At 51.1% G+C, this 143,395-nt stretch overlaps 5 protein-coding genes across 20 annotated transcripts in view; 2 read left to right on the top strand and 3 right to left on the bottom strand.

Moving 5' to 3' along the window:
- Nucleotides 1–5,459: 5,459 nt before the first annotated feature.
- Nucleotides 5,460–30,033, bottom strand: LOC122387377 (inhibitory POU protein-like). Its single transcript, XM_043377525.1, has 3 exons — nucleotides 29,514–30,033; nucleotides 8,805–9,083; nucleotides 5,460–7,923 (listed from the first exon to the last, which is right to left on the bottom strand). Exons 1-3 carry the CDS (start codon nucleotides 29,646–29,648, stop codon nucleotides 7,249–7,251), a joined length of 1,089 nt encoding a protein of 362 aa, XP_043233460.1. The 5' UTR covers nucleotides 29,649–30,033; the 3' UTR covers nucleotides 5,460–7,248.
- Nucleotides 30,034–63,555: 33,522 nt separating this feature from the next.
- Nucleotides 63,556–65,771, top strand: LOC122387354. Its single transcript, XM_043377463.1, has 2 exons — nucleotides 63,556–65,338; nucleotides 65,761–65,771. Exons 1-2 carry the CDS (start codon nucleotides 63,556–63,558, stop codon nucleotides 65,769–65,771), a joined length of 1,794 nt encoding a protein of 597 aa, XP_043233398.1.
- Nucleotides 65,772–69,983: 4,212 nt separating this feature from the next.
- Nucleotides 69,984–104,150, bottom strand: LOC122387374 (male-specific lethal 3 homolog). Of its 5 annotated transcripts, none has more exons than XM_043377509.1 (10): nucleotides 104,080–104,150; nucleotides 99,658–99,786; nucleotides 99,291–99,359; nucleotides 99,043–99,152; nucleotides 94,999–95,200; nucleotides 92,133–92,275; nucleotides 88,896–89,074; nucleotides 88,410–88,524; nucleotides 87,992–88,119; nucleotides 69,984–70,378 (listed from the first exon to the last, which is right to left on the bottom strand). In XM_043377509.1, exons 2-10 carry the CDS (start codon nucleotides 99,754–99,756, stop codon nucleotides 70,242–70,244), a joined length of 1,182 nt encoding a protein of 393 aa, XP_043233444.1. In that variant the 5' UTR covers nucleotides 99,757–99,786; nucleotides 104,080–104,150; the 3' UTR covers nucleotides 69,984–70,241. The 5 variants fall into 5 exon arrangements, with proteins under 5 accessions (XP_043233444.1, XP_043233443.1, XP_043233442.1 ...); XM_043377508.1 differs by having other exon boundaries at nucleotides 104,034–104,133; XM_043377507.1 differs by lacking the exon at nucleotides 104,080–104,150 and adding an exon at nucleotides 100,623–100,789.
- Nucleotides 103,028–113,337, top strand: LOC122387376 (60S ribosomal protein L31-like). 12 transcript variants are annotated; one of them, XM_043377511.1, is made up of 3 exons: nucleotides 103,028–103,101; nucleotides 110,672–110,898; nucleotides 113,115–113,337. In XM_043377511.1, exons 1-3 carry the CDS (start codon nucleotides 103,048–103,050, stop codon nucleotides 113,263–113,265), a joined length of 432 nt encoding a protein of 143 aa, XP_043233446.1. In that variant the 5' UTR covers nucleotides 103,028–103,047; the 3' UTR covers nucleotides 113,266–113,337. The 12 variants fall into 12 exon arrangements, with proteins under 12 accessions (XP_043233446.1, XP_043233454.1, XP_043233447.1 ...); XM_043377519.1 differs by lacking the exon at nucleotides 103,028–103,101 and adding an exon at nucleotides 104,226–104,249; XM_043377512.1 differs by lacking the exon at nucleotides 103,028–103,101 and adding an exon at nucleotides 104,353–104,425.
- Nucleotides 113,338–134,936: 21,599 nt separating this feature from the next.
- Nucleotides 134,937–143,395, bottom strand: part of LOC122387373 — an 11,565-nt gene continuing 3,106 nt past the window's right edge. Inside the window, exons 2-4 of the mRNA XM_043377505.1 lie at nucleotides 142,644–142,766; nucleotides 138,288–138,463; nucleotides 134,937–135,739 (exon numbers count right to left, since the gene is read on the bottom strand). Of these exons, the coding sequence (XP_043233440.1) occupies nucleotides 138,295–138,463; nucleotides 142,644–142,766 (292 nt within the window). The 3' untranslated portion in view covers nucleotides 134,937–135,739; nucleotides 138,288–138,294. The remainder of the gene's footprint in view (nucleotides 135,740–138,287; nucleotides 138,464–142,643; nucleotides 142,767–143,395) is intronic.

Below are 143,395 nucleotides of genomic sequence, written 5' to 3'. Positions count from 1 at the left end.
CTACCGTGAGGTCTTTTGGCTTACAGCCACAATAAAAACAGATATGTGTTCGTTTGAATTGCTACGATTCGCGAATCGGAAATGCATTGAAGTCCGTGTTACAAAATTGGAGACGTCTAAAATGGCATCGTGATGAAAGGGATCGCCCTCGGCATAAAGGTGGACATATTTTTCTCGGTTCGCTCTGCTTTTAACTTCGCACAAGGCAAGGCCTTTGCTTGCGACCATTCCTATTCGACCCCTGAAGACGCCATCAACCAACTCAGCACTCCTTTTCTTTACGAATGAAAATAGTTATTTCTGTTTTATTCTTCTTCGTCTTAGATTACTGTCAACGCTGGTTTTCTTAAATATTTCCTGCGGTTGATGACACAACACTATATGGGATGTCTATTTTTGATCTTATGAGCTGACTGTGCAATATGTCACACAGTGCCCAAAGTGCATACTGTACTTACAATTTGCATACATTTTATCCTCTCGAAAATTGGTGGAAGGCAGACAGTGAGTATTTGATCACAAGAGACAGACGACTTGTCAAGGGAAGCCAGTGTGGAGACATTTCGTCAGATTGGGTCTGGTTGGTCGCACCTCATTCTGAGCGGGTCGTTTAGCGGTCCCGGCGCGGCCGGCGGCGGCGCCGCGCTCCGCCGGCGCTCCCATAAAGCGGTCGGGCCGTGGCGGCGCGCGGCGCTCGTCAGTCGGTGGCCGTCCGTCGCCTGTCGCCCGGCGCCGCCAGCCCAGCGTGCCCTCGGGCGTCGTCCCGGCCTATTGGCATGGAGGTCGGCGGCGCCAGCCGGCCGGGCCGGCCTCCTAAATCGGCGGCCGGCCCCGAGAGGCGGCGGTCAGCGGCCGCGGTGACCGCCGGCCCGGGCGGTCACCCGTCACCCGTCACCGGGAGCTGCCCCTCCCCCTCCCACAGACGGAATACTGCGGTCACCCGTCACCGGGAGCTGCCCCCACAGACAGTATACCGCGGTCACCCATCACCGGTCACCGGGAGCTGCCCCCACAGACAGTATACCGCGGTCACCCGTCACCGGGAGCTGCCCCCACAGACAGTATACCGAGGTCACCCGTCACCCGTCACCGGGAGCTGCCCCCACAGACAGTATACCGCGGTCACCCGTCACCGGGAGCTGCCCCCACAGACAGTATACCGAGGTCACCCGTCACCCGTCACCGGGAGCTGCCCCCACAGACAGTATACCGCGGTCACCCGTCACCGGGAGCTGCCCCCACAGACAGTATACCGCGGTCACCCGTCACCGGTCACCGGGAGCTGCCCCCACAGACAGTATACCGCGGTCACCGCCGGCCCGGGCGGTCACCCGTCACCGGTCACCGGGAGCTGCCCCCACAGACAGTATACCGAGGTCACCCGTCACCCGTCACCGGGAGCTGCCCCCACAGACAGTATACCGCGGTCACCCGTCACCGGGAGCTGCCCCCACAGACAGTATACCGCGGTCACCCGTCACCCGTCACCGGGAGCTGCCCCCACAGACAGTATACCGCGGTCACCCGTCACCCGTCACCGGGAGCTGCCCCCACAGACAGTATACCGCGGTCACCCGTCACCGGGAGCTGCCCCCACAGACAGTATACCGCGGTCACCCGTCACCGGGAGCTGCCCCCACAGACAGTATACCGCGGTCACCCGTCACCGGGCTTGGGCTGCCCCCCCCCCCCCCCCACCACCACCACCACACACAGACAGAAGGGAGGTATACTGTGGTCAGCCGTCACCAGGGCAGATGCTGGGCGGGGCTGGGAGCTGCGCCTCCCCCCAGACAGTATATACTCTGTCGCTCACGCCCAAAGATGGAGTTGGCAGCTTGCAGCTCTTGCATACTATTTATGTTGTGTAAGAGACATGAGAGACGACAGTATAACAATATACTCTTATATGAAGTTTGCCACTATAAAGTGTGTACCTACGTGTATTGCTCACATGGCGACTTATCACAAAATAATAAATGAACTCAGTTGCAGTGTCATATGTTCGTTTTTTACCTTTATCTTTACATTGCATTGGCCGTGACATGTACTTTTACCTGGTTAATGTAGCATATGAGGCATTGTAATGTATCTTCACAAATCGCACCCGATGACATATTTGCTCTGCTTGCTTTATTGTCACCGGGGAGGAATGCGCATAATTACCGGGCTAAGTTAGGTTTAGTGCTTAGTAATGAAGTTGACTTGCTATGATTATATAGAAATGCGACGTAGGTATTTCCCGTTTACTGGTGGTGGCAAATTGATAGCTTCTATGGCGCTTTCCGACAATTTGTGTAGCTTTGCGACGAGAATATTGACGAGTTATTGCACCATTTGCTAGCACCGCATTTGATCATTTCCAGATGTCAGTGAAGTGAAGTTTGATTTTCTTGTAATAAAAAGGACTAGAAGAGTGGACGTGAATTCATGCGCTCATAGTTCGAAAGTTCACTCACGTTCCGCGGAACTGCAGCATCCACCCACGCCTGCTCATGCCTGTAGACTGGGCATGAAGCTGACGGTCTCGCTTAGATCCGGTGACAGTCACACACCGCTGATTGCACGTCCCTTGATCACTTCTCAAGTGTCCATTGGCGGTGAAAGGATCTGGCATTTTGGCAGTCCGCCACCCGGGCTGACATTTTGACGGGCTTGCCTTCCTTGTCACATCAAGCCCTCGGGCAGTTGTATCACCCGGAACTCTGTTCCGCAATTCCATTTCGCCGAGGCGGAGGGTGGCCGGCCCGGGTGGTGCTGGCTGTGAAGGCAGTGGGTGTGGTGGCGCGGCGGGGCCTGTCATGCGTCCCGCACGGCCCGGCTCGTGGGCCGCGGAGGCGCCGGCACCTCGGACGGCCCGCCGCGGACGCCGCCAGCCCCGAGGTGTCCATCAGGTGGGGCGCCCGACGGCCGCCGGCCCGATCCCCATTTGTAAATTAAAGCGAGTGGGGCGGCCGGCGGCGCGCCGAGGGGCGGCAGTCCGCGGACGCCGCACGGTGGACCGTGGACGCCGCACGGTGGACCGCGGACGGCGGACGGTGGACCGCGGACGCCGCACGGTGGACCGCGGACGGCGGACGGTGGACTGTGGACGCCGCACGGTGGACCGCGGACGGCGGACGGTGGACCGCGGACGGTACACGATGGACCGTGGACGGCGGACGGTGGACTGTGGACGACGGACGGTGTGCGGCTCTGAGGGTGGTGGATGGTGTCCGGTGGCCGGTGCCGAGGGTGGGTGGACGGTGGCCGGTGCCGAGGGTGGGTTGACGTACGGTGGACGGTGGGCGGACGGTGGAGGGTTGACGTCGGACGGCGCACGGTGATTGTGAAGCACGAGCACCTGGCAACTGTCTGTCAGAACTGGACGCACGGCGCCGCTTAGCTAATTGGTGCCAGCCGCGTGCCAGGAGCGTGCTGGAAATGTCCCCTACCGGGGGCACGCTGTTATTGTTCCCTTCCTGTGCAGGGGCGGGCTAGAAATGCCCCGTTTCTCTTGTTCCATTTTGGTATCGTATTTTTCACTCCTAGTTCTTTTCACTTTGTATTTTATTTCCACAAGTCAATATTTAACTTGGTTGTTTGAGCTATCAAGTCTGTTTGCATGGGCTGAATCTTCCACATTTGACGGTTGTTACGACAGCCACTGAGCGGACTTTTAGGCCTCAGCAGCTGTCATCGGAGGCTGCCGTCAGACCTCAGTTGCACCAACTACATGTTTTGCCCGATGCCATTTATGCAGACACACATTCTTCGCTTTGCATCCCTGTTTGTTATTTGCTCAGGACTCAGTTATCTCAGAAGATGGCTGTCATCCATTCCTGTGCCTAAGCAGTATGGGGTATAATCGTGGGTGGTCCTAAGCACAATTATCACCTTCACATAACATCGGTGTCTGCTCGCTGTCAGGCGCGGCAGGTGTACGCAGAGCCAGGTGCGACTGGTCGACGCTCCTCCCCGCCGGCCCAGGAGCGGTGGTCGGCGGCGCCGCTGTGGCCGCGGCCCGGGACCGTCTCTGGACCTGTCTCGGCGCAGGTCAGACAGTCAGTGCGTGGCGGACAGACCCCGCTGCCTGGCCACCCCTACATCAGGTAATTGAGACAAGCGGGCCGCTGCGACACGCCGGGATAAATCAATGAGTCGCCGCCGCCGTCGCCGTCTCCGCCGGTGGCCCCGTCCGCCTCTGACGACGTCGCACGCGACGCACCGTTGGCGGAGCGTTAAGTTGGCGTCGGTGTCGGTGCGGGCGGGAGGCGCGGCGCCGCGGCCGGTGGGATGTGCTCCGATCGGCCGTACCGGAACTGGCCGCAGACGCCGCGGCGCGATTTGAGACGGCTGATGTGCCGGCTTAACGACTCTGTTGTTCGCAGCGCCGGATCAATTACCGGTGATTCACCTGCAAGAATGGCATGTTTGTGTGCTGACAGAGACCCCCCCCTCCCCCCGCCCCGACGGCGGCCGCCGAGCCCTGAGGCGCTGCGACTGGGGAGCGGTGCCCTAGGGCGCTGCGACTGGGGAGCGGTGCCCTGGGGCGCCGCGGCTGGTGCTGGGGTCAGCGGGCTGAGTGTACGTGTAGGTATGCATGAGTGACGTGATTGTACGAGTACAGTGTACAGCGTGTGCTTTGAACCGCACTATTGTATTGTAGTCTGTAGACTTTGTTTTCTGTGAACTGTCATGTGTATCTGTGGACATCAAAAAGGAATGCGACTTCCTGACGCGAGGGACATACCTACACATTACACAACCCACCTCCGTTTGTGTACGATTCCGGGTGCGATGTCCTAGCCTGGTGTGATTGCGGTTATTAAGCATGCCGTTCCCACGCTTCCTAACGACATTTGTGAATTATAGACTGCATACCTGAGCGCTTAATGAGACATTAGTGTGCAGACTCTGCATACAAAGTAACATTGATCCGTGACACTCACGTCCACTGTTCAGGAGCTTCGCTGCCTGGCCGCTCCAAAGGTCCTCCCTTTCACACACCGGCCTTATCCTCTCCTTTATTATATCGGAATCATCTCATCCACAACCGACCATTGCCAAGCCACAACCACCGCCAAAGTCCGGCTCCGCACAGCACGCCGTAGTCGCCGTATACCGTATACGTGCACCATATGTATACCGTGCACATGGACAGCCCGCCTCGGTAGGAGCGGGGCAGTGGGCGAAGCGCGTGACTGGTGAGCGAGGCGCCTCCCGCGGCCGGCGCTGCGCCAAGTGGGCCGGCTGGGGACGCTTTGCTCCGCTGAGGTAGTTGAAGCACGCGCGCAGGATCAGGAGTGACGCAGAGGTCTCCGGCAGAGAGCAGGGCGGCGTATAATGCTGTGGAGACAGCTCGATCTAAATACAGGCGCTGGCCTAAATCATGGAGCACTGAAGACACCCACCACGGCCAGCAGCAGCTGTCAGTTGGCTGAAAATATCAAAGTACCAGACGAAATGATAGATGGTTGTACGTGTATGGAATTTTATTTGGACATAGTTTCCATGATTTGCACCATTTTCCATTACCGGTAACACATGCGGCAGGGTGAAGGCGGGGTCAGCGCGCGGCGCCGGCGCCTGACGCGGTTACACTGGACACTACAGGTGTACCCAATGTGACAACCCGGCCCGGCCCGGCGAGCGACCAGGCCCGGTGACGCCTCCCCTCTACGGCGGCTGACACGATTCTGGACACGCTGGCCAATATACAGCGAAGGTGTGCCGATCACAAGACGCTAGATAAAGAACGCTACATAGTTTCATTCATCAACATTTGCCGGCTGCGCCGCACGGGATGCCGGGGATATGTGCGAACAGCGCCCGGCTTACGGTGCGGCCCTGTCGCGCTGGCAGCCGGCATCCGCACGGGCGCCGCGTAACAAGCGAATGGCGAGACGACGCGCCCACACCGCCCCACTGGGGTCGGCCGTGGACTGCGCGTAAGCAAACCCGCCCGAACACCACCGCTATTCCGGACACATAGTAGTGTGTGGAATCACTGGTTAACGAAAACACTTTGCGGCGCTCGAAGGAAATATGAAAACTGGGAGCTGATGGGGCGCATTATACTTATTACTTTGTTACAGTGAGGTGGGACATGTGGCTCACTTTTTGCTTCGAATTCGTTAATAGAAGTGACAAATGATCAAGGATGTGGACAAAATGATCTGGGCTTTGATATTGATATACCGACCGGCGACCCTATCCTTCTAACTTGACTGAGCTAGGACTACAAAGTAAGCATCTATACACGCAAACGAATAATGAACAATACAAATGAGCACAAATGATCACATGGCTATGCCGTCGCTGAAGAGATGCAAAAACAGGCAGAACTGTCGACTAGACGCAGCGCGCGGCTCAAATCGCTCTCTGTGATATGACTCGTTGGGTGGAGCGCAATAGCGTCCCGCGATATGTGTGGGGTGAGATCACAAATAGCTGATTGACTAGAGCAATGTCAGGTACGTGATCTACATATCGACTAAAAATCAGATGCATTTAATCCGAAACAACCTTGAGTGCAGCATGATATGCAACGAATCGGTGAGGTTACAGGAGCATAACACGAATGACGAACTGTCGCCATACCCGGTATTTCAGACAAATACGATCCGACAAAATATCCCGTCCCCCATTTTCTAAGCAGTACATTCAGTACATTCGCCAGAACAGTTATTCACCGCGGTTTTGAAGCATGGTATGAGCGCTGGGGACCGGCTCGGTGGCGGCCGGCACCCCGTGTACCGGCTCGGTGGCGGCCGGCACCCCGTGTACCGGCTCGGTGGCGGCCGGCACCTGCATGTCTGTGTCTCGGGAGCTGCCGCGGCCGGTTAGCCCGCCCTGGAGGCGCTCTTCGGGCCGCTGCGGTCGATCCCGCTCCGCCTCCCGCCGGCTGAACGGCCGCCCAGCCGCCCTATTGCACAGGTCACCGATATAAAACGCGTCGTTGCGGCGGCCGCCGGTGCCCCAGGGCCGCGTGAGTTTGGATTGCATGTCTCTCTCGCCGCCAGTCTCGAGCCGGGCCTGCAGTCGCCGCCTCGGGTGCTCTTCCACGGCCCCTGATAGGAGGGAGTGACCAGCTCCCGGGGCCGTTCCCGGCGGCTACCGGCGCTCGTAGGACAGCCTCTGTGGCGGAGCGACTCGGCCTCAGTCCCTCTCAGTCCCTCAGCCGGCGCGGCCCGACCTCAGTCCCTCTCAACCCCGTCAGCCGTATCCCTGAAAGCCGAGCGGGTCAGGCTCGGCTTTCATTGTCTGTCAGTGGTGCTGCGCGGCGAACTTCATCCGCTTCTGCTTCTGGCGCTGGTTGCAGAACCACACGCGCACCACGTTCTTCTTCAGGTCGAGCTTCTCGGCGATGGCGGCGATCTTCTCGCCGCTGGGCCGCGGCTGCACCGTGAAGTACGCCTCCAGCGAGCGCTTCTCGGGCGCCGCGATCGACGTCCGCTTGCGCTTCTTCTCGGCGCTGGGCAGCACAGACGGCGCCTCGGGGTCGCGGCGCTTGTTGCGCGCCTGCGCCTCGGCCTCCTCCAGCCAGGCCTGCAGCACTGGCTTCAGCGCGATCATGTTGTTGTGGCTGAGCGTCAGCGACTCGAACCGGCAGATGGTCGACTGAGAGAGCGCGCCGACGCCCGGCAGCTTCAGGTTGGCCAGCGCCCGACCCACGTCCGCCTGCGTCACGCCCAGTTTGATGCGCCGCTGTTTGAAGCGCTCGGAGAAGGCCTCGAGCTCGCGCGGGTCGGTGTCGGCGTCGTGCAGCCCCACCTGGTGGTGCGTCATCATGGTGTTGATGGGGTGAGAGTAGACGGGCGCGTGCAGCTGCGCGCCGTGGTGGCCGGCGTCCGACATACCGCCCAGGCCGGGCATCGAGGTGGGCGCCGCGCCACTCAGGTGGTCCATCATCTCCAGACCCTCCGAGTAGGGCGGACACATCTGAAATAACGGCACACGTCAGTACAGGTTACATCGTCTCCAGACCCTCCGAGTACGGCGGGCACATCTGAAACGGTGCGGCACGTCAGCCCACTTAACATTACAGTCCGACCTGCATATGACCTAACCTTCCCAGAATGTCGAAGCCGTTATTGATATTAAAATGTTTCTGACGATTGATGCCCACCTATCACCTATTGATGCCATTGCCCATCTATCTCCTTTTTCTTTACGTTTATGCTGTACAGTGTACATAAAGTACCCAGTGTCCGTCATTGACAAACATCTCTCCTCCCCAAGCTCATTTTTTACGGTGCAACTACCCTACCAGAGCCGATAGCCGGGCACGCCTGGGCGGCTCCCGTTTCACGCCGCGGCCGACAGTGTCCAAACGAGCGCGTACTGTCGTCCGACGGCAGCCGCTGGGGCGTCGTTACCGGGCACTAATTCTCAGAGGAGCGACCGCGCGCGCCGTCCCCCCGTCACGTGATCGGGCCGCGTGGTGCGCCGTGCGTGACACCGTCGATCACGTGATGTATATTGTTGAAACGGCGAATCGAAGGTGGCCGCTGGGTGTGATTAATGACGCTGGCCGGGCACGAGCTGGCCTCCGGTCCGCGCAGTGCGGCACTCAGGTCCGCGGAGTGCGTGGCAGCAGAGGCGCAGCGCTCTGGTTTAAATCATTTCAAATTAGCAGAATACAAGTCTTGAGGTCTCCTTTGACCATTTTGCGACGGCAACGTTTTGGCCATTTTCTGGCACAGGCGGCACAGCCCAGGCCCCAGCAAAACTGTATCTAGCACCGGTCCCAAAACAGAAAGCCACACTCCACATGCATCACGGCTGGCGCCACTCTGCCATTTCTCCGGTGCGTTACTCACCCATCTCTCTCGCGGCACCTCGGCGACCTGCTGCGGCTTGGCCGGCGGCACGGGCGAGCCGCGCGGCGCGCCCATGTACATCATGTCCCACATCTGGTGGGGCCGCGAGGTGGGCGGCGTGTGCGCCGCGCCCATGGCCGGGTGCGGGTGGCCGTACACCATCTCGTGCCGCAGCTGCGGCAGGCTGGTGGGCGGCGGCGGCGGCCCGTGCCGCCCCATGTCCGCCAACGCCTCGGCCCGGCTCAGCAGGTTGTCCTCCAGGCCGCCGAAGATGTTCCCCTGTCGCAGGAGAGGTGCAGCGTCAGCGGGTGGGGACGGTACCGGGGAGAACGAGAACAGCGACGCTCCTCTGATCCAGTAGCTGACTGCATTTGTTAGCGCACCGTAGAGAGTTAGAGTTAGGATATCTTTTTATTGCGGGAAGGCTTGTGATTTCTGATGTGTTTGTATTACATGCTGTCAAAATTACTCCCTCTTATCTAAGCTGCTGGTGCCGCGCACCTCAGTAGTGATCTATACCCTGACCCGCACAACCAAAAGCATGTCCGCAAATTAAAGAATGTGGCACTTGCAACTGTTCAGTGGTGATTATCTCTTAATATAATGTGGTGACAACTCAAACCTTCGTAAGCAGCTCCACTACGCAAACCCTCTACTTTCCTTAACCAAATATACTTCAAAGGCTGCCGTCTGCCGTTGCGCCGATCGTCGCTCCCCGGAGAAGGGCCGCCAACGAGGGAGCGCTTACGCATGCGCATCACGTGCGAATGCGTCACCGAGTGGGACGGTCGCGCCGCCTCCCCGGCCGCCATCAAATATTCATCCGGTCTCTTCCCGGCGGGCGGCGGCCGGCGCGGGAAGGTCGGAGATAGCGACCGCCGCTCGGCCGGCTCTGATTTAGCAGCCGCAAGTCGACCGCCTCCATCGGCCCACGGTGACGTCACGCACGCCACTTGACAGTCCCAGCCATTCTTGGCGGCCGCCGCTGGCCCCGCCCCCATCGATCTGGGCCAATCACGGCGACGGAGACGGCGGCGGCGGCGGCGGCCGCCTCTGTGATGCATTGATCGCCGGCGGCGCACAGTGAACGCTCCGTGTCGCCGCTAAGTGGTCGACAATGAGCGACACAGGCCCGGCGGTGTGCCGGGGCCGGCGGGCTCTGTGGGCCACCGCCGGACGCCCCCCGACCCGGCGGCAGCGGGCGGCGGCGGACAATGAGCCGACCATCGCGGGGCGGGCACCGACTGCAAACGGCCGCCGCCCCGCAATGGTCGCCGGGCTCTGCTTATCGCTCGGGCGCCACTCCCGAAGAGAGTGAGCGGTCAAATGACCCCAGCTGACCCCAACCGAGGAGCTGGGTCAGCTGGTAATCGGACCGAGTGGGGGCGGCTCGTGCAAAACGAGCAATGAACCGAGCGGATTCAATATAATGGGCATTGTACAGCGTGGTGGAAAACAAACGTTAACCATACTGCAATTAAAATGGCTGGAAAGTGAGCTGTTCAAATTGCGAAAGTGATGCAATCATCGGTATGTGTAGGCATTATCGCACAAAGAGGGAGAGGAGAAAATGCTGTTTTGTAGCGGGTGTTACATGATTCCATGTTATGTTGGACGCCCTGCTCGATAACTGTGATTCTCTGTCGTTATGAAACGTTTGAAAGCTGTTATCTCCTGATGTGCAACCAGCTATCCTTTACTCTCTTTCAGTTACGTATTGACTGTCTCCTTTGCTGTGCCGGATCCTTGCCACACCGTTAAGTAGCACTTAAGTGCTACAGTGCTCCATGTTCTCCGTGTGCTGAGTACCTGAAAGGATCTCGACAGGTACTTCAGTTAAATTTGTCCAAGTTAAGCCGCCTGTGACGTCTTCAGCGTCAGTTATGGGCTCACTCCCACCGGACTGAGAAGTTCTCAGACCTACCGCCGCGCCGTGTGAGGGTATCGCCGGTTGGTCTGCGCAGATGAGCAGTCGCATTGACGATGGCTGACTGGAACACTGTATCATCTTCTGTAGAATCTGTGGAAATGTATTTTTGTGCGACGGAATGTATGTAATATGTTGGCAGTTCACTCTGCTCAGTGTTGTTACATGCAGATTCAGAATGGTCGTTAGACGCTGCATCGGCAAACTCCACAAAAAGCTTCTCTTATTAAAAAGGACTCGACTCGGAATTTGCTTCCTTGTGCATTGCTGTGCAGTCTGCCGTTTAAGGCAAACGTTGTCTTGTCTTCCTTGGCGGGAAGAAATGCCCGAAATATGCTGCTAGATCCACCAATACATTAAATTTTCGTTTTTTTATTTATTTTGAGGCATGAATATGGGTTTAGTGGTTATCGAAACTCTGAAACGCATGACCATCAGCAATGGCATGCTTTGTTCTTGCCAAGTATTAAAAGGAAAGGAAAAGACACAGAAAACCTCGTTTCATTTTAGCACACAAAGCGCTTAGCTGCTTTAAATCAATACGAAGGTCGGCGGTGTGGCCTGCGGTTGAGTGCGCCGGGCATTTCTTTTAGTAGCCATGGCGATTGTCGGCGGCGCGATGGAGGAGCCAGGGCCAGTCGCCAGTGGATGGGGCTCGAGGACAATTACTTGGCGGTGGACATGGACTGGCACTGAGGTTCGGTGCCCGTAGCACGGTGTAACTAACACAGGATCCTGCGGGCCCGCAGTGCCTGTGTACCCGGGGACGGACATGTACACGATTCCGCTTGCCGCTGGTATATACCAAGGGAACACAAGGGCTCCTGCCTGAGGACTGCATGTCGTCAGCCATCTGCCACCAAACGGCACGCGCAAAAAGGACAACTTTGCCCCGGGACACGGCACGGCACATGTCATGTCGGAATGCCATTTTTAATTCAATCCATTTAACGTCGTCGGCGTCAGATAAGAGCGAGTACGCCATTTTGCCGTCGTCGCCGGCGGCCGTCCGTTCGCGGCGCGGCGCCGTGGATTTCATCAGCGCGCCGCTCCGGCCGGCGGCGGCCGTTTAATGCACGCCGCCCAAATGAAACTTGTACCTGCCGTCGGCGGCCGTGCCGTAAACGCTTTCATAAGGCCATTATTGCCGTGGCCATTTAATTAAACGCGGCGCGGCGGGCAGCGTGCCGCGGCGCTGCGGGCGGGTGTGGGCCGCTGACCGCTGCCCTGCCGGTGACCGCGGTGCCCGGTCGCGGCCACGGCGGCTGGCGCGCTGCCCTGCCTGCCGCACAGGCCGAGCCGACCCGCACCGCTCGGGCCGTGCAGTGGCCGCGGCAGTTTATGGCCGTCGATGGGCGCCGACGGAAATCGGCAGCCCGTGGGGAGCCGACGAGTGTGCCGATCGTTCCCAGCATTATTTATGTCGGTCGCAATCGCGGAGTTCGGAAGCTATCGCCCCGACAGCGGTTTGCGAAGGGCCGTGAACGGTAGGTACTGACAATGCGGCGCGCCGCGGCGCTGTGCGTGGGGACGTCTTCTGGCTAGGCAGCTACTGATACGCGATTTAAATAGCAGATTTTTCATTAGAAAGTGCAGCTATGTGAGGTGTATGCAAAGCGCACGAAGAGGTCGCCTTACCTAAAACAGTCCAGGTAACAGTAAAAGTTATGAATGCCTTACACTTCTAATAACGGAACTTCAACGGAGCTTGAAATTTGGATGGACCCATTCACAGACTTCTCTATAGAGAAGTCTATGACGCATTTAAACACAAAAAGAAAGCGGTGATTGGTGCGGAACCAAGTTCAATTCAATTTTTCCTCGTTAGATACACTGTCGTTGATGATTAAGCAATTCTTATTTAAAAAAAAAAACATTTAAGCAGCGCACGGATACCTGTATATAATTGCTATTTATGAGTCCGTCTCTATTTTACATTTATGAGACTCTACACTCCACAGTGGCTATGTCTGTGCAAAACACAATTGCTATTTAGCTTTATTGATGCCCCTTCTTCCTTTCCGTCCACGGAGACCGCGCGACGGCCAGCGACAAGCGCCCCAGAGGTGCACAAATAGCCCAGCCTGTCTCCTACACGGTCTCCGATGGCTCCGGTTTGTCTCACCGATCATCCTTAGGTATATCCCAACATATCTATACTTTCAAGTAAAGCTGGTTATTTACATTACAGTTATTAATATTTACAGGACGTAAACGCTATTCCTGAAGTGTTTTTATTTCTGAAGCTATCCGCAGATATATCGTCATTTTTTTAAGAAGCCGACAGACATACGATATGCGCTGATTTGGGCAAAGTGCGAGGCAGGACTTGGTACACCTCCACCTGAAATGCATACTGGTGGTGTATAAATAGACTAGAGTGAGGCGGTCTGGTTGTTGACTGTGTCTGGAAACACTGGAAAGTCAAGAACTACCCTCATAAAACCACGGGGACGCTCAATTAATTCCTCTCATCCAATGAGGGTTCAGTTCCACATGGACCAGACGGGCGTCCATCTGCCGTCCCATAGCGTCCCTCTCCCGTTTAGTGGGGCAGTTACTACTTGGCGGGCTGAAGGTGAAGTGACGTAACGCTGCAGTGTACGGTGCACATCAGTGTTTCTGTTAAGGAATATGAAACTTTAAGGAGTGTGTAACAAGTTTTTTCCTGGATCAACATTACTTCATTTAGGTAAGAAAACATAATTTGAGGACGATTTTGCAATATTTGCTAATGGGACGAAGCCCATTAAATTGCTATGGAATACCTATCATATTGAGGACCACAAACGTTCAGAAAACGTTTTGACTGTAGGCTTTAAGAAGCGGCTTTAAATCCGTTTATAATCTGCATCGCTGACTACATCTATACTGCAATCTATACACATTTCACGTGCATCGCTAATCTCTTCGCTAATACAGATCCTGGTCTATTTTTTCTTGCTTAGCAAACCTCAGCTGTCTTGTAAAATTTTCACGACGCATTCATACATTACAGTTTAGAGGCAGATAAATCCGATATTCCTGTTTTCTGCGTGGCTCTGTGAGGTCGGTCCCTGCCATGGATGGTGCGAGACCGTCCATGCTGCCGATCGTTCGACGCGCTAGTTTTATTGGGGGTTATATGACCGAAGGACATCGACGGCCGACGGAACTGCCTCGCCTGGCGGGGTCACCAATGTGGAACACGCTGCCGGTTTTTCCGAAGTAAAACTGGAGATTTGCTAGACAAAGCTAGACTAAGTGAAATTAATGTACTTAGCCATATGAAAGCAAATGTTTGACAGAAAGTAAGCGGCCATTTTGTCGCTGCTGGAGACAACTGCCGGAAAACTAACTGCATTCCCGCAACATCCAATTACTCATCGATACGTATCAAATGAAGCAGGGCAGATTACCATATTATTTTTCTTAGGATGTCGGAATATAACAACATGTTAAAATACCAAAAAGGTGCAATATCCTTGTTTATAACACAGCCTTTGTTCCGAGTCTGTGCCTTTGGATGGATCTCATGTGCTTAAAAAAATGCACTAAGTATCCATTTGAATTATTACTTATGCCAACATGAATGGTAGAAGAATAATCAATTGTAATTTGTTGTCAAGTCTAGATGTGTTTTCTCCACTGTCAATGACTGATTTCTTCTTGTTGAGCAATGCTTTGCAACCTATTAATTTCTATGCCAGTGGTGGCTCAAATATTGCTGTTATAGTTATGCAATGTGTAATCTTATATTGTTTAAATAAAGTTAGGCAAATTCAACTGAAATCATGACTGTAATATTTGAAATATGTCATCTGATTGACCTTCATCATACCAACATATAGCCTGGGCAAGGATTATGTCAAAAATGGCAAGGCAAGAGGAAAATAGAACAAGCCAGATTGTATTGCCACTCCTTTAGTCAGAGAATGAGGACAAGTTATAAGCAAAAAGCACAGATCACCTTGAAATCTTGAAATCAATGTCAAAGCCTACCTACCTGACAACTTGTATGGTCTCCCTCGTAAAGTAATGCAATGCATTAGGTAGGTACATTGCTAGGTGTGAAATTTATGGAGAACTTCACAAACCCCATTACAAATCAGTTTTATAAGCATATGCTTCAAATTGCTATGCTTCCCACACTAACTGAAAGGTTTTTGAGCAAACTCATGAGCAAACTCCATGCCAGCATATCTTGTTATTGAGTAAACATGTTGACTCTCACCTGGTTCTCTCACCTGGTAGGGTTCTCCTTGCCTAGCAGCCATAAGGATATGGTAGTAGACATGATGGGAACCCATGATCAAAGGACACGCCAGTTCACCAACAAACATTGCCCGTCGTCTGACTGGCTTAACTGACCATTCCTTTTTCTATAATCATGTTAATTACAATTCTACACAGACCTGTAGACAATTCATGACACATCTTCCACCCACAAAATTATTATATACACAACTGAACACAAAGCCTATGTTTAAAATAATCACATATCTGTTGCATTTTTGCTGTATAGGTACCTGTCTATAAAACATGAATAATTTGATGTTGTGAGCCTTGTGCCCAGATGAATGTTTGTGATATTGGTGTTACAACAAGGAAATTGAAAATTTGTCATGCAGTTTAGGGAAGTTATACCTAGGTAATGTTCAAAATGTAGTGAGATGCCTTCAATTACTAAATCTCCAGTACATTGAAGAGCCATATATTCTTTTGAAGGAAATTATTAGGTACCTATTTACATTAGAGCTAGGTAGGTAGTTACCTGCATGTTAGCATCTTTCAATGTTGTTCTTTATCAATCAGAATGAATGGAAAATTAAAAAATAAGTAGAAGTGATCAGATAGGATAGGTAAAGCAATTTCACAATTCAGTTGACTTTCAGTTTCAGTTCTCATCAAGCCAATTAGGTTGGGTACCTACCTACTTACCAGCACCTCCATAATCGCTCCCCAAAATGCCCCCTGCCACGAACCTCTTATGAAGAGTTTATAGAAGTGCAGGCTGCAGATTTCCGGCCCATGCAGAGTTTTCAGTTCTTTGGCAATTCCTTAACTCCACTTGGAGCTCACAACCTTCTATTACCACACCATCACATCACAAAATATAATGTGAAAGTCCTTATACACTTTGCTTACACTGCACAAGACACACATCCACAGCACAGTACAGCAACGGAAGCGAGCTGTTCACTGTTACAATTATCTTTCAAATTCAACTGACACCAATAGCTGGTTACCACGCAACGCGCTAGCAAATGGCGTCAGCTTGTCCCACGAATGGCGGTTGCTATGGAAACCAGCTGACGAAACTTTACCAGAACCCATTTTCGAACAGGAGTTTTGTTAAGGCGCCCCAAAAATTTGTGCGCCGTTTTTCGAAACATGCCCACCACTTTCGCAGTTTTTCATCCTACATTTTACCTACACGGTGTCTCATGAGACACAATGTTAATCCAATGGGAACTGTCTCGTGGGTGTCTCATGGAGGAGATTTGTAGGAACTGTTTTTGAAGACACGTAAAGAAATGTAATGACCAAATGCCGTTGACAGCTGATTGTACCGACCAATTGCTACCAGTTAGCTGTTTTTATAGTCATTTTGTACAGAAAACACAAACTGAAATCTGTCTCGCGGCTACCCTCTTCGGCTCTTTCCTGTCTCCTACATTGTAGGCAAGTAGGAAGGTTTGTGCACCTCTGAAGCGCCCTACGTAGCCTGATTAGATTTGGCGGCGCGGCGCGGCCGCATTCGCGCCACGTTCGGCGGCGGCTCGTAGAGCGTCGCCGGCGTGCTTTCTCTGGTGATGCCCGCCGCGCTCACGGTGATTGGATTGCACATGCCCCCATCTGGCGAATGGCTCATTTACTGTCGGCTCTCCTTGGCGGCGGCTCGCCAACTTTGCTAAAGTTCTCCTTCGACGGGGACCGTTTGCTGGGCACGGCAGAGACACGGCGGCAGGGCGGAAAAAACGGACACGTGGGAGGTAGGGCGGAAAAGGGTTATGCGTTTTTACAGAACCATAGACCTCTACATAAAGGGTATGTAGAGGTCTATGACAGAACTTATGTCAAATGGCTTCTTTGATGCCTAGCGAAATAGACACAATTTGATGTTTGGAAAACAGATAGTCTTAGGTAGGGAAAATTTTTCATTGAAGCCAACTCGCTTATATAGGCGAGTACCTATAACTTAACCCGTAATAACTTAACTGATAATAACTTAACCCATAATAACTTAACCCATATAATATTATGTATATGGAAGGAGCACAGGGATTCCAGTTATGTAGCTGATTACGTACTGATGCAATTTATTTATTATTTATTTACGATGACTTATGTGGTAAATTCAAAAGATATTTGTTGCTTGTTTCATAAAACTGCCTATGAAACGCGGTTATGCACTGTTTGCTCTGAATTGGTGGTCTGATGAGATAACGATATTGGTGAAAACGAATGCACCATTCAAATTTTCCGTCTAATTTCAGTGAGGAGCGGTGAACCACTACTCAGATGACGTTATGGAAGGATGAGCGGCCGGTTGGAGTGGTTTGCCGTCACTGCACCCGCGCCGTCCGCCCGGCCGGTCCAGCAGCAGTCCTGCCCGGCCGGTCCAGCAGCAGTCAGCAGAGTCTCCGACTGGGAGGTAGGCTAACCCGCCGTGCCGCCGTGCGGAGCGGCACAGCCTACCCTCCCAGGCGGTGGCCGTTCGCTCGCCGCCCGAGCGAACCAGCCCGGCGCCGCGCCTGGGCTGGTTGAACGGGGGCTGGCAGCCCCCGTTCATGCTATTCAAAGTTGCTTCATGCAATTCTTACCTTCGCTTGGCTTCTTTGTTGAAAACTGCTTCACTTTTTTATAACATGCGTGCCTCAAAGATATTATGTCGCTTTATTCATTGACAAATTTAATGAGATGCATCGGCCACCATCACTCAGGCTTTAGCGTTCAAATCATAAAAATAGAACTCAAAAGTGAGCAATATCCAAGACAGTTATCATTTAGCACTAAGAAGCCTTCAGACAAAGTGCAGAAGGGGCTAGGTAGTGATGAGAGCAGCATTTTATAGCAGCTGTGTACCGATTGACATTGGTTAAGAGTGATTCCAATGTAGGTCCTTTGTCAATGAGTCCTTGTTTTGTTTGCAAAGCCTGACGACATTTTTTTGTCAATTTGCTTCATTTCCGAGAAACGTGAACTTAAATAACGCCATAACAGTTTAAAGCCTACCGTTCAAGGAAACCCTTTGTCAATATACATATAACTGAGGTAAAGGCAAAAATACATCAAGGAACTCCGGCCATGCGCCCCTGACAATCCAATCAGACTTGATCAATCTTCCAGCTACTTATGCAAACAGTTAAGCAAACATTTTTGGAACGCGTTCACACCAAGATTCTAAAAAACACGAACGTTTCCAATCAGCGTGAAAAATGCCGGTGAGCCCTCTGATTTATGGGCGTGAGCACCCTCGCTCATCGGCTGGTGTGTACTCGAGCCCTGTTAAACCGGCGGCCGGCGCCTCGAACGGGCCCGAATAATGCATGAGCGGCGATCGTGACATTAATGTGATTGACTGAGACGGGTAATTTGGTTCGGCACGCACCGAGGCCGCCGCCGAGTGGCCTCTTGGCCGCCTCTTAACGCCGCTGTCGGCGCGAACCGCACTTTGACGAAGCACAGTTGTCAAGGAGACGCTCCTTCAGCTTGGTATGTAATTCCGCCGGAAATTGGAGGGTTCACGCTAACAAAGGCGCGATTGACCGTGGACCCGGAAAGCGGATAATTCACGTTCCGGGAACCGGGAAATAGATACTTTAAGGCCGTGCAGCATGGTTCCATTTTTCCCTTTTCTACTTATGTAGAGAGGCATAGTATTATGATACATGCTAATCAGAAAAGCAATTTTATCCTACGAGAATTGAACCAAGCGGGAAGACACGATAAGAGTTAACCGTTCGCTATTCATGTTGGGCCGAGCAGGGGTGTCGTTTTCCGAAAATGATTGGTAGTGCCCAAAGGCGGCGGCTGGCCATATATGACGGGGCTTACAAGGTAGGGTACCCCCAAATCTGCCTTTCTCATCGGATTTCGGCCACTTATTTTTCGCCCTGGTCATTGACAAGACTAACCGAAATCTAAAAAAAAACACAAAAAAAAAACTTTGGAAATCTGGGTCCACACCGGACGCCATGCACAAAACGTGCAGTTATATAGGCGATAGTGTCGGAGGAATGCACGCCATTCTGAAAGAGGCCCACATCGACTTAAAAGGACGGCTGTGCTGAAAGGGGACAGGAACAGCTTTGAGGGCCCAAGCCGACTAAAAAAGACGGCTGCGGGGCCAGGAACGGTTTTGAAGACCCACGCCAATTGAAGGGTTCGACAACTAACGAGGACTGGAAACACAACGATAGTTAGAAAGACCTGCTTGCCAAAATAAAAGGATGACAGTACGAGGGGCGTTCAGAAAGCTACGGGCCCGACCATGAAGGAGCAGAGAGATACAGCATCGACTCATTAGACCAAAAAGTTCATTTATTCAAATAAACACCGTTAAGACAAACACATTTCGCGCAGCGCTTCGCGAGAGCCCTCAAGGCCTCCATAACCAAGTGGGTTTTGGACCCATCCTGCACGTCCAAGACGGCTGATTTCGTCTCCCTGCTGTTAGCGAGGTTGCCGCTGCTACTAGCTTGATTTGGGGCTCGAATAGAGTGAGCGGAGGATGGCCAGCACGATGAGGGAGGGAGGGGCAGAGGGGTGGGAGGAGACCCGAGTCGTGGCGCGCGGTTGACGGCCCGGGTCCAGGGACGGGGAGGGGACCGGGCCGCGGCCGAGGCGAGATAAGGCACACACAGTACACACGGGGAGGGAGGGACCTGCCGCAAAACAAGTCAGGCAGTCCAAGACGCGAGCTCAGAGGCGGCGGACAGTGCAGAAGGGTGGAAACCAAGCGACAGGCTGTGGAAAATAGTCCCCTCCCGCCCTCCCCAATAGGAACTTCCAATCTGTACATATATATGCCGTCCTATAGACACACTCGTCGTCGGCCCACGTCTTGTTATCGATCGTGATATGAACGATAACACGATTTGGGTGCAGACGGCCATTAACAGCCAATATTGGACAACAGATTTGGGGAGCGAACGGTATGAGACACCCAAATCAGTAATAGGGTCCACCTATTTTTCTTATGTTGGGGAAGAGGTGGCAACCACTAACCAGAGTGTGCAAGGTTCGGAGAGAAAAAAGTGGATGCGACAACAACTCGAAGCTCATCGCTTCACTGTTCGTCATCCCGCCCATGTACGGTTCTCCAGGGTATTAGTCGTAGGTCGCTCGGCGAGCGGGAGGGCAACCAGTTCCGCCCCTGTATCGCGTGACCCCTTGCTCCGCCCAGTTACGCACGAGCGTACTCCACGCCGCGTAGTAGCGTGGGGAGGGGAGGGTTAGAATGGTGGCATGTGTAGAGGCTAGAACCGGTTTCCACCGCCATGCCACCGCCCAGCGACATGGAGCGGGGTCAGTGACCAGAGCGCAGGGAAAGGTCAGAGGTCAACTATAACGCAGAGCTTTGTGTCTCCCTCCCCTCCGCGTGTAACAACGCACGACAGCGGCCGGCCGCCGATCAGGCTTGACATGTCAAGGTCACCCGCAGTCAACGGGCTCAGAGGGTTGGTCGAGTGCGCGTCCGTGGCTGACGACAGTCTCGACCATGTGCTATGGTGCCGATAGACTAACGTGGGTAATAAGTTTTTGTTCAGTGCATATGGCTGCTGGGGTGTGTCATCTTGATATATGATGCCTTGTAACGTGTATGATACGCTTAAAACCTCGCTGGCAGTGGCCGAGAGGAGAGGAGGGGGGGAGGCGGGTGCCGCCTCCACATGTTTATTTTTGTTGATAGCTGCGAAAGCTGAAATTTGGCAAGCCTGACCTTTGATTCAAGCTGAATTTTTATGACAGCAGCTGTATTTTCACCCTCGCCCATATTGGTGTTTTGCCAGCGTCGATCGTAAGGGGGGGAGGAGGGTCCATTGGACCCCTTTGCCGTTCAACCCTTGATCGAGCTAACGCTTCGCGGAAAAAGAGCGTGTTGCCCGTGACGAGAGGAGGCCGATGATACCCAATTTCAAGGTCCTAGGTCATTGGTTGACAGGTCAATATAACTCAAAAGTCGGGGAATCGGGACCTGCTAGAGCTTCGTAAAGTGAAGCTGTTATAGGGTTTTGCGGGGTGCTGATCACGAATTTCAAGTTAGTTTTGATCACAGATGATGTTTTCGTGCATCAGGTCACATGTTACGAGGGAACCAAAACTACTTCTTAAATGTTCAAACGGTTTCTAAATGCGAAATCAACTCCAAAGACCAAAATCTACCCTAGAAACATGTAGAACTCGAAAGAGTGAACAAAGGTCATCAAAGATCAGTGACCTGACTGACCTTCACGTGACCTTGATACCCACTAGAATCCATGGGATCAACATCCTTTCACATGTTAGATCGCTTAAAGCCACAAAAAGACAATAAAACGCGCTCTACGCGAAATACGCCAAAACGCGATTCCGGCCAAAAATGGTTTCGGAAAACAAATCACAAGTCAAAGGTCTTTTGAGTCAGGGTCATATAAATTACAGGGTAGGCGTAATATTGATTAACTCGAGGGTACTGAAAGTGTCGTCGCAATCAGCCGCTTTTTGCGCGAGTTATTTGCGAAAAACTGAGGGTAGGAGGTCTGTTCGACACCCTCCTACAAGTGCGAAGGTTAAGGTAAGGCCGTTGACCAATGACGTCAAAAGTGAACCTCTGTAAGGTCCCAAAATGTCGCGACGTCGCAGCACCCTTCGCCCGTGCCAGGATACTTTTCAACGGGGAATGAAGCTTATATGATCTAGTACTATCTCACAGAGGCCTCACAACTTGTATGTAGCTATCTCGTATTTTTCTTAAGAGTGACCTGAAGTCAGGTCGGACACGCAACCTCACGATTATCAATCAGTTGGGAAATATGAAAGCTGTTATTTTGGCGCCAGGAGCCATCTAAAGCTGTCTCAAGCGCATTAATTCGCGATTTTATACAATCTTTGCAAGCCCCAGCATTCACTTTTCCATTCTTAAAGTTAGGCGACTTCACTTATGACGTCACTAAGGTCACAGGAGTTTTCACCAAAAAGTCCCGATCAAATTGAGCTAGCGAGTCGGGAAGCCACCAGTGGACTTGTGAGGACCTACCGAATCGAAGAAGCTACATATATGACCTCCTTGGGCCAGCTTCGTGGCCTGAGTGGCTCTGCCCTGACCATGACCTGATGTGAACATGCCTTAAATTGACCTCAACGAAAACAAAGCGTATACTACACCTTTTTGCACTCAAAATAGGCATCTTTTCATTCAATTTCGGCGAATTGCATTCAATTTTAGCGATCTCTCATTTGCTTCGAATAGAGAGATCGCTAAAATTGAATGCAATTCGCCGAAATTGAATGAAAAGATGCCTATTTTGAGTGCAAAAAGGTGTATTCGACGCGCTTGAAGTTGAGCATGCAAAACTCGATGGTGCCATAATATTGGCTCTGTAACCACTTAAGTGGTGAAGTTGTTTACCAAAAACCGATCCCGCGACTTTGAGCTGACCTCAGAGTTTATCGGTTGACCCGAGACATTCAAATTGGGTACCAGTTGCTGCATCTCATACGACGCACGCGCTCAGTTTTATCCGCAAGGCGCTAGCTCAATTAGGGGCAAAAAGACGGAGAGGGGTCGCAATCACCCCCCCCCCCCCCTCGGCCGGGGTATACTCGTATGCAGAAAACCCAAAATTCCGTTGAGGGTTAAGCACTGAAGTGATATTATGATGCGAGAAGGTATAGGTCAAAACAAGTATGCATACGAGCGGGTGTGAATAAAACTGTGTTCGAGGTATGTCTTTTTATTATACATTCGATTTGCTTTAGTTATTGGTAAGAACAGATACAACCAAGAAGAGCGCCCCTGAAGAAAAGGTGGCGCACCGGACAGGTGCGATTTTAAGGTCTAAGATCAGTCGGGGACCTCTAAGTTCGGATTAAGCGCTGCATGTTAGGGGTAAAAAATGGGGGCAAAAAAGCATCCCGATTTTGGCAGCATCGTCATGCTTTGTCATGGCACTGATCCACTCCCTCGGCCGAAATATTATTACCCTTTTGTATGAGTTCTGGCATAATCCCGCACATTATGCTGCATGTTGTTTGCCATGAAAAAACAATGCATGTTCACTCAGCTACGTTCTACGCAGTACGCACTAACCTAACCACCATCCCATCATCCACCACTAGCCACCATCCCGTTCTGTGCCCCCTTCCACCCCACACGAATCAGCCGAGACACTAGTCAGTCGGGCTAGCGCTATCCTATCCTCCCTTCCTGACTGCACAGCGCTTATTAAACCCAGAGCCGAGACTTCCCGAGCACGACCTCTGACCCCACGCGGTCCGAAGGGTCGGCCGATGCCTAAGGGCGCGCCGCGCGCCGGCCACCCGGATAGCCTCTGCCGAGTCTCCCTTTCATACACCGTTTACTACGCGCTCGATTCATTCATGATTCTGTGTTTCTGCGTTCCTCTCGTTAGATGGCTCTACTGATGTCATAGGCGATCCCAGGAAGATTGCGGCCAGAATACCCCAAACGGCAGAAAATGAGGTTTTTGGTGAATATCTCGGAAAGTATTTGGCATACAACGATGCAATTTCACAGTCTCGTGGTAAATGTGCATACACATAATTCGGGTTGATACTTATGCATTTGAACATTATATAGGACCAGATATGTCCGAAAAAGCAAAACCAACAAGACTTTTACTGGAGAGCCGTACGTACGCAGGTGCGTGGTCGCGGATCAGGTGCACACTTTACGTCAGCTTCCCTATAGCCTCTCCTCGATGTTTATCGAATGGACGCACATCATCAATTGTGTGCCCCTGTTTTGGAAAGTTGACGAGCGGAGGGGGGTCGCATCGACCCCTCCCCCCTGCCAGGCCGTGTTATGAAAAAAGTCCAGGGCGAGGGTTAACGCTTGGTGCCTTTTCTGCACTAACTACTATGAAACGAATCACTGCTCTCTTCTGGGCGTCGCCCATCCTATCCGAAATGGCGAACTATGCTACGAATAGAAGCCCGAATCAATCACAGAAGAGACTTAATTAATGGCCACTTACTTAATTTGCGTAAGTGGACATCCCAATAACACATCATTTAACACACCGCCTTGCAGGCCAAAATTCCAACTCCTTCATTGTTCGGCCCGAAACTTTTTGAACGCCCCTCGTAGTTACGAGCTTCAGTTTTCGGGGTCTGATGCGGTAATGACCTGGCGTTGAACCCTGGGGAACCAGGCTGCATCACCCACTCAAATCAATATACCTATGGCCTATTCTGGAGCACCGCGGCACCTTCCGAAGTCGGTGTAGGGCCTCCAGCGGCTGGTGTGGAGACGGGTTGGGGTCTATTAGGGGCGGTCGCGTGGTATGCGGGACTCAGAGGCAGTTATGGACCTCTATAACCAATTGCGTTTTCGAGCCTCTTAAAATCCGGAGTCCTAGAAACGTGAAACCTCATTGTCAGCTACATGCACCTACTGTGGCTAGAACCTTATTTATGTACTTGCATATGTGCTTATTTAATATTTGCTTATCTGTTTATTTTGATTTTTTATCAACTGATAAGTGACAAAAGATTGGTAGGGCTCAGCGAACATTGGTACCTACTGTTAACGCCAGACCCCTTGAGACCCTAATTTTTCGTGATTACTTTTAAATGCGTGAAGGAATTTCAACCAAGCTCATGACATGGCCGTTTCAAGACAGGCCGAAACTTTTACAATTTAGATATTTTATCGCCATTTCAATATTTCAGGCACTTGTCATTGACTCGTAATGTTAAATTTCGAGCAAGATTTTCATCCGGTGTGTAGAGGCTATCACCAGCCAGTCTGTGATACGTTATGACGTCACAGCTAAGCCCCGCCTCTGTGGTCTTGGCCTGCGGCGGTTTCGGGCCGGCGCGCGGTCACTCTCGCTGTGGCGGGGAGCGGGGACGGGCGACGGGCGAGCGGTGCCGAAAGCCGGCGGAGTTGTGCGTAGCGTCTTGGCTGACAGTGCCCAGAGAGCGACATGATGACTAAGGAGTCATAAATGCTCATTGCGCATTGCTTCTACAATGCGCATTGAGCATCCACCACTCAATGCGCATCCACCACTCATGTTCGCTGATATATTTTTTTTTTTATAAGCTGCAAATGACGGGCAGATGGCATATACCTAACTGACATAAGGTTAGGAAATATTCACCTGTATTTAAAGCCTATGGCGTTGCAGATAATGCGATAATGGGATGTCGGATGTCACCAAGTAGCTGCCGATTTGTACATCGCTATGCAACCATCGAACAACGCAATAATAAGTTAATTGCCTGAGCTTCACATCATACGGCTCGCTCGTATTTCAAACAGATACCCTACATCGAAAATCGTATTTGTTAGGAATCGTTAACGTTTGTTCGAAGCACGACTGAGTAGTAGGTTGAGGAGTGATGGTCCTCTTGGTCCTATATACAAGAGTCAACAAGAGCCTAACATTTACTTGACCGTCTGCTGCAATTGACTCATAGCACGTGAAGCGTCAGCGAAATTCATAGTCCTTCACAGATGGCAGGGGTGTCGTTTGTACAGAGGTCGCTGATGGGCACGGGTCAATGCCGCAGTCGTGGGCGGAGCCTAATGTCATATGACGTAGAAAGCCTCTATCCAGGATGGAAAAACAGTTAACATTACGAGTCAATGACAAGTGCCTGAAATATTGAAATGGCGATAAAATATCTAAATTGTAAAAGTTTCGGCCTGTCTTGAAACGGCCATGTCCTGAGCTTGGTTGAAATTCCTTCACGCATTTAAAAGTAATCGCGAAAAATTAGGGTCTCAAGGGGTCTAGCGTTAACAGTAGGGCCCAAATAAGCATTGGTAAGGCTCGGGCCCTACCAGGCCTATACAAAACGACGCCCCTGACTATTGTGAAACTTGTTAGGTAGGTAGGTAGGTAGGTACCACATAACTTGAAATTACTTGACGTAATGACATGATGTGGAAAGTGAAAATGATACCTAGGTATTGATGGAAATTTATGGACTTAGGTACGCTACAAGAAGATTGAATTGGTCAACCAATTCAAATTCAATCTACTTGTGGAGTAAGTCTATAGATTTTCATCAATAGTTACCACTTACCATTGAAGTTACTTGCTATCATGTTGATTTTAAACATAAGAACCTCATTCATTTTATTTGTATGACATGTTTGAATGCAATTTTCTCAATAAGTGAAGAAAAATGTTGGTAGTGCTCAACAACACATTGGTAGTGCTCAGCTGAACATTGGTAGTGCTCGGGCACTCCCAGGCCTATACAAAACGACGCCCCTGGGGCCGAGCGAGAACGTTTGGTTGGGTGAAACGGGTCAGCCAGAGTCATCGAACAGCCAAAATCAACTGCCTAACAGCTCGACTCGTGACAGACATTTGCGCGCTATCTTATGCAATTGCAGGTTTGTTACACTATTTTATTACTCTGTCGGTCGAGCACGGGTCGCGGACATCACCGCTACATATGGTTATGGAGAGGTCTTTGGCCAAATGCATTCACCTTTCCACATCTACCTGCCACACGATGCACAGGTACCGGTCAAACGGTGCTCTTCAGCACCACATGGGGGGAAGGAGGACTCTGGGGGACTGAAATAATCGCTGCCAGTACCTACTACATTTTAAGTTGTCAATACTTTGCAATGACAGCCAGTAGAGCTGTTTGATAGTCAATGTTGTGTTTGCACCAGTATTTGTATGGTGTTTCAGTTTTTGTCACACTGAATGGTATTTATCCACAGGCACCGCTCTCATCCCTTCCCGCAATGCTCTCCCGATCTCATGATGAATCAGCTCAGCCACCACAATGTTCATTGTATCTGCTACCATTTTCCTAGTTAAAAAGTGCTGCCTAACTATTTCCCACCTAGGTTAGGCTAGTGCTAACCACGGCGAGCGATTTGCGTTTTTCTCCTTTCTCGTTGCTTGCTCTGTTATTTCTATCAGGGGTGCTCGATTGGCTCCAAAGCTTTCAATCGGAGGACGGTACCGGTCAGTGGCCAGACGACCAGAGTTGGTTGGTCTGTCTGTTTTGGGCTGAATTTGTCTGTTTTGCGCTGAATCGGCTCGTACCGCGAGTCATACAGGGGTGAATATTTGGTATCCACGCATGTAGCTAGGTATGCATCAAATTAATCTTAATTTGTATATGTTATTTTTTAACATGACTGACTGAATTGCTTTCTGCAAAATATTGCATTCTGCATTATAGCATTACGCTGCCAAGTTAGAACCGAAACATGAAAATATTTGTCTTGGCACGATGCGTATTTTATATTCTGTATACCTAGTTACCTACCTTTAAACAACAACAGCATCCAAAGGAATCATAAGCCGTATCTGATCCGCTCAGCGAGCTGCGAGACGTCCATTGGTGAATGTTAGCGGCTAACGGATCAAAATAATGCGGTCGTTCTATGACTTTGTTCCTCGTATAGGGCACAGTAAAAACAACTGGCTGTCTGGCAGCAGCAGCACACGTGTCCCCCAGTTCGTGTCAGATCTGATAATCCCTGCTGGCCATCGACCTCAGCGCACCGGCCGGCGGGGGCGGATGGAGTGACCCAGGGTAGCGGCCGGCGGGGGCGGATGGAGTGACCCAGCGTAACGGGGGCGGATGGAGTGACCCAGGGTAGCGGCCGGCGGGGGCGGATGGAGTGACCCAGAGTAGCGGCCGGCGGGGGCGGATGGAGTGACCCAGGGTAGCGGCCGGCGGGGGCGGATGGAGTGACCCAGAGTAGCGGCCGGCGGGGGCGGATGGAGTGACCCAGGGTAGCGGCCGGCGGGGGCGGATGGAGTGACCCAGGGTAGCGGCCGGCGGGGGCGGATGGAGTGACCCAGGGTAGCGGCCGGCGGGGGCGGATGGAGTGACCCAGGGTAGCGGCCGGCGGGGGCGGATGGAGTGACCCAGGGTAGCGGCCGGCGGGGGCGGATATACCGAGCCCGGGGCATTGGTCCGGTCCGAGGCGGTAGGGCCGACCCAGGTGTAGTGGTCCAGTAGGGAGCGGATGGACTGTCCCAGGGGCAGTGGTCCAGTCCGAGGCAGTAGGGCTGACCCAGGGGCAGTGGTCCAGTCGGACCTATTTCAAGGAGTTGATGAGCTGGTGCGGCTCGGTCAGGGCCGGCGGGGCGCTGATGGGCCAAGCGCAGGAGAACAGTCCGGTCTGGCCAGGGCCCAGGAGGAAGCTGAGTTGAGCCGGAGCAGCCGGCACCGGCCGGCGACACCGGCCGACTCAGCGCTCACAGTAATCGGCCTCAGCGTGCTAGTGAGTCCGGGGCACTGGAGCCTGCCAGCAGCGGGCCGGGTCTGTACCTCTCCCCATTGCCAGACCCGAGCGCTGTCAGTCAGCTGAGTGGCCATTTGGGCAGATTTGGGAGGTTGAGCCAACTCAGTGACAAGTCGGAAAGTCACAACGGAAAGACGGGCTCGACGGGGAGTCAGAGGCATCTGCCAGTGACTCGTCACGGAGTCAGGAGCATGGGCGACTCGTCAGGGTGTGAGTGCCTCAAAGTTCACAGAGACGCGGATGGGAGGTGGCGCAGAAACTAACGAGCAGGCTAGTCAAAATAGTGAAAATTGACTGCTTCTGCCTTCTTTTTGCCTCAAAACATTGGTGCATTCTAAATCAGGCATCTCGGCAAGTGCATGGGATGCAGGTAGCATGCCTGTGACTGGTCATGACCACGTCTTAATATGCGGAATGTTGTGTGATTGCAGTTTTAAATAAGCTTTATAGTTTCTTTTATTATAAATGACCTTCTTAGACATGCAGTCCATCTCCGCTTTCCATTTTAGATACTTATAAGTATTATTATGCTAGCGGGTATAACAAATTTGTGCCCTCCACAGTTCAATAAAATCTTAATGGTACAGAATAATTACTGAACGGACATGCCAGTGCGATTGTAGACGAGCTCATTTCGGGCCGCTCGGCGGGTGTAAATGGCAGCGTCATTAGAGCTGTCGTACCTGACAGCGGCGCCGGGCAGCCAGTAATGACGACCCGCGGACCCCGGGCGGGGACGGCCCGGTGCAGCTCAGCTGCGCGCCGGTGCTGTGTCGCCAACAGTCAATCATGCAAAGTGTGGCCGGTGATAACCACTCGACTCGCCAGTTAAATACAGTGCCGACGTGCCTTGGAGTCTCATTGAGGAGGTACGGGTAATCACACCGGGCGGGTGTAACCAGTGCAGCGCGCACTCCGCGACTTGACGTCAGCAAATGTCGGCACATTGGGTACGTGGGTAGGCCATCAATCCGCGATGGAAAAGGAATGGAGGAATGTTTAAGGCACATATCTTAAATGAACAAAAAGCCACGGGTATTTGCATGAATATGCCAATGTGATTAGGTAACGCGTCAGAGCGCCCGCACTCCGCGCTTCGGAGGTGATCGACGCTTAAATAGCAAACAAATTGTGGTGATTAAATAAAGAACTGACAATAACCGACAAACACTGGTCCTTCCCCGCTTACAACTCTGAGTACATGTAATGCATACCGACAAGCTACCAATACACTGCCCAACTTGACCACAGTTCCGACGAGTCCCCACAAGGATGACCGGGCCCCTCCGCATCCCCGGCCGGGACTGCCGGGGATGCGGTGACAGTCAACACTTACCGATGAGTTGACACACCTCCGCATGGGGTCGACGGTGGGCCGGTATGTGGCTGGCGGCGAGTACCGGCCGCCGGGGAAACACGGCGCCTGGGCCAGCGGCTTCATGTTCATCATCTTATCGCTGGGGCTGTACATGGCCGGCGGACAGGCGGCGGCGGCCAGCGGTGGCTCCCACTGGCCCAGAGCCGGCGCCACGGCCGAGCCGGCCACCTCGGCGGACCTCACGGTGACGGCTGCGGCCGCCGCCACACCAGACTGCTCCCGGCCGCACACGGCGAGTCACTGCGGCCGCACCGGACGGCGGGGCGTCACGGCCAGTCCCGGGCCACAGAGCGAGCCTCACTGCCAGTCCAGAGCGCGGGCCCCACTGCCAGTCCAGAGAGCGCGTCCCACTGCCAGTCCAGAGCGCGTCCCACTGCCAGTGCACAGAGCGGGCGCTGAGCCGGCGGTGTCCGAGCGTGGCACCTGTTCGGCGGCGGTGTGCGGCAGGTGGCCCCGCTGCCAGTTTCGGCCGGCCTCTGCTGCCGGCCGGCTCCCGTCGGCTGATAGAGGCGGCGGCGGCCACCTGGCTGCCGGCCGCCAGCGCGCATGCGCCGCCGACCGGCGATCCATGGCGTCGGCAGTGGTAACGGCGCCGACGGCGGAAGCCGGGCAGATTGCAGGCCGATTGTCGGTATCAGATCCGCAGGCCGCCAGAAGAGGGCTAATTATTTTAGGCCGCAGTCGGACAGTTGGCGATGGGGCGGCCCGCGGCGGTGGGGGTCCCGGCGGGCGCCGAGCGAGGGGCGGGCAGAATCACGGGGCGTTTTAGTCCCCTCTTTGTGCGCCGCTCTCATGTAGAGATGGGCCTCGTATTGACTCCCGGGATAATCGCGTTTCGCAGATGATATTGTACTGACATAAATCTCCATTAGTTCAGTGTGTAATTTGTATAGTTGGCCGGGCTTTGATGCACCCCTCGCCGGGGAGTTGTCGCCGTCCCAGGACGCCGCGCCGCCGCTGATAAATACGATTAATTCGGTAATTCTGCCCGTCTGTATGACAAGTGATGGCGATCAGAGCGTGGCGACTTTTGCCGCGCCGTGACCGCCGCAGAAGACAGATGTGGCGCGCGCGGCGAGAAGGGTTCGCCAGTGATTGGACGCGGTGATTAGACCGGCCAACAAATGGCTATTGGTTTTTGTTGTAGGGCAATGGTACGTAGCAGGCGGAGTTAAAGTTCAACAGCCGTTACACGCGACCAATCGAGCGTATGATACAGCCGGGCACGGGGCCAAATGCGCAGTCGGATCTACGCCGAACGTGTTTCAATTTCACAGTTCACATTACCTGATGTAAACTTTTTTTCGCAATCAACACTCAAAAAGCGCCCATTGATTTCCTCCCAGTCTCACCACTGTGGCCTCAGTCTCAGCACCCACCGCACTCGTTTTCCCAATACCAGTCCCAGGATGCCCCTTCCAACAGCAGCAGCTCACCGTACCGCCGGTCGTACTCAGTCACCGCCGGTGTACCGTCACTGTACTGGCTCAGTCACCGCCGGTGTACCGTCACTGTCCTGGCTCAGTCACCGCCGGTGTACCGTCACTGTCCTGGCTCAGTCACCGTCGTGGTGCTGTCACTGTACTGGCTCAGTCACCGTCGTGGTGCTGTCACTGTCCTGGCTCAGTCACCGCCGGTGTACCGTCACTGTACTGGCTCAGTCACCGCCGGTGTACCGTCACTGTCCTGGCTCAGTCACCGCCGGTGTACCGTCACTGTACTGGCTCAGTCACCGTCGTGGTGCTGTCACTGTACTGGCTCAGTCACCGTCGTGGTGCTGTCACTGTCCTGGCTCAGTCACCGCCGGTGTACCGTCACTGTACTGGCTCAGTCACCGCCGGTGTACCGTCACTGTACTGGCTCAGTCACCGTCGTGGTGCTGTCACTGTACTGGCTCAGTCACCGTCGTGGTGCTGTCACTGTCCTGGCTCAGTCACCGCCGGTGTACCGTCACTGTACTGGCTCAGTCACCGCCGGTGTACCGTCGGCCTCACCAGCCGCGTCGCCCGCCAGGTCCGCTGCCTTTCCCATTTCTGGTCTCCCGCGGGAAGGGCAAAAACTAGCGTGCCACCCTCGCTCGGCCGTATGGATCCTATGAAAGGCAAACATTCAATTATACGTGATTACAAAGTGTATCGGTGCGGGGGGCGGCGCGGCGGGCAGCGCGCAGCGGGGACGCGCTAATGGCGACTCGCTGTACTCGGGATAAAGCCGGCCCCATCGCCGCTGGAGTGGAACAATACACCGCGGAGCCGCCCCTGCAGCGACAAAACGCGCCCGTAATCGGCGAAAAATGAACAGTCCAACAGCTGCCGGTCCACTGAGGGCGCGACGGAACGGCGAGGGACTCTGGGAGGTCCGGGAGGTCTGAGAGTCTGGAAGTCTGAGGGGCAAGTCTGAGAGTCTATCGAATCGGTTTCGTGACGTTAATGCACGTCGCTTTGTCCGATGCAAAATGTTATTGATGCGTGGAACGGTCACTTTCAGCGACAAACAAACTGAGCGATTTCAGAACGGCCAAACTTTGGACAACGAGTTTTGTTGGCGGCCAGTTTCGGTGGCGATGAAGAGTGAGCTATACCGACCAAACCCACCCCACGACCGAGTCAACTACCGCCGAACCGCTCGTCAGGCCCGGCCGGCCGACAGCCACCAATCAGCCGATAGTTGTCCGGGTCGACGCAATCAAAGCACCCAAACAGTACGATAATCACGCCAATCAAGCCTATCACATTCATCATTTCAGCGTCAGGGGCCACCTGCGCCGAGCGGGACTGCCGGGCGGTGGTGGGTCTGACCACGGCCGTCCGGTTAAAGGTAGTGTGCCACCTTTAAAAGATTTCCCATTTTATTTTTCCTAGGATAAGAAGCTTCTGTTTTTACCTAATATCGCAAAAAAAAAATCAAAAATGGGCCTGGAATAGTGCCTTTTTCGCCTAAAAGTTTATCGGTTTTTAGATATGTATAACAACTGTAGTGGGCTCACCTGCAAACAGGCGTCGGCAACAATCGCGAATGCGGCGCACTTGTGACAATAAGCAAAGGTCATTATAGTGTTACGACCATACGACGTACGGGAATGAGTTATCAGCTGTCTAATCGTAGACAACACAATGTCGAGCCTTAAACTGTAAGCCCGTATTGGTATTGTTTCTTTTATTTGGCTGTCGAACATTATTTATGGTTTGAAATATGATTTTATGTAAAATAATTGATATGAAAAAGCCGTCTCATAAGTTATGACCCCATTTCACCACACGCAAGTGGCAGAAATGACAATTACCGGGGTTACATGAGCGATCCGTTCCAAATACGCACTACGCTAATGCGCATCAGCTCCCCACAAACGTATCTACGGCACCGGTTACATGAGACTAATTCGTTTTATCTACGTCAAACGGATCTTGTTTGGCTCACCCGGGCTGACTCCTCGACGGCCGGTAATGCGCATCACAAACGGAATAGGATTAGCGTACAGTCATGGCGCAGTTGCGGCATTTACCGAGACGACTGAACTAGATTTTAAATACTTTTATCATTTGATAGGCTCAAAAACATTTAAAATTAACATGAAATCAAAAAATGAAAACAAAGTTTTCTTGTTTTAAGTCAGTGGGCACTGATTCGCCATGCAGCGACAGCAGGGTGGTCAGAAAAAATTATCTATCAAAATATTTCATTCATTTTATTTCACATGCAAAGACTAAACCAAAATACCAACATTTTTTTTGCAATTTTCTACGAGGCAGCCAACAAAAAAATGCTTATTATTTTGCATTTTGACGGTTCCAGTCAGCAAAGAATAGTTCTTGTGAAATACGGCCCGAATCGAATAACTCGGTTACATGAGCGATCCGTTCCAAATACGCACTAGGCTAATTCGCATCAGTTCCCCAAGAACGCATTCAGTGCACCGACTACATGAGCAAATTCGTATCAGTGACGTCAAACGGGTCTAGTTTGGCTCTCGGCCCGATGCGCATTACAAACGGATTAGCATACAAATGTGGCGCACTTCCGTAGCAATAGAGGTGACTGAATTAAAAATTTAATATCTCATGTCTTTTTTGCATTTAATCTGCTCAGAACATCCTCAATTAACTTAACAAAAAAAAGCTGAACATAAAGTTGTCTTGCTTTGACTCATTGGGTACTTGCCTCTCTTGATTCGTCTGTAGTGATGTCAGAAAAATGTTTCAACTGAAAGTACTTTGATATTTTCTTTTTGGTTTTCACTATATTTATTGACAAAATACCGACATATTTTTTTAATTATTATTTCAAAAGAAGCAAATGAAAAAAATACCTATTATTTTGCATTTTAATGTTTCTTTTTGGAAAGAAATAGTTCCTGTAATACGTATCTTGGTCCTATTCGCTTCTAAGCCTCTTTCTCAGCGGATTTTGTTTGGACCGCCGATTCGTATTAGCAGGTGGATACATGAGTCGGTAGTACGCTCCTGATTCGCATTAGCGGTGAATCCGATCGTGATACGTATTTGCTTTGCTCATGTAACCGCGGATCGGATCGCCGATTCGTACTAGCAGGTGGCTACATGAGTCGGTAATGCGTTCCTAATTCGAATTAGCGGCTAAATACGTATTTACTGTGCTCATGTAACCCCGATAAATGATCAGCTGACGCATTTTTCTTGGCCGAAGTCAGAGCGCGCAGCCCGACGCACCACCACCGCACCACAAAGTATGAGCAGAAGCCGCGCCCAAAGCCAGGGCCCCGGTAACGTGAGGTAGCCGAGTCGGGGCAGCGTGCGCTGACCCAAGCCGGGGCCGCAGCTTTGGGCGCGGTCTACCGCATCCCCGCGGGCAGCCCCGGGCTATCACATGACACCGGGAGGACGCGCGGCTCCGGCTTGGGTCAGTGCACGCTGCCCTGACTCGGCTACCTCACGCTACCGGGGCCCTGGCTTTGGGCGTGGTCTACCGCACCACCTAACAGGCGTGTTCGAAACCGCAGGAGCTGATGATGAACGGGTTTATCGAAACTTGATTGGATGAGCATATCGGTAATAGCGATTTCAGTGTGTGCATTTATTGTTCATAGTGGTGTGAAATGTGGTTGGGGTACGACCGACAACCCGTCGGGGCGAATTTCGCACTGGGGTACTCAAAATTTGAAGAATTGAAGACGTTTCCATGAGTTTTGAAGGTATGGATAAGTTCTAAAAATCCGGTTCTCCTTATCTGGGCCATTAACTCCATACGGTCCAGGAAAGCTGGCATACTACCTTTAACAGTCGGGCGGCTCGCTGTGGCGGCTCTCGGCGCAAGGCCGGCGCCGGGCCGCACCGCCGCGTCCGGGCCGGACTTCCGGTCACGTGGTCCGGAACTGCCGGCGGCCGCGCCACCCGCCGCGCCGCGCCGCGGTTCGCCGCGATTGCAGCTGCAGCGAGAGTGCAACAGTGGCGGTAGCGGCGGGCGGCGCGGCGGGAGGTTAGCGGCCGGCGGATAGCGGCCGGCGGATAGCGGCCGGTGGATAGCGGCCGGAGGCGGCAGTCAGAGCTATCGATTTCAGCGCTAAATAGCCGCCGGCTGTTTGTTCAGAGGCAGAATGGTGCATTGTTGTCGCTGGCCGACCGGTCCGCCGGGAGCGGCGGCGGCAGCAGCCTGGGGCGCCGGTCTGAGCGGGCGGCCGGCCGGGCAGCGGGCGGTGGGCGGCCGGCGGTGACGGGCTCGGTGACAGTCGCCCGGCCGCTGTGTCAGTGTCCGGTGACAGGCGAGCGGTGAATGTGTGTCACCGGGCCGCTCCAATCGCGGGCGTGTCCGGCCGGACGGGATCGGCCGTCAATCTCCGCAGAGAAATTGTTTGGGGAGCGCCTAGTTCGAAAAAGAAAGGCCTTGCCCAGCGTTGTATAGTGCATAGTGTATGTACCACTGTATACCACTGCAATAAACTACTGGTAACTGCCTGAAATAGTATTGTCGGTGGAAGATATGCAATTTATAAGCATGGCATTTGGCAATGAGCAGCCGATATCAATTATTTAGTAGTAGGTAGTTAGTTTCACTTTCATCACCTGCACCCTACTCTGATTTGACCTGTCAAGTTCAGGATGCATTTCACACGATAAGTTAAAAACATCGTCACAGCTGGAGCCTATGACTGTAGCATTCCGCAGGCTGATTACATTCAACCCGCATGCTTGATCTTTGCGACTAGCTGTTGTCTCTTCTATCGACCGTTAGGTAGAGGTTCCGGTGATCCTCTTGTCCTGTTCATATCTCAGTCTAGGGGATTGTCTCCGGTGCTTGTATAGGGATTTTTTTTCGGTGGTTCACGTGATTGAATTTGCGCCTATTCAACCTTTCCCTCAAGTTGTTTTAACACTTCTGACTTTTTTATACCACTTTTACGCCCCTTGATATTCTCATATATTTCCTGGTCCTGTTGGTTTGACTTTGTCTATTTCTCGTAAATATATTTACTCTACCTTTCACCCCGATAATCCAGTGCCTATCCGTCTCTTTCTCTCACTCACTCCCTCTCTCTCTCTCTCTCTCTCTCTCTCTCTCTCTCTCTCTCTCTCTCTCTCTCTCTGTCTCTCTCTCTCTCTCTCTCTCTCTCTCTCTCTCTCTCTCTCTCTCTCTCTCTCTCTCTCTCTCTCTCTCTCTCTCTCTGTCTCTCTCTCTCTCTCTCTCTCTCTCTCTCTCTCTCTCTCTCTCTCTCTCTCTCTCTGTCTCTCTCTCTCTCTCTCTCTCTCTCTCTCTCTCTCTCTCTCTCTCTCTCTCTCTCTGTCTCTCTCTCTCTCTCTCTCTCTCTCTCTCTCTCTCTCTCTCTCTCTCTCTCTCTCTCTCTCTCTCTCTCTCTCTCTCTCTCTCATTTCTGTTCACCTGTCCACCGTTGGTCTGAGTTTCTATCCCCGTTCCCCGCCGTTTGTCCCCGTCCCTCGCTACCTCCCCGCTCCCCCCCCCCCCGCCGTTTGTTTGCCGTACCACAGTCAGATGAAGGCGGCTCGTCATTAACTCCGAGTGGCTCCTGGCGCGTTCAAACACGGCCATTTAGAGCCCGCCGCAGCCGCATCATCTCGTCATTAATCATTCATCCGCTCAGCATTCTGGGCCGCCGGCCGTAACCAGCATCTGTTGACACGGGCGACAGGGGCCTATGGGGGGGGGGGGGGGTGAGGGAGAGGGGGATGGCTGACCGGAACGGCCGACCGCCTCCGTCATCCCCTGTCACCCACTGTGACCGACTGTCACCCCCTGACACCCACCGTCACCTCCTGTCACCTTCTGACAGCCTCTATCACCAACGTTTTCCACCGTCACCTCCTGTCACCTTCTGACAGCCTCTGTCACCAACGTCCCCACTGTCACCCGCTGCCGCCTCCACCACCTCCTGTAATATTGCCACCCTCTGTCATCCTGTCATCTACCAACATCCACTGCCACTCCTGCCACCAGGACCCCGCTGCCGCCACGTTGCGTCGTGCCGCCCTATGTCTCGACACAGTTGCGATCAGCAATATTACGTGAACAAAAGGTTTTCTCGGTGTTAGATTACCGGAAGTGTGGACAGGATTGGGACAGGATTACCGGAAGTGTGGACAGGAAGTGTGGACAGGATTGGGATAGCGCCGCCGTCGAGATAGGTATACGTTCGGGAAACCTCCGACTGCGTTCCGTCGCTATCCAAATGGGAACCGCAGCCTACGTTCGGTCGGGAGCCATTGGGAGCCTCTGGCTGCCTTCGGTCGGTAACCAATCTGCCCGCGCTCGGTCGGTATTCGCTCGGTCGGCAGTCGCTGGCTCGGCAGTTAATTGAAATTGTCTGTTTGGATGCGTTCGGCCGCGGTGACGATAGATAAGTGCCGGTTACCGCTCGCAGCCCGGCAGAGTATGACGAACAGAACAATGGCTGGCCTTTGGCGCGGTGGAACCCAATACCCAGCCTGTGTTTAGCCACTTGTCCTTGGCAATATCGAGCAGCGTCGATCGCTTTACGGATGGCGCTCAGACAAACAACTACATGTGGCTGCATTTGTGTCGTGCCTCCGACTGCTATTGATATCTAGGGCAGCCAGAGATAAAGAATGTAATTTACTGCACAGCAAGTTAACGGACGGGCACTCTCTGCAGCTTTATGATAAAGTGGGAGGCTCGCTGATTTAATACGGCGAGTGCCTGCTAAGGATGCTGGCAGGCGCGCGCCTATTAGGAGTCACTCTCGCTGCCCATTCGCGATGTACGCGCGCCACACCTTGGCAAGAGGCATACATCATTGATAAGCTAGTTACCCGAGGTAACCGCCGGCTTACCGGCATCATAAAGGTCCACTAATTGCATTTACTCCGAGGGGATCTGAATAAGGAATGGAAGAGCGGTGGAGCGCAGTCTCCGTGATGGGAGCCTCTCAGGTCGGCCGCCGGGGCCATCGCGTCCATCCATCACAGCTGTGCCGGCCAGATCCGCCGGCCGGCGGCCGGGCGGGCAGCACTTGAACCGCGCCGCGCCGATCCACCGCGCTCCGTCTGTAGAACAGTCGGTAAATCGGGCACCAATTCAAACACTCACTTTTAACAACGGCCGTGCCTTAACAGTAAGCACTCCTCTTTATGACATTTTTTATAACATTTCTCTAGGTGGAAACTGAATAACGATTAGTAAAATATCTTCTTCATATAGTCATGCTCGGCATTAGAAAAATAGCATTGTCACCATATAGTGCCGCATCCCGTTTACTACTGTCCCGCTCATTTCAGACCGCAGCCCTGTCGGCAGATCCATATCGCAGCTCGGAGCAACATTTTCACCCGGTTTTAAGGCGAACCCATAAAGGTGGTGCAGGGTAATAAAATTAGGTTTGAATCTCACGTTCCCGGCTAAGAACAAGACTTATGGTTTCTGGGTGGCGTTACGTTCCCGCTGGGAGATCCGAACCCTATTGTTCCATTCAAGATGTACGACCGAACGCAATTGAAGTGGATGGGCGAAAATTAGACAGGGCAGTCGGCAGCGCAGTGCATGTGTCTCCGCCGTCACGGAAAACCCCCGCCCGCCCTGCAGGCTCCAATACATGGCAGGCTGGCCAATACGGCCGGGTTCAGACAAAGAACACCTTCTGGCAAGAGTCAGATGAAACTGAACGGCAGTGACCTGTAACCGGAGACAAATACATAGATTATACACAGCAGGGGAAATTATATGAAACGTGTCAAAATTGGAAAGCAGAAGAGGCATTGGTAAAGTTTAGCAAGGAAAGATACACAGCGTTGGCCAAAGGAGATGACAATTGTAATATTACGATTCAAGGTACGTTTTTTTCGGCTACTATAATACTACTATACTTCTACTATACTTTATAGTCGTTTATTGTTTTCGACTATGTTTCTTGACAGTGACCTCGATGCGAGGGTTGGAAATTCGAAACGAAAACAATAAACGACTGGTAGCCGAAAAAAACGTACCTTGAATTGAAATGTCTAGTCGTAAAAGCTTGAAATCGTATATTGTAATATTACGGTTGCCAAGTGCCTCTGTTTGCACCGCATACCTATACATAGATGGAACCTCGGGCGTCACTTTTCGAAATGTATTTGTAGGGCTCTATTAGTCAATTTAAGGATGTCAAATCCCTTCTTACCACGGAACTCCATAGGGCTGATGTTAAAATAACGATGCTATTGGTAGGGATTAGAGTTGCAAAATTTCCCTACCGCACTACCGGCATGCCGGTAATTTTTCACTACCGCAGGTTTTTTCGTGGTATGTGGCATATCCTGCCGGTAGCATGCCGGTATTTTTGATTTTGCACAAAAAAAATATCAGCATATGATTCAAACTTTGGACACTAAGAGGCTATTGAATTGTAATAACAGCAATCTTAGCCACTGCAAAATACATTTTGTGGTAGAAGTTCCATTGGTAAGGGTAATTGTACACAATACATGAACCTCAGCATTTCACAGGTTTGGCTCTAATAAGAATTGTCAAGAATCTACTTTGGTCTATCAAAGGAAGAATACTCATTCATGTTGCAAAAGCACAACCAATTAGTAAGTCTAATGGTAGGTAATAGGTATAATACAATAAAATAAACTAATGTTAATGGCAACATTCCCTAGGCAAAAGGCAGAATCAAAACAACACAAAACACATTGTTTGGAAACTGGCCTTGAGTCCTGAGATGTGGTCTGAGATACTCGATTCCCGGATGAAAAGTCAAAACGTTAAAAGTAAACGGATAAAAAGTCAAAGGACATTAAGTCAACAGACAGAAAGTCAACATCGCAAGAAGTCAAAGGACACAATGTCAAATGAACAAAAAGTCAACCTGCCAAAAAGTCAACACGCCAGAAGTCAACAAGCTAAAAGTCAACACGCAAGAAGTCAAAAGACATAATGTCAAAGAGACAAAAAGCCGACATGTCAAAAAGTCAACGCGCTAAAAGTCAACACGCTAAAAGTCAACACGCATAAAGTCAACACGCAAAAAGTCAAGACGCTAAAAGTCAACACGCCTAAAAGTCAACACGCTAAAAGTCAACACGCTAAAAGTCAACACGCGAAAGGTCAGCATGCTAAAAGTCAACACGCTAAAAGTCAACATGCTTAAAAGTCAACACGCTAAAAGTCAACACACAAAAAGTCAACAAGCAAATAGTTTATAGGTGCGCGAAAAGTTGATGCGCAAAATGTAGTCAACAGCAAAAAGTAGTCTTCAACAGCAGTCGTTAACTAAGTCGGTACAAGTACGCCGCAGCCCGCGTCTCCGGTCGGCGACTGACCCGCGCCGGGCCACCTGATCCCCGGCCGCCGCCCGCTGGGCGCCGGCTGCACCGCATAGAGAGTCTCGGCGCGTCCCCGTGCGTGCCCCGACACTACCGATAAGAACGCTCCTACCTATTTTTACTTTGCTTTAAAAAGTATATTGGGAATGTGAACTTATCTATATAAAGTTGGCGTACTGTGCCTGCTGGTGGCGGGGGGGGGGGGGGGGGGGGCAGTTCCGATTAGGAGACGTAGGGCGGAGGCGAAGATGAAGGAGAGGGACAGTAACTGGTGGCCACAATGCACTATACTTGTCACCTCTCTTTGGACGTCACAGCTCCGAGGTCCTAAAAAATTGTGTTTTTAGCAATCGCATCTCGATAACTTAATTGACCTATACATTTCGATGAAAATTGGTCACCTTAATTGTATGCAGTCCGTACCTTTCGATGAAAATTGGTCACCTTAATTGTATGCAGTCCGTGAATATTAACAGGTTGTTGTCTGTTGATGCTGATATGAGCGTTCCTTTCAAGGCAGGACAATCCGACAATCACACCATTGCCTCTCGTTCCAACTTCCAAAAGTTGGAACGAAGAAATTTGTTTTGTTTTGTTGGGTTAGGCCCTTTCGGTCCAATTAGACCATTTCAGAGCCGGAAGGATGATAGGAATTAGGGGGAGACATTGGTCTGGGCAGGCATCCTAGTGAGTCACCGGGGCTGAGCCCATCCCGAAGGACAGGCCGATCAGCCCCAAGGTACTCACTGCACCCGGCTACGGGGTGCGCTCCCTCGGGAGCAGCGGTGCCGCTCCAGCAGCCCGCATGAGATAAAGTTGCCTGTCCAGCCCGGAGGGGGTTGCGGCGTGGAGGAGAAGGATTTCCGTATCCTGAGAAAAGAAGCATGGAACGGTGATTTAAAAGAAACGACGCGCTTTACTATTGTACCAATTGTACCATACAATACGCTTGAACTATAATAAAAGTGTGAAATCGCTAATAGAACCCGTGACGGAATCAATTGATGAGAAACGTCTCCCTACACAATATAGGAAATTTGAACAAGCGAAACTTTTCGTATCGATAACATTCCGGGCTACTATATTTGTTGAAATAATTCCAGTAAACTGCGCCTGGGACAGTCAGTTGTCTCGAAGGATCATGTAACGCTGCCTCATGACAACCTTACGATGCGAGCGAGCTCCCACCTAGCACGTGTCAACGGATGTGTGTCAGATTTCAGCCAAGCATGCCCGTGTGACCAGCTGAGTCGCGGTTGCGGGCCATGGGAATCCCCATCAGTCGTGCAATGGAGGCAGTCTCGCTTCAATGTCCAATGATGCAGGTTATATTGTGCAGCATCCTGCTTAATTGTGTACAGCTGTTTGTAAATGTTATCTCATGTATGTAATGACTGATGATCCAGGTGTCATTGACTTTGTCTCTTTGACTTGTCCTTTTGAGTTTTTGGATTTTGGCTTTTTGTCCTTTGGATTTTTTCGTAATTTGACTTTATGTTCTGTTGACTTTTCGTCTTTTGACCTTTGTCCTCTTCACTTTTTGTCCTTTTGACTTTTTGTCCCTTTGATTTTTTGTCCTTTTGACTTTTTGGACTTTGACTATAGGTCTTTTTGACTTTTTGAACTTTTGACTTTTTATTTTGACTTCATGCCCGGTTGACTTGTTGTTTTTTGACTTTTTGTCCTTTTGACTTTCTGTCCTTTTGGTTTTTTGGATTTTGACTTTATGTCCTGTTCACTTTTTGTCTTTCGACTTTTGTTCTTTTTACTTTTTGGCAATTTGACTTTTTGCCGTTTTTACTTTTTGTCTTTTGACCTTATGTCCATTTGACTTTTTGTCTTTTGACTTCTATGCTAGTTGGCTTTTTGTTCATTGACTTTTTGGCAATTTCACTTTTTATCTTTTGACGTTTTATCCTTTTTGACTTTTTGACTTTTGACTTTCCTCTTTGTTGACCTTTTACCTGTTGACTTTTAAGATTTTTGACTTCGTGCTTTTGACGTAATGTCTGTTGACTAATCATCCTTTTACCTTTTATCATTTGACTTTTTGTCCGGAACCCGAGATACTCTACAAAGAATTTGACACTGAAAATCCAGCTGAAGGCAAGTGTTAGGAAGCCCTGATCCTAACTTCAGTCCCAAAATGAAATGAAAATGAATTAAACTGGCATTTTGTCTTATCTTTACAAGAAAACACAACATGCAGACCAAATGAATACAAAGTGGCGCAATATGATCAGCTGATCAAGCAACCAAGGATTGACTTTTAAGATCCTCTGTCCCCTAAAAAAAAAGATGTAAGCTGATGACGTAATATTTATTCATATGCCCTTTTGGTTGAATTATTTAAGAGAAGTTGATTTTCTTGTAGTGAATAACACTCACAGTGTTGATTTTATTGGATTTTAATATCGTGTTGGATGATTTTTATCAAAAAAATCATTCACTAGGCAATAGTTTGCAGTCCTAAAACTTTTTTTGCAGTGTTTTAATCAGCTGGTTAAAAACTGTGTTATGGCGCATCTGTTTCGATCCTTTATAACCTTGTGTTTGTTCCCGCGTTTGAGATGGGAGAGGATATTATATCGTTTTTAATTTTTATACATATTATTTGGTGACTTCTCAGGACAAGTGAGTTATTAACACATATTTTTACATGATTCGTATCTTACTCGAGCCAAGCCATGGCGGATAGGAAAAAGCAGATGTTGATCTCGCTTCCTCAGTTAGGAACATGGCCAAATCTGTAGTTTTTTATATTGTGATTTATGACTAGCTATAGTTCATTTTAGGGTAATGTGGAAAATAAGAACGCTTGTGGTAAATGTGATTGCTGCTCACTGTGCAGTCTTCAGGAACACATTTCAGTAATTCAAGTTCTTTTTTACCTTGCTTTTTTGATGAATGTGTGTAGGCTTTTTGTAGGCAATACCTCTTTGATTACAGGTGATATTTTAACAGCTGTAAACTGGAATTGAGTTTCAAAATTGTGGTATTTATGGGGGCAACTCAGCCAAAATCAGGCTGCTGGAGTTTTGGTTGGACAATGGGTGGCTGCTGGGTGGGGCGGTAACTGAAATTGCCAAAATGTGGCATCTCATGTAGGGGTAAGCCAGAATCAAGAATGCAGGTTTTTTAGTATGCCGGTAATTTGGCGGTGTTTTTGCTTGGGGCGTGGTAGCATGCCGGTATCCCAGAAAATTTTTGTGGGGCGGGGCGGTGCCGGTAGCAGCCCATTGGGAAAACTTTGCAACTCTAGTAGGGATCAAGCTCCTACCAGCTCTATGTAAAGCGACAAAATGACAACCGTGATAATGAGTATCAACGAAAAATGTGTATGTAGCTATGCACTAAAATGGTGGAACATAAGACAAATATTTCATAAAATCAGAACCTTTATTATATAAACCAGTCATTATTATAGTCAGAATGTAAGGGCGTCCAGACGAAATTTAAGAAAAGAATACCAGTTGCAATTTATGCCATAAAATGACTTCGCAGAAGTCAATATGGAACAAAGAAATACATACACAGTAGATTGCAGGTCCAATGTCGTTTGTAGCTGAACTTCCAGTTAATAAGTGAAAAGCCATTTAGTAGCCTCTATTTGATTTCAGAGACTGTCATTTTGTTAAGGGACGCATGAAATATGACATGTCAACAATCGTCAATATCAGCATCATGGCAATATTTGTGCAGCGTACACGCATGAAAAGGGAGGACTGACTACTCTTTCCTTAGAAATAGGAAGGGGTTACAGTCGGGCTTCTGTTAAGAAATCGCCAACGCCGGGTTTTTCGCACAGGCAGTAGGTATTCTTCGCCGCATCCAGTGGCGACAAAGGAGCATCAAACATTAACCGTCTGCCATATGGTTTGCGCCAATTAAAACTATTCCCACTTGATTGGAGGCCGACAGTTGCAGCACGTTTTACAACTTTTGCACGAAGTTTCATTACAAAAGAATGTCGTTTTCAGGAAGAGTGTGGTAATAATTATTGCATTTTCCGGAAGATGGGAGGTGAGATAGCGCCGTCGGCGGCCGAGGAACACATGGGTCTTCCATCATAGTCGTGCTGACAGATTCCAGCAAAGGCTGTCACATGAATTAAAAACGCGCGGTTTGCGGCGCCTAGTTTGTCTTAGAAACACATGGCTCGTCTATATTGATTAGAAGCCCACAAAGTGGGCTAGCCGAATCATGTGTGTGGGAGGGGCCGGGGGAGGTAAAGGTCTGTGTGCGTGTCCGAATGTGTACCGGTGCCTTCAGCGGGCAGCGGGCATCATTTGACTCGGGTTTGATGCCTCAGGATTCTAGATTATTTGGCATGGCCATCAAGCACGCATTCATTTGCCTTTCTACTCTGTAACTTACTTTTGGTAACTTATTATCAATTACTTGATACGGAACCTCTACCTATACCTATGGATTTTGTTCCAAATTTTGTAATGAAATCATCTTGCCTTCGTACTTTTAGGATTGAAAACAAGACCACATTTTTAAAAGAGCATAGATAACAACTCAAAACCGCATTAGTATGTATTGTCCTTTTAATGAGTTTCCGCTTTGTGGCGTACTTTGATGTCCCTTCGTCAGGTGATACAAAAGTGTGCTTTGAACGTTAACAGTTGACAGATTGTTTCCTTTCCGGTGACGTGTCACTTGGTGTTTCATTCTGTGGTGTCGCTCTTCCCAGCGTCTCACTGGGCAGTCGCGCCGACCGGCAGCGTCAGTCCGGCCAGACGGGGTGACGTTGGACGTCAGTCCGGTGACGCTGGACGTCAGTCCGGTGACGTTGGACGCCAGCCCGGTCACGGGGGACGTCAGTCCGGTGACGGGGACGTCAGTCCGGTAGCGCGGGCAGCCGCCGGCCGTCACCCGTCGTTTCACACGCGCCGCGCGGCGGACAGCGGGAGACTCTTATCACATGCCGCGGGTGACGCAGCCCCTCGCCCCCCCCCCCCCCCCGGACGGCTCTCAATAATTCAGCCGGTACCGCCGAGCGAATGTCTTCACATGTAGTCCGCCCGTCCTATTTGACACAACGGGCGCGGTTATGACGCGATGAAAAATTTATGCCGCTTATTGGTCGAGAGCGAACCAATCGGGAGAGACGCCGGCGCGGGCGGCCGGGCGCGTCCCTCTGCGAGAGGCCTATTGATTGGTGGCGGCCCGGGACGGGCGGCGGCTGAGACAGCTCCTCTGACACCGCCGGGAGCCGGGGGATGACACGGACGTCACAGCGCCCACCCGCACCTTAGTTTTTCACATTGGTGCACACATCCTCTGCCAGAGGCACCGTGCGGCCGAAACGTCTGGCATTTTAGGATTTTGTCGTCATTTTCGCTTGAATGCATCAAATCAGTGACATTGTTTGGGAACTGATGGCATGCTTTGCTCAGATAAGACAAGCCGTCTGTCATCGAAATCATTAGCACTGTCTTCTTTTAGGGAATTTCCCTTTTCCGGAATTTTACTCAGTCAGCTCTTCATGATAAGTCTATGCGGAAATATCTGATTATTACAAGGCGAAGATAAGCATTTCATTCTGGTCCCTGACTCATGAAACTGCTGAACGAGGTCTCGCGAACATGTACCCTCATCTACAATTCATCTATCCGTCCCCATATACCGTTCAAAAAGAGCTTGGCCTGAAATGAGATTCAGTCGTCGTTGGATAATTCGATAGCGGAGCCGCCGTGGCCGTTTCCACTTCCCGGACGGGGCTGTGCCCTCTGTCATTGATCACTCTCGCGGTGCCGGGCGGCCCGCTCTGAGTGACTGTAGGGTGTGAGCTGCCGCCCCGGGCCGGGCCGAGTCGCTGCCGCGTGGCAGAGCCTTCTAACGGACACCCAGTGCCGCAGGGACTGGCACCAGACAGAGCCCTCGGCAGCGACACGCCGCTCCCGGGGCCGGAACTCCGCGGCCGCCTGTGTCAATGTTGACTGATGACATCGCCATTGCTCGGGAAACGACAGGAAATATTCTGCACGGCGCATGGCCCTGCCGGATTTTTAATGGCGGCCGGCGTGTGTCGTGCACTGTCCGGCCGCCGCTGCCGTCTTCAATTATTACGCACTGCTGCCGTCCGGCCGGTGCGGCCTGTACTGGTATACTGCGCCGCAGCGCGCCGGTGTCGTGCGGCACAGCATGCCGCTGGAGTGCAGGCGCCTACGGCCGAGTCAGGCCGGCCGCGCCGCGCCGCGCCGGCCCGGGTCCGCACTCAACCAGATTCATCGCTACAGGTGATCGCCCTGTAATATGAATGCTGGACTGAAATATGAACCGGCGAATGAATCAGTGAGCGGATTAGCACCCGGGGATCAATTTATAATGTGTGATTGAGGCCGCGCGGCGCGCCCAAGTGGCTGTTTATGAAAGAATGATCCTGAGTAAACTCGGCCAGAATGCATGAATGAGTGCCGCCGGGGGACTGTTACGAGCGCCATTGAGCCATTGTGCAGCGCCGAGCCGGCTATTCAGTGGACGGCGGGAGCCGCTGACCGGGGCGGCAGGAGCCGCTGACCAGGAGCGGCGGGAGCCGCTGACCGGGACGGCGGGAGCCGCTGACCGGGACGGCGGGAGCCGGGGAACGGGGCGGCAGGAGCCGGGGAGCGGGGCGGCAGGAGCCGCTGACCGGGGCGGCGGGAGCCGGGGAGCGGGTCGGCAGGAGCCGGGGAGCGGGGCGGCAGGAGCCGCTGACCGGGGCGGCAGGAGCCGCTGACCGGGGCGGCGGGAGCCGCTGACCGGGGCGGCGGGAGCCGCTGACCGGGGCGGCGGGAGCCGCTGACCGGGGCGGCGGGAGCCGCTGACCAGGGCGGCAGGAGCCGGGGAGCGGGGCGGCAGGAGCCGCTGACCGGGGCGGCGGGAGTCGGGGAGCGGGGCGGCAGGAGCCGCTGACCGGGGCGGCAGGAGCCGGGGAGCGGACCGAGCCGTCTCGCCGGCCAGGCGACCACTGACCGATGTAATTAGTTACCTTCTGATCACTAATAACTAACCACTGATCACTGACCGCTGATCACTGATTACTGACTCCCGAACAGTGATCACTGACCACAGATCACTGAAAACTGGCCACTAGCCGCGCCGCCGAGTTGGACGTTCCCTGCTTACTCGGCAAACTGCGGCGCCATTGATTGCTCATTGATGATCGGGTTGGCCGCACGCAATTTCGCACGCTATTTTTGCACCTTATTCAAGAGTGGTTTGCTTGGCGCGGTGTTTTCATTGATTATTGATCGTTTTGTTGTTCGGACCATTATCTTAAGCAGAGGTTCAGCGGGCTAGTTCAAATGTAATTTAGGCCTCGTTTTATGCTCCGCTGCCAGTGTTAGTAGACGGACCATATGTCGGGTAGTGCCACTCACGGTATCCCCTTTCTACTCCCAGACAACTCGTGACGCATCTTTATCATATCCTCGGCATTCTCTACCTTGATCGAGTCGCACTGAGCGCGATGAGCTGCCGGCCAGGTTTCAGGCAGCGGGATTCCGGGATGAGATACCGGGTACCCGGATAACAGTGTTCTCACACACAGTGTCCCTCTATCAAACTGTGTCCCCTGCCGTTTGACGTTGGGTTGGAGCCATTGCCAAGGGGAATTGATGGAAAGAGGGTTCCGCTGATTGGTTTTACAGAATGCTCTGAAAGGAATAGACGCTTCAGACGCTATCGGACGGCTGTAAGGACGCGTTATGTCCATTTCACAGGCCGCCGCTGAGTTTTTCGATTCTTCACGTTGGTATCGGCGCACATAGTTGGATCGCTGCCGACAATTTGTCACAAGTGCAGCTGTGGGCCCGAGCACTCGCCACCCATTACATATCGAACTCCAATAGCAAACAAATCATGCTGATCGTTACTGGGGCGCTGGGAGGTGGTTAACGCGCCGGCCGCGGCCCGGTTGCGGCGCGCCTTTTTTCGTTCGTGACGGAGCGGCGCGCGCGGGGCGGCGCGGCGGGGGCCAAATTACCGCGCGCCCGCGTGATTAGGACCGCCGCGCACCTGCCGCAGGCCTCACGCTTATCATACATTCCGGCGGAGAATCTGACGGATGGCACCGTCCGCGCGGCCGGCCGAACTAATGGCCACCTGCCCCCCCCCCCCCCCGCCCTCCCTCCGCGCGCCGGCCCCGCCCGTCAGCAGTCAGTGGGACCGCCCCTCCCCCTTCCCTTCCCCTCCTGTCACCGGAGCAGATGTCATCAGCCGCATCCGTCCTACATAGTACATATAAAGCCTCCGCTGCTGGTATTTAACCTAAATCAGTAATTCGGCGCCTTTTCGTCCAGTCGTCCGAAAGTCTGGCTGACCCCGTCCGTTCATCCGTTTTCACCTCCCCACGCGCACTGCGCGTGTCCTCGTGAAGTGACCAGCGGGCGGCGCGGGCCAGCAGTCGACCAGGTGGAGGCGGTGGCCTTCCCCTTCTCTGCAGGCGGCTGACAATGCCCAGTGGCGCAGTGACAGAGGAACAGACACAGGGACAGAGGGACGGACAGAGCTATAGAGGGAGGACAGAGGGAGGACAGAGGGAGGACAGAGGGACAGAGGGAGGCGCCGCAGCTGCCGCCTCCCAGCGATGCTTTATCACCGCCGCGGCGATAGATAATGGTCGACGGTGCTCCGTCATAGGCGAATTCTTATTCGGATCGTGCCAGGATGAATAATGTACGTCCGCCTTAACTATTCCCGCGAATCAAATATGCAGCGTTCACTTAAAAATTCATCGCTCCCCAGATTAAAGATGCATCGAGGGTGGGTAGAACGAAGAGCTTTCGATGATTTTCATGCTGCGCCATGGAGCACCGAAATAAAGAATGCATTGGTTCCTCGTGAAAATGCCAGAAGACGAGGTTTGGATTGGGAAAACTACCATGCAACCGCCAAAATATACCTATGTTAGTTTGTCTTCAGAATTGTTCGCTTCCCTGGTCTATGGCTCTATTTGATGTTAGCGTTTCGGCATTTCGCGCAAAAAGGCTGGGTTGCAGTGCGGACAAACAATTCGCTGTCCAGTGTCCTCCAGTTGAGGCAGAGTTCCTGTATATGTAAGGCGACACGTGTCGATCATTACGGAGCGAGCGAAGCGAGCGTAGTCTTTCCTTAGATTGGCGGAAATTTCTGAGTATGAGTTTTTGCGAAGCTTATATCTCAGCAACCACTTAACCGATTTACATGCGGTATTTTTTATAGGGTAGCTTCATTTCTTCTACCAAGCATTGGACTATTCCCGATGCATGCAGGCGACTCCTTATGCACGTGCCACGTGCAAAACGAAGCCGGTGTCAGTTTTGTAACAATTGCAATATCTCGGTAACTACTCGTACTGGGCCGATAGCGCTGAAAGTCGGCATGTAAGCAGGCATCCACTAGGCAATGCATATCCATGTGCCACAGTTGGGGTGCTGCTGCACGTGCGCACGTGCAGGGGTAGATTCCAGATCTTGAGAACGGCTGAACCGATGGCGCTCAAATTTGGTACGCGGTTAGGGACCAGTTAGTAGGGTGCCGTGCACAAGTCAGTTGGGACCCAATTTGCACGTGCGCACATGCAGGGTGCGGCTTCCAGGGGCCGATTCGAGATGGCGCACTAGGAAGCTAGTAGGACTAGGTGGCCAAGTGACACTTGACTGTAGTGACACTAAGCGGTATTTTACACCAATCGGCTAGTGGCTCAGCGCGAACCGAAATCGCATAGTGACGCTTGAAATCAAGTGTCACTAGGGCCTTAGTGCGCCAACGCGAATCGGTCCCAGATCTCGAGAACGGCTGGGCCGATTGTGCTCAAATTTGGCACATTGCTGGAGACCGGTTAGTAGGATGCAGTGCTTAAGTTAGTTGGAGGTACCCATCGTAATTTCGCGTTAAATGAAGATCAAAAATTCGCGTAAATGAGTTAGATAAATAAAGCTAGACCAATGTCCATCATAATGGACTCATCCCAAGGGGCGCGGTCTGCGGTGAGGGCTGGGTCGGACAGGTGGCTGTCTCCGGCCCCGGCAGAGGCGCGCTGGGGTGACGGGTGGCTGTCTCCCGCCCCGGCAGAGGCGCGCTGGGGTGACAGGTGGCTGTCTCCCGCCCCGGCAGAGGCGCGCGCTGGGGTGACATGCTGCTGCCTCCGGGCTCGGCAGAGGCGCGCTGGGGTGACAGGTGGCTGTCTCCCGCCCCGGCAGAGGCGCGCGCTGGGGTGACGGGCACGGCGGGCGCCTGCCGCCCCTCACCTGCCTCTAGAGCGGCCAATGGCGATATTCATTACAGCCGGGTGTGAACGGCGGCGGGGAGAGGGCCGAGGGCGGGGCAGAGGGCCGGGACAGAGGGGCGGGCCGGCATCAGTGACGTATCGATCCGCCGGCGAGAGGGGCGCACCTGCTGCCCGGGGTCAGTCCGCCACACCCCTTCTCCCCTCCCCGCACGAACAGGGGCACCGTACGAACGGGGGGCAATTAACGCGATAGGGCGTCCACCGTCCACCGTCCGCTGACCGCCGTCCACTGACCAGTGACCACCGTCCACCGTCCGCTGACCACCGTCCGCCGTCCACTGACCAGTGACCACCGTCCACCATCCGTTGACCACCGTCCACTGTCCACTGACCAATATCATCGGACACCATTCTTCGTCCACCAGCGAGCTTTAAATGACTTCGTCATTCAATGAGAACTCATACCGTCACGCGTAGCAAAATTAGATAAACAAATAGGACATAAAAGAAAATGAATCAGCCAATACCCCAAATAAATAAATAAGCGAATCATGAATATGAATGTGATTATAGTGATCGTGATGTGATTCCCCTTCTTCCTGAGCTATCCATCCGACCCTCCTTCCGCCCTGTATCGTCCACCCCTCTGTTCATCTGTCTGTCTGTCTGTCTGTCAGTCTGACTATGTGGTCCCTCCAGTCTGTCCGTCTGTGGGGCGGCCGTAATGAAAAGTGACGGGTCGGCGGTAGCGGTGTCTGTGAAACGACTCACGTCCCACGTCCCGCCGTCCTTCCGGCACGTGCGCACCCAGGTGGCATGGGCGGCGGATCAGGGAGCCAGGGGTGGCACCGGGAGCCAGGGGCGGCACAGAGAACCAGGGGCGGCACAGGGAGCCAGAGGCGGCGGAACAGGAAGCCAAGGCGACACAGGGTGACATGGGCGGCGGATCAGGGAGCCAGGGGTGGCACAGGGAGCCAGGGGCGGCACAGGGAGCCAGGGGCGGCGGATCAGGGAGCCAGGGGCGGCGGATCAGGGAGCCAGGGGCGGCACAGGAAACCAGTTGCGGCGGCACAGGGAGCCAGGGGCGGCACAGGGAGCCAGGGGCGGCACTGCCACTGCCGCAGAGGGCCCGCCGATGAGAGAGGCGGCGATGGTCTTGCGAGAGGGTAGAATTCGTTACTAGTTGTGACATGTATATACGAGTACCTGGAATATATTTGGTTAACTCGCATGCATTTATTACCTACATAAATTGACAATTGATTGACTTTTCCAAAAGCACCATGCTTGTCTATTATTGCACCCTGGAGCTAAAGACTACGATAAAATGTATAAGTTGAAGTCAACTCTGTGTCATTTGAAATACATATATATGCATACATCTCACACGAACATGGCCAGTAGCTTTAGTCGCGTAGCAAGTAGCAACCAAACTCACTGCTTCGAAAAAGTGAATTTGCTTTAGTCACAGTAACAGCGGATGCAGTCTCATTATGCGAAACTAAGTCACTCCGTCATAATTCACCCTCTCGGTCAGTACCGGCGAGTGCACCCGAACCGTCACATCTGACGGCGGATCCCGCCCCCGGTACGTCATCATTTCGTGTTTGCGTTGGTGTCGTTCCATGCTGCTCGTCTTCCTACTAAGCCAATTACTCGGCTGCATTAATGGCTTCATAACTCAGGCCGAGCTGCTTGGCTTTTTCGTGTGTCCTGCATGTCAGTGTACCATTGAGCCAGGTAAGTGCGTTAGCCAAGGCAGTTAGTCGGAATCAGCGTCGCTTATGACTGCTTGTCATTTTTTATCCCCACCTCGTTTTCAAAGATATACTGCCGAAACAACTCAGAGCAGGGAATAAAGCCATTTTACACTCACATTTGTCTTTTGATTACGGAAAAGTTTCTGCTCCAATATGCAGAACAGAGCGTTGTCATGCAATATAGGGGCAATATTTAACCCAGTAGCGGCGAAAGCTCAGCATAGCATATGAACACCAAACTAGATGCGCGTCCAGTAGATATGCAGGAAGAAAGCAGCGTCACCATGTAAATCAATTACTTACATGTCATTGTTCACCTGTTCTGTACGTTGTGCCAATGTCCAAAACGGTACCGTAATCATCATCGCAATTTTTTAGCCAGACATGTTGAGGCCGTGGACTGCGATGTAACGGAAGGTTTGGTTTCGTCGCAATGTTTAGCCAGACAAGTTGAGGCCGTGGACTGTAACGTAACGGAATCTCGTCGTGAGTGGCTGTTACACGGACGAACGTTAACGCACGGAAGAAAAAGGCAATACAAAAATGTTTACTCTATGACTACCGTCGAATATTTCATCACATCTTGTCCTGCTGTGCTGTTCAGCTTCTGATTTAATCACATCGCTTGCCCCCTTACACCTGCTTATCCTTCTCCGTGCCATCCGCTGTTACTGCTCTTCTATCAGTCATCCGTTTATTTCGCTCTTTCCACCTTGTACTTACCTTTCTGAGTAATCGTCACTCGCCTGTTCATTCTCCCTCAGTCATTTCACTTTCCCCCTTTCACCTGCTCACATTGCTGTCCATTTCACACCTACCATACGTTCACCGGTCCCCGTCTGTAGGTGTTACCGTAGCCCCCTCCTCGACCGCAGGGCGGACGGAACAGGCAGCACTGGTTGCATGTCCGGCCGCCGAGGGCCGCAGAAGGGGCCGCACGTGGCCGCACGTGCCCGCCGCGCGGCCACGTGTCGCCGGCGAGTGCGCGGCGTAACACGTGTCGGTGCGTCACGCGCCGCACGTGCGCCGTAATGGCGTCGGAAGTGACGCGGTCGAGTGGCAGCGGCCAGCCGGACTCGCGAGGACCGGCGCGGCGCGGTGATACCTGGACAGCCGAGCGCGGGCTCTCCAAGGGGTGGGATTTGGTGGTACGGCCCGGATTAAATTCCACAGGAAAACAATAGACCCATCCATGGCACTACATATACAGGGTGATCCAAAAAATTTGGAACCCCTAACTTAAAATGCCTATATGTCCGAAAGTATTCACTTTATTGACAAATTGCGAACAACATTCGAAAGAGCATTAAATCCTCTAAAACATCACGTCAAATTGGTGCATGCATGTTGTAAAGCATTGGCACACTATTAGCTTTTGGAATGAGCGTCAGAAAACTGAGTGAAACGAAATCGCAAAATGTTAACAATGCGCTGAAATCCGTTAGCACTATATCTGTTGCTTTTTGCGAATATCACCACATCCAAATTCAATTTTATTATATGAAAGTTTACACAGAAGCACAGAGTAGAACAGATACACGCGTTCTAGCTTCCGCTGTTCATCCCATGTGCTCACCGTGAGCTCCGTGGGACCGTGGGCCGTCACGCAGGCCTGCAGTTGCTTGGGGACAGCTCCGACTGCGCAGGCCAGCGGTCTCTGGGACAACTGGTCCCAGCAGGCCGTCAGCCTTTCCTTTCCTTACAATAGCACGTGAATGAGCTACTTTTATTCATGAACCTCCAACAAGCGACATGGTCAGAAACTCAGAACAGCAAACCGTCAATCACTGATTTGCGCATAATGTTCAAAACCGTTTCACTGAGTTTCGTGACACAAATTTTATAGGCATATGTCTAGGGTAATATTTATAAAAATAATTAAGTTCAATCAACTTGGTTTTATAGAGAATTGGACGTTCTTTCTAATGGTGTTTGCAATTGGTCAATAAAGTGAAAGTTTTCTGAGTTACAGACATTTTAAGTTAGGGGTTCCAATTTTTTTGGATCACCCTGTATAAAGACCACTTATCATTCGTCGACAAGTAGGCCAATGCAAAAGAACGTCAATGAACGATAAGTGTTTCTATTGAATGACACGTGTTATTTACTAGTCATTTCAATTTAAGAAGTGGAAGAACATATCAATACATCAGTGTAGGCAAGCTGTAGTCGTTTATAGCCTTGTATCACTTCACTACCTATACCATTTTAGTGAAATCAATATTGAATTACGTTTGCATGCATGTCTATTCTGATTGGCTATTTCCATCACAGAGCAGAGTTCAGATCTGTTCCGATCAATTATGACTCGCTTCTCACGATCCGTGATGGCCTCGGAAATAATTGACGAGGTTCGACGGATGCCTGACTCCCGGTGACTGAGGCATCTGTCGCACCAAATTGACCTTATCTGGGAGGGGACTTCCCTACAAACCATTGCCTGATCAGACTCACACGAACAGCAATCCGTAGCGCGAACTAGGAAATAGAGAACCGTTAACCCGCGCCGTGCTGGTGGCCTGTGTTTTCCGAGTCGTGCTGGGGGGAGGGGGGGGGGCGTGAAAACGGCCCCTCTTATTCGGCTCCTGGGCCACGTAGCGACACGCGGTAAGCGGCAAGCGAAAGAGCGTCAAAAATAATGACGGAAACACTTCGGTCATTTTTAGTTCAGGTCAAGGGTCAGATCACCAGAGGTCATCAAAGGTCAAATTTAGTCCATAACTCGGGAACCAATAGAGCTACAGCGCTGTGGAAAAGCGCATTCGATAGCCCTTTTACAGACCTTTCTGACTGTTGCTCTCAGATTTGACCTCAGGTCAACGGTTTAGCCTCCAGCAGAGGGCAAAACTGTAAAAATAGCCGTTCGTTAGGCGGCACGGGCGGACATCGATAGCAGCGCCTCTATCGGTCACTAGGGAAAGCTGGGCTGTAGGCGACGAAATACCGGCTGAGTTGTCACACGTTGAATAGGTTTATAGCCATCCGTCTTGTGAAAAAGTTGAACTTTTGCCTTTAATATTTCTACAGGCAATTTTAGAAGTGTCTTCACATGGATTACAAAACCGTTTAGATTATTGTATTCACTTCAAGTCTTCCCTATTGTTCTTGATGATGCGGGAACTATTTCTAATTAGTGTTTCTAGCTTAGTAAAAGAACGTACTGTGCAAACGATGAAAAAAGCATAAATGGAAGATTTTAAATGCAATTTTCTCTAACAATTAATGGTAAATTCTCTACATATCAAGGAAAAGGTGCATGCTAACTGATAATTTAAAGTTCTTGGGGCCAATTGTTTTCTTCTTTTCTTACGTCGCCCCAATGGCCGCGAATACACTTGTGATAACGCCTATCGTTTTACGAAAACTGTTTTTCGGCAATAACTTTTGACTCAAGAGAGCCACGACATTACTTTTTGCAGCATCGTGTTCCTCTCGTCGAGACGTGTCGAATGAATTATTTGTTGACCTTGAAAGATCCTTTTAAAAAGTTGACCTCAGGTCAAGGTCATGACCTGACCAGAAAGGGTCATGCTGCATATCAGTCGATCCTTATCGTCCGAGCTGAACACATCTGACGAGTTTTCACCGCTCCAGTGCGTCTCTATCAAAAGTTATAGCCAAAAAACTGCTGGTAACCGTTCATGACCTGCTAAGATGACTTTAGGGGCACACAGAGGGGTCACATGTGCATTTTTCCGATTCAGTGTGTCATGTTTACCTATGAACCGATGTTTGAGAGGGCTTTGAACATCATTCGTCCAAAAGAGGCGCATTTCAATTTTCACCCATTGACTTATAATGGAGAGGTCGCAAAATTGACCTGACTTTAGGTCACACATAAAAAATCCGAGATATACATTTTATGCATACAATTACTCATATCAACCGCTGAAAGTTTCAAAGTGATCGTTCAGTCGTTGTAGCTATAGCAAGGCTTTGAACTTTTTCTTAGGTAAGGTCACTTGACGTGACCTGGTGACCTGACCTTGAAGACCCGGGTCTGAAATTTTCACATGTGTGTAAATGATGCATGAACAGGTGTACTCAAAACGGCGGCACGCCGCCCTCCGTTTTTTGTTTTAGATACCTATTCGTGAAAAACCTGGGGGTGGGGGGCGTTTGTACCCCGACCCGCCCGCGAGTTACCTAAGTGTGGAACTACAAGTCGGTTCTAGGGCTCTGATTGGTGACTTTGGTCGGGGGATGACGCTTATAGCATGACGTCACTCGCGTACTTGGCCGGACCAACGGCGCGGCGCAGGCGCGCCGAGCCAACCCAGAGGCTCTCAAACTCAATTGTACAGATCCTGCGCATTGAATGGCGAAACTTCGGCGAGTTCGCTTGAGTTTGGAAGCCCCTGCTAGATAACTGGAGACGGCCGGATTATTTGCTGGACAGTGGGCAGCGCAGATGGCGATTGACGGTGCCAAAAAGATGATAGGGAAAAGGGGGTTGAGACTTGAGCAGTGAATTATAAGCCTGTTGCATAGCTGAGTGGTAAATTGTAAAATACTTAAGGTTCGAAGAGATGCAGTGTAGTTTAGCCGACTCAGGGGCATTCTGCCGAGTTATGTAAGGCGGAAGGGTCGCAACTCGCAAGTCGTTTGTTTACATGATTGCCTGATTAAAATGTAAAGCGTACCTAATGTTTAGTTGATAATACAGCGAGGTTGGGCATCTGCTCAATCCATTTCTTCTCTGCAATAGTGCATTCGCGACTGTAATTCATTGTAAGAAGCACTGGGCTGCGCCGCCTGTTAATTATTCCGAAACCACCAGTGAATTGTCACAGTCACTCACAACAATACGAATCGTTCAGTCGTGCGCTGGGGGTCCGCCAAGTTTGAGTGTGCTGCAGAATGCAGACTGGACCGCCGAGAATATAACACTTCCGTCTCCCTGGGCGAGCGGCGCATTGGAGCCGAAGGAAACTGCTTCAGTTTTTTTTTGTGGGGAAGATACCCATGTTTGAAAATTATGTTCTGGAATGATGCGATAAGGAAAAGGACGGTTTCTTGAATTGAGGGCTGTGGAGAAGAAGCAGATTTTCTCATTTGCTACCCGATAGGTACAACGCGAAAAGACGCAAATGTTGCACATTGGGCTTAATAAGTCTAATAAAAGATAAGGGACTTCGTGAATCATGGCTAACTGACCGCGACCCAGTTATTTGCCACTGCAGGTATAGTAGGTACTAGGTAGGTAGATACTCATTTGTAAACAGAGCGTTCCACCAACCCTCGCCAGAAATTCAATCAGCAGTTGCTTATCTTAAAACGTTTGAGTGCACCTAACAACCTTTAAAAATGACGTCCTCCCTTTCAATGGTTCGTTCGAAGACACAAAGCCAGAATCAGCCCAAGGCCCTATATACCGCCGGCACCGCCGAATCAGCCAAGCAATATCGGAATCCATTGCGCAGTGTGTCGACTGTCGGATGTGCCCATCCACATAGCATAGCACACACTGCTAAATGCAGGTAAGCTCACCTACACATTAGGTATTCGAAGGACTTGATAGCTCATACACATGGAAGAAACGCATGAAATGTGATTTATAGCTGCAGCAGAAGTTTGGCGTCCGATGCCTCTTCGCCAAGTTAAGACCATGCCAATCTCGGCCAGTCTGCCGCCGCGCCGGCACTGGCCGTGGTGTGACGTCATCCGGCCGGCTCGGCGCTGGGTAGTTCCACACTTAGGTAACTCGCGACCCGCCCCAGCACGGCGCGGGTTGAGACGTTAATTAATTAATGTCGTGCAATTTATCTTACGCAGTACTCAGTACGCATTTCAAAAACGACAAATGTTTGAAAGTACCTCCCCGCCCTTCTCCCTGTGCCCATCCTCCAGAGACCGTGCCCCGTCCGTCCCCATTACCCATCCCCTGCGTGTCATGCCCCGTCCCCCAGCGCCCCCCCCCCCGTCCCCGTCGGGCCCGGCAGCCAATCGTGCCTGTGACGGTAGCTCTCGGCTGACACATCGCCGGCCGTGGGAGCACACCCAACTGTGAACAATTCATGGCCGCGTAAAATTAGGCCCGCGTCGGCCGGCCGATCCCCACTGCGCGCCCGCCGCCGCACCGGACACGTGACCTCGTCTGTCGGCACTAGAGCAGTCACGTGACTAATGATGATACGGTTGCCGAGTGATGTGAGATTTCGACACAGGTTATTGACGATAATAGATGTTGACAATTAAAAGCTACAATATCATTGAACATAGCAAACACCGCTGAAGGTGGAAAACAGGTGCACATCACCTGTTATTACATATTTATGTTGTGTGGCATGCGAGACAGGGACACCGTTTAATCGTGTATTAAATGCATCACGTTCCGATAAAGTGCATTTAATTCCATGGTAACTTTTTTAAATTGTTTCTTCCTAATGGAAATATGCTAGTTTTCCCCCGGCGTCATGTCATTGCCTCCTCATTTGGTCAGAGCGTAGCCGGCGCGCACTCACACAGTGAACCAGGCCCTGAGCAGACCCGTGCTCCACACCGGGCGCTCCAGTGTGGACCGGCGCGTCCACATTCCACGCCAGTGCAGTGTGGAGGGAGCCGGCGGCGCCTCCCACGGGGCCCACGTGCGCCGGGCCGCCGCGCTGTCCCCCGTGAGCGCCGGCTTCGACAGGGCAGAGGCGGCTGTGACAAGTGCAGGTCATCGACAGCTCGTAAAGCCGGGAGGGCTTCGTCGGGAAAGAGTCGGTAACTGGCCGGAGAGCTGCAGAGAAGAGGAGAAGAGGAAGAGAAGACAAAGATAAGAGAAGGAGACTTACATTTAGACTAAGATAAAGGTAATAGAGAGAAAGAAAGAAGGGAGAATAGAGAGAAAAAAAGCGAGGAGAGAGAGAGAGAGAGAGCGAGAGAGAGAGAGAGAGAGAGAGAGAGAGAAAGAGAGAAAGAGAGGAGTATCTGAGCATTGTTGCATTTTCCAAAAATCAGACCTCCCATTATCACATGTGTGTCGGATCGGTTTGTCCGGTTCCACCAGGTTTGCCTATATCACCATCAGTCCAGTTGCGGCGTTACGGACCGTCTGTTGGACCTGATCTGAGGCTGGATGGGCTGACGGGCGGACGGCAATGACTGTCGTCCTCGAGTCCTGGCCACACACAGTCTGAATGAAGCGAGTCAATGCGCCGCTGGTCGGCGGCTGACACGGTAATCAGCAGCTAAGTAGCGGGCCGCCCTCCGTCCGCGGGCCGGGGCCCGTCCGGCGCACCTCCCCCGGGACACAGCGCAGCGGGCCCCGCTCACCGCCCGGCCCCCACCGCCAGCCGACAGCCGACAGCCCGTAATGGCCTCTCTGCTTTTAAACACGAGCGGTTTGGCAAACTTACTCCGTCAATGGCGGGACGTAATTATAAGCCTGCGTCGGCCGAATGGCTTCATTTTCAGTCTGCTCTACAAGCAATCGAAATTACGACTAGTGAGCACAAGCCGATAAACAGGGACGGTAGGCGAACTCCAGCCGTTTAGGATGATGTCATGATATCTAATAGGTGCGCTAACTGCCCCTGAAAACGTAACATCACCACTGACCCGGCGAACTAGCCGGAAGGGCGGGGGCGCCAGCTTTCTGGAAACGTTTCCAAAGCATCATCCTCATTCACGCCATCAAAGTAGCTTGAAACGTATCCGTTAAGGTCGTTAATACTGCATTAGTGATATATCTTCCGCTACCGCCGCTAGCCTATAATAGCCGGCTTGTGCCTTGTAGTGTCTCAATAGCAAAACGAACTTCACCGGCCGCCCTAAAGTGCATCTACAGAAATGTTGCAGCTTGCATTCCGTATGAAATTAAAACGCCGTCATCAGTTTCCCCCCTTATCAATCATATAACGATAAACTCACTACAAAGTGCAGTGCACCTTTTAAATAATGATCAGCGAACGATGAAGCGGGTCCACCGCATAACCGCTCCATGCGTAACTGAATGACCATCGGTACACTGCGGTGAGCCGAACCGCGCGTTAACGATACCCTAAACCTCCGATATCCTGTGCCTATACGGTGTGCCTCTGATACGGTGTGCCTCCGATACGGTGTGCCTCTCTTTGCGGTGCGGCGCTGTTTCCCTGTTGTTGGCCCCCACCTGCTGCGCCTTGTGAATTATCGATTGTGACTGGTGTGTTCCCCGAGTGCTGGAAGTCAGCTTGTGTCGTACCGATCCCAAAGTCAGGTGATCTTACTCAACCATCCAACCATAGGCCTATCTCACTTTTAAGCGTGCTGTCGAAGATTTTAGAAAAAGTAGTATGTGCTCAACTCACGAACTATGTAGAAACTCATCACTTACTATGCCCATCTCAGTATGCTTACCGCTCACATCACTCCACCGAGGACGCCGTGATCGAGGCTGTCGAGCGCCTGGTCCGCAATACCGACCGCGGCCTGGTATCGTCGGTAACGGCGATTGATCTTTCAAAGGCGTTCGACAGCGTCGATCACGACGTCCTCCTCACCAAGCTACAATGGTACGGGATATGCGACGTCGGCTGGTTCTCCAGCTATTTGAGCGGTCGGAGCCAGATTGTTAGGGGTGGCGAGGTAACCCTACCTGTGACGTGCGGCGTGCCCCAGGGCTCGATCATCAGTCCAATCCTCTTCATTTTGTTCACTTCGGACCTTCCGGCGCATCTGAACCATGGCCACCTCATCTCATACGCGGACGACACTCTCCACATAGACTGTTCCTCCCCTGACGGACCGGGTCTGGCCGAGCTCCGAGCTAGGCTGGAGCTCACCATGCGCGAGCTCCATGCCTGGTTCGGAGTAAAATCCTTGAAAATGAACAGCAGCAAAACTGACTTCATGATAGTTGGCAGCAAACATAACGTAGCAAAAACACAAAACTTCTGTTTCGTTGTAGAAAACTCTACAATTCTACCTTCTAAAGCAGTCAAAATCCTCGGCGTCACTGCAGATGCCGTTCTGTCATGGGAGGAGCACATATCTTGTGTCGTCCGAAAGTGCAACAAAATTCTCTTCTCGCTATACAGGTTCAGGCATTACTTCACTAGTCAAGTTCTCAAAACCATCATTCAGGCCTATGTTTTCCCACATATCACTTACTGTCTGTGCGTCTGGGGTGGGGCGGCCAGAGGGCAGATGCACAAGCTTCAAAAAGTTATCAATTTTTCGGCCAGGATTGTGGGAGGGATAAAGAAACACGAACACATTACACCGACTCTAAATTATCTTGATTGGCCGAGGATCGAGACCCTGGTGGCGCGCCGGGACGTCGCAAAGGTGTGGGGGCTGCTGCGGGCGGACGGCGCGCCCTCCAGCGTGCGGGAGCTCCTGGTGCCCCGCAGTGTTGTGTCGTCCCGGGGCACCCGCGGATCGGAGGACGGCGACCTGCACCTGCAGCGCTGCAGGCTGGCCTCAAGCCAGAAGGCCTTTACTTACCGTGCGGCGGTCGCCTGGAATGGTCTGCCGCGCGCCGCCCGCGACGCGCCGACCTACCGTGCTTTCAAACTGGCAGTAAGGGAATGCATCACCTAGTCAATAGTCATGTGCTCACGCTTAGCTCATCCCACTTTTCTGTGTCTCTCTGTTTGTTCACATAGTTTGTATTCTAGCCTTGTCGCGTAGGGTCGGCGTCGGGTCATAAGTGGTCATAAATGGAGGTCTATGGCCACACATGTGCGCGGCAGCAGGGACACGCCGGCCCGTATATCGGGCGGCCCGGCTGGACATTGGGAGACGGGCGGGCAGTGGAGAGCAGGGCGGGAGAGAGAGAGGACGGGTCGGTGTGCGCGTTGAGATGTCTGAAGGGTGAAGAAATACAGTCTACGATAGACGCAAAGTTTGAATGCCACAAGCTATTTCGGCGTTTTTCTGACAAGTGGTGAGAAGATGCCGAGTGTCGAGGAGGAGACCAGTGACACCGCGGGAAGAGCGGTGATGGAGGTGACTCTGGCGTTCGACGCCAGAACTATTCCGGAGTTCGACGGAACTGGAAACGTAGTGGAGTGGCTGGAGCAGGCTGCTCTCCTGTGCGAGCTGCGATCAGTGTCCTTGATGGCTGTGTTGCCGACTCGCCTGCGCGGCGGTGCTTTCGCGGTGTGGTCCCGAATGCCCGCAGCGACTCGTCATCAGCTGCCCAGCGTGAAGGCTAAGCTGCTGAGGGCCTTCGCCATGGACCCGTTCACAGCGCAGGCGGAAATGGCTCGGCGTCGCCTTCATCCCGGAGAGACGGCGGATGTGTACTTAGCGGCGCTGCAGCAGCTCGCTGAGTTGATGGGAGGTCTGCCGGAGAGAGCTATCGCCATCACCTTCGTCAATGGGCTGCCGGAGGCTGCGCAAGCTGCGGTTCGGGACGGGCTCGGAGACGAGTTCACTCTCGAGTACGTCCTGGACCGAGCGAGAGCCGTACTGTCCAGGACAGCAGTCACGGCAGCGCCACCGGCGGCGGCAGCGGCGGCGGCGGCGGCGGCGGCGACGGGGACGGCGGCGGCGGCGGCGAGTGGGCCATCACGTGACATTTCAAGGTCAAGTCGCCGGCCGGCTCCGATCAGATGCTGGATATGTGGTCGCCCAGGTCATATCGCCCGGATGTGCCCAAACGGCTGCGGCGGGGGAGCTGCATCAGCGCCAGCACCTCCTCCGCCGTCCACCGAGCCGGCAGCAGAGCGCCGGTAATCCAGATGCTGCTCGACGGGCGACCGTGTCACGCGCTGGTGGACACGGGCTGCGAGGAGACCGTGGTGTTCGCGGGTTGTGTCGATAAATGGGATCGATGTGAGACAAACTTGACCGCGGTGAATGGGAGTGTCGTGCGATGCAGCGGGAGTGCAGAGGTGCTGCTGGAGGCACAAGGCCGGCGGGCGGTGGTCCGTGCTGTGGTAGTGGCGGAAAGGTTGTTGGGTGTTGACGTGCTGTTGGGCATGACCGGGTTAGAGGCGCTGGGTGGTGTGTTTGTTAGTGGTGGAGAGGTGCGTTTTGGTGGTAAAGTGGTGACGGGGGAGCGTTCGGGGTGCGCCGGTGTAAAGGCAGAATCGAGCGGTATGTCGGCAGCGGTGTCTCAGGGGCGTGGTCCAGTGGACAGACAGATCGAGACGGCTGATTTTGTGGCTAAGTTCAGCGACGGAAAGTGGACAGTTTGGTGGAAGTGGGCCGACGGAAAGGAGCCAAAACAACTCAAGAATACTGTGCCACAATATCGCGTGCCGGCAGAGTCGCAGGAGCGGTTCGACGCAGAGTTACGGCTGTGGATCGAGGAAGGGTGGCTACGGCCGTACAATGAGCAGGAACACGGGCGGGTGCGTGGCCTTATTCCGCTCATGGCGGTCACCCAGGAAGCCAAGGACAAGGTCAGGCCGGTGCTCGACTACCGTGAACTGAATGAGCACCTGGTGGCTCATACGGCTGAAGCTGATGTGTGCCGCGACCAGCTCCGCAAGTGGCGGCAACACGGCGACGATGTGGCCGTCATCGACCTGAAGAAGGCGTTTCTGCAGCTGCACGTGGCCCAGGAGCTGTGGCCGTTTCAGACGGTAATCGTGGACGGCCAGCGACATTGTCTGACAAGGGTCGGATTTGGTCTCAGCGTTGCAAGCGGCATCATGCGAGCGGTAGTGCGGGAAGTTTTGGATCAAAGTCCAGAGATCGCAAAAGCAGTGCTCCCGTACGCTGACGACCTGCTCGTCAACGAGACGCTCATCTCGGCTGAGCGGGTGGCCGAACATTTTTCCGCATACGGGCTCTCGTGTAAGCCACCGGAACGGGTAGCGGATGAGGCCGGAGCCCGGATGCTGGGGCTCCGAGTGAGACGGCAGTCTGGCGGTGACGGCACACTGAGATGGTCTCGGGACGGCGTGACACCAGCTGAGCCACCCGGGGTGCTGACCAGGCGGTCAATCTTCGCCTGGGCGGGTCAGCTAACCTCACACGTGCCCGTCGCCGGGTGGCTGCGGCCGGCCGCTGCCTGGCTGAAAAGGGCGGCGAACAAGGTCACCAAAGATTGGGACTCACCGATCACCGACGATGACCTGCGCAAACAAGTCAGTGATGTGGCCCGGCGGCTGGCAGAGTGTGACCCGGCACGAGGACAGTGGTGCGTCTCAGGAGACTCGGTGACGGTGTGGACTGATGCCAGCTCCATCGCCCGCGGCGTAGTGCTAAGTGACCCCACCACGGGTGAGGTTATCGAAGACGCCGCGTGGCTCCGATCTGACAGTGACTCAGACATGCACATAAACCTATCGGAGCTGGATGCCGCGCTGAACGGTATGACTATGGCGGTGGCGTGGGGATTCAAGCGTGTGATCCTCCGCACAGACTCTGTCACTGTTCAGCGCTGGCTGACCGACGCTCTGACAGGCCGTGCCCGACTGAGAACGAAGGCACAGTCGGAAATGCTGGTTCGGCGGCGGGTGGCCGTTTTCAAGCAGCTCTCCAGCGAGTACGACCTCGTCGTGACAGTGGAGCTCGTGCCGTCGGCTGCCAACCGTGCAGACGAGCTCACGAGAGTACCAAAAGAGTGGATCAGAACCGGAAGCGAGCAGGCGACAGGTGTGGTGGCGGCCGTTAGGACAGCTCGACCGGAGGACATAATGGCGGTGCATGAAAGTGTGGGACACCAGGGAGTGCGGCGGACGTGGTGGTATGCGCGCCGAGAGCTGGGAAAGAGCGTGACGAAGTCGGCCGTTCGTCAGATCGTTAGATCGTGCCAGGTGTGTGCGTCGATCGACCCAGCCCCGTCGCGCTGGAAGCATGGTGCCTTGGCGGTCGAGCGCAACTGGGAGCGGCTGGCAATGGACGTAACCCATTTCCGCGGAAAACACTATCTCACCGTGATTGACTGTGGGCCGTCGCGATACGCCATGTGGCGTGAGATCCGCCGCTCTGACGGGAGCGAGATCGTCAGACAACTCGAGGCTCTGTTTTTGGAGCGAGGAGCACCGGCCGAGCTTCTAATGGATAATGCGACCGAATTCAAGGGTCGAGAGCTGAAGGCGTTCGCGGTGCGGTGGGACGTCGAGCTGAGGTATCGCGCGGCCTATGAACCTGGTGGGAATGGCATCATCGAGCGCCACCACCGCACCATCAAAGTGATGGCCGCCCGTCAGGGATGCACCGTACCAGAAGCCGTGCACCGATATAATGTCACGCCCAAGGACGGGCGTGATATCACAACGGCCCCGATACATGGTGCCTACCGTCAGGCTGGCAGAGACTTGTGCGTGCAGTCACAGGGAAACACAGCTGCTCCTCCTCAGACGGCCGGCCAGCCTGGTGTGTATCAGCCCGGTGATGCGGTGTGGGTCCGAAAACGGGGCGATCGGTGAACCGCCGTGTCAAAGGAGGGCACTGTCACCAAAGTCGTATCCGCTCAGACGATTGAAGTGGATGGAGTCCCATGGCACGTGCGGAACATTCGTCATCGTCTTGCCAACAACGGTGACGACGCAATGGCTGCTTCGACGGATGATGAGCAGGAAGAGGAGATCGCCTGTCCGGTTCCGACCGCCCATGTGCCTGGACAGCTGGCCATTGAGGCGCCGGCGGCGGTGGAGCCGTCAGAGCTGACCCCAGCTGTCGCGCCGACCGAGCAGACCGAGCCGGTCCCTCGGGCAGCAGCTGAGGCGGATGGCGGTGCCGGAACAGAGGAGCGGATCCATACAGTGAAAGTTGTAAAAACAGAAACTGAGGGATTGTCAAACGACCGTGTGAACGAAGGTAGAGCGCCAGCGGAAAGTGTAGATAATATCGATAGTTATAGTGACGTGCTAAGAAGGGGTTTGCGCTGCAGGCGTGCGCCGCAACTCTTCGGCGCTCCCATCCCCCATTAGTTAAACTGTAGTTAGATGTGTTCTTTAGGAACAGGGGGGAATGTGTCTCTCTGTTTGTTCACATAGTTTGTAACCGAAGGTTTGTTGTCAATAGTTAAAACACTATTCTTTAGAATTGTGTTTTTCTATTGAATATTCTAGCCTTGTCGCGTAGGGTCGGCGTCGGGTCATAAGTGGTCATAAATGGAGGTCTATGGCCACACATGTGCGCGGCAGCAGGGACACGCCGGCCCGTATATCGGGCGGCCCGGCTGGACATTGGGAGACGGGCGGGCAGTGGAGAGCAGGGCGGGAGAGAGAGAGGACGGGTCGGTGTGCGCGTTGAGATGTCTGAAGGGTGAAGAAATACAGTCTACGATAGACGCAAAGTTTGAATGCCACATTTTCTTATCATGTTTTTATCGCAGTATATGTTTTATCGTGTGTAATGTGGCATTATGTGTATGTACAACTTGTCGATATTTTAGCGTCACTTTGCTTTTACAACATGTATGACGGGAGACTTGAATAGCCACGGTGTGGATGGTCTCAACAATACACTATACTATACTATACTATACTGTGGAAGTAGCCACTTCTCAGTGAGGGCGGCCTTATAGCCCGCAGTGGCCCGGTGACCGCTGTCGGACCGCTCCGAACGGTCAGCCGTCAGTGACTAGTGACCAGTGATCAGTGATCAGTGATCAGTGACCACGGTACCCGCCGCCCGCGCCGGTCACACGGCACAGGCTGATTGACCGGCGGTGCGCTGCCGATGGCCGGCCGGCACGCAGTCTCCAATCAGTCCGACCGACGTCCGTCACCATCGACGGATCGACGCCGACGGCCGCGGTCGACGGGCCGATAATTCGGCGGCGAGCGGCGCTCCGCCCGAGCCGATATGTCCCCGAGCCCGGCCGGCCACCGGCCCAGTTATGAAGCGCTGAAATATGACGCGAGCTCGGGCCTTACGGCGCAGAGAATCTTTCCAACCGAGTCAACCCAATTTCTGGGCAATCTCGGCCGGCTACCTGAGAGGCACTCGCTCAATTACCAACTGCGTCATTTATTAACACCGCGCTCAATGAATGATGGTGCCCTCAATAGTTTAGAAGCCAATCAGTACAGACACCCAAACGCAATAAATACTTAAGCGAATCTGTGATAGCAGATCAGAACACCATCAACAAGTTTGGCTGAATAAAAGATGGTCGGCGGCCGGCGTCAATCTTACGCCGCGGTCTGACCGACCAATCAGCGTTCAGAGATGGGCCGCGTCATCGGCTCGTCCCGGCGGGAGGCGGGGAGGACAGCGGCTGTGGGAGGGGAGGATAGGACTGTGGGAGGGGAGGGTAGGACTGTGGGAGGGGAGGGTAGGATGTGGGAGGGGAGGGTGGGACTGTGGGAGGGGAGGATGGGACTGTGGAAGGGGAGGGTAGGACTGTGGGAGGAGCACCGGTCAGTGACGGTGGCAGGGGCACTGAGGGGATAGCAGGGGCTGTGGGAGGGGCACCCAGGGGGATAGCAGGGGCTGGGGGAGGGGCACCAGACGGGGCTGGGGGAAGGGGCGCCTCGCTGATAGGGGCTGTATGAGGAGCACGGAACTGACAGGGGCTATGGGAGGGGCGACACCGGGCAAGTGACCGGACAGCCGAAAGAACCGCCGCGCGCGTGGGAGGAGGGATCGTCAGGCAGGTGCGGGGCAGGCGGCGGACAGGAGTACCTACCGAGCGGGGACAGACATACCTACGGCGAGACGGATCCTGTCCGTCTGTCCCAGAACTGGGAACTGGCGTCACGGGTAAAATCCACCGCTGGATCAGCGACTGTCACAGGGAAAATCTCTCACCGAATCAGCAGCGATCGCGGATAGAAAACGCTAATGAACGCTACGGAAGCCCCTGCATAATGTATCGCATTAGCGCATTTAGCCGGGGGCCGGCTGATGATAAAGCTGAAATCGCTGTCCCGTATGGAAATTAGCACGGATTTCAACCAGATCGACACTCAGAAATCCACTTATACCTGAATGGATTTACGAGTAAAACGAGACCCGATGCACCCAGTACCGATAAGGGCACATCAATTATTGAAGGCGGGAATGATTCCTTCCATAGACCACTATATGTATAGTGGTCTATGTTCCTACCTACCCGATACCTTTTATTTAATTCAGTTCATTTTTAGAATTTCAGCATGAAGCGTAATAATTGTTCTTTGCATTCGCAGTGTCGCGATGTCTAATTCGAATTTCTGTGATAAGTACTGTGTTATAAACAAGGTTATGTTAGACATTACAAGCGGCTGCGCCACTTGTTCTGCGTCCCGGTCAGAAAATGCGGCACCAGCCAATTTACTTTCGAATAGTGTTTGATTCATATTGATGTGTCGTCCGGGAGCAGAGATATATACGTGCACACGTGCAGAAGAAAATGTTGAACAAAAGAGCCGTTCTGAGGACGTTGTTCGGTCAAATTTGGGTGAGATGGGGTCAGATCAGATCAAACGGGTCGCTCTCGGCCACACTGGGTCAGGCCAGGTCACCTTCGGTCAGGTCAGGTCACAGCATCAGGCCAGGATCGCTTCTTGACACCAACTCCTTTGCCCTACGCTGAATAACAACTACGTAAAATATATTGGTCACGGCTGACACATGGACGACAGAGCCAAACTCTTTGTCGATGCGTTCCCTCGGATGCACTCCAGCCGATTTGGAGCAAAGTGAGAGATGGCATGCAATCGGATGCACTTTGCTTTCTGCAGAAACTTTCCTGCACAGGCAATGCTTTAAGTGGTCCCGAATGAGATAAAAGCAAAACTTTGTAATCGATCGGTGCGTGGCGTGGCAGTGCCCTTCATGCGGGCGCAGAAGTCCGATGGGGCCGCTCAGCTCAGCTCGTCGCACGGCGCGGTCGATGCAGACGGTTCGAGTGCCGGGTATATACGGCGACTGTGGAGCGAGGACCGGCCCCAAATTGGCGTCCGCCCCGGCCCACCTGCCACCCGGCACCCACACGGCACCGTAACCGTGGCGAATACAGGCGGCAGACCCGTGAGTGCCGGACGCAGGGCACTCCACCGGACTCATGGAAATCCCCGACGGCACTCTAGCGACGGACTCATTCCGGTGACACTCGGCTGAGTGCCGCGGTCGTCACGACTGCAGACACTCAACGCTAGCTCAGCTTTTAGCTAAAATCTTACCCAGCTCGGCCCCGAAACCCGCAGCTCCGCCATCATTTCTCTGGCTCCCAGTCCGCCCGGCCGCGGTACCGCGCCACTGCCGGCCCGAACTTTGCCGCTGAATGATCCCACGGCTCGCGGCTATGACAAGATGTTCGTCAATTTTACGGCGGCCGTTTGCAAAAGAGCGCCGCCGACTTTGGGCCATAAGCCGGCCAACTTGGGCCGGCGGCGGCCGTAATGAAACGGCGGCGGCGGCGGCGGGGTGAGGCGGTTCGCGGGGTCGGCAGATGGCCGGTCATCCGAGCTGGAGCCAGCCAGCGCAGTCATACGGCCAAATGGACGCGAGTTTTGGCCGCGGCGGAGAACATAGTGATTGGAGTGGGAAAGGGAGGGAGTATATAGGCAGCGCTCCTCTACGACTGACGCGGTTCAATACGATCGAAAAGTGCGATGCGTTTTTTATGGTTGAGTACAAGAACATTCACAGATAATGGAAATACATAACATATACGACACTAAGCACAGCGTTTGCTGCGAGCTCGAAGCATAAGTTTTCGGAAAAGCTTTAGGAACATATTTTCAGCACCAACAAGATGGTGAGAATGATGCAGTGAACGGCTCGGCCCTCCATATCCTTATAACGCCTCACATTGAAAGAAATGGAAGACAATTCTGGTTTAGCATGTACGCAAAAATGTTTGTTTCACTCGCATGTCAATGGAGACGTATGGCTGTTTACAAAGAAACAATACTTAAAGTTGAAAAAAACATACCATTTATTACGTCTATCAGCACATAAACACTTGACTTTGATCATGAATGCAAACACATGTTGGTACGACACACAATCCCACAGAGCCACTGTACACCCACAAACACTGCGCAGCCCGCTGCCCCTCACACCATCCGCAGCACTGTGCGCCGCCCGCTCTGACCACTAAAACCTGTCCTCAGCACACTGTGCGCCTGGTGCTGAGCCGCGGCTGGGCGGCGGCGCGGCCGGGTACCACCTACCGGTACTGCGTGCGCGTGAACAGCTGCTCGGCGCTCTCCTGCAGAAAGTCGAGCAGCAGCGCCGAGTGGTGCGTCACTAGGTTCAGCTTGCGCTCCGACATGCGCATCTGCAGCAGGATGTTGGGCAGCAGCGCTGTGGAGGACGGCCCGGTCAGAGCGGGTCGGCCCAACGCCAGCGGCGGCGCAGGGGGGGGGGGGGGCGTCTGGCGGGGAGAGGGTGTGGAGGTTCAGTGCGTGTGGGGGAGACATGAGGCCGGGAATCTTCCGAAAGACGAGCAGGCAAGAGACGCCGAAGTTAAACGAAAGAGGTTCAGGGATGTCAAGAATCAGCTGGAATTCTAAGTTATGGCAGGAAAATTATGCAAGATATAGAGACAAAGAAAAGTAGATTCCTGAACACAAGAAGTAGACTCCGTGGCACTGCTGCACACATTTGAGCGCTGGACCTATGGTTAAACTATCGGTAAGCCAGCTCCTTCAGGTGTGTCCCTGAGACGGCGCCGTGACGCGCCGGGCTCCAATGGGCCCCTCAGCACAGTGAGCCGTGGGGGGGGGGGGGTCCGTTCCGCGGACTACTTCATCTGACCGGCCGTCGCCAGCGGCCATATACGGCAGCCAGCGGCGACATTAACGGCGGCTCCACAGCGGCCAATCGACGCAGCCGCTGAATTTTCGCACCGCCGGAGAATATAGTGCGGATAAATGGGCCGTAAACGCCTCGGTCGGCCGGCGGAGGGATAGATCAGGGTTTTACGGGGCGTTAGTGACGTGTGCACACTGACGGAGGCCGGTCGGGGATAGAGCAGGGTTTTACGGGGCGTTAGTGACGTGTGCACACTGACGGAGGCCGGTCGGGGATAGATCAGGGTTTTACGGGGCGTTAGTGACGTGTGCACACTGACGGAGGCCGGTCGGGGATAGATCAGGGTTTTACGGGGCGTTAGTGACGTGTGCACACTGACGGAGGCCGGTCGGGGATAGATCAGGGTTTTACGGGGCGTTAGTGACGTGTGCACACTGACGGAGGCCGGTCGGGGATAGATCAGGGTTTTACGGGGCGTTAGTGACGTGTGCACACTGACGGAGGCCGGTCGGGGATAGATCAGGGTTTTACGGGGCGTTAGTGACGTGTGCACAGTAACGGAGGCCGGCGGAGGGATAGATCAGGGTTTTACGGGGCGTTAGTGACGTGTGCACACTGACGGAGCGAGACGATCCAGCTGGGGACTTGAGGTGTTGACAGGGAGTGAGGTCGGACAGGATGGGTGCCGCTGAGGTGGCAGGGAGGGGGGGGGGGGGCTGAGACAGTGGGATCGCGCGAAGCAGGGTGGAATTTCAGACCAATTGGGGGTTGGGCCGACAAAAGGGGATGCCGCACAGAATGAAAAATTTATCAGATTGAAACGGAAATATCTTACGCCCGGGTATGACGATTCTTGAACCTTCCCGATGCATAAATGTGACTGGATTGTGGATCTCGACATCCCCCGGTTCCGCTGAGTCATGGCTCCCTTCAGCCTACAGGTCACCGAAAACACAGGGTAATACACAGCCATGGCTAGTGGTTACATGTTACCATCACACCGTGCGCATTTCCGGTGTAATTACACCACTCATCTTTCCCTTTTCAGGCCCGTGAGATGCCTATGAACTGAGGAGAAGAGCGCCTACCGAACGCGACCGCTGCGCAGCTCTCGGCCAGTGGCCGGGCGCGGCGGAACGGAGGGTAGCGCGGTACCGGTGAGTCCCGCTACACGGGGCGCCAGCACACGACAGGAGGGTGAGAGAGTCCATCGGACCGCGGCGTCCGGACGGACCGTACACCGGGAGTCTATAACAACTGGACTCGGGGATACATCACAGCGGTCATCAGTTACGTACATTGATGTGAAGACATAGCGCACAGCCCATCGGTATGAAGACGGGCTAATGCCATGGAGGCCAAATGATGCGCCCTGTTTACCACCGCAATGCTCCGGTTGGCGCTTTCTGCATTCTGTATCATTGTTGAATGGCACGGTAATTTTTACATGGAGGAGGAACTAGTTCAACAGCTGTTCTCAGAAAACGAGGAACTGGAAAATAAGGATGAAAATTGCAGTTCTCATTAGTCTTCTAAATGCCATGACACAGAGGCGGCGGACGGTAATTTGGGTTGGGGGGGGGGCACGGTGCCTCCCAGTCCAGTTCAAATACGTGCTGCACCATATAGGTACTGTGGCTGTCACCGTGACTGTTGTTCGCGTTGAACAACTTGTTTCATTTGAACCAATGACGTCATTAAAGTTAGCCAATTATTGCAAACCTTTTTGGTAATGGTTGGTAGCACTCGCACTGTAAAATGCTAGCAAATAAGTGATCAAAATATGTACGACGACCTTGACAACAATATCAATCCAAAATACTCACTCTATCAACTTAATAAAAAAAAGTACTCAGCCAAACTGGCATATGTTCATGACGTAGAACGGAAGTATGATGGTATTTCATTGATAACAATTTCGCTAGGGCAAGATATGTTTGCCCCCCTTGGAAGACGGGGGCGCCGTGCCCCCACTGCCCCCCCCTCCCCGCTTCCGTCGCCACTGTCATGACATACGATGCATTGATGAATGGTGCCCAGCGGCCCATCTCACATGAAGCACGCATACACTCAACACTCAAGAGTCATTTCTTATCACTAAAAATGAATGCAGATTCAGTAATCACAGCATAAAAAATGTCATTACACTAAAGCTGAAGCCAAAGGCCTTGCTCTTCCCATTCACCAGTGTATCACTGCATCAGTCCGGTATGGTCTCCCATACACCGTTGCGCTGGTCGGTCTCAGAGTCGGCGCCTGGCCGCCCCTGGGCCGCCCGGCCGCCGCCGCCGGCCGGTCCGCCGCGCCCCCTGTGCCGGCCGCCGCTCCCCGGCACCGCTCCGATCCCAGTCCCGGCGGCGGCGGCGGCGGCGGCCACCGGACAGCTTTGGCTGCGGCGCGGCGGCCACGGGCGGCTCGACGGCGGCGCACACCCAGGCCACGGTGACGGTCTTTTGCATGAGCTCGCCGCGTTGCCAGTAGTCGACGTTCCAGCGCAGCGGCTGACACCGGCGGCCGGGGCCGCACGGCGACCTCTCGCGGTCGGCGGCCACCTGGATGGTGACCGGGTGGCCGTCGGTGCCGAACTCTTGCTCCTGCTGCTGGAAGGCGCAGACGGCGCGCTCCGGGGCGCTCGTCGAGCCGGCCACGGCCGCCGACAGCGCCAGCAGGCAGGCGGCGGCGCGCAGCATCGCTGCCGCTGCTCCCGGGCCGCCGGTCTACGGTCTCTGGACGGCAGAGGGACGCGGTGGTCTCTCTCAGGCGCCTGGCGGGCGGCCTCTGGACGGCCTCTGGACGGCGGTGGGCTATATCACTCTCTGTGCCCTGGGTAGACGGGCCGGCCGCTGTGGAAGGCTGTGGAAGTCTGTCTGTGAGTCACGGACACTGAGACGGCCGTGGGACGGTGTGGGCTCCCTCACTCTCTCCCGGGCCGCAGAGGCAGACTGATGAGCTCCCTCCCAGTGCAGACAGTTTTATACACCTGATATATCGGGTACAGGTGAGACTGATACTGGCCGGGAGATGCGTACCGTATCGGTGACTCAGCTGGGTGCGATAGGCGCCGCGGTGTCTCGGCCGGGACCGCCCCCAGCAGCACCTGTATATCAATCAGCGGGCCCGGTCGGTGCGGGTATAGAGTCCCGAGATCCCGCGGTGCCGTGACGGTACGTACGATAACGGCTCACCGGGTATGGCCGGTGATATTCTGTAGAGTTCGTCCTCGTGCGAGTGTCGCCCACACAGTTAAAGCTTTGTGATGGGACGCGGGAAAGTAAAACGCTACTTAGAAAACGTACGTACAGTGGAAATGCTAGGTTGGCTGGGTCAGGTTTGCGGGCAACTCAGCGCTTGATAAATGATAATCAGTAAAGGATATTGCTACTTTAACAGTATGCCTGGCTACATAGGTTTTTTGGCGAATCTTTAACACATTAATTCTTCCTTTATTTCGATGCAATGCTGTTCGTAGCGATAAATGAAAACATTTTGGTTGTTTCAAAGCGTCAATGGCACGTTCTCCTATATTTTGGGTGAAGGTAAGGACTCGCAACAAAACCTGTGTAAACGCGGCTAGTGGTCCAAGATACCCTTCCAGTTGATGCTCGAACGTTTCGACCAGACTCATGTATTTACATATAGCGCTTTAGCTCTCACTTCCTGTCCTTTTATCACATTTTTGTCAAGTGAAACAGGCATTTCATAATACCAGTAAGAGGGTACTTCCAACGGGTTTGTGCAAAGCACCCTTCTAAGCGGTCGCTAGCGGTGTGCCAAATTTGAACGCAATCGGCCCAGCCGTTCCTGAGATCTGGAAGCGGCATTCTGCACGTGCGCAAGTGCAAACGGGGTCCAAACTGACTTTTGCACGGCACCCTACTAACCGGTCCCCAACCGTGTACCAAATTTGAGCGCAATCGGCCCAGCCGTTCTCGAGATCTGGAAACGCCCCCTGCATGTGCGCACGTGCAGTAGCGCCCTAACCGCAACACATGGGAATGCATTGCCTGGTGGTTGCCTACCTGTATGCCAAGTTTCAGCGAAATCGCCCCCGTAATTACCGAGTTACTGAAATGGGAACAAATTTGGCACCTCTTATTGTTGTATTTTGCACGTGCACTGAGGGTCACTCACATAGATCAAGAGTATCCGACCTTTGGTAGGCTACCCTATAAAATTTACCGCAAGTCAATCGTTCAAGCCGCGGCTGAGATATGGGCCTCTCAAAATCACTACTTTTGCAAAACTGCTTGAACACCCTTGACTTTTCACGTGGCACGTGCCACGACGGTCACTGAGATGTATCAACAGTAGTCAATTACGGGGTAGAAGGGATGGGGCTACCCAGCAAAAAAGACCGCAGGCCAATCGGTCCAGCGGTTGCTGAGATATAAGCCTCTCAAAAGCGTTACAGGCCGGGCCGCTCATACTGAGATTTTTCCGTTATATTGAAATGACTTCGCTTCGCTCGCTGCGCTCGCTCGCTCGTAAAAACCGCATTTCTCATCGAATATCGAGAAATGAAGTTACTTCATTAATCAGTTATTGCCTAAAAGCCGCGCCCATTTGGACATATAGTAAATACAGTGCGTTGCAGGAGAAACCGACGCATCGTTAAGTCTTATTCGTGCTGGTATTACGATGACGCATATTTTCTGCGCTCCTAGTTTTGTTTCCAAGATCAAATCCCCCTCAATAACATAAACCAAAGTTTTAGTTACGGGCGCAAAATGACCTTAGTAGATGGCTCTTGGCTCATAGTTAGTGACCGACTGGCTTGCCTCTGGAGCCACTGCAGTGTGAGGCGCCGATAGGGAGCCGGGCATGCATTTCGGAGACACCTCCCACGGGCAACGAGTGGTAGGGGCGAGAGCCAGGGTGCCATGATTCTTCATCCGGATAGAGAAAATACTGTGTGTATGAATCACATCCCAACGGAATCCGACAAAACATTACCGCCATACCTGAGCCGTTATCGTACGTACCGTCACGGCACCGCGGGATCTCGGGACTCTACTATACCCGCACCGACCGGGCCCGCTGATTGATATACAGGTGCTGCTGGGGGCGGTCCCGGCCGAGACACCGCGGCGCCTATCGCACCCAGCTGAGTCACCGATACGGCGCGCATCTCCCGGCCAGTATCAGTCTCACCCGTACCCGATATATCAGGTGTATAAAACTGTCTGCACTGGGAGGGAGCTCATCAGTCTGCCGCTGCGGCCCGGGAGAGAGTGAGGAAGCCCACCGCGTCCCACGGCCGTCTCAGGGTCCGTGGCTCACAGACAGACTTCCACAGCCTTCCACAGCGGCCGGCCCGTCTACCCAGGGCACAGAGAGTGATATAGCCCACCGCCGTCCAGAGGCCGCCCGCCAGGCGCCTGAGAGAGACCACCGCGTCCCTCTGCCGTCCAGAGACCGTCGACCGGCGGCCCGGGAGCAGCGGCAGCGATGCTGCGCGCCGCCGCCTGCCTGCTGGCGCTGTCGGCGGCCGTGGCCGGTAGAGGTGTCAATCGGAACCGAAAATTTTGGAATTCCGAAAATTTCCGAATTCCGATTTGGAAATCGGACGGACAAGTGACAAACACATTGGACATATTCGGAAAACTAGTTGAAATTTACAAATTTCTTAAAAAAAAAGTTTAAGTTCAAACTTATTTCCATCATCAATATGCAAATTGCAAAACATGTCATCAAAATTGGCAGGGGATAGGTGTTTTATACATCATTCATAATTATATTGCAAGATGAACATTAACGTGATTGCATGTAGCGGGTATAGATCTGAGTCAAATAAGGTACATACCTACCTAGTACCTTTACTGTGCCAACTTTTAACTCTAAATTTGAAAATGTGTTTACAAATGGCAATTGCCAATAGATGACATTATTGTCAGCAAGCCCATCATGAGATAATACAGTTATGAATACCTATGATGTACAATCATAGACGTGTGGGAAGCACTAGACACCAAAGCAGTAAAGTAGGGAATCCAAAAATAGATTTGCCTCACTTGAAAGTTAACAGAAAAGAGACTGAAGAAAATTGCAAATATCAAGGTGTGCTAAGTAGCACAAGAGTCTTACCTAGAACCTCCTATCATAAAGTCATCCCCTTCTACCTCTTCCCCCCAAAAAAAAACTCCGTGCCGAAATATCGAATGAAATGCTACATAATATGCAGACAGCCTATCAATAAACAGATTACCAAAAGATGATGAAATGCGGCGAAAGCGTCAAAAATGATGTCCGTCAAGACAGCCCATATTCAGCCCAGATTCAGCCCGGATTCAGCCCAGATTCGGGACACCTCCGATCAAGCTGAAACTCGCACACAATGTAGGCCATGACATGCCCAATCCACAGTCCAAGTCATTCGGTGGCACTCCCAGCCGTTTGACCTACAGAGGTCAGCAAAGGTCACGTAGCCCAAATTTGCACAGCAGATTGTGGCCCACCCAGTAGAGCTAGAGCGCTAAAAATGGCACCAATCGACTCGCCAGCATCTAATCTTACTTTCCCAACACTCATTTGACCTCTCAAGGTCATGCGATGACCTAAGGTCATTTGTGGGCTATGTCGAAAATACACTTGCACAGCAGTTTTCGAGTAGATGGATTGACCGAATTCCAAATCAAAGCACATCATCGGGTAGCCCATAGTCCGTAGTAACTTTCCTTGAAAACCGCTTTTCGATATGTGACCCCGTTTGACCTCGGCAGGTCAAAATGTGCAAATAAACGACACTCAATACGTCGCAGCCCGAATTCAGCCCAGATTCGGGACACCTCCGATCAAGCTGAAACTCGCACACAATGTAGGCCATGACATGCCCAATCCACAGTCCAAGTCATTCGGTGGCACTCCCAGCCGTTTGACCTACAGAGGTCAGCAAAGGTCACGTGGCCCAAATTTGCACAGCAGATTGTGGCCCACCCAGTAGAGCTAGAGCGCTAAAAATGGCACCAATCGACTCGCCAGCATCTAATCTTACTTTCCCAACACTCATTTGACCTCTCAAGGTCATGCGATGACCTAAGGCCATTTGTGGGCTATGTCGAAAATACACTTGCACAGCAGTTTTCGAGTAGATGGATTGACCGAATTCCAAATCAAAGCACATCATCGGGTAGCCCATAGGCCGTAGTAACTTTCCTTGAAAACCGCTTTTCGATATGTGACCCCGTTTGACCTCGGCAGGTCACAATGTGCAAATAAACGACACTCAATACGTCGCAGCCCGGATTCAGCCCAGATTCGGGACACCTCCGATCAAGCTGAAACTCGCACACAATGTAGGCCATGACATGCCCAATCCACAGTCCAAGTCATTCGGTGGCACTCCCAGCCGTTTGACCTACAGAGGTCAGCAAAGGTCACGTAGCCCAAATTTGCACAGCAGATTGTGGCCCACCCAGTAGAGCTAGAGCGCTGAAAATGGCACCAATCGACTCGCCAGCATCTAATCTTACTTTCCCAACACTCATTTGACCTCTCAAGGTCATGCGATGACCTAAGGTCATTTGTGGGCTATGTCGAAAATACACTTGCACAGCAGTTTTCGAGTAGATGGATTGCCGAATTCCAAATCAAAGCACATCATCGGGTAGCCCATAGGCCGTAGTAACTTTCCTTGAAAACCGCTTTTCGATATGTGACCCCGTTTGACCTCGGCAGGTCAAAATGTGCAAATAAACGACACTCAATACGTCGCAGCCCGGATTCAGCCCAGATTCGGGACACCTCCGATCAAGCTGAAACTCGCACACAATGTAGGCCATGACATGCCCAATCCACAGTCCAAGTCATTCGGTGGCACTCCCAGCCGTTTGACCTACAGAGGTCAGCAAAAGTCACGTAGCCCAAATTTGCACAGCAGATTGTGGCCCACCCAGTAGAGCTAGAGCGCTAAAAATGGCACCAATCGACTCGCCAGCATCTAATCTTACTTTCCCAACACTCATTTGACCTCTCAAGGTCATGCGATGACCTTGACATCGGTCATTTGTGGGCTATGTCGAAAATACACTTGCACAGCAGTTTTCGAGTAGATGGATTGACCGAATTCCAAATCAAAGCACATCATCGGGTAGCCCATAGTCCGTAGTAACTTTCCTTGAAAACCGCTTTTCGATATGTGACCCCGTTTGACCTCGGCAGGTCAAAATGTGCAAATAAACGACACTCAATACGTCGCAGCCCGAATTCAGCCCAGATTCGGGACACCTCCGATCAAGCTGAAACTCGCACACAATGTAGGCCATGACATGCCCAATCCACAGTCCAAGTCATTCGGTGGCACTCCCAGCCGTTTGACCTACAGAGGTCAGCAAAGGTCACGTGGCCCAAATTTGCACAGCAGATTGTGGCCCACCCAGTAGAGCTAGAGCGCTAAAAATGGCACCAATCGACTCGCCAGCATCTAATCTTACTTTCCCAACACTCATTTGACCTCTCAAGGTCATGCGATGACCTAAGGTCATTTGTGGGCTATGTCGAAAATACACTTGCACAGCAGTTTTCGAGTAGATGGATTGACCGAATTCCAACTCAAAGCACATCATCGGGTAGCCCATAGGCCGTAGTAACTTTCCTTGAAAACCGCTTTTCGATATGTGACCCCGTTTGACCTGGGCCACAATCTGCTGTGCAAATTTGGGCCACATGACCTTTGCTGACCTCTGTAGGTCAAACGGCTGGGAGTGTCACCGAATGACTTGTACTGTGGATTGGGCATGTCATGGCCTACATTGTGTGCGAGTTTCAGCTTGATCGGAGGTGTCCCGAATCTGGGCTGAATCCGGGCTGCGACGTATTGAGTGTCGTTTATTTGCACATTTTGACCTGCCGAGGTCAAACGGGGTCACATATCGAAAAGCGGTTTGCAAGGAAAGTTACTACGGCCTATGGGCTACCCGATGATGTGCTTTGATTTGGAATTCGGTCAATCCATCTACTCGAAAACTGCTGTGCAAGTGTATTTTCGACATAGCCCACAAATGACCTTAGGTCATCGCATGACCTTGAGAGGTCAAATGAGTGTTGGGAAAGTAAGATTAGATGCTGGCGAGTCGATTGGTGCCATTTTTAGCGCTCTAGCTCTACTGGGTGGGCCACAATCTGCTGTGCAAATTTGGGCCACGTGACCTTTGCTGACCTCTGTAGGTCAAACGGCTGGGAGTGCCACCGAATGACTTGGACTGTGGATTGGGCATGTCATGGCCTACATTGTGTGCGAGTTTCAGCTTGATCGGAGGTGTCCCGAATCTGGGCTGAATCCGGGCTGCGACGTATTGAGTGTCGTTTATTTGCACATTTTGACCTGCCGAGGTCAAACGGGGTCACATATCGAAAAGCGGTTTGCAAGGAAAGTTACTACGGCCTATGGGCTACCCGATGGTGTGCTTTGATTTGGAATTCGGTCAATCCATCTACTCGAAAACTGCTGTGCAAGTGTATTTTCGACATAGCCCACAAATGACCTTAGGTCATCGCATGACCTTGAAAGGTCAAATGAGTGTTGGGAAAGTAAGATTAGATGCTGGCGAGTCGATTGGTGCCATTTTTAGCGCTCTAGCTCTACTGGGTGGGCCACAATCTGCTGTGCAAATTTGGGCCACGTGACCTTTGCTGACCTCTGTAGGTCAAACGGCTGAGAGTGCCACCGAATGACTTGGACTGTGGATTGGGCATGTCATGGCCTACATTGTGTGCGAGTTTCAGCTTGATCGGAGGTGTCCCGAATCTGGGCTGAATCCGGGCTGCGACGTATTAAGTGTCGTTTATTTGCACATTTTGACCTGCCGAGGTCAAACGGGGTCACATATCGAAAAGCGGTTTGCAAGGAAAGTTACTACGGCCTATGGGCTACCCGATGATGTGCTTTGATTTGGAATTCGGTCAATCCATCTACTCGAAAACTGCTGTGCAAGTGTATTTTCGACATAGCCCACAAATGACCTTAGGTCATCGCATGACCTTGAGAGGTCAAATGAGTGTTGGGAAAGTAAGATTAGATGCTGGCGAGTCGATTGGTGCCATTTTTAGCGCTCTAGCTCTACTGGGTGGGCCACAATCTGCTGTGCAAATTTGGGCCACGTGACCTTTGCTGACCTCTGTAGGTCAAACGGCTGGGAGTGCCACCGAATGACTTGTACTGTGGATTGGGCATGTCATGGCCTACATTGTGTGCGAGTTTCAGCTTGATCGGAGGTGTCCCGAATCTGGGCTGAATCCGGGCTTCGACGTATTGAGTGTCGTTTATTTGCACATTTTGACCTGCCGAGGTCAAACGGGGTCACATATCGAAAAGCGGTTTTCAAGAAAAGTTACTACGGCCTATGGGCTACCCGATGATGTGCATTGATTTGGAATTCGGTCAATCCATCTACTCGAAAACTGCTGTGCAAGTGTATTTTCGACATAGCCCACAAATGACCTTAGGTCATCGCATGACCTTGAGAGGTCAAATGAGTGTTGGGAAAGTAAGATTAGATGCTGGCGAGTCGATTGGTGCCATTTTTAGCGCTCTAGCTCTACTGGGTGGGCCACAATCTGCTGTGCAAATTTGGGCCACGTGACCTTTGCTGACCTCTGTAGGTCAAACGGCTGGGAGTGCCACCGAATGACTTGGACTGTGGATTGGGCATGTCATGGCCTACATTGTGTGCGAGTTTCACTTTGATCGGAGGTGTCCCGAATCTGGGCTGAATCCGGGCTGCGACGTATTGAGTGTCGTTTATTTGCACATTTTGACCTGCCGAGGTCAAACGGGGTCACATATCGAAAAGCGGTTTTCAAGGAAAGTTACTACGGTCTATGGGCTACCCGATGATGTGCTTTGATTTGGAATTCGGTCAATCCATCTACTCGAAAACTGCTGTGCAAGTGTATTTTCGACATAGCCCACAAATGACCTTAGGTCATCGCATGACCTTGAGAGGTCAAATGAGTGTTGGGAAAGTAAGATTAGATGCTGGCGAGTCGATTGGTGCCATTTTTAGCGCTCTAGCTCTACTGGGTGGGCCACAATCTGCTGTGCAAATTTGGGCCACGTGACCTTTGCTGACCTCTGTAGGTCAAACGGCTGAGAGTGCCACCGAATGACTTGGACTGTGGATTCAGCATGTCATGGCCTACATTGTGTGCGAGTTTCAGCTTGATCGGAGGTGTCCCGAATCTGGGCTGAATCCGGGCTGCGACGTATTGAGTGTCGTTTATTTGCACATTTTGACCTGCCGAGGTCAAACGGGGTCACATATCGAAAAGCGGTTTGCAAGGAAAGTTACTACGGCCTATGGGCTACCCGATGATGTGCTTTGATTTGGAATTCGGTCAATTCATCTACTCGAAAGCTGCTGTGCAAGTGTATTTTCGACATAGCCCACAAATGACCTTAGGTCATCGCATGACCTCGAGAGGTCAAATGAGTGTTGGGAAAGTAAGTTTAGATGCTTGCGAGTCGATTGGTGCCATTTTTAGCGCTCTAGCTCTACTGGGTGGGCCACAATCTGCTGTGCAAATTTGGGCCACGTGACCTTTGCTGACCTCTGTAGGTCAAACGGCTGGGAGTGTCACCGAATGACTTGTACTGTGGATTGGGCATGTCATGGCCTACATTGTGTGCGAGTTTCACCTTGATCGGAGGTGTCCCGAATCTGGGCTGAATCCGGGCTGCGACGTATTGAGTGTCGTTTATTTGCACATTTTGACCTGCCGAGGTCAAACGGGGTCACATATCGAAAAGCGGTTTGCAAGGAAAGTTACTACGGCCTATGGGCTACCCGATGATGTGCTTTGATTTGGAATTCGGTCAATCCATCTACTCGAAAACTGCTGTGCAAGTGTATTTTCGACATAGCCCACAAATGACCTTAGGTCATCGCATGACCTTGAGAGGTCAAATGAGTGTTGGGAAAGTAAGATTAGATGCTGGCGAGTCGATTGGTGCCATTTTTAGCGCTCTAGCTCTACTGGGTGGGCCACAATCTGCTGTGCAAATTTGGGCCACGTGACCTTTGCTGACCTCTGTAGGTCAAACGGCTGGGAGTGCCACCGAATGACTTGGACTGTGGATTGGGCATGTCATGGCCTACATTGTGTGCGAGTTTCAGCTTGATCGGAGGTGTCCCGAATCTGGGCTGAATTCGGGCTGCGACGTATTGAGTGTCGTTTATTTGCACATTTTGACCTGCCGAGGTCAAACGGGGTCACATATCGAAAAGCGGTTTTCAAGGAAAGTTACTACGGACTATGGGCTACCCGATGATGTGCTTTGATTTGGAATTCGGTCAATCCATCTACTCGAAAACTGCTGTGCAAGTGTATTTTCGACATAGCCCACAAATGACCTTAGGTCATCGCATGACCTTGAGAGGTCAAATGAGTGTTGGGAAAGTAAGATTAGATGCTGGCGAGTCGATTGGTGCCATTTTTAGCGCTCTAGCTCTACTGGGTGGGCCACAATCTGCTGTGCAAATTTGGGCTACGTGACCTTTGCTGACCTCTGTAGGTCAAACGGCTGGGAGTGCCACCGAATGACTTGGACTGTGGATTGGGCATGTCATGGCCTACATTGTGTGCGAGTTTCAGCTTGATCGGAGGTGTCCCGAATCTGGGCTGAATCCGGGCTGAATCTGGGCTGAATATGGGCTGTCTTGATCAACATTCAAAAATGTCACTTAAGGAAAGATGGCCCCCCCGATGAGAATCAGAGGAGACAAAAAAATGACGTTTTAAACAATAAATACAGTCATTTCGCTTCACAATTGAATAATTTTCGAAAAATTACATTACTTTGCAATACATATTGAATTTTAATCAAACAACAAATGGTAAATGCACTTCAATAGGACAAATGAAATCATCATCATCATCATCATATTTATTTGACATCCTTTGAGGACAAAACAAGGAGAACATATCTTCATAACATAACCGTGACACATGAAGATACAAACACAGCACGGCACAACAAAGTCACGTTTGCAAAGCACGGGCAGCTTTTTACATCAGACGGACTAGGAGAATCAGTTTGGATGTATTGTTACAAGCAGCCTTACTAGCTGCCATGACTCGGCGCTGTTGCTGTCCATCAGCCAGCTGAGCGAGTCCGCAAGGCCACACTCGGGCCTGGGCGTGTGCACCCAGTCTCCGTGTATATGACCGCTGGCAGCCTCCAGTACCCTCATGAAGTTTCCCCCACATAGCGACATTAGATGGCACACAATAGAAGCAGATGTTTCCGCGAATCTCGCATTGGTCGCCAACTGGGCCAGGCTACTCACCAGCACACAACGGAGGCGGTGCTGGCCACGAAAAGCGTTTTGAGTAGCGCGAAAAATAGACCGCCGGACGAGAGCTTGTACACTTGGGATGCGAAGTGCCGCCATTAGTGCGGAGTGGTGGGCAGTGCGCGGTAGGCGTAGCGCGCTTTTGACCGCCGAGGCTTGCCAGCCTTCGAGGCGAGCAATATCTCCAGAGCTTAAAAAACAGACCTCACATCCATAAATCAGAACAGGAGCGACAATCATCCGCCATAGAAATGCCTTATCAACAGCGGAGAGGTGCTGATTAAACATGCCGGCCGGCGTTAGGCCAAAGAACGCACCCCTGCTCCGCTGAATTCGGGCAGTCACCTGATCGGCACCGTGTAGCTGGGAACGCAGCTCAACACCCAAGTGTGTGGTTTCCTGTCGGTGCTTCAGGATCTGTCCGCATAGCTGCCACTGAGGCGTCCGAGAGAGGAACTCGGCCCCGAATATAAAGCTGTGACTCTTGGTCAAGCTTTGGTTCACATGTACAAAATCTATCCTCCACAACACTGAGAAGGAGGAGACGATATGAAGCATTGATTGAAGATCGCGTGCATTACTAGACATAATCAGAATATCATCAGCGTATGCAACTGCTGGGATGTGGTGGCCATACAGCGTGGCGCCCAAGCGACAGTCATCGAGCTGTTGGATGAGCGGGTATAAAAACATATTGGTGAGGCACGGCGATAAAAGCGCACCCTGTCTCACTCCTCGGCGCACACAGAAGGCGTCTGACAGCTTCCCACCAAAACGTACTCGGGCTGACAGGTGAGAGTACCAATAGGCCAGAAGCGCCCAGCTCCGGCGTGGGAGGTGCTCACTCGCTCGGAAGAGGACGCCATCATGCCACAAACGATCAAAACATTTCCTAGCATCGAGGTTAGCTGCAAACAGCGGGAGTTTATAGCATAGGTAATGTTGCGCGGTCTCGTGTACAAGCATAGACGCTTCGCTGGTGCCCCTATGCCCTAAGAACCCAAACTGAAGTTCAGAGGCCTCAAATGACGTGTCGATCTCTTCCTGAAGGATCAGTTCCAAAAGTTTGGAGATAGTCGACACGAGAGAGATGGGGCGGTAGCTATCGGCAGAGTCGGGGTCCAGTCCGGTCTTCTTCATGATAGGCACCACTGTGCTGCATGTGAAACTGACAGGGACACGCATTTCAGCGAGGCAGGCAGAGAGTAGAGAGGCGATAGCCTCGTGCAGTGGTCCTGAAGAGCCGTAGACAAGATGCTCAGCGGTGACGCCGTCCGGTCCTGGTGATGCGTTGCGGTTGATTTGCGGGATCAAGCGAGCTACATCTCCTGCAGTGACGCGCTTAGCGGGGCCAGGATCTTCTTTCGCCTGGGACAGCAGGGCTTCTACTCGGGTGCGCACATCATCTTGGGCTGCAGAGAGGGTGTCCTCGTCCGTATGAATGGGGCGGAAGTGGGCCTCGAGGCTGTCCGCCGTGAGCGAGGAGCGCAAACCGCCCGAGCCACGTCGAGCCTGCTCTACACGGCGCCAGAACGAATTGATGTCCTTCTTCTGACGCAGCGATGACAGGAGATTTGCGCTGTTATCAACCTGGGCACGTGCTGCATCGACCCGGGCCTGCCTGTATGAACGACGCGCAACTTTGAAGCAGTTGTGCAGGACCGTATTCCGTGGTCGACCGGCGTGAGTCCAAATGCGATGCCACAGGCGCGCCCGGTCCCGTGCTGCCGACACTGAAGGGCTCCACCAGGACTTTGGCGGTCTTCGGGGCCGGGAGCAGCCGGCCTCAGCTGCAGCTTGATGGATGGCTGACGTCAGGAGGCAGTCTATCTGATCGGCGCTGAGGTTTGGCTGGACCACTGTCTCCAGCTGCGTGGAGAGCAGTTCACAGTACCTTTGATTCCTGTCGGAATTGTTCCAATCCAGTACCGTGCGGTGAGAACTGGAGTGGTCTCGCGGCGCTGGTCTTTCCCTCTCTTCACCGTTTATTTGGAGCAGAAGAGTACATGTTATAGGCAGATGGGGACTGAGGTTGTCATGAGAAGGCGGGATGATAGAACATGACAGAAGCTGTTCATCTGCAAGTTTGCCAGGCACGATGATGTGGTCGATGTGGGACGTGTGACCGCCGCGTTCATACGTGAAATTCACTGGCTGAGAGAAGCGGATGATGACGTCATATTATTGATTTACTTTCACATCATCGACTCAAGGCCGGATACCATGTTCCATGCTACCGAGAATGGTAGCATGAAATGTGTTTTCATTCTACCAAGAATGATTACAACTTCTTTTTGCTTGTGAATTTTAGTGAATTTGTGTTAAATCATAGCAAGTAATTTTATTTTTTGTGATCGCTAATTCTTTTGGACTTAGAGATGTGTGGCTCAGTGAAGAGCACGTTTCTTCCAGATGTACCTATCTCACATGTTCTACCTATTTCAATTCTGCTTTTGCAAGAAGCTCAAACTTTACATCTCAGCCAGTGTGATATAAGATGAAGATATGCATCATTATTCATTATTGTAAGTGACTAGCTTCTTGCATTATTGCTGTATTATTCATCATCAGGTGGCTTAGTGTCAAAGGGGTGTGGCAAGAAGTCAATACCTTTTTGAGAACGCAAATTTGAGGGATAATGCAATGTTTTGCATTATTCTTGCTTACTCAGCTTCAGTTGTAGGCTGTAGCACATTTTGAAGCAGAATAGGCTTGTCTCAATATGCTGTTTGTGTTGTATATCAGATTAGGCCTATTGCCCAAATGCCCATTCCCAGTATTGCATATGATATTGCTTCAACATTTTTAGTTTGCAATATTTTGCACTCAGAACCAGGTGGCGGATATGTTATTCTAGTTATCATGTGGTACATACAAACATGTACCTAATATAGATCAATTCTACCATCCTCTCTTTCCATATCCAGCTTTCGGACATTTTTCGGAAAAATCCATGCTTTGGACATTTTTCGGACAAAAGTGAGCTAGGATTTTGGACATTGGACGGACATCGGACAAGAAATTTCTGAAATTGACACCTCTAGTGGCCGGCTCGACGAGCGCCCCGGATCGCGCCGTCTGCGCCTTCCAGCAGCAGGAGCAAGAGTTCGACATCGACGGCCACCCGGTCACCATCCAGGTGGCCGCCGACCGCGAGAGGTCGCCGTGCGGCGCCGGCCGCCGGTGTCAGCCGCTGCGCTGGAACGTCGACTACCGGCACCGCGGCGAGCTCATGCAAAAGACCGTCACCGTGGCCTGGGTGTGCGCCGCCGTCGAGCCGCCCGTGGCCGCCGCGCCGCAGCCAAAGCTGTCCGGTGGCCGCCGCCGCCGCCGCCGGGGCGGGGCCGGGATCGGAGCGGTGCCGGGGAGCGGCGGCCGGCACAGGGGGCGCGGCGGACCGGCCGGCGGCGGCGGCCGGGCGGCCCAGGGGCGGCCAGGCGCCGACTCTGAGACCGAGCGGCGCAACAGTGTATGGGAGACCATACCGGACTGATGCAGTGATACACTGGTGAATGGGAAGAGCAGAGCCTATAGTGTCCAGTATATCGAGCTCATATGACATCGGCTTTTGTATTCGGTCTTTCATAATTGTGATCATTCTTATAACCCACTTTTGTATACCGTGTTTGTTGATATTTAAGTCGTTTATATAAAAAACATGTAGTAAATAAAAAAGAAGCGTCGAATAATGTTCCCATGTCTCACTTAGGAATCATTTACTTTGTTTGGCGCTACCGGCAAACCTTGTCTCCTTTCATCCGAAAATAGGCGCCCCAGTACCATTAGCCGCAGCAGGTGGCGACCCCCTGTATTTAGTACCGGTACCGTGCCCGGGCCTGTACTCGGTACTCGGTACTCGGTACCGATTGCTCACCCATCAGACGCAGCAGGTGGATGGCCCCGTACACGCAGCACGGCAGCGGCGGACTCCTCGACAGCTCGCCAGGTGGCAGCAGCGACCAGCGCGCGCGCGCCGATTCGGTCGACTCCACGCTGAACGGCCTGCGGACGGGGGGCGCGTGTCAGCCGAGCCACGGCTCCCGGACAGTGGACAGGCACGGCGATTTCAACTGGTGTAGCCAATATCGCTGAGGCACCACTGCAGTGAGCGGATGAATCGGGAAAGTCGCGGAAATAGAACCCGATCTGAAAACCCGCAAGCCAAAATTTCATCAATCCCGGCTCGCTGCCCGATAGCTCACGGCCGCTGCAGGCTGAGCTCAGCGGTTAGCTCACGGCCCGTTAGCCCACGAGTGCTGCAGAGGGAGCTCAGCGGTTAGCTCACGGCTCACCTGCGTTTGGAGTCCGGCTGCTCGTCGCCCGAGCTGGCGGCGCACTCCCGCTCAGTTGACTCAGAGTCACGCGTGGGCCGGCGCGAGCGCAGAGTCATCCGGGACGCCGACTCGTCTGCGGGACGGCAGAGTCGAGTCAGCGGCCGGGGCGGGGGGGGGGGGGGGGGGGGCGAGCCGGGCCCGGCACCCATCGTGCTCAGTAGCGGGGGGGGGGGGGGCGGGGGCGATGAGGAGGTCGAGCCAGGACGACCGGCACCGAATGCCGTGCTATCGAATATAGGCGCTTCAACAACGCAAAGATACGTACTTTGCTGTAGTTAATGTAATACATACACCTAGCTGTGATAATCATGTGATAATCGTGAAGCTTTATTTCTTTTTCCGGAGGCAGTTATAACGTCGAGAGCTCGGCGGCTGCTGGACAGGGCAGTGAGCGCCGCCTCTGGGGTTCCGCTGCCGCGACTGCCGTCTCCAGCTCATCCTCACCGGTGCGGTCCGAGCGGGCCGAGGCGTGCCGGGTGCGCGCCGGCCCGTCACTGGCCGGCGAGGCGGGCCGCAGCAGCCGACCGTGCTGCTCCCTCTCGGCCGCGTACAGAAGCTGAAGTTCCAGCACGTGATCAAAGGTGATCCGCAGGCCGTCCACCACCTCCTTGCAGAGATTCAGACTGGAACAGGGCACCGGCGCGGCAGTGTCAGTGTTCGGTCCCCGTCCGCGGGCGGGCGGCCCGCCGGTCGATCCCTGCGCTTCTAATGATTGCTGATCAGAATACAAGGGTTGGTTTCTGTCCCGGCATAATTGGGCCGCAGGAGACGCGGCGCCGGCGCCGATAACGAGCAAACGAGCGGCGAGACGCCCGCTCCGAGCAACAATTAATCTATGGGAACAATGTCGAAATGAAATGACGAAATCAATGTGAGCTCTCACATTCCAGGGACGAGGACTCTGTGTCATGTGGCAAACTGTCTTCCAGGTACGATGACAAGGAAAGTATCTCCATTATTCAACAAACTCACTTTTTCCAAATATAGAACTGCTTCCCAATCAAATGACAGAATCGTTATGTTAAAAATAAAACGCATATGAACAACACAAAACACACAACCACTCTACCAAACCAACACATGCGCAAACGAAAAAGCGAACACACTCGAGCACAAGAAGTGTACAATGCAGATATTACATAAGCGTGTGCCGTGTGCATTTGTCACAGCAGGACGCAGTCGGTGCCCTGCTGAGACACCTTTTCACCTATATCGGCCAGTCAAAGGTGTCCTATCCGCCGAGCCGACAGTGCGGCAGCATCGCTCACAACAGCGGCCGATAATAATCGGACCCCGTCCGAGCGCAGTATCAATGAGCGCCTCCAGTGCCGGCTTGTTAGCGCGGAGTTCGGGACGCCAAATCCGTGTCCCCGGCACCTCCTGTGCGCCGCGGCACTCCACTGCATACACCGGAGCACCCGACCAGCTCCAATCAGTCGCTGTGTGTGTACGCGTGTTGAACGGCAGGGGAAGGCCATTGACACGTGTGCTGAACGGCAGCGGAAGGCCATTGAGACATCAGCACACAAGGCGGGCTGCGAGCGGTCACAGTGAACGGGCGCTGCGCTCTGCTGTTCCTAAAGGCTGTTTGAGTTTCTCGCTAGGTAAAGCACCTAATATGTGATTTTGTTTGTGTTTTTCATTGAGCGGTGAGGACTAAGCGTAAGGAAGAGGCGCTTATTAAGCGCAAGATGAGTGACTTTGAACGTGGTTGAGGCATTGGATGTTCCGAACAGGCATATGCCCGCGCGGTGAATGTTTACAACATCAGTGCAGTATTGGACATAATCGGTACCTTTCCTTGGCCAGCTAGGATCGCAGAGTTAAATAACAATACATATAACAGAGATTCACCAGCGTCGCCGGAGAAAAGTATCCGTCATACGTCCGCACCAGTGTCAGCTGAATGTGATCAATGGTACAGCGCCCAATTGAGTTCAATATAGCCCACGGGCATGGAACATGATAGCCCGGTCAAATGAGAAACGTTGCGCAAGACAGGATGTCCGGCTGAAATTGGGTGACACGCCGCGGCTCCTTCCGATATGGAGCGTTCCGGAACCCGGTGTCATGTGACCTGTCCGGTAATGCTCAACTACGGCACACAAATATCAGGTAAAAAAGTACGGAATAAAAATATCCAAAGAATAAGTTCTGAAGAGACAAAAAATATGAGGTCCATAAGTCAGTGAGACATTGACTTTTAGGTCACCCATTTCAATGTCTCTCTCCCTTGTTAGATATCCGCAGCCCGCTTCCTTTGCTCAGACTCTCAGGTGCGCGCGCTGACCTCCCAGTCGGAGACCCGTCCCTCACCAGAGGTCCGGTCCCTCCCAGTCGGGGCCCCGTCCCTCAACCAGTCGGGGTCACTGATCTTCGCGTGCTGACCTCCCAGTCGGGGTCCCGTCCCTCACCCAGTCGGGGTCACTGACCTGCGCGCGCTGACCTCCCAGTCGGGGTACCGTCACAGACCTCAGACCTGCGCGCGCTGACCTCCCTCCCAGTCGGGGTCCCGTCCCTCCCAGTCGGGGTACCGTCCCTCCCAGTCGGGGTCCCGTCCCTCCCAGTCGGGGTACCGTCCCTCCCAGTCGGGGTACCGTCACTGACTTGCGCGCGCTGACCTCCCAGTCGGGGTCCCGTCCCTCCCAGTCGGGGTCACCGATCTTCGCGCGCTGACCTCCTAGTCGGGGTCCCGTCCCTCACCCAGCCGGGGTACCGTCACTGACCTGCTCGCGCTGACCTCCCAGTCGGGGTCCCGTCCCTCCCAGTCGAGATCTTGTCACTGACCTGCGCGCGCTGACCTCCCAGTCGGGGTCCCGTCCCTCACCCAGCCGGGGTACCGTCACTGACCTGCTCGCGCTGACCTCCCAGTCGGGGTCCCGTCCCTCCCAGTCGAGATCTTGTCACTGACCTGCGCGCGCTGACCTCCCAGTCGAGGTCCCGTTACCCAGTCGGGGTCACTGACCTGCGCGCGCTGACCTCCCAGTCGGGGTCCCGTCCCTCACCCAGTCGGGATCTTGTCACTGACCTGCGCGCGCTGACCTCCCAGTCGGGATCTTGTCACTGACCTGCGCGCGCTGACCTCCCAGTCGGGGTCCCGTCCCTCACCCAGTCGGGATCTTGTCACTGACCTGCGCGTGCTGACCTCCCAGTCGGGGTCCCGTCCCTCACCCAGTCGGGATCTTGTCACTGACCTGCGCGTGCTGACCTCCCAGGCGGGATCTTGTCACTGACCTGCGCGCGCTGACCTCCCAGTCGGGGTCCCGTCCCTCACCCAGCCGGGGTACCGTCACTGACCTGCTCGCGCTGTCCTCCCAGTCGGGGTCCCGTCCCTCCCAGTCGAGATCTTGTCACTGACCTGCGCGCGCTGACCTCCCAGTCGAGGTCCCGTTACCCAGTCGGGGTCACTGACCTGCGCGCGCTGACCTCCCAGTCGGGGTCCCGTCCCTCACCCAGTCGGGATCTTGTCACTGACCTGCGCGCGCTGACCTCCCAGTCGGGATTTTGTCACTGACCTGCGCGCGCTGACCTCCCAGTCGGGGTCCCGTCCCTCACCCAGTCGGGATCTTGTCACTGACCTGCGCGCGCTGACCTCCCAGTCGGGGTCCCGTCCCTCACCCAGTCGGGATCTTGTCACTGACCTGCGCGCGCTGACCTCCCAGTCGGGGTCTTGTCACTGACCTGCGCGCGCTGACCTCCCAGTCGGGGTCCCGGCTCTTGCCGCGGCCGCCGGTGGAGGGGCGCCGGCTGCCCGTCTGCTGCCAGTGCTGGACGTACGCTTCGAGGACGGCCACCACGGTCGGCTCACACGGCAGCTGCGGCAGCTGGGGGAGGGGGGGGGACAGAGGGGGGTCACACCAGACAGAACAGGTGTTACAGCCTGACGTAACAGTCGCCACAGCCTGATGTAACGGACATCACAGCCTGACGTAACAGTCGCCACAGCCTGATGTAACGGACATCACAGTCTGACGTAACAGTCGCCACAGCCTGATGTAACGGACATCACAGTCTGACGTAACAGTCGTCACAGCCTGACGTAGCACTCGGCACGGCCGGCCGGTGTCCAAATCCATCGGTCAGCTACTACAAACGCTGACCTCTGTCGGGGCCACCCGATTGTGACCTATGGTCGGCTTAACACCACAAAGGCGCCGGTGACCCATAGCTGAAAGCGAGCGGCGAATCATTTATCTCCCGGCACATCAAAACGGAGCGCTCCGCCGGGCTGATGGCCGGGTCTGGCGCTGACGGCCGGCGGTGACAGCTGTATCGTACTCCGCGGCCGGGCCTAGTGGCACGCCAGCGGACGGGGAGGGCAGGAACACGTCGAGCGTGAGGTAATGTTCCAAATGATGCAAAGAAAGAGGCGAGTAAAGGCCTGGCTACACTATGCGTTTTCTGCGTGCGTTTTTTGCGGGTTTGCGTTTTTTGCCTAATATCGTTCTAGAAAAAAGTAAAAAATAATATAATTTTTACACTAGTTATATACAGAAGTTAATATAACTCTTATATTAACTACAATTGAATATAAAAAACATCACAAAACATGATATCGTTTATTTTTCTAGAACGATATCGCGCAAAACCCGCAAACACGCAAAAAACGCACGCAGAAAACGCATAGTGTAGCCAGGCCTTAACGCCTTCAAATTGTACATGCTCGTGTATTTACACAGCTCATTGCCTATTCACACAAATAAATAAATGCATATCACATCCTATGGGGTTATGTTCGGGTCTAAAACTTGTATAGGAAATTCCCTTTTTTATCTTTAGCCTTACAGAATATTCAGTATTCACCAATGAAGACTGGCACGGGGTTATACCTACGGTAGAACGGACTGACTTCCTGAACATCGTAAGGAGCCGGCATCACAAATATCAAAGCACCGTCGAAGCTCCAATTAAATCAAATGGTTTGCTCGGCAGGGCCCGTAGAAATACATTGCACGAAACCCTCGTCTCCAACTGATTTCCATCGTCTAAGCCCGCTCGACATCCCAGTGTCGGTTTAATCCGGTTCTCTGGGACTCTGTTGCCGGGCTCGTCGGGCCCGGAAGCCACCCTCCGGTGACTGTGGACAACTTGCTAACGAGGGAGGCCCAGTGGCGGCACACGGAGGCAGGGGGCGGCGACGGACACGGTCCAGCGATTGTCACAACCGGGCCGGCCAGCCCTGGGGAGCGAAACCGGGCCGCCCCGCCCCGACCACCGCCAGACCGGCGGATCTGTCGGTGGGTAGGCGTCCCACGCATCTGATCAAAACTCGCCAATGGACGGCGACTAGGTCGGCGCCGGCTGAAATCTGACTAAACTAACACGCCCGATCGGATAACCGTGAAGACTAGGAGGGGATACGGGGGAAGGCTAGGAGAGGTGCAGTGATGGGCATTTAACAGCGACAATAATATTATTTGTCGTAATGCCGCTTTTTAAGTGCAACGGGAAAATGATGCAGACAAAAAACAAAATCGCTAAGAACTCGTCTCTCCAATGACGCAATGCCCGGGAAAGACGCCTGTTTAACACTAGCGCCCGCCTGCATCAGTTCGGTATGAGCTGCAGGGGAGGAGAAGGGGGGGGGGGCACCGGCGGGCTGCTCGCGAATCCGCACATTCCCGATACCCGGCCACTTTCACAGAGCCGACGGAAAGGCGTCACTCCGCCTCCATTTCCGACGGCGGCTCCGCGCCCTCCGGCGTATCGGCGACGGTGACTGACGGCTGCGGTGCCGCGGCAGAGCGACCCCCTCCCCACCGGGGGCCGGGACTCGCTACATCTAACCATTTTCAGCAAATGTAGCCGGCGATGCCACAAACAGTGACAAATGCTCGCGTCGGCGGGGAGCTCCCGCAGTAAAAAGCGCCGTTAGACACACTCAGTGATATCCTATTAAATTCCGGTGACCGAATGGGAATGGCCAAGGAAGGACTGAACTTCAAGTCAAGTGAACTCAACTTCTGAGTCGTTGATAGACAATTTTGTTTTGTTTTTTCAATCTAAAATAGCAATCATGACCGGCAAAAAAAAACTTTATAAGTCGTAATCTAAAATCAAAAGATTTGGCGATTGTCTGCTTTAGGCAGGTGCCCTTCGCAAGTACGCCGGTGAGGCGTCTCTCTTCTCTCCGACGCAGCACAATAATAGCCTCGGCCTTGCAGGGTACGGCAATCAGTCGAAATGCCGGTCACCGTCGCCCGGAGTAATTAACTGCATCGTCGGATCCAATGAACCGGAGGACAGATCCGCCACCGTTCTATCCGGATCAAACTACCGAGAAACTGACTAACGACTGCGGCCACGAAAAGCAAGCCGGTTAGCGAAAACGGTAACGGCTTGCGTACGGTGTTGGGTGGTGAGGACCATAACAACTGATAGCTGCCTTGTTTGGCTCCTTTGGCGGTGTGCGCCAAACACAACGCGGCCTATGCATCGCGGCGAGCCATCCTCTGTCATTGGGCATCACCGGGTATCACCATCTCCCCCATCCCGCGCCACATCTCCAGCGCTGCCGGCCGCCGCGCCCCGCCCACTCAGCACGCACCTTGTGGTACTTGTTGACGTAGTAGTAGTCGTCGTCGAGCCGGCGGCGCAGCGCGGCCGGCATCTCGACGTGCGCGGCGGCCGGCGAGACCGCCTCGTCCTCGGACTCGTCTCCGCTCGCGACCTCCGAGGGCGGCGCCGAGCAGCCGCCCGTCGACGAGTGCTGGCTGTCGGCGGCGCTGTACCGGCGCCGGTCCACCACCCTGGGCGGGTCAGAACGGGGTCAGAACGGGGTCAGAGCGGGGTCAACACGGGGTCAGAACGGGGTCAGAGCGGGGTCAGAGCGGGGTCAGAGTGGGGTCAACACGGGGTCAGAACGGGGTCAGGGCGGGTACACTGTACCGGCGCCGGTCCACCACCCTGGGCGGGTCAGCACGGGTCAGAACGGGGTCAGGGCGGGTCAGATAGGGTTCAGAGCGGGTACACTGTACCGGCGCCGGTCCACCACCCTGGGCGGGTCAGCACGGGGTCAACACGGGTCAGCTAGGGGTCAGAGCGGGGTCAGGGCGGGTCAGATAGGGGTCAGGGCGGGTACACTGTACCGGCGCCGGTCCACCACCCTGGGCGGGTCAGAACGGGGTCAACACGGGGTCAGAACGGGGTCAGGGCGGGTACATTGTATCGGCGCCGGTTCACCACTCTGGGCGGGTCAGAACGGGGTCAGATAAAAGTCACGTCAGCAAGGGTCAGGTAGGGGTCAGATAGGTCAGTCGTGGGTCTGACCGAGTTCAGCCGGGAACCTCTGTCGGACCAGACTGGGGACAGCCGTAGGTCAGTCAGGCTGATGGCTTGTCGGTTCAGGTCCGTCACCATATACATAAGAAGCACTTAACACTGCCAGCATAGCCAGCAAGTCATCAAAGCAAAAACTTTCAGAAAGAGTGCGCAAATACTCAAGGCGAGGTCGGCGAATCCCAAACATCAACCAGTCTATAAATAGGTAGATTGTGACCAGCGCCATAGACAATTCAATGAAACAATGGCAAGGTAACGCCGCCACTGGCTGTGAGGGCGGCCCGCGCGGTACGCCGAAGTTGTGTTATTGCGGGCAGGTGGTGGGATATTTACCCCTATTAGTGGCAGGGGGGGGGGTTGTTTTTATCCACCCCTCAGGTTTTTCGGGAATATCTCCGAAACCGCTGAAGCTACGATGCTGAAATTTTCTGACTTTTCCTAAAACTAAATTGGGCACATTCCCTGAAAATTTCAAGTTCATAACTTTACCAGGGGCGGCTCCAGAGCACTGGGAATTGGGGGTCCTATTCGTGAAGCGAGTCATTTGGGCGAAGATCACGATGCTGCACCAGTTTTACGAACAGTGAATGAAAGGTATCATGTGATAACATATACAAAGTTATTGTGCATCCTCTTTTGACACGTTTTTGCTATAATAGGCGGATCCAGGCGTCCAAAAAGGGGGGTTATTTTTTACCTCCCAACATAGGTGCCCTGACACCGCCTATGCATGACCAATACAATTTTAGTCGTTCTCTCATAAGAAAATTGTAACATAACAAGACCATTGCCACCCTTTTTAGAAACAGTACCAATAAAAACCTTATTTACTATACTTTTTGTGTACCCCCAATCTCAATGATCTGTATCCGCCTATGATTTTTGAAAATGCATATTTTTAGGATCCATGTGAATTCCTGGTTCATTCTCTATCGATCGGCAAAAGTTGCTTTAAGATTGGTTCAGAAACCTGGCCGTGATAAACAGTCTAAAATGTATCTGCAATTTGCCCGTTTTTACCCCCCTCTACCCCCCTATTGACATTTTTTAATTTTACTTTTTTTTAGAAATGTAGATCTCGTTGAGCCAAATCGAATGCCGTTTGAATTTTGAAAATCGGCCGGTTAGATCTCGAGATATCAAGGGGGGTCGTAAACAGCCCCCCCCCCTGCCACTAATATGGGGTAGCCAGGAGCCTGCCACTAATAGGGTTAAGTAACATACACGTACTGCATCCCCGCTGCACCGAGTGGGATCAGCCGCCGGCCGTGGATAATGGGATAGCCAATATAAAATCAAACGAGTGACGGAATTAATGTTATTAATGGAGCGAAAGTAGTCACTAATACAACCTTGTGCACCTTCTGCACAGTTTTTACCTATTGTCGCACCTATACGGCAGGTAGGGCTCTCAGCCCCGTTGCGGCCAGTAAGCTTTGGTCGGTGACGCTGGCTATGGGGCCATGTTCGCGCGGTCCACTGGGATACCGGTCGACCCGTCTCCCGACCCCACCTCCAGTCCCCTACACTCAGTGGCGCGCCAAACAGCGCCAATCAAAACTGACTTCACAACTTCTTCGGAAAACGGCATATACTTAGCTACGCCGTAGTGTAAAGTCTAAAACAACGGTGAGACATCCTATGGCAAATGTGATGAGATCCGAGGAAGACAAAATGATAATACAACATGCATATAACAAATTGGATGTTCCTTGTTGCGATTTCAACGTTCATTGCTTTTCAATAGACATTTAATTTGCAATGATAATTCAGCATCACCGGTTTCGATACATGGAGAGAACTTGGGCCTGACGAGCGCGGTGTGAGCGACCCTACCAGCGCAGTGTGCATATTTCTACTGGAATCGAGCCGAGAGAGCCGACCTACTAAGCATAAGCGTCATTTGAACAGAAATGAGTCACGAAGAAACGCACACACAGCGACAAAGTCATAGAACAGTTACAGTACACCGTTGCACGCGTCATCGTCTCAATGTTCGTGACGCACGACTGGTGAAGTGTAATGTTGGCCGGAAGCGGCGCTGAACAGGAGCTGACAAAGTTTTACAGAGACGGACGGATTGGTGGAGATCCACGCACCAAATCGACTAACGAAGCCGCAGTGGGGGGCCAATAAAGGTGCACCCCACCTGCTCCGATCCTGGGCGACCTCCAAGGACAGAAACTATGCCGGTCAGCGAGTTATTAGACCCTGCGCACAGCGGGGCACAGTGACAGCCAATCCGAAACACGCCCGAGGATGACGTCATAGGCACCAAGGGGTGACGTTATGAATGTCATCTAGCTAAAAATGGAGGATCGTCTCAGAACGCTGACACTGGAAGAATGTGAACAGTCTCTGGAGAAAGCAACACAAGATAAAATGACTCTCATGAAGACGAAATGACATTTAAAACAATGCACAAAAATAAGTCACAAAATAGACTATGCAGAATGCAAGCAGTAGGCATTAAATTATCTATTAAAGGTCACTGAAGTGACCCCGAATGATCTCAAAGGATAACAACGTAATGCCAGAAACGGAAAATTATAAACGGCCCGAAGCAGCAGCTTGCAAAACATAACAATGAAAAGCATTACGACCGTTCGACTCCCCGGCGGTAAAGGCCACTGACCGACTTACCGGCGGTATCATCCCTGACCGATTACCCGGCGGTAAAGGCCACTGACCGACTTACCGGCGGTATCATCCCTGACCGATTACCCGGCGGCGGTGACTCGGGTGAGTGGACGCCGCGCCTTTGGTCGGCTCTCCTGCCCCGGGACCGGTGGCACCCGACTGCAGTGGCGGCCCGGCGGCGCCCTCGGGAAATTACGCACGTGCCGATGATCTGATTACGGCGTGTCACAGCAGAGCATAAAGCATACACTCGGACGCTAATTCGGCGCCTGGCGCCTCCCGGCCCACTCTGCCGCCGAGCCGTTCTCGGACTGGGCCGAGCCGGGCGTCACACTACGGACTGTTAGCGTCCCCCGCGACGGGTGTCTCGGCTACCGGCGGCCGCGGCCGAGGGTCATCGAGCAGAGGGCAGGAGCTGCGACCAATTACCTGAGCCACCACCAGCCAAACGATCGGCCGAGCGACATTCACCCACGCTCTTATAAGCTGGCGCAAACTAAAATATGCGCAATTCAATTAAATATAAATCTAATAGACAAAATCAAAGATGTTGTTTTACCGTTAAGCTAAAAACAATATAAACCATCTGCATAAATGTCACACATTCATTTCAAGGTCTGTGTACGCGGCTTGAGACGGGTATCCCACTCCCCAGGGGCGGGCTACTCACCCGGGCGGCAGGAACCTCTCGGCGAGCGAGCGTTGCAGCCGCCGGTTGGCCTCGCTGTACTCCAGGATTTGGTCCTCGGCTACGTACCGGTCCCAGCCCGAATTCCAGCCCTGCCGTCCGGACAGCCGCCGTCAGCTGCAGTCGGGTACACTCCGGCCATTGGAAACACAGCCTCCTACAAACCGCTCCCCGGTGAACACAGAGAGCGCAAATACTGAGCGACTTACGTCGGGCGGCCGCATACTGACCTGAAAATGCACCAGGCACTCAATCGTTCGCCGTCCATTCCTGTCCCTCCTCTCCGCAACCTCCAGCACCTGTGAATAGCCGTCCCGCCGGCGCGGGCGCTAGTGAAAAAATAATCCCAAAGTGTAGTATTTTGAAATCACGCTTAAAGGCAAAGCTTTACCACAGTATGCAGGTAAGCGAAAAAATATCATTATGACTTAGTAAATAGAATCAACAGACGCTCCATTCAACCGATAGAAGCCTTATAGTTATGCATGGTATTTATCAATCATCGTTCACTGGGACTCCCCTTTAGCTTCAGTTTGTGCCTCCCCTACCCTCCCCTTGCTGCCCGGGATCTAGCCCCGACTCCTGACGTCTCCCTACCTTGGCCTCGTAGAGCACCTGCGCCTTGCTGGTGTCGGGCTCGTAGCAGAGCACGCGCTCGCCCTCCGTGAACCGCGGCTGGCCACGCGTGTGTACCATGCCGGCCGGCGACGGCGCGGCCAGGGCTCACTGTAAGAGGGTGCCCACAACAGGTCAGTGGAGGGGATAGTGCCAATGTTCAGACACAAGGAACCTACTGACAGGAATATGCATCTGACTGTAAGATGCATTGAATTACCATCTTGCAGTTACATTACACATGCAAAATTTGACAAACATACTGGAAATAAAAAGCAAACACTTGATGCATGCCAAACACCAGATATCTGCCACAGTACTGGAATGTGAGCCTGGCTTGCCTGTCAGTGTCATGGGCATGCCAAGGTATATAAAAACACTGGGCATGCTCAGGTGGAGCAAGACTGCCAAACATGGCAAGTTGACCAGCAACAGCCAACAGATGCATATTTTGCTGGGATGACAAATCCACACCAGATGAGCCGGAAATCTGCACTACCCTCATCAGTCAATAATTTCCATTAGATGTCAGATCTGCACTAAAAATTAAGTTGTATCATCAAAATTAAGCCCACCTGGCACCTACTGATGCCTTCCTGACTGAACCTACTGAATCAATCATATCAGTCGGTGACACTACAGGGAAATAAGCTAAAATTAGAGCGCTCTATTTATTGCTTCCGCTACTTCACCGTCTCCCATAGGGTCCTGTGTTGAGCTGGTGTCGAGGCTCTAAAAATGACGCCGATTTTTGCACCCTTCTCACGAAAACCGCTCGGACCGCCTGGAAACTAATTGTTCCGCTCTAAAAATTTCATGATCGACGGGAAAATGAATGAGGAAAAGATTGGTCCTGAAATAATTCTGAACTCCCTGTAGAACATATCGAAATATGGCTGCAAACTAGGAGGATGTCAAAATCGACAAAACAATACAAATAAACTTACCGGGATTTTTTTATTTTCCATGCATCTGTGTATGAAATCAGTCGGTTTTTCGGAAAGATCATCTTCTGTTTAATAAATAATTCCACAATTGCAATCGAGAAAAAAAACATTTCCGCTGTGACAGCAGTTTTGGCATTTTGCCAGTAGTGTGGCATGCGCGGTGCTGCGTGGTGGTGGGGACGGAGTTGTGAGTATTTTCGGTGTTTTAAATGGTTGATGGCCATTTGAACCAGCTTTATATTATTTCCTACAAATTTTTGCATTAAATTATTGCTTTGAAAGACCATTGAAACCCCTTATCCCTTCATGAAACACGATCATATTCATCGTCGACGAAAATGGCGCGGGACTCCATGTGCATTCCGATCGAAATAAATCGTAAATTAAATAATATTCGATGATAAGTATCATATTCTAGTGACACATTTTCATAAAATAGGGCATAAACTTTGCAAGGAAGTCAACATTGGATAATTGGATTCATATTTTGCTCACATATCCTTGTAGTAGTCAATGGCTCAATTGTTAGATAAATGTAAGTATATGTTTTGGCTTGATGTTTGCTGTGAAACCACCCAGCCACTTGCTGGTTGAGTGGTTTTCTGATAATTACCTGCTAATAATTTCTCCTTTTCCTTAAAAGAAACTAAAATTCCTTTCAAATTAATCCATTTTTAGGAAAGGCGGCTTGCTCATTGACATTTCATGTTCTTGTTTTGTTATTGCTGGCAGTATTTTGATACAATAATGCAATATGAATTTTTTGCAATAATAAAACCTAAGACAAACTTAGTTAATGCGTCAATCAAACACCCAATAGAAAGATTGTGAGTCCCTGTGACGTGAAGTAGAATATTCTATGAATGTGTTATATAGAATGTGCCAAATATTAAATTAATTATTATTTGATACTGATAGCTGAGCATGTGAATTATGCCACAATATAATTTCATTTTCTGGTTTTGAAATAGCCAGCAGTATCTTACTTCAACAAATGTAATATACATGTAATACATGTTGTTATGTTATGTTAAAAGTTTAATAACAGCCAACAGAAGGGGCTGTTTCAGCAGATAATGTTTGTACCTTATGCATTACCTTTCTTTTCTGCAGGACCATGCCTCCGCTAGGTGGTCGACATTTGCCTCCTGAAGAAGTTGAGCAACATGAAGACCACCAGATGAGGTGTCTGCAGTTCATGTGGAACTCTGCAGACTACAAGTTATGCCAACCACAACCAAAGTGCTGTGATCATGGAGGCATGAACCTCATGACAACACTTCAGATTTGCTGTTGAACCAAAGTGTGATTCAAACCACCTGTGGCATCTCACTCAATGTTTGAACAGTGTGATTATTGTGCAGTGTTCAGCTGCAACTAAGACATTTATAGTGACTTGTTTTGCAATTAGCCACCAAAACATTTTTTGGGCTGGCTGCTGTATTTTGTTGTGCACTGCGCAATAGTGGTAGTGTTTTGTCACTTGTCAAGTTGTCAGTTGTGCATGTTGCATGTTTCTCTTCCCTCGGCCCTCATTATCAGTTAAGTGGTGAATTGGCATCACTCAGTCTCCCCAGATCTCCATTGACTGTCTGTCAACCACCTAACTTGAGATGGTATTTGCTAATAGTGTCAGAAAAGAAGTGATTGTAGACATTTTTAGGAGTATGAGCTCCGTTTCATGCGTGTTCCAGTGGTCATTTTGTCAGATGTCCCATAGTGTAATAAATGGAAACTGTTCTTCCCTTTTGAAGGTACTCGCGGATGCAGAAAGCGTTGGGCCTAATTATTAATCGCACCCTCCTATCAGCGACGCACGAAATCGACAAATATCATCCTTTTTAGAAAAGGAGGAAACAAAAACTTGTGAACATAGCTGTACCTACAACAGTGCATAAGGAATTGAAATTCTGGGAGTTTTTGAAATTCGGAGAAACTCAAGTTGTCGACAGGTGTGCCCCCTTGCACGTCAAAGACCGCCTAAAAAACAAACGTCTACAAATGAAGGCAGTATTCGCATGCTCGTTGTAATTGCAGCAGCCTAGCAGCAACATGCATTGCGGTCCGATGGCGAATTACACTCGTGCTAAAAAACTATGCCGGTAACTGCCAATGCACTTATAGTTCTCTATATACCGTGGCACTTATGTCATAGGTGAGGAGAGGAAGGGTTATGTCATATGTCAACATCATAGAAATGGCTTCATCTGAGCTGTGCCTTTTGTACATAATTCAACCAATCTATGCATTTCGTTTCTTGCAATCTACTCATGCTTTCACTCCAGCTTCAGAGTAATCATCCCATATTGTACGTCTTAAGATATTGATTACTATGGCGGTTTGCAATTGCTAGCCACGTCTCACCTCAGTTTGGTGGCCCCGCATCGGCCCACTCGGCCGCTCTAAAATTGACTTACGGAGGAGGATGGTGGCTTTTATTTTAGCTTCTCCGCTGACTGCGGGGAGCGCCGTCGCCGAGGTAGGAGCAACAATTAGCTTATGTTTGGGACTAATTTCCACGCTTAATTAACATTTTAATGTTATTTTAATTAATTCATGTTCATCTTTGACGCATTCTCTTTCTATTGATACCATCCACCGGTCTGAGAATTACTGCCTTGCTGCGTAAGGGCCGATAAAAGATCACGCTTTTAGGGGTATCTCTTCAACATGGGGCAGGAGCAATAAATAGAGCGCTCTAATTTTAGCTTATTTCCCTGGTATGTCACCAACTGATATCATTATGCCATTTTCCTGGACAAATTATGTGCCAGCATATTATAGTGCAGCAGACCTCATTAAAATCCACACTCTAGGCATCCTCACATCAAGATTGCTGCTGCCTGACCGCTTGGAATAGCGTGACAGTGAGAGTTCCGATTAGCACCTTAGTCCACCAGATGTGGAACCCAAACCAACCAACCACATCAGATTGTGTCAAAGATCCCTGTCAAATTGAAATTGCCATGTGGATGTAAAAGTTTTGAATTCTCAGTGGACTCAGTCCGGAGATGAGCGGATGCAACCCACACCGAAACTACCCTGAAATCAACGTTTTCGGGTAAAAAATAAATTACTGAGGAGTACCTATTGTGTTACTTTGCATTATTGCATAATTTCTGAAGAACTTTCAATTTTTTCAGTTTTCCGAAGTCAGTCGTCAGCAAGCTTTGACAGTGAAATTTTAACAAAAGTCAGAAACTTAACCTTGGTATTAACTGAATGTCCTTCGAATGTGGCCGTTCAGAAAAGATGGCTTGGTCTAAAAATACGTGCCCTCTGTTTACCTCCCCCGAAAGTCAATCTTCCAACTTCACAGCCCTTATTTTGAATTTGGTTGGAAGTACCTATCGGTAATACTGGAGTCATCGTCGCCCGTCATAAATGAAATACAACAGTCATTCGATTAACCTGCTCCTTTATTGTAACAGAAAACAAAGCACCGCATGTACAGGACCTTAAAATTTCAAGATTTTCACTTGTCCAACGTCCATCTACATCATTTTGGTATACCTACCTATGCATTTTGTAAACAAAGCAGTTACGCCGCTTTTGAATAAGCTGCATACTATTTGTCGACACTACATAGAGCTGCGTATTTGATTCAACATCTTCTCGCAAGCGCAAGCAAGAGTGTTCCTTTTAAAATCAATATTTTATTAACAACATCAATGAAATTTCGAATGATCGTTTGCTTCCCTTTATCATCAATAGACTGTAAAGAAATAATAAAATTTCCCCTCAAATATGGCTTATAAATTATCACCACTACGTTTGTCCTTTTCCGCGTTACGTTCGTCAAGGTAGGTCGCATGTCCATTTAATTGAAGCATTTTCCCTATTTTTGTCTTTTTTTGTATGGTAATGTGCAAGTTTATTTCTTTCAGTCTGTTCGTTCGCTCCCAAGGCATCATGAGATGTATCGATTAACGTGTCCCAAGTGTACAAGCTAGCAATTTATAGTTTGTTTTGTTTACAGTTTGAGTTCCACGGTATAGCGGGGCATACTGACAACTGGATAAAATCAGCTGGCGACGTACGATAGCTTTGGCGTTTATTGATATAAACACGGTGCCTAGTAGATGGACATGAACATATAAAATGGCACTCAGAAGTTAATAGATAGATACCTATTTAGTCGTTTATATCTAGCGTTGATATGAGTTATGACCAGCTCTGCAGCGCCAGCTGAGCCCTGTTTCACCGCCCTACGCTGTGCGCTCCAGTGTGCTGGGAGCTAAGGCATACCCTTGATGTCACTCGAATGACGTTGCGTGTGATCCATTAGCTTATGATGAATCGCGTTTGGAACAGAGGTCTTAAACAGCCAGGTGCAAAGAGAATAGAGGTTTGAGTTTGAATACTGCTAGTGTGCTGCTGGTGCCGCAGCGCACTGGCATTTTTTTAGATAACGCCATAGCTTAGGGTCAGAGTGAACTGAAGTTTGTTAATATTGGCATGGAAACCTGACGCACACAGCGCACTGCAGCACTCTGCCATGAAATAGGGCCCTGGCAAACAATCCAGTAAATAGTATGGCACGGTTTAGCTGTTAAGGTACATTGCTATGGTATGTGTGATTATTATCTGATAACGTTGGTCTGCATGGTCGAAGTCTAAAATTATTGTGTTGCTCTGACAGTGTTCCATTTTTGGAAATTTTGGGTGGAAAATCACACCTAATGGGCAAAATATTTTCATCCCCAAAACCAGGTAAATTGGAATTCTTTCATCTTTGAAAAATGCTCAACTCATGCTGCTCAACAATTAACAGCCAGATTACCAGATATACCTAGCAGCGCCATATAGACAGAACTTACAGGTTTGCTACATAATACATAATTTCCATGAAAAAAAAAGATGCTAAATCAAGGCACAAACCCAACAACTCACCCTGACTGACAACGAAAGAAAATAACCTTGCACACTTCCAGCTGTTAATAACAAATATGCGTTGAATGACCTTGATCACCTCAACTGTTTGTAAAAACCAGGCTTGTGTTCTGAATAAATGCTTTTGGATATTCATAACAACTATGATTAGTGGTTTGCTGCCAACGCAAAACGGATGAGCCGCTGCTTGCGCAAATTAAACACTACCTCTGCAATTCGCTTTTGACTAAGTTACGCAGGATACGCCTACAAAATTTTCATCTTTGGACCCGCAGTCAGCTGGGCACACCCTGGCACACCCTAGGGATGAATTTAAAACTTGGTGGGCTCTAACTTTTTTCATTTACAAAAGAGGGGTATGAGACAGATACCAACTTATTCTACATTCATTTCTGATCCTATTGTATCAAGTTCACCACAAATTATGTCCGTCAATGGCTTCTAGAGGACTTTAAAGCTCGATGCGTCGGGCCTGGCAGAGGTCCAAGATGAGAAAAGCCACCCTGCGCACACCCTAGGGATGAATTTAAAACTCCGCGGGCTCTGGCTGGTTTCATAGGTAAAATAATGTTTTGAGACCGATGCCAATTTATTCTGCGTTTATTTCTGATCCTATCGCATTAATTTCGCCACAAATTATGTCCGTCAATGGCTTCTAGAGGACTTTAAAGCTCGAGGCGTCGCGCCTGGTAGAGGTCCAAGATGAGAAAAGCCACCCTGGCGCACACCCTAGGGATGAATTTAAAACTCCGCGGGCTCTGGCTGGTTTCATAGGCAAAATAATGTTTTGAGACCGATACTAATTTATTCTGCGTTATTTTCTGATCATATTATATCAATTTCACCACAAATTATTTACGTTATTAGTTTTTAGATGTCTTTAAAACTCGAGGCGTCGGGTCGGGCAGGGGTTCAAGATGACTGACACGCCACCCTGGCACACCCTAGGGATGAATATGAAACTCTTTGGACTCTGGCAGGTTTCATACGCGAAATGAGGTTATAAAAACGGTAATGATGTATTTTACGTTAATTTCTCATGCCTTTGCAATAATCTTACCGCCAATTATTCATTTCAATTAGTTTCTAAAGGTTTTTAAACACGAAGCGTTCGGCCGAGGGAAAGCCAGGATGAATGAAAGGATACCTTGGCACACCTCTAGGGATAAATTTAAGATACGGTATTCCCAGATCTGCCCAATACATGTTCTGAAGCTGGTAGATGGGATTAAGAAGGCCCTAGCTTTTTAATAAATTATCCCTCGCCCGTATAGGGGGGGAGGGTCGAACGAACCACCCACCCCCTCGTTTTTTTCGAGAATAACTCGCGTAAAAAGTGGCCGATCGCGACGAAACTTTCAGGACCCTCGAGTCAATTAATTTGACACCTATTCTGAAAATTTCATATTCCTGACCCAAATGACCTTTGACCTGTGACCTATTTCTTGAGGCCATGTTTGGCCGGAATCGCGACTCGGCGAGCCGCTAATGCGTTCCGTTCCGTTCACTCCCATTCCGTTTCGGGTGTTCTGGTCAGTTGTGCTCTCGCTTTCCCTTCCGCTTGGGGTGTCCTGATCAGCGATGCCCTCCGTTCCGTTGCAGTTGCTCTGATCAGTGATCACTGATGCCCTCCGTTCTGTTGCGGGTGCTCTGATCACTGATCACTGATATTACGCTGCGCAGTGCACATCGTTCCGTTTGGGGTGCCCTAATCAGTGACCCTTTGTCTAGTCTCATGTACCTAGTGCACCGTTCCTTTCGAAGAGTTGCGCTGACACCGTTTCCATTTTCACTATGCGTAATGAGTACCGACTATCGCTGGCCGTTCCGGCGTTCGGGCGGGGAGATTTCCGGCGTATGTCATGCTGCATATCGCGACTGCAACTGCATACTCAATACTGCGTCCCGTTCCGTGTGTTCAGAGCAAAGGCACCATTTCCAGTATCATCCGGCCATTGTCATATCTGTTGAAAATGGAAAGCTCAAAACTATACTGTGTACACTGTACGAATATTACCAGATCAGATGCGAACGAAAACTACATACTTATATTGCCGCATAAATATTATCTCAAATATACAGTAATCTTGGAAGCGGTGCTGCCATATTGTAGGCGCAAAACGTCCCAGAGGCCAGAACACATGAGTTATACGGTTTCTGGTTTCATAGCGATCAGTTACGTCAACAATCTGCCCATCAGGGTATCATGATTACCTAAGATTTTATGTCTGACAGTGTCACAGTGATGACCACGCCTCACGCATTACACAGTCTGAGTCAACTGCACTAAATCAATAATACAGGACGACAGAATGATACCCTTTGCAACGGCAACGACAAGTTCCTTCCCACTTCCTTTGCTTAAAAAAGAAAGAAAATTTCTCCACATGGCACTAGTACCAAAGCCTGCATATAGGGAGAGCTCCCTCACCCGCTCCTCCCCCACCCTCCTTAAGATATGACAACATATTTCAACAGAATCATTGCATCTTCTGCTTCTTAAAGACCTAGTTCGCTCGCATGATGGTGACTGGCGTCGCGAGGATGGAGGTCCGCGGATGATCTTCTTTAGGAGAAATATACAGGCAGAAGGACCGTCCTGGATCCGTGCCAGTAAGCATGAGTAGGAACTTAGCAGATGCTGACGGTAATATCTGCTGTCTGCATCTGAAATGGAAAGGAAGGCATTGATTTAAGGCTAGGAGAAGGATGGCCACTGGACAGTCATTCAATTCTGACAATGCATTTTGACTTGTGAGGAAAATGAAATCTCACTGGTTGAAGTAGGTATTCATTCTTAGCTGTAAGAGACAAGGGTGATTCTTAACTTCATTAGTCTCAATCAAACACAAAGGTTGGGATAAAATGGGACGGATTTAGAAACACTTGGCGATCAGATGATAAAGTTATAATTCTGCCGTAGATCATCCTTACCTATTTGCATCGTCTTTTTCGGTTAGTTTTGGTGGTCAGGAATGGTATGTTCTTTTATTATCAGCCAGCGTAGCGTTACGTCTTTATTGCGAAAGTGATATAGGTTTTCACTTGTTTTTTTCTCATCCTAGATTTTTTGGTCATCATCGTCACACCCAACCAAAATCCAATTTTAGAACACTGTGCTCTGACATGTGGCCTGTTCCAGGTCCTTCAGTAGAAATTTTTGACTGGAGGCCAAGGCTCTAGCAGAGGTTTCACTGGAGGTGCTGGGATGTGATCTGGGCTCTGTTTGCCCCCCCCCCCCCCCGTTTAGTTTAGTTATCAGCAGGCTGCGAGCATGCTGCTACTTCTTGGCTCCTCATTGGTCAAATTCAAGTGGTCTATTCGTTAGACCAATGAGAGGCCAAGAAGCGCCAGCAATAACTACCTTATATGGGGAAAACCGACTGCACACTGATATACAAACAGCAACCGAACAGAGCTCAGGAGATTTCTGGGGGTTGGTGTCACAGATACCAAAAGAATGTCGATGGTTCTCTCTTGTAACACAAAATTTCAATTTTAGTATGAAAGATTAATTACAGCAATATAATTTTCTTTGCATTCAAGCTGTAAAATAAGCAGTCAAAAGTCCTTAGTGTTTACATTCGTGATTGTCACATGTGCGTCATAATTGTAGACCAGAGCCTCTAGAGAAATGTGGACCTTCCAACCCTCTGGAGGCTACTGGGGGTTTCTGGAGCTTTGACGAGAGGTTTCTGGAGCTTTTTTGAGGTGCTGGAATGCTCTGGAGAATTCTGGAGCTGCTGGAACAGGCCCATAGCAGCTCAGTTTCTTGAGCTTCTCCATGTTAGGACTGGCATTAAAACCTGATTTCCCTCTGCTAGGCATAAATGTGTAAAAATTCCCTCTAATTGTTTGTTTTCTTTGAAAGTGGCTCGATTCCAAGTTCATCATCAAAGTTCTCGCATGTGTTTTGCTAACTTCAGCATCTGGCCAAGAATCTGTTAGGTACCTACTACCTACCATACCGCAAAAATATTCAATTTCAAATTGTGCTCAGTAAACGTTTGGCTCATTGTCTTAAAACAATGAGCATACTATAATGATATCTGGCAGCTGGCATCCAATGTCTACAATGGTAGAAAGTGTCAGCAAATTTTAGGAAATCTTCTATCGTCATTCCTGATGCTAGCTAGGGGTGTGTTAGCTGTCTCCTGGGCGATGTAGATTCTATGTCTTGTGGCCAATCCCATTTGATAGCCGTGGCCCAGCCCCCACCGATCTCGAATGCCATTGGCTGGATGACATCGAATCTTTGTCGTCCGGGAGACATCAAATCCGACCTAATCATGCTACATTGCAATGCAAGTTTGATAGCATGACATCACTTAGAGATGCCAGAGCTCTAATATCTAGTTCTAAAATGCATGTTTTTTATGAATAGTACTAATGTTTGAATGGATTGATTGACAGAGCCGGAGCCCACGCCAAGCAGGCCTTATTGCGTAGACCCCGACCTCTACCGTCCAATCGCACAATTCTGGGTAATGAGTATTTAGATGCCAGAGTGAAACGTGCCCTTCAAAGCTGGACATGGCCTGTCCCACTCAATTGACTTCTACTAGCTGCAGCTGCTCCTACTAACCACAGACCATCTCTGTCAGGAGTCAAAAATTCAGCGCCGGGAGGACTCTAAAGGCTGAAACAGACTCTTTCCGCAGTCAGGAAATCGCATACGAGAGCCTATTCAAATATATTGTAATTCTTCTCGCCTCAATTGCTTGCGGGAGGTGCGTGCGATTGATGCGAGCGTGCTTCCATGTATTTAAATAGGCTCTCGCATGCGATTTCCTGACTGCGGAAAGAGTCTGTTTCAGGCTTAACGCAGACTTTCTTTTTTTGGGAATCCAACGCTCTACCAACTGAGCTGTGGGACGTATGGAATTAATCTGAAATAATTCACATGTTAAGCTTAGGTGCTGTTCAATTTTCTCAGGTTCATTTTTTGCCCTTTTTACTGGCTAAAATGCATGCTTAGTAAAAAATGTACTTGGAGCAAATTTGTTTTTTGAAAAAACGGCATATGTGTTTCATTGTTTGTTGTCAACTTGTTAGTGATGTCCTTGTGGGAATTGGGTTGAGGGATTTTGAAGTATAGATAAACACATCATCATATGATATGAAGTTTAGTGACATGTAATGTTGTATGTTCCCAGATGGCCAAGACCAAGGACAGGAAGGAGAAGTCCAAGTCGACCATGTCGGAGGTGGTCACTCGTGACTACACGATCCACCTCCACAAGCGGCTGCACCGCATTGGCTCCAAGAAGAAGGCGCCGCGCGCCCTCAAGGAGATCCGCAAGTTTGCCATGCAGCAGATGGGCACGCAGGATGTGCGCATCGACTACCGGCTCAACGAGCAGGTCTGGAGCCGCGGCATTCGGTGAGTGAACCGGCGCGGCGGGCCGAGCGAGCGGCCGGACGGCGGCGGGCTGACGGTATTCAGACCTCGAAAATTACATGGATGTCTTTGGATTTGTGCCATTGACAGTGTTGTTATGGCCAAAAGTTTAATTTGATCTGAGTTATTGTAAATGATTAATTTCATTAATAAAAATTACCTGATGCTTTTCGCCGGGAACGGTTTCTCCATAAACATTGTCTTCCTCCGGAAACAATTATTCGCAATGCAACTGGGTATGTGAGCTGTGGGGGCTGTCCCATATCGCTCTCCCTGGGCGAGATGATCCGATCGACGATGGAACACGCGGGTGCGTCGACCGCCCGGGCGGAGGCGTCCTATTCCGCTCAAGGGCCGCCGGAGTGGATTGTCACCTCGGCAGGACCGGTGCCACGCTCGTGGGTCGATGGCGGGGATGAGCGGCGCCCGTGGTGGCCGCCCCGGCCGCGGCGGCGCTCCGCCGAGTGTCTGTGGCCGTCACAGTCGCGGGTAGTGCCCCGCGCGGGCGGTGGCGCCGGTCGGCCGTCAGGGGCGGGCCCAGGTGTCGGCCGGACGCCCTTCCGAGGGACCGTGAACGGCTGCTGTGCTGGCCGAGCGGACGGGACGCTGGCTGCGGCTCCCGGCCGCCTGGGTGGTGCTTTGGCCATCGGTAATCATTGTTCATCCGTGAGCACTGAACAATCTTCCACTCTCCGGCTGCTGAATACCTTGATGCATGTTTTATGCGTGCTGAGGATGTCACTGGCTGGACAGAAATTTGCGCAGTGCGACGGTACCAGGCCATCCCTGTTTATCGGTAATCATAGCCGATAGTTGAATGCCGTGTCACCACTTGCGTGGCCGTAAGTCAGTAGTCTGTGTCAATGTATACAGTTTGGTACGGTTTGTGGGGCTACCTCATTGCTACCATTAGTGTGCCGCTGCCATTTGCGACCGTTTGTGTAAGTTTGCCGTTAGCTCCATCCAGTGGTGTATTGATAGTGGATGGTGGTTGCTGAGCGCTGGCGGGCGATGAACTGAGGCCAGAGACGCTAGCCGTCTCGATTTTGGCGTCCGATTTCTCCTCCACTTCTGATTAAGACTGATCGAACACTGGAAATGGACAGTTTTGTTTTTGCTACTGGCTTTGCTATTTTCGTATAATTGTATCCACTGCTGGCACGGTGAGCTGCAGTGTTTTGGTTAAGGCGTTTGAACCTTTACCGTCAAAGAAATGACGCGAGTGGGGCGGGCCGTAGCTGTAGATTTTCCCTCCGCTGACGTGTCTCATACAAGTTAATTATTAAACACTGCTTTGCAGATCGATATACGCAGTACGCACCGTAACCAGAACTGATGGGGTCTGAAAGGCCGCGCGTTAGGTGTGAAGTTGGTGTCTGTCGCGGTCCATGATGTGATGCAATCGGCCTGTCGAGCCTCTATGCGCCTCCGTTTGATTTACGAGTGGCGCTGGTGTTGCAATATCTGCGGAGGTGTGTTCAATAGCCGCACCGAGGGGTCACAGGCCGCCGCTGCACGCCACCGGTCACGGTGCGTTTTCTCTGAAGCGGGGACCGCGCCCCCGACAGTTTCCGGGGCACGCACGGCCCGGCTCGGTGCGTGCGTGCCCTGTGGGTCCCGACGGTCGGCGGCCGCGCTCCCCCGGGTCACCGGGCGGCCGGCCGCCGCCGGGCTGTCGGCAGTGGTGGATGGCCGCCATCGCGGCAGGGCCGTGACGCGAATCGCGTCCGGGCGGCCGGCGCGTGCCCCTCCCGGCCGGCCCCACAGGGAATCGGACGGCGCCGCGCCACCAAAACTGCTAGTCTGTCAAACGGCATGGTAGCTGCGGGATTTATTCAGAGTGCAGCTTATTCACTTCCACCAGATTTTGCGTTTCGCCGTAGCGCAGTTTTTTTTTTTTTTTGTTAATTAGGTAGTATTGGTGACTCTTCAGGCAGGCTCTCGCTGTTTTGTTAATATTTACACGAGTGTTATTTGTTGGAAGCGTGTTGAGAAGCGGGGCTCACGTTTGTTGCACATGCCTGTCACGATCCACCCTGACCCCAGTTTCCGTGTCTGACGGGACCCGGTGCAGAGGCGGGCCTGTTCGCGGCCCCGCTGACCCCAGGTCCCCTGTCTGACCGGGTGTGGTACAGAGATGTGCGGTGTGGTGTGCGTGCGTGTTTCGGCCGTACTGACGTGCGGCGGTCTGTCGGCAGGTCGGTGGCCAAGAGGATCCGCGTGCGGCTCGCCCGGAAGAGGAACGAGGACGAGGACTCGCCGCACAAGCTGTACACCCTGGTGACGTACGTGCCGGTGCCGTCGTTCAAGGGCCTCTCCACCGAGAACGTGGAGACCAGTGACAGTTGATTGATTCCGCCCCGCTCCTCTCCGCCGCGCCGCTGTGCCGAGACCAAATACACAACGGATCGGTGCAGGACAGTGATCTCTGTCAGTGGGACGCCGGGCGGGAGAGCGAGGTGGGGAGAACAGTGTCCCCGACTAACAGGTAGTTTCTGGGGGAGTGGGCTACAGGCCCAATCATCATCATCATCATCATCGGCTACAGGAGTCGTGGACAGTAAAACCACCGCCTATAGTGCCCTCACCAGTCTAGTCGTTAGCGGTTAACGGCTCTGGCTCTCGGGGACGGAGCTGGCGCGGCGATGTTTGCGGTGCTGTGTGAGTTGTCACAGCAGATTGTTTCAGTCTTTCCCCGTCCATGGGAACTACCCTACATTGTAGCATCACCACCTCAGTCGATTTTGGCGATTTGGAACTGGTTTCAGGCGCTGCGCTGCGTATCACAGAGCGAGGGCCGTCCGTTCGACGGCAGTCCGCCAGGGTGACGGTTACGGGGCGGGGGGGGGGGAGGGCATACCAGAGGAGCTGGAGGCAGGGTCTCGCTGGAGGCCGAGGAACACGTTACACGACACCACACGACGTGATAAGTTATTAACTATGGTAGCCACAGAACAACATTCGAGCAATATATCATGGCGTGAGGTTGCCATGGGAACTGAAAGGTGAATATCCGCCTATTTCGGCGTTCAACGTATATGCACCGTTTTTTTTCTTTTGGCATCTGTAGAATGAGTTCAGTTTTTCACGTTAGATACAATGAAGGGAGGACGCAATCACGCTGTTTTAAACGTGTGCTGATGGAGAATGCGGCACAGCATACAGTTCTGGCATTCACTGCTATAGTCATCTGGTGCTTAGCGGCACAGCATACAGTTCAGGCGTTCACCGCTATAAACATCTAGTGGTCAGACTGGGAACTACCAGTGCCTGGCGGCACAGCATGCAGTTCAGGCGTTCACTGGTATAGACATCTAGCGATCAGTTTTAGAACTTCCACGCCTGGCGGCACAGTATACCAGTGCGTATTTACAAATTGCAACCGAGCTCCGCCGTAGGGTATTTTATTTTCGCCGTAGTGTATTTCAGTTGGGGTATTTTCTACCATACATCTGCCTGAGCTTGGGGTAATTACAATTTGTCGGTGACGTTAAAAAATGATGCACCTTTTTTCGCAGTATAGGTTATCGCATGTGCATATTTTTGTCTTTTTGGTTGCGCTTTTCCCTCGCCCGTATAGGGGGAGGCAGGGGCGTCGCCGACGGGGGGGTCGGGGGGGTCGTGACCCCCCCACTCTTGAAAACTGGGGGTATCGACCCCCCCACTTTTTGCGATGCTGAGTATGCTTTTTTAGCTTTTATGTCAGTGAAGCAGGCGTCAGCAACACCACCAAGTACATCAGATTCAGAATCGCTTCAAGAGCTCCCTAAAGCCAATTAGCCAATTACCTAAAGTTCAATTAGCTGTGGGCGGGGAACACCAGCACAACAATATTTTTAAGTGGCCAGTGGCCACCATTCTAGTACCTTTTTATCCCTCAAAGGATTGGACGCGCCAAAACTGCCCCGAGCGTTCGTCTGATCGTTTAAAAAAATGGTCGCAGTCGATTCGTCGGATCAGTACCTAACTACAAAACTACAAACTAGCCTCAGCCCCATGGCTATCGGCACAACTAGCTGTACAGTGCACATGTAGGGGAAAGGGAGTCAGATGAAACCGTCTCGGGCTTTCGCAAAAAAGTCGCGCAAAAGGAGCCGATTGCAACGAAACTTCCGGTGCGCTCGTGTTAATCACCTACTTAAAAATAAATCGATATCCCTGATTCGAATAAAGATGACCTTGGTTCACTTTTTCATAACATGCTTTTAATTTAGGTAAAGGATAGTTTTTGGAGCTGATTTTGAACTTAGCGCCCATCTGAACATTTAAGAAGTAGTTGTGTTGCTTATACATATGTATAACATGTTAGGAAGCAATGGGTGGTGGTCATCCACTATTAGGTACTGGTCGATCTGACCTGACCTGACCTGATCTACCCCAAATGCATGGAGTCATCATCTTCGTTCAAAACTAAGATAACATTCGTAATCAGAACCTCGAAAAACCATCACAACTTACATTCGCAAAGTTCTAGCAGGTCCCGAGTTTCCCTACGTATTGGCGATGACCTGAGTCCTGAGATGACCCGAAACCTTGTAAATGGGTATCATCGGCTTTCTCTCGTCACGGGCAGCATGCTCTTTTTTCCGCAAACCTCTAGATCGATCAGGGGTCGAAAGCATACATCAGCGTTACTTTAGTATACGTTATAAGTTAGCGACTGGGAGCCCACCAATAGAAGGGCTACAGTGAAGCAGAAAACATAGGTATTTGATAGCTCTTTCAACGCTCTTTCGCTAGCTTCGGGTCAGATTTCATCTCAGGTCTATGTTTTGCCCATAGAAGGCAAACAGCTAACTGGACAGATTCTGCCGAAACATTTGCTTTGCAATAACTTTAGATTCCGTGAGTTTGTATGGTACTTACATATGTTGTCTTGTCACCACTGTGTTTATCTCTTTGAGACACGTCACATGAGTTAAAATTTGACCATTCAGAATTAACGTTAAAACGACCTCAGGTCAACGTTATGTCCTGATCGAAAAAGGACCTCCTGCTGCATATGAATGGATCCGTGTTGTTGAGCTGAACTACGAACACCTTCCAGGTGCTGTCATCGCTCTACCGCGTCTTCGTCAAAAGTTGTAGAAAAAAAAAATGCTGGTGGCCATCGATGGACATTTCCACTAATGACCTTTCGAGTCATCACTCGCCATAAGTTGCACCCTGTCCCTGGCAATGATGAGCTGATTTGTCACGGCTCCAAAGATATTTTGCGTTTCTGACGAACTTTTTCAAAGCAGGAGGCATTCGTGCTTTTTATAATTTCTCATTATTTTCTAATGATGAGGTCACGTATTTGACCTGCCTCCATTGCAGATCATAGATGTAAATCCTCAGAATCATGAATTGCTGACACGTATAACCCCATACATTAGGTATACAGTGTACCAAATTTCGAAGTTATGGGAGAAAAGCTACAAGAATGGCGAGAGGGGAAAGTTTGATAGAGGTATACCGTATAACTGAACTTGACATGGCGACCTGACCTTAAGTGACCAGTGATAATTTTTACGCAAGTGATGTAGGTAGGTATACCTACCTAATAGGTTATACCAAATTTCGCGGCGCTGCGCGCCGCTTTGTTACACGCGCACACATGATGTCCATCAAGTTAGCGTCGTATTCGTATTCGTTTTCAGCGTCGAGTTCCAAACATCGCCAAACTATGTCAAACGATAGATCTTGACACGCTGATTCCAAAAATATCACTCATTTTTTCCTAGGTCAAATATTTTGACCTCTAGGAGCAAGAAACCACTCTGGCTATAAACAACCATAAGGTACTTCTTTATTTACCGTCCGATCGGGCTGAAACTTACACAAAACATGTGCCGCCACACAAGGATGCGTCACAATCAACAAAATCGCCGATCGAGGTCAAAGGTCAAGGTCATATTTGCGAAAAACCGTTATTTTTCGACGGGGTACCAAATAAAAACTTTATTTACCGTCCGATCGGGCTGAAACTTACACAAAACATGTGCCGCCACACAAGGATGCGTCACAATCAACAAAATTGCCGATCGAGGTCAAAGGTCAAGGTCATATTTGCGAAAAACCGTTATTTTTCGACGGGGTACCAAATAAAAACTTTATTTACCGTCCGATCGGGCTGAAACTTACACAAAACATGTGCCGCCACACAAGGATGCGTCACAATCAACAAAATCGCCGATCGAGGTCAAAGGTCAAGGTCATATTTGCGAAAAACCGTTATTTTTCGACGGGGTACCAAATAAAAACTTTATTTACCGTCCGATCGGGCTGAAACTTACACAAAACATGTGCCGCCACACAAGGATGCGTCACAATCAACAAAATCGCCGATCGAGGTCAAAGGTCAAGGTCATATTTGCGAAAAACCGTTATTTTTCGACGGGGTACCAAATAAAAACTTTATTTACCGTCCGATCGGGCTGAAACTTACACAAAACATGTGCCGCCACACAAGGATGCGTCACAATCAACAAAATCGCCGATCGAGGTCAAAGGTCAAGGTCATATTTGCGAAAAACCGTTATTTTTCGACGGGGTACCAAATAAAAACTTTATTTACCGTCCGATCGGGCTGAAACTTACACAAAACATGTGCCGCCACACAAGGATGCGTCACAATCAACAAAATTGCCGATCGAGGTCAAAGGTCAAGGTCATATTTGCGAAAAACCGTTATTTTTCGACGGGGTACCAAATAAAAACTTTATTTACCGTCCGATCGGGCTGAAACTTACAAAAAACATGTGCCGCCACACAAGGATGCGTCACAATCAACAAAATCGCCGATCGAGGTCAAAGGTCAAGGTCATATTTGCGAAAAACCGTTATTTTTCGACGAGGTACCAAATAAAAACTTTATTTACCGTCCGATCGGGCTGAAACTTACACAAAACATGTGCCGCCACACAAGGATGCGTCACAATCAACAAAATCGCCAATCGAGGTCAAAGGTCAAGGTCATATTTGCGAAAAACCGTTATTTTTCGACGGGGTACCAAATAAAAACTTTATTTACCGTCCGATCGGGCTGAAACTTACACAAAACATGTGCCGCCACACAAGGATGCGTCACAATCAACAAAATCGCCGATCGAGGTCAAAGGTCAAGGTCATATTTGCGAAAAACCGTTATTTTTCGACGGGGTACCAAATAAAAACTTTATTTACCGTTCGATCGGGCTGAAACTTACACAAAACATGTGCCGCCACACAAGGATGCGTCACAATCAACAAAATCGCCGATCGAGGTCAAAGGTCAAGGTCATATTTGCGAAAAACCGTTATTTTTCGACGGGGTACCAAATAAAAACTTTATTTACCGTCCGATCGGGCTGAAACTTACACAAAACATGTGCCGCCACACAAGGATGCGTCACAATCAACAAAATTGCCGATCGAGGTCAAAGGTCAAGGTCATATTTGCGAAAAACCGTTATTTTTCGACGGGGTACCAAATAAAAACTTTATTTACCGTCCGATCGGGCTGAAACTTACACAAAACATGTGCCGCCACACAAGGATGCGTCACAATCAACAAAATCGCCGATCGAGGTCAAAGGTCAAGGTCATATTTGCGAAAAAGCGTTATTTTTCGACGGGGTACCAAATAAAAACTTTATTTACCGTCCGATCGGGCTGAAACTTACACAAAACATGTGCCGCCACACAAGGATGCGTCACAATCAACAAAATCGCCGATCGAGGTCAAAGGTCAAGGTCATATTTGCGAAAAACCGTTATTTTTCGACGGGGTACCAAATAAAAACTTTATTTACCGTCCGATCGGGCTGAAACTTACACAAAACATGTGCCGCCACACAAGGATGCGTCACAATCAACAAAATCGCCGATCGAGGTCAAAGGTCAAGGTCATATTTGCGAAAAACCGTTATTTTTCGGCGGGGTACCAAATAAAAACTTTATTTACCGTTCGATCGGGCTGAAACTTACACAAAACATGTGCCGCCACACAAGGATGCGTCACAATCAACAAAATCGCCGATCGAGGTCAAAGGTCAAGGTCATATTTGCGAAAACCCGTTATTTTTCGACGGGGTACCAAATAAAAACTTTATTTACCGTCCGATCGGGCTGAAACTTACACAAAACATGTGCCGCCACACAAGGATGCGTCACAATCAACAAAATCGCCGATCGAGGTCAAAGGTCAAGGTCATATGTGCGAAAAACCGTTATTTTTCGACGGGGTACCAAATAAAAACTTTATTTATCGTCCGATCGGGCTGAAACTTACACAAAACATGTGCCGCCACACAAGAATGCGTCACAATCAACAAAATCACCGATCGAGGTCAAAGGTCAAGGTAATATTTGCGAAAAACCGTTAAAGTAACCGAAAAATAACGGTTTTTCGCACATATGACCTTGACCTTTGACCCCGATCGGCGATTTTGTTGATTGTGACGCATCCTTGTGTGGCGGCACATGTTTTGTGTAAGTTTCAGCCCGATCGGACGGTAAATAAAGTTTTTATTTGGTACCCCGTCGAAAAATAACGGTTTTTCGCAAATATGACTTTGACCTTTGACCTCGATCGGCGATTTTGTTGATTGTGACGCATCCTTGTGTGGCGGCACATGTTTTGTGTAAGTTTCAGCCCGATCGGACGGTAAATAAAGTTTTTATTTGGTACCCCGTCGAAAAATAACGGTTTTTCGCAAATATGACTTTGACCTTTGACCTCGATCGGCGATTTTGTTGATTGTGACGCATCCTTGTGTGGCGGCACATGTTTTGTGTAAGTTTCAGCCCGATCGGACGGTAAATAAAGTTTTTATTTGGTACCCCGTCGAAAAATAACGGTTTTTCGGAAATATGACCTTGACCTTTGACCTCGATCGGCGATTTTGTTGATTGTGACGCATCCTTGTGTGGCGGCACATGTTTTGTGTAAGTTTCAGCCCGATCGGACGGTAAATAAAGTTTTTATTTGGTACCCCGTCGAAAAATAACGGTTTTTCGCAAATATGACCTTGACCTTTGACCTCGATCGGCGATTTTGTTGATTGTGACGCATCCTTGTGTGGCGGCACATGTTTTGTGTAAGTTTCAGCCCGATCGGACGGTAAATAAAGTTTTTATTTGGTACCCCGTCGAAAAATAACGGTTTTTCGCAAATATGACCTTGACCTTTGACCTCGATCGGCAATTTTACTGATTGTGACGCATCCTTGTGTGGCGGCACATGTTTTTGTGTAAGTTTCAGCCTGATCGGACGGTAAATAAAGTTTTTATTTGGTACCCCGTCGAAAAATAACGGTTTTTCGCAAATATGACCTTGACCTTTGACCTCGATCGGCGATTTTGTTGATTGTGACGCATCCTTGTGTGGCGGCACATGTTTTGTGTAAGTTTCAGCCCGATCGGACGGTAAATAAAGTTTTTATTTGGTACCCCGTCGAAAAATAACGGTTTTTCGCAAATATGACCTTGACCTTTGACCTCGATCGGCGATTTTGTTAATTGTGACGCATCCTTGTGTGGCGGCACATGTTTTGTGTAAGTTTCAGCCCGATCGGACGGTAAATAAAGTTTTTATTTGGTACCCCGTTGAAAAATAACGGTTTTTCGCAAATATGACCTTGACCTTTGACCTCGATCGGCGATTTTGTTGATTGTGACGCATCCTTGTGTGGCGGCACATGTTTTGTGTAAGTTTCATCCCGATCGGACGGTAAATAAAGTTTTTATTTGGTACCCCGTCAAAAAATAACGGTTTTTCGCAAATATGACCTTGACCTTTGACCTCGATCGGCGATTTTGTTGATTGTGACGCATCCTTGTGTGGCGGCACATGTTTTGTGTAAGTTTCAGCCCGATCGGACGGTAAATAAAGTTTTTATTTGGTACCCCGTCGAAAAATAACGGTTTTTCGCAAATATGACCTTGACCTTTGACCTCGATCGGCGATTTTGTTAATTGTGACGCATCCTTGTGTGGCGGCACATGTTTTGTGTAAGTTTCAGCCCGATCGGACGGTAAATAAAGTTTTTATTTGGTACCCCGTCGAAAAATAACGGTTTTTCGCAAATATGACCTTGACCTTTGACCTCGATCGGCGATTTTGTTGATTGTGACGCATCCTTGTGTGGCGGCACATGTTTTGTGTAAGTTTCAGCCCGATCGGACGGTAAATAAAGTTTTTATTTGGTACCCCGTCGAAAAATAACGGTTTTTCGCAAATATGACCTTGACCTTTGACCTCGATCGGCGATTTTGTTGATTGTGACGCATCCTTGTGTGGCGGCACATGTTTTGTGTAAGTTTCAGCCCGATCGGACGGTAAATAAAGTTTTTATTTGGTACTCCGTCGAAAAATAACGGTTTTTCGCAAATATGACCTTGACCTTTGACCTCGATCGGCAATTTTGTTGATTGTGACGCATCCTTGTGTGGCGGCACATGTTTTGTGTAAGTTTCAGCCCGATCGGACGGTAAATAAAGTTTTTATTTGGTACCCCGTCGAAAAATAACGGTTTTTCGCAAATATGACCTTGACCTTTGACCTCGATCGGCAATTTTGTTGATTGTGACGCATCCTTGTGTGGCGGCACATGTTTTGTGTAAGTTTCAGCCCGATCGGACGGTAAATAAAGTTTTTATTTGGTACCCCGTCGAAAAATAACGGTTTTTCGCAAATATGACCTTGACCTTTGACCTCGATCGGCGATTTTGTTGATTGTGACGCATCCTTGTGTGGCGGCACATGTTTTGTGTAAGTTTCAGCCCGATCGGACGGTAAATAAAGTTTTTATTTGGTACCCCGTCGAAAAATAACGGTTTTTCGCAAATATGACCTTGACCTTTGACCTCGATCGGCAATTTTGTTGATTGTGACGCATCCTTGTGTGGCAGCACATGTTTTGTGTAAGTTTCAGCCCGATCGGACGGTAAATAAAGTTTTTATTTGGTACCCCGTCGAAAAATAACGGTTTTTCGCAAATATGACCTTGACCTTTGACCTCGATCGGCGATTTTGTTGATTGTGACGCATCCTTGTGTGGCGGCACATGTTTTGTGTAAGTTTCAGCCCGATCGGACGGTAAATAAAGTTTTTATTTGGTACCCCGTCGAAAAATAACGGTTTTTCGCAAATATGACCTTGACCTTTGACCTCGATCGGCAATTTTGTTGATTGTGACGCATCCTTGTGTGGCGGCACATGTTTTGTGTAAGTTTCAGCCCGATCGGACGGTAAATAAAGTTTTTATTTGGTACCCCGTCGAAAAATAACGATTTTTCGCAAATATGACCTTGACCTTTGACCTCGATCGGCGATTTTGTTGATTGTGACGCATCCTTGTGTGGCGGCACATGTTTTGTGTAAGTTTCAGCCCGATCGGACGGTAAATAAAGAAGTACCTTATGGTTGTTTATAGCCAGAGTGGTTTTTTGCCCCTAGAGGTCAAAATATTTGACCTAGGAAAAAATGAGTGATATTTTTGGAATCAGCGTGTCAAGATCTATCGTTTGACATAGTTTGGCGATGTTTGGAACTCGACGCTGAAAACGAATACGAATACGACGCTAACTTGATGGACATGCACACATGCACATACGCACGCACAAAACTGGGAAGTGTGGCAAAAAAAAAACACCCCTACCCATCGGGTGAAGACTAGAAACCCGACCCCCCCACTCAAAAATCCGTGGCGACGCCCCTGGGGGGAGGCGTTGAGCGGACCCCATTGGTTTTTCGTGAGTAACTCGCGTAAAAACCGTCCAATCGCGACGAAACTTTCAATACCCCCGATTTTATCAATTTTACTCCTGCCCTGAAAATTTCATGACCCTGGCCCAAATGACCTTTGACCTATTTCTCGAGGCCTTGTTTGGCCCGAATCGCGATTCGGCGTATGTCGGCTCGCATTAGCCGCGCGTTTGCAGTCTTTACGTGGTTTCAAGCGTTGAAATATGTGATATGATGCTGGTCCCATGCATTAGGGTAGGTGTCACATGAAGGTCAGGTCAGCTCAATGACCTTTGATGACCTCGGTTCACTTTTTCGAGTTTAACATGTTTCTAGGCTAGTTTTTGGAGCTGATTTCGAATTTAGCAACCACTTGAACATTACAGAGGGTGTAACGAAATTGTCCGGACATCTTTCTTCCCGCTGCAATTAAAAAGCAAAACATTCTGGTACTTTTTATTTTGACTGAGCATGTAGCCACCTTTCATAAAAACACAGTGGCGAATGTTTTGGAGCATTTCAGCCAATGTATTCTCCAGCACACTGGCTTTGATGCGGACCAACGCCGTCTAAACCTGTGGCAGCGGTTGGGCGGTGCTTGTGGCGGGCGTCTCTTCAGTCACCTAAGCCGTAATCGCCACGCCACATGTGGAAGGCTTTTGGTGTCAATACATACATACATACATACATACTGAACAAGAGCCCACAGGTTTTCGATTGAATTGGGATCGCGACTTTTTCCAAGTCATAAGCGTTAGCCCAGAATGATTGAAGGTTCTATCGGCATCACTTCCCGCTCTTTTAGGGACCTTTAAGTAGCGCGCCGTCCCGCATGAAGACAGCGTGGCTTGAATCAGGCATCAGTGCGCGTTCAGAAACCGAGCCCTCAGGCGCTCAACCAGACGGTATAGGAGGGCCTCCTATACCGTCTGGTTGAGCGCCTCCGACTATTCATTGGCCAGTATGTTTCTCCGGTAATACTTGACGTTGATGGCGGTATTATGTGACACTATGTTCTATTGGAGGATCGCTAGGCAGCTGAACATGCTCCAGTTCTGGATGTTGTCCGGATGTTTGACGGCGGCGAAGGCCAGCAAGTTCGAGCGGCTGGCCGCCCATACATGGCCGATTTGACGGTTCAAAGGATAATGCAGCTCGAACGGCTACCCATCCAACCAGACCACCTCACCCTTATCATTCTTCAACCAGTGGACGCGATCTGGCGTGAGGCGAAAGGTGGTGAACTGGTTGTTTTCCCGTCAGTTTCGTTGTCTTTTTCAGTTTGAAGGGCACTAGAACCAAGTTAAAGGGCGGGTAGCGGTAAACCATGATATGGGATCTCTTATTATCTGACTTGGTAAGAATTCGAGTCAATTTGCGGATTGATTGGTGCCGTTTCCTTGCCGCTATCTTGATGACTCTCCTCACCACTTGACAAAGGGCGGCTTTTGTGGTCGCGACTGGGCTGAGTCTGCCACCGAAGTCCCAGATTATTACACTTCAGGCAGATGTGCAATTGGCTGCTGCTGATGTCCAGCTGCTGGCAGACCAGCTTCTGGCTCATGACGCCGTGGATGCCGCCATGCAATTTTACCACGAAAGGAGAGATTGTATCCCTTTCTCGCAACTGCCTTGGACGAAAACTACCATGTGAACCCGTCTGTGAATCGACTCCTACTCAGAGCAACAGTCACATGACAAGGTCAGGGCACTGCTGAGTTGAAAACCGATAGCAGAGGCACGTATTCATCCAATATTCCCACTTCTAACATCAGAAAGGATTAGGAAACTGTGCAAACAGATATGGCGAAAAAATAGATGTCCGGATAATTTCGTTACACCCTGTACTGAAGTAGTTTTAGTGCCTTCGTAACATGTTACGAAGCTGTCAGAAAAAAAGCGTTCTGCCCCTCCAACTTTTGCTTATTTGTAGAAGTTCGTTGCTTAGTGAGTTGGACTAAGTGTCTGTAAATACAAAGTTCTCTCTCTCTCTCTCTCTCTTAGCAAACCACTATGTTGTTCGCATTGAGGAGCTTTGAAATGTCTGTGTAATTCAAAATGTTAGTTCTGTAATTAAAAGAATTGATTCAGTGTTGCACATAATCTAACTTAACAACCGAGCATTGCAGGTTTGACAGCTTTTTGCCCCACCAGCACCACCTTCGCTGGAAAAGCTCCACCCTTGCCTATGGGGCAAAACATAAGGGACAAAAACACAAAACAAGACAGATAAAAAACAACACAAAATGAACTCATTGCCTAATGAAGTTCAGTCTGGAGCAAAAACATAGGTAATAGGCATCTATGTCAAATTAGAATGAAAGATTAAAATCAACTTGACCAGGTCTTACGGTCTGACCTGATCCTGACTGCCTTGCGTCACCTAACCCCAATTCAACCTAACCTACCACAACACCTGCAGAGGTACCTTCCTGGAAAATCACGCCCAGGGAGGTGTCCAACTTATTGGAATATTACCATGATTGCTTGTCAAAATGTGTGTCATCATGCTCTTGTTTGACAAGTGATGTATAATAAATGTGACATTCAAAAATGACCTCCTGACTGTTGAGTGATTAGCCTTCCAGGCGGTGGGGGGGGGGGCAATTTTTTGCCCCCCCCCTTTAGTTTTTTCGATATATCTCGAGAACCGCTGCGCCGATCGTCACCAAACTTTCAGTACCCTCCCGGGAGCAGCTAGCGCACATAATGACCAAAAATTTTTCCAAAGGCTATGATAGGTTGGCTGCTAATGACGTCAGAGTGACGTCATTTTTGCCATTTTCGACCCAAAAAAAGGTTTCGCGGGAAGAGCTGTCAGGCCTACAGCTTTAGAGATACAGAAAAATGTTTCAGACATAAAAGGTGTAAAATTAAAAGGGCTACAAAACTGCTATTTCGGTTTTTCGAATTTTTTGGATTTTGACCCCCAAAAATCAAAAAATAGATTTTTTGAATATAATAGCCAAAAAATCCAAAAAGTTTTTTGAATTTCGAAAAAACCGGAATATATGTGATAGCCCCTACCGCCTTCTATCTACATACCAAATTTGAGATCGATACCTCTTTTTTTGGCCAAGTTATAGCGAAAAAACTGTTCAAAATTGATGACGTCAAATTTTCAAACTCAATTTTTAGCAATTCTAGACCTCGTAGCGCAAAACAAAGACCACCATTAGATTCCCCGTGACGAGCTGCATCGAATCGATACCCATTTTATGCATAAATATCAACTTTGAAATTTGACCTTTTTTGACCTGACCTTGACCTGACCTCCACCAGAAAGTGACCCAAACCGTCCCTGATGGTCTTATAACCAACACCATTGAGTTGGAAATGAAAAACTGGCCATAAAACATGCATCGCATAACCTTAGTAAAGTTGGGCTCATGTGGTGACCCTTGGTGACCTTTGGTGACCTGACCTGTGACCTGACCTGGTATGACCAGTGACCTCTAATAGCAACATATGTACTAGACAACTGACGCCTTATCGCTGATTTTCGACAAAATGCGTTTTACTCGGTGTTATAGCGCTTTCCCTAGAAGCCCCGTGAACGGTGAAACATTTTATCTTTGACCTGACCTGTGACGTCATCGGTGACCCCGAGGTCAATGAAATTTGGTTTCCCTCGACAAATTTGACATGGCTATCGAACGCCGTTTGAATTTTCCGGATCCGTCCAGTAGTTTCGGAGATACGGGGGGGGGGCAAAAAAGTGCCCCCCCCCCACCGCGCGGAAGGTGGCTGGTAGGCCCACCGCCTGCCGGGTTAGAATCTTCAAATAATCAGGGCACAATGCTGTGCATCATAGTGCACACTAGTCATGTTGTTTTTGTGTAGGCCCTCTGCGCATTATTGTGTACACTGCCATAGTGCCATGTGCACCTTAACCCGGCAGTTGCTGGGGTATTTCGCCACCCACCGTTTGCTGGGGGGGGGGGGGGCGTTAAACGCCCCCAGCCGATAACTCGAGAACCAATAGGCGCAGCGAAACGCACGAGGCGGCAAACGAAAGAACGCGACGAGACGCTTCAGATGAGTACTTTAAAGTTGAATTTTGAGGTCACAGGTCGGGTCAAGGTCAGGTCAAACACCTGAAATCGGGCTTTCAGTAGCATGGACATCAGGACTTCGCAATGGGCGCCTCTCGTCATAAACTCTGTCAAAACGGTGCACAATCCATCATATAAGGCCTACAAGAGTGTCAGCTCCATGTATGGGTCAGTCAAGCATAGGTCAGGGTCAAGGTCAGGTCAACCGGGTAGGCACATATCCCCGAAAATCAAAACTGATATTCGCAGCCCGTGACACATGATTTATGGGTAATTTGGGGCGTAGAACACGATGGTGACATTCATTTTATCATATGTGTACGTGTTTGGCTCAAAAAGTTTAATTTAAGAAATGCATGTATCATGGTCGTGAAGAAGTCACGAGAAATTGCCAAGATTCAGTTCAAGATTTTGGAAAATGCGGAACGATAATCAAAAATCGAAGATAGCCATTTGATTGTTCATGGTATTGGCAGTCTAATGGCGTTTACTGCATGTCTGTATGTCTGTTCTGTGATTTTATATGATTTTTTGAACATATGCCGTTTTTGGTCGAAAACTCAGAAATCATGACGTCACTAAAACCTCGATATCTCAAAATTTTTCGGACTGATTTTTTTGAAACTTTGTCACAATAAACTTCAATCAATTCCCTACAGGTACCCAAAATTTTTATGCTATGGCCCGGCGAAAAAAGTGGGGGCGTTTAACGCCCCCCCCCCCCCAGCAACTCGCGGGTTAAGGAAAAAAAAGTGACTAGTGGTGCATAAAAAAGGTTGTGCAATTGTGAAGTTCATGCCCTTGGTCTTGCTGGAGCCAAATGCCTATAGCTATAGCAGGATCAGTGAGGGTTGTAGACATGCTACATACACTGTGAATTGAAGATATTGGCACAAAGTTCACCTATAGGTAATTACTATGCTTAACACCTAATCTAAGAAGCAACATAAATGCCCAGATGATACAGCAACAGCTCTCTGGTCAACATCACACAAATTTATTGACATACTTTGCAGGTACATATTTACATTCATAGCAAATACTTTCGATTTGATTCAATAACTAGGTGCTAGTAAGCTTGCATTTTTGTAGGTACAACAATGAACATATATTGAATCATAAAAAACTTTCTCGTGGCATTAATCACATACCTTTTTACCGAACAAGTAGGTATCTATCTACCATGCAATGATTCTAAATTTTGTCCGCAATGTAGGTACCTATATCTCAACTGACACATTGAAATTGAAATACCCTAACAAAACCTAGAACTGTACAAAAGGAGAATGCAATTCTACAAGAACTATGAAGTTCTGAAGTTATTCTCACATGCTGGAATGTTGAAACTCTACTTTTGTCGTCCATTTCCACGTTTCATTGAGCAATCATATAGAACTGTTTTCGCTTTTCAGTCATAAACTTTTGCACAAATCTTGAATTTTTACACATCATCTTGAACCATGCTCCAGTCTTTACAACAAGGTACTATTGAACATCAAAGCAATTTTGATTTGTTGCAACAGCTTCAGATCATGATAGGCTTGAAGTTTGTTACACCATTTGCCAGACAAACCCCTACAAAATGTGTATCAATTCCCAAACTAAGCAATTGATTATATCAGTATTTGCGGTTTCCACACAATGTTTCATAATATTATTCGATTTGTATATCAAGAAACCCAAATAATCCACAAATTGTTATTGAAACACTCCCACTTTAAGAGTTCACAGCAATAACAATACAAGTTCAGAAGCAAATAAACATTGCGCCAGATTTCGTATGAAACGCGCCATCATCCTGAAGTTTCTACCACAGACGGTAGTTCAACCGCAGCCGTAGTGCGAAAACCCCTGCCCACCTTACCCCACGGCGGAGCTCGGTTGCAATTTGTAAATACGCGTATACAGTTCAGGCGCTCACCGGTATAGACATCTAGCGGTCAGTTTAAGAACTACCAGTGCCTGGCGGCACAGCATACAGTTCAGGCGCTCACCGGTATAGACATCTAACGGTCGGTTTAAGAACTACCAGTGTTTGGCGGCACAGCATACAGTTCAGGTGTTCACCGCTATAGACATCTAGCGGTCAGTCTGGGAACTACTAGCGAGCAAAGCTCTGCGAGTGTGTCACTTATCGGGGTTACATGAGCACAGTAAATACGTATTTAGCCGCTAATTCGAATTAGGAACGCATTACCGACTCATGTAGCCACCTGCTAGTACGAATCGGCGATCCGATCCGCGGTTACATGAGCAAAGCAAATACGTATCACGATCGGATTCACCGCTAATGCGAATCAGGAGCGTACTACCGACTCATGTATCCACCTGCTAATACGAATCGGCGGTCCGAACAAAATCCGCTGGGAAAGAGGCTTAGAAGCGAATAGGACCAAGATACGTATTACAGGAACTATTTCTTCGCAAAAAGAAACACTAAAATGCAAAATAATAGGTATTTTTTCATTTTCTTCTTTTAAAATAATATTAAAAAAATATGTCGGTATTTTGTCAAGTTTTCAACAATATATATAGTGAAAACCAAATAGTAAATATCCACATAATTTCAGTTGAAACATTTTTCCGACAGCACTACAGACGAATCAAGAGAGGCAGTTGCCCAATGAGTCAAAGCAAGACAACTTTATGTTCAACTTTTTTTTGTTAAGTTAATTGAGAATGTTTTGAGCAGATTAAATGCAAAAAAGACATAAGATAATAAATTTTTAATTTAGTCACCTCTATTGCTACGGAAGTGCGCCACATTTGTATGCTATTCCGTTTGTAATGCGCATCGGGCCGAGAGCCAAACTAGATCCGTTTGACGTCACTGATACGAATTTGCTCATGTAGTCGGTGCACTGAATGCGTTCTTGGGGAGCTGATGCGAATTAGCTTAGTGCGTATTAGGAACGGATCGCTCATGTAACCGAAACGTCCGAGGCACACGATTCGGGCCGTATTTCACAAGAACTATTCTTTGCTGACTGGAAGCGTCAAAATGCAAAATACTAAGCATTTTTTTTTTTTATTGGCTGCCTCGTAGAAAATAGCAAAAAAATGTTGGTATTTTGGTTTAGTCTTTGCATGTGAAATAAAATGAATGAAATATTTTGATAGATAATTTTTTCTGACCACCCTGCTGTCGCTGCATGGCGAATCAGTGCCCACTGACTTAAAACAAGAAAACTTTGATTTCATTTTTTGATTTCATGTTAATTTTAAATGTTTTTGAGCCTATCAAATGATATAAGTATTTAAAATTTAGTTCAGTCGTCCCGGTAAATGCCGCAACTGCGCCATGACTGTACGCTAATCCTATTCCGTTTGTGATACGAATTACCGGCCGTCGAGGAGTCAGCCCGGGTGAGCCAAACAAGATCCGTTTGACGTAGATAAAACGAATTAGTCTCATGTAACCGGTGCCGTAGATACGTTTGTGGGGAGCTGATGCGCATTAGCGTAGTGCGTATTTGGAATGGATCGCTCATGTAACCCCGGTAACTGTGTAGCGGCACAGCATGATTCCAGGCACCCGATATCAGAGACATCTAGTTGGGAGAACTGGAATTAACCCTCGCCGGCCAAGGGGGGGCTGGTGCCGCTCCCCCATAGGTTTTTTTCGCGATAGCTCCGAACACGCTGGGGATAGAGAGCTGAAAATTGGCATACCGGACCTTTGATTCAAGCCGGATCTTCTGACACCAACCGCATTTTCGGGCCAGGTCAGGTCACTGACCTATGACGTCATAAGTGAACCTCTGGAGTTGCACGGTCTTCAGATGTCGCAGCTTCGCAACGCCCTCACTGCCAAAATGGCTTTCACAGGGAAATAAAACTTGCAGGATCTTATATCCATTACTAGTCTCACTTGTATATCTCGGATTTTTCCTAAAGGTCATATGAGGTCAGGTCATTTTCGTGACCTCACCATTATAAGTCAATGGCAAAAATGAAAACTGCTATTCTGGCGCCGGAAACGATCTCCAACTATCTCAAGCACACAGAATCGTGGTTTGGTGTACTCCTTGCAAGGTTAGATGCGTCACTTTTGCAATGTTGACCTTGCGTGACGTCATTTATGACGTCATTAGGGTCATATTAGTTTTTCGTTAATAACTGCCGATCAAATTGAGCTAGCGAGTCGGGAAAGCCACCAATGGACTCAGGAAGACCTGCCCAATCAAATGATATGCGACATGACCTACTTTGACCGATTTCGTGACCTGGGGGTGCTGACCTGACCGTGACCTGAGGTCAACACCTGAAGTTGACCGCACCCAAATAAAAAGCATATCATTCGACGCGCCTGAGCGAGGCGAACACGATGCTGCCAAAATCGCGGCTCTGCGACCGTTTTTTGCGAAGTTATTCACCAAAAACTGAACCTTACCATGGGGCACTTGACCTGACCTCAGAGGTCACCGGTTGACCTAGGACCTTAAATTCGGGTACCAATCTTTGCGTCTCGTAACGGCGCACACGCTCGTTTTTTCCGCGACGCGCTAGCTCCACCAGGGGCGAAACGGCGAGGGCGGGGTCGTACCCGCCCCCCCCCCCCCCCCGTTGGCCGGCGCGTATGTGGAAAACCAATAGGTCCGGCGAGGGTTAAGTCGATTGCAACTGGCTTCATTGTTACTTTTCCCCTTATCGATTAAAACAAAATCGCAGATGTTAGATGTTCAGAGTAGGTATTCAAATAATTTGTCTTCAATTCTTAATTGGCATTTGGCAGACTAACTCGCAGTTGTTATGGCAACCATCCTTGACTTCCTCGTCAGACTCATCTCCACCAAAGCCTATTGCTGGACCATAATTTCACCAAAGTGATTTCACTCTTATTGTATAAGTACGTGATATCCAACCTAGCAAGCAACTTAAAAAGGCTTAAGATCAAAATTCGTTTTCAAGAAGCTCGTCCGATTGAGCCTATCATGTTCTCCCGCAGTGTGCGCGGGTGCGATCGATGCGCAGCGCCGAACGGTGGCGCGGATCGACAGGTGACGTCTTGAGACGGCTCGGCGGCGCGGTGCGCCATTACCGGCGCGGCCACCTTGGGTTTCAGCGGGCGGCTCGTTACACGGCCGGGCCACCATTAGGGCGCGCGCCAGGCCTGCCCCTCGCCCTCGGTCAGACGCTAAAGAGCGGCGACACGAATCTCTGTCCGGCCGGCCGGCCGACACGACTGGCGGATGCTGAACGGATTACCGGGGAATTCTCTGCCAATTTCCACAGCAAACCCCTGTGTGGTACGGAACGTCTATTCATAATCCACGACAGCCTGAAGACTTTGGTGCTTTAATTTTTAGCGTAGCCTTGATCGGAACCATGCAGCACGTTTTCGTTGCGTGGGAGTGATCTCGGTCCCAACATAAATCATATCTGGGGCTGATGAAATAGTAAAACCTTCCCATGAGCTGGGGTCGGTGCCTTCTGCCCAGTGCTGCACGTGCCTTACGTAAGGTATATGTAAATGAGCCTGTCGGCGACACTCTCGATAAAGGTGTGCCCGTGCCGTCCCATGTCCGTCCGTATGATATATTGACTGAAAGGGGCTTGTTATCAGGATATTCCAGACCATTCAAGTGGTATCTGGGGCCGCGGCTGGGTCTAACAATGCCGTTTGCTGATCACGGGTAACATCATCTGGAGGGTGGTCTGCCACGGCCAGCAATGGAAGGACCGTAGCTCTCCTTTTGTAGACAAGATACGCAATGGCAAGCCTGGTCACTGCGGATCAGAACAAATTCAGATGCAGAAAGATGCATGGTAAAAATTTCAGCACCTTAATTGATAATGGTGATGAAAAATAAGATAAATCATGTGAACAACACAAGGATCGAATGCAGTTGAAAAATCGAATACAATTATAATAGTGAACAATCGAATGCAATTAGTACAATCGAATACAACCAGTGAAGCAATAGTGTTAAATTATCTAGTTCCAATTCATCTCGCGAAGTTGTGTGTCGTGTAGTCTGCTCGTTTTCATTGATGTTTTTATTTTTGTTTTCGTCTATGATAGGTTCACTTTCTGATCCATCACCTGTCCTGCGTGATTTGTCATCTGACCACGCCCGCCACTTTCCGCGGTTCCGTTCCCACGCACTCCCGCGCTCAGCTGACCCGCCCGATTCCCGGTAATGTGGCCGCTCGTTACGCGCGGTCTCTGAGCCGCCGCGCCGCGCTGCCGCCGTCTCAGTTACAGCCTCATTTCGGCGCGCGACGTACCAATGAGAGCATACTCAGCTCACCTGCTCCTATTCTGGGCGGGCGGGAACGGCGACTGAACGGTGTTGAGAGCGCTGCTGGCTCACAGGTCAACAGAGCGGCAGCAGTAGGCACTGCATATGAAAGTCGAGCCTGGTTGACTTGTTCCTTTAGCGTCATTTAATGTGGTCTGGTGCAAATCGTTCGGTATTTTGGCCTCTATGACGTCCTTACGGTGGTCCCCGCTCTACATCAGTAATGAAGAGCAGTCGCTCGTTGTTGCTCGTAATTATCACAGTTATGCAATCACGTCATCAAGTTTCGCTGTCCGCTGAGATGTCAAATGCTACGTGTATCTTTCTTTTCTCCCGTGTAGGTAAATTTCTGTTGGTAAATATAATGCATCATTCCCAAATAAAATGCTCAGCTGGGTGGGCTGCCTATTCTGTGTCCGTCTCTGCTCCCAGCGGGGTGTGCAGCCGTGCTCTCTTCCTCTGTCCCTCTGCTCCTCTGTCCTCCGTCCGGTCCCGTCCCTCTCCTACCCGTACGTCCCCTGTCCTCCGTCCGGTCCCGTCCCACTCCTCCCCGTACATACGTCCCGCTGTCCTCCGTCCAGTCCCGTCCCTCTCCTCCCTGTACATACGTCCCCTGTCCTCCGCCCGGTCCCGTCCCATTCCTCCCCGTATAGTCGACTACAGAATGATGTTCCACTCCTCAGAAGCTATTAGTTGACCGGAGCGCTAAGTTGTGCCGTTTATCGCGCAATTAAGCGTGTCGATTGTGAGCATTGGGACAAAGCTATAATTTGTAAACTCAGCCCGTGTGATGCGGCACAGCCTACCACTAGAGGCAAATAATTGCCTGTGAAAAGTGGAACATCATTCTGTAGTCGACTATACATACGACCTCTGCGCTCCTCTCCTTCCCGTCCACGTGCGGGCCGAGCCGCGGCGCCGTTAGCGGCCTGTCCAGGCGCTGTCACACCTGTGCCGTCACTAATAAACGGTCTCCGCCGGCCGGCGCCGGATGGGCTGCCACAGCGCGTGATTGGTGTGCCGGCCGGCACGCAGCTGAGTGTCCCAAATGGGACCAATCACGACACGGAAACACCTCACCGGTCAATCGCCGCCGCCGCGGAGGCGTAGAAATACGTGTGACCGTGGCATTGTGGCATTGGTCTTGGTCAGCAGTGTCCAGTGTCCGCAGGCACTTCGGTGGTAAAATGATAATAAATTTGGGGTCTGGGGACACGAAAAGTAGTTTTTCACCATCCAATATTACGAATGTTGCTGAGCTTCGGCTTTTGCGCACTAGAAGTAAATTATCGATTTGCGCTGTACTGTGTATGATAAATGCCTTTTCTGTTCAATGCCCAGTCCTGCGTTCAATCCTGTGCTACAAAACCAATGCCAGAGACGTCAGGCATCCAGGCTCACCGTTTTTACTTAGCTGCCGCTCATGTTGCCAGTAATGCCAAAGAGTAGGTACTTACCTACCTTGTTTGGACTTAAAAACTCAGTTGCTCGAGATGTAGTTGCCTATATATGACCGTTGTGGGGCCAAGTCCTTACAGCACGGCATTGTTTAATACATCTGCCATTCGTGGTGTAAAATTGATTATCATAGGATTGTAAATTTAAAGCTTCTTCCGCGCTGTCAAAAGCAGTCACACCTGTTCGACCTGTGATGTGTAAAGCAATATTTTCCAGTCGTGTCGCCAGACTGCCGAGACGCTCCGTGATTGGCTAGTTGTCACTGGCGTATGATGGAGAGCCTCTCGGTCCTGGAGAAGTCCGCTCTCCACAGGCTGGTGGCGTGCATCCGTGAAAAGCGCCGTGCTCGCCGCGAGATTACGGATCTTTCGCCTCCTCTCAGCGGGATGCGGAGAGAAGTATCTCATATGTGCGGCAGAGTTCTGCGGAGCCTGCCACCTGCCGCGCGCCTTCCATCTCGCTCTCTGGCGCCCTGTCGAGTCTCTACCTATTGATCTCTGATCCTCGCAGCCACACCCAAAAATGTGCCGCTCTGCCTGCCAAAGATGTGCACAATAGACATAAACTGTATTTTCGTGAAGGCTAGAATGAAGTAGATGTTTGTCAGGTAACCAAACAGAGACAGCGCCGCGCGCACAAAGCGACAGCAGAGAAGGTGCCGCTGGTCGGACACCGCGCTCGAAGAGGCGGCACTGGCGCCGCCGGCGCCGCCCCGTCTCGGCCGGCCCGGGCTCCGGTCGGTGAACAGGGGGCCGCCCGTCCCGGCACCGGCAGCCCCGCGGTCGGCCCAACCTCGCCCGCGCCAGCAGTGACCACCCCACCCTCCAAATCACTCGCAGACCAAGCGCCGTACGAGTCCGTCGGCGCGCACCCTGGCTTGTGGATATCGCACACAAGCGCATATGCTTGCCACGCGCAGTTTGCAGCGCGAAGTAGCTGGGTTGCCCGTGGCGCTGCCGATGACCGGCGCTTTCCGCATCAGACGGGAGAGGGGCTCGGCACGACCATCGATGTCCAGCTGATGTTTGCGTATGTACAGCTCGGTGACAGGGGGCCGGGGAGTGGTACTGCGCACCGCGACACGAGAGAGGAGCGACAGACGGGGTCCGCGGCGCACCGCGCAGGGCTCTGCACGGCCGCCGCCCGACGGTCTCGAACCCCGGACCTCCGCCGCGGTCGCCGACTGTCCGCTCAGCCGGCGCGGCGGGGCTGTTTGGGGGCTGGGACGGGCGCGGCCGAGGGGACAGGCGGTCGGGTGGGGCGCCGGCGGTCGTCAGATCCTCCCTCGTGTTGGTCGGCAGGCGCGACTGATGTGGAGCTCCGTCGCAGTGCACACTCCCCGGGCCCCCATCCGCCTGCGAACAGACGACACGGTCAGGTCGGCTGTGACTGAGGCTATCAGAGGGCCACAGCGACTGAACAAAGGTATCAGAGGTCCGAGGGTAGGCATCCGGGAGGACAGACTACCAGTCACAAACTGATCTATGTTTAGAGAAATCTGTCTCACAAATAAATAGATCAGTTGTAGAACCAGCTCAGAAGCAGACAAGCTTTCAATAGCAGTTTCAAAAGTCGCACATCCACTGAGAAGTGTCCAGGAAAGAGAGAGAGAGAGAGAGAGAGAGAGAGAGAGAGAGAGAGAGAGAGAGAGAGAGAGAGAGAGAGAGAGAGAGAGAGAGAAGGAGGGAGAGGGGAGGGAGGGGGATGAGACGGGACTCAGATCGCCGAAGTTGAAGCCCTGCAAGCCGGTGAACGTGGGACGAAGTTAGCGTCGGCTCCGTGGCCGGTAAGTTAACCAGCCAAGTGTTGGGCGTGTTTTTGGTCAGCTGGCCACACACAAGTGATCAACAAACGGTTGGAAGATCGCTTTGAAGCTTGAAGCAATCGACTATAGCTTCTAGCAAAGTTTTTGCTTTCAGAGGAAAAAACATCCTTAAATCGTCATGAATCATCCAAAAACGTGAGGTCGTGACCTCTAAAATAGGACCAACCGGCCAAGAGTTTCACGAGCCCTAGTTGATTCGGCTTATTTGAGGAGCCGTCGACATCAAAGGACAGATTACCATCAGAATACAATTTTCACGCACGTAAATGGGCATTGTCATGGAGACGCCGCCTTATGTGAGGCTGTCATGAAGTCAGTAATTTGCACCTGTCACGTATTTAGCAGACGGCCAGGCGTGGCACAGCAGTCAATCTAGACGGACCTTTGGAGATCTAAAGGCGTACAGATTTGCTGTGCTCTGCTTCCCTCGCTCCAAAGTGGCATATGTTCGATAGTAATTTAACGATTTACAAGAAACTTTGGCGACTGTTGATTTTATCAGCAGTGACGGCTATGTATGCACAGAAGTAGAGCTGAGCTTGCGATTACATTTAGCTGCCCCATGCTCTGCTTTCATTTATGTTTTTATAGGTATGACACCTATTCTTTTGGTATGAGATCGAGACGGTCGGTACTATAACTATTCGACTCAGAACCGACGGTCGGTTCTGTCGCGCTCAGTTCTGTAACCAGTCGGCTCAGAGCAGTTTTTCGGTTTTATAAGCTGTCGGCTGTCGCCTCAGAGCCGACAGTTGCAGCGCTAAGACCAGCCGTCGGTTTATGTAGTTGCCGGCAGAAATGGTGGGCGATAATGGTCGCTCAGTTCGCTCGCCTTATTGCGACCACTGGGCCATTGCAGGCTGTGAAACAGCTCTCCCACGCGCCTTGGCGCTGGGAAATATCTCAAAGCTACGATAATATCAACCTGTTTGAGTTCCGACCATAATGCTTCATTGGTCGTATATTGATAGCGCTTGTGATCAATAGAAACGCTTAAATGCATATAAACAGGTCTAGACTCCCTTTTTGTTATCATCATTTTTCCGAGCAAAGTAAGAAGGTATGAGTTAGGTACGTGCCTACAATGAATTTTGTCCTGCTGGACACAAACAAGAACAATGAAGAGCTATGTCGTCTTTTGCAACCAAATACCAATGAGAGCAGTCGATGCCAGATGGGCCTGCTACCCGTGCGGACAGCACTGTTCGCCCAGAGCTGCAGTCATAACGCAAACTATTTTCATATCAAGGCTGACATCGTCCTAAGTATGATTATTAGCGGACATTAATTTGGCCCGATGGGCGCTTAACTGGCAGATGCCTTAATGTGTGATATTGCCTTACCAAGGTGAGCCGTCCGCTCCGCACGGCACGACCGCTGCGTCTGATTTGATAGATAGGTTCAGCTAAGAAACTGCATTGATATTAGGAAGCTGCGTTCCACCGGTTTATCTGAGCAAAGATGGTCTCGCGTTCGATCAGCCATTTCCATGGCAAGGGAATATGATTCAAAGGAGCTGGGAGCATGATTAGAATGACACTGACAGTGGAAAGCTTATGAATCGTGTCTGAGAGATGGGAACCAGCTGAACTCTGGTGCTTATTGCAGCTGCCTACAATTTTATTTGGTATAAATATGTAACGATAGACCGTAGAGGATCGAATGCAGTCCAGTTAACACGCGATTCGTTTATAAATTAGCAATTACTGATGCTTTGGATGAGCCAGCGCCTGTCAAATAAATCAACCATTTTCAATCCGTCTTCCTTTTATCTTTAAGCAGAAAACGAAACTAGCTAAATGCGAAGATAAGACCGAGGCGTTAATGGCCAAAGTTTTGGATAAGGACGAACCAGCAATAAAGAGCACCGAATGTTATAATCACCCAAGTTTTTGTACCGTGCGATAGGAGATGCTCGGGTGACTGCCCTTACCTCTAAAGTTGGAGATAAATTGGAGTGTTTACTATACCCTGCCTCTCCTGGAGTGATTTTCCGGAGAGCCACTCCACTTTACCGCCCTGGGCTTCAGCGCGCCCATCAGGCTCACGGCTCAGCGGCGGCGTGCGCTCCAACTTACCGAGTTTCTAGACCATCATGGAGCTGATTCTGTCGCTAAAGCTGATCTGGTCGTCGTCAATCGCCGGCGCTGGCCGCAGGCCGAGTTGTGACCTGAGGTCGCCGGGGGTCAGCGCCAGACGGCTGCCCTCGCCGCTGGCCTCCCAGCCGGAGGGCGCCGTGCGTTTTCTCCGGCCCCTGAGAACACGCGGGGTCAGATGTTTGGAGAGCGGGCCTCTAAAACACACGGGGTCAGATGATTGGGGAGCGTGCCTCTAAAACACACGGGGTCAGATGATTGGGGAGCGGGCTACTGAGTCCTGGGAACACAGGAGGCTAGATGATCAGGAGAGCGGGCCTCTAACAGCACACAGAATCAGATGTTGGGGGAACGGGTCACTAGAACACACAGTGCTAGATGATCGGGGTGGCGGGTCTCTGACGACACACAGGTCGTATGACTGAGTCGCGGGCTCCTGATGACACGGTCATCAACTGTAAGAGAAGCTATATGTAGGAGGAACTCAACGCTGCCCGTTATGCAAAACATATGAAACACACAACGGAACAAAAAGGGTTTTGTTACAGGGAACTCACGGGCGAGGCTTTCTAGATATACCAAAAACGCGCATCAATAGTGCAGCTTAGTCAATAGTAAATAATTCAACAATTTGGCTTGTTGTTTTGATCGTTCTGATCAGGTATGCATCAAACGTAGCTGCGCCTAATATCTCATTAGTCGTTGTGAACCCCCTGTATTCGGTCCGGTATTGTTCTCGCGATTGTTAATCATCAATGAAGAGGCGCCTAACTAATGGGGACGTGGGCAGGCCAGCTCCAATTGAATCCGGCGACTGAAGGCCGCTCGGTGTGCCGGGCCGGCCGACGGACCGGCGCTACACGCCCGCTCCCACTGACGAGCCGCGGCTATCGCTGACCACTTCAAACGGGCCGGTAATTGAGAGGTCCGAGACAGGCCAGTCAGTGGCAGAGCGGACCGCAGCCATGAGCGGGAGAGGGGGCGGGCCGGTCAGTGGCAGAGCGGACCGCAGCCATGAGCGGGAGAGGGGGCGGGCCGGTCAGTGGCAGAGCGGACCGCAGCCATGAGCGGGAGAGGGGGCGGGCCGGTCAATGGCAGAGCGGACCGCAGCCATGAGCGGGAGAGGGGGCGGGCCGGTCAGTGGCAGAGCGGACCGCAGCCATGAGCGGGAGAGGGGGCGGCGCTCGAGGGGAGAGGAGACGACGTAGAACCAACTCAACGTGAAATGGGCAAATGGACAGATACGGTCGCAAGGCAATTCGTCAAACAAATCAAGGCCAGCTAGGACTATGTGAATTGATGTTTTAGCTTAATGAAGCACCACCTTTTTAGCACAAGATAAATAATAAAGCCAATCATGGATAGCTTTCCTCATCAAGCAGCATGATCAACACACATGATGGGAAAATGTGAATAAGACAATTAACTTTTCGACACGCTATTCCAGGTGCCAGCCGACTAATGTGACTTTAGGACGTTCGTCTGCGCACGTAAACTGCGTATGCGTGCCAAATCGTGTGCGTATATGTGGCGGGGAGACCACAGCGGCGGTGACGCGGGCCTCGCCATACTGCTCTATTGACATGGACAGACGCGCCGGCGGGCAGCGCGCCCGGCTCGCGCTGTTTGGGCGCCTGTTTGTCGTGTGAATGTTGGTCACGTGGCCGGGATAGGGCGCTATCAGTCGTCTCATTCGGAGGGCGGGTGCCATTACCTGTGGGAGCCCGCTGTAGGTACGCGGGATGGGGAGCGTGCCTACTTCACAGAGCCAGGGACCATGGATCAGCAACACGAACAGCAAACGGGGAGTCGTTGGAAATGTGTTCAGTCTCACATCAGCTAGACCAGTGTATGAGTTAATCGAACATAAGTGTATGAAGTAAATCGAGAAAGTCTCACGGCAATGGCCTTTTTCGCTAAAACGTCCAAATGGTAAAATATTGTCACCTGTAGCTTTTCCTTACATTTATCTATGTAGAATCAAGTGCCCGGCCATTTCTATCAGCCGGAAGGGTACACCCTCACCCTGAACCCAATCCCCTCTGTCTGCCGTGCTGATCGCTCCATGTCCACTCTGTCAGTACAATTGGATGTATCGCATCGGCAACGGCAGCCCCGGAGCTGCACTCTCAATTAGTCGAGGCGAGCCGGCGTTCGGCCATTATACCCGGCAATTGAACCGGTCGGATACATTCCATTGCATCAGTGAGCACACTGGCACTGGCAGGCATTCCAGTGCATTCAGTCGATTCGGCAGGCTTCTGTGTTTCTCATAGCTGGGCACACCTGATCAGCGTCCGCGGGCCGTCTCCGTACCGAGGGAATCACCGTACCACTCCTATCGTGGTACACTCCAATCGCTAACAGGGACTCATAGTGCCGCGCATTGGCGAGAAAAGACACCTGCTGCCGCGCACACAGAGATAGGTGCAGATATCGCGTATTCCCGAATCGTATACGGACTCATTCAGTGCGGTAACGACGGAGCCGTTCCCGAATTATCCGCACCTGGGCGGGACACGGTCCATCACCTGGGTGGGACACGCCATATATCTCCGGTCCCCCGACCAGCCGGCCGGACCGGCGGAAACTGGAGGACGAGAGCGTCAGAGAGAGAGAGAGAGAGAGAGAGAGAGAGAGAGAGAGAGAGAGAGAGAGAGGGAGAGAGAGAGAGAGAAGAGATAGAGAGTGAGAGAGAGAGTGAGAGAGAGAGAGAGGGAGAGAGAGAGAGAGAAAGAGAGAGAGAGAGAGAGAGAGAGAGAGAGAGAGAGAGAGAGAGAGAGATAGAGAGAGGAGAGAGATGAATTAGGACACGACAGAAGGAAACTACTGGCCGAAAGAGTATAAAGGGCTAGAAGAGTGTAAACGAGTCAGACGTGATCATTGGGGAGGCAAAAGTAAAATAAATATTGCAACACAAAACAGGACGAGAAGTGAGAAGTGAATTTAGGACGAGAAGTGAAAAATAGGACCAAGTGACTGAATATCATTCACAATAAACAATCAAGGAAAAGATACCTGAAGGAGAAACGGACTTTACTAGCAATTTCATTCAAATGCTTTTTTTACTTGAAACCTACTAACTTTAGCTACTTAACTAGCTCTCGCTAGTCGCTAGCTAATTTAGTCCACCTTAGCTATCTGAAGTTACTCCGAAGATTGTTAGCCTTTACTGAAAGTTATGTTGCGTTAACGTTCTTCAAGACGCTGCAGCGTCTGTTGCATAACAACGTCTGAACAGTACCTACCAACGGCTGGGAAAAAATTGAAAGTGACAAAACAACAGGCCATCCTGTTTAGAAAAGCAATCCCCCAGCTATCAAACACAGGCAATCGGAGTTGCCGAATTATCTGTCATAGGACAAAGTAAACAGGTTCAGCGTCCATCGTCCGCCGCTCCGGGGAGGCGACCCCTCCCCCGCCGGAGCCGGTAATACGTATGGCCAATGCCGCACCCGCGTGCTCGGGCTGTTGTGTGGTAAAAGTGACACGGTCACTCCTCTGGCAGCATTGGTGGCCGCTTCTCAGGCGGCCGGGACGTAGCGCTGTCCCCCAGGGGAACCGTCACAGATCAAAGGAAGCCGACAAAGTGTCTGTCACCACGCGCACTGGCAACGTGTCGGGCCGGTCTGGGGCTGTAAAAACTGCGCTTCTGCCGACCAGCCAATGAGCTGCCGCCTCAGGATGCGGCGTCGCACTGCCGATATAATGCGACAACGCGGGCGTCTATGTGATACTGGGGCTACAGGCTCGGCAGTCGGCTCGACTGAATGAAATTCTTGCGACGTGCTATGAACAATGAAATACGCGTTAACACCATGCATTTTCCGTATCGGATAGCCCACAGTCTGTACGGTGTTTGGTCCGCTGTAGCTGCGGCCACTGGGTGAAAGTGCCGCGGAACGGCAATGCGGGCCAAACACGCGCGGCCCTTGAACTTAGCAGAACAAAAAGCCGAGCACTGCACCCGGAGCGGCGCGAATCAGTTCCACTTATGATGCATACTTATTACTTATTATATGATGTTACTGCGCAAATAACGCATTGATATACTATTTGATGCAGTGACGTTTTGTCGCTCATTATGCATGTTCGAGTCGATATTTGGTATAATTAAATAGACAATGGTTTATTTCTTAGAAAACTAATGCTTCAAAGCAACAAAGCGAGAATAAAAAAGATTAAAATTCAAGCAAGCTAAAACATCTCCGAGCTATTTTCCGCTTTTTGCCTCCAAATAACTTTGCATTCTTTCATTAGTTTCAGAGAAAGCAGCTTTTTGAACGACTTTTTTCCTCAGTCCTTAGATGTCAGGCATGTATGTAGGTAGGTACTCACAGTTTGAATGGATCTGCAGTGCCATAGCCGAGGGGCATGTTCATTTGCATTTCTCTGTTGATCTTCGCCAGTACAAGCAGTGTTTCCAGCTCAGCAAGTCTCTGATCTGAGACGCGTTTTACTCTGCAATCAGAAAGAATCAGAAAGTCAACGGTCTGCATGGTTCAATGTCTTGAAGTCGGTCAGTCATTCGGCTATCTTTAGGTTTGCTAGCTCTAAGTGGTTTCTACTTACATCGGTGTGTTTCTTTTCCTTCACCTATTTCGTCATAAAAGGCATGCCTGATCGGTATCCACTGATGCGTTGTGCTTGTCTACTCTGTGTTTAACCTTACGAGCAAAAACATTAAAGTCCTATGTACAAATACTTGACTTCTATTCATAGTTCGCTTATTCTGAACTTATGTCACTATATACGGGGTAAGCTAACAGGGTAGAAAGGTAATCTTTTACCCATGTTCTCTTGCATTTTCCTGCACACGCATTGCTATATAGTTTGAAGAGCATCTGTCAGCTGCCCTCCTGAAGCAGGTATTCAAAATAGAGTCAGATTGGTCCTCCTGCATGGCTGCCTCGGGTACCACGTCTTTCGCACATCGTCCATCACCTGTGTCAAAGGTGGCGCCTCAGGTGACCGTGCGTGTGATCCGGTGCGCTCACCAGTTCCCCCGGCGAGCCTCCCTTCCATCGCTCAACGTCCCATCAATGTCGGCAGGCCGCCACTCTGTCACCATCGGCACACTGCATTATTGA

This window comes from Amphibalanus amphitrite, unplaced genomic scaffold (assembly GCF_019059575.1).
Source record: "Amphibalanus amphitrite isolate SeventyFive unplaced genomic scaffold, NRLGWU_Aamphi_draft 000284F_arrow, whole genome shotgun sequence".
NCBI lineage: Eukaryota > Metazoa > Arthropoda > Thecostraca > Balanomorpha > Balanidae > Amphibalanus > Amphibalanus amphitrite.
Note: the sequence above shows the minus strand (reverse complement) of the source record. Positions and strands in the feature narration are given on the sequence as shown.

Excerpts from the sequence above, each read along its gene's own strand:
- LOC122387377 (XM_043377525.1), bottom strand. The coding sequence starts at position 29,648 with ATGTACAGCCCCAGCGATAAGATGATGAACATGAAGCCGCTGGCCCAG. Across the intron at positions 9,084-29,513 it reads GGAGGTGTGTCAACTCATCG|GGGAACATCTTCGGCGGCCT; the intron begins GTAAGTGTTGAC and ends CTCCTGCGACAG. Across the intron at positions 7,924-8,804 it reads AGGTGCCGCGAGAGAGATGG|ATGTGTCCGCCCTACTCGGA; the intron begins GTGAGTAACGCA and ends CCGTTATTTCAG.
- LOC122387354 (XM_043377463.1), top strand. The coding sequence starts at position 63,556 with ATGGCGGTCACCCAGGAAGCCAAGGACAAGGTCAGGCCGGTGCTCGAC.
- LOC122387374 (XM_043377509.1), bottom strand. The coding sequence starts at position 99,756 with ATGGTACACACGCGTGGCCAGCCGCGGTTCACGGAGGGCGAGCGCGTG. Across the intron at positions 99,360-99,657 it reads AGGTGCTCTACGAGGCCAAG|GTGCTGGAGGTTGCGGAGAG; the intron begins GTAGGGAGACGT and ends GGCTATTCACAG. Across the intron at positions 88,120-88,409 it reads CAGCCGGACTCCAAACGCAG|GCCGTTCAGCGTGGAGTCGA; the intron begins GTGAGCCGTGAG and ends CCCCGTCCGCAG.
- LOC122387376 (XM_043377511.1), top strand. The coding sequence starts at position 103,048 with ATGGTGGCTTTTATTTTAGCTTCTCCGCTGACTGCGGGGAGCGCCGTC. Across the intron at positions 103,102-110,671 it reads CGGGGAGCGCCGTCGCCGAG|ATGGCCAAGACCAAGGACAG; the intron begins GTAGGAGCAACA and ends GTATGTTCCCAG. Across the intron at positions 110,899-113,114 it reads GTCTGGAGCCGCGGCATTCG|GTCGGTGGCCAAGAGGATCC; the intron begins GTGAGTGAACCG and ends GTCTGTCGGCAG.